Below are 144179 nucleotides of genomic sequence, written 5' to 3' on the forward strand. Positions count from 1 at the left end.
GTTTTTGCTTTAAATGGGGGTAGGGCTCTTTTCCCAGTCTCTTCTTTCTTGTTTCAGTTTAACCCAGAACTTTTACCCTTAAAAAAATCAGGCAACCAGCCCAGGCAGCAGGAGCTGTGGGCAGTATCCTCTTTTGTTCAACAGTTTCAAAGATTTAATCTTACCTAAACTGGGGAGTTAGCTCTCCTAGTCTAGTAATCTTAAAAAAGTCTTTTTATTGGTACATGTTTTATTTCTCCCACATAACGTTCAGTTACAACATCGCAATTAAATTTTTTGATTATTTACCTCTATTTCCTTTCTCTGTAGGTCACTTCATCTTAATTACTGTGTTTTTACACTCAGAGACATTTGTAACAGCTGTCTGTTTTATCCCTCCTCAAGCCAGGTGGCTCTTTCCCATGTCTTTCCACCTTCTTGATGACTTTAGTCTATGTTTTTCAATTAAATAAAGACTGATGTAGAAAACAGCAGGGGTTTCTATTTCAGTGTCCTTTCTCATGGATGCTTCTGGGGTTAGTGCATCTCTGCTCCTCTAATGCTCTCTTTATTCCCAGCTGGATGAGTCCCATGAACTAGGATGACTGAATGTTCTTTCCCAGAGGAAGTCAACCTAAAGTGGGTTCAGAAATTCTCAGGCACACCTGAGCCAGTGTAATACCTCTATTATTATGAAAGTTGGCCCAAAGTGATGAAAGCATTTGTTTGGATCTAATGTTCTCCATAGAACTAAGATACTAAATGGGTTTGGTTTTCCCTTTTAGGCTGCAGGACTTAGCCCAGGTCTCCTATCGCCATTTCTTATACTGAAGGGAATGGGGTTTATATGAATAGTGGAGAACTGTTATTTGAAAAAATAAAATTATTTTGTAGTTTTGTGGTGAGCTGAAGACCAATAGCTATGAACAACCTTCTTAATTCATTTCAAGATGGTTTCTCCCTCACGATATCAAGAACACCTTTCACCTTTATTTTGATGATCCCGAAAATTAATGATTGGTACTAACTCTGACCTCTAACTAGGTTCAGGTACCTACTTCACATTTCCACTTGGACAAGCACCTCAATGGCATATGTTCAAAACTGAACTCATGATGCTTTTCATCCCATAGACCTAGTTTTTCCCTTAGGATTTCCCACTTCAAACACCAGCTCTGCAAATGCTGATAGCACTTGTTGTTCAGGACAGAAATTTTGTCTTTGTCCACTGCTGTATCTCCTACACCCAACACAATGCCTTACACATAGCTGATACTTAGTATTTTTTTTTTGAATATTGAATAATTTTATGGAAACTCCCATTAAATAAGACTCTCAACTTCCTCAAAGGCCAATGAAGTGGATTATGGTTTATCCAAAACTCCATGCAAATCTTTACTGCCTCTAAAATCCAGGCTCTTTCCTCATGCCAAAGCTACCACTATTTACTCAAACAGTTGAATGCCTCCTAAAATTCCCATCATTATTGTGCATCAACATGCAGTTAAATGAATGAATTGATTATAATTTTCTCTGCTCTACCAAATTTCTACTTCTCAAACTGTGCTTCATGAATGTGTCACTGCTAGAAAATGAACACTAACTGTGCATTCAGGGCATTTAAAAGCCAATTTGAGTGAAATGTTGATATCTTGATAGGAAGGATTTGAGCTCTAAGAAATCTAAGCATTTTTGAAAGCAAATTGTGTCATCAGACTGAAATTACATGCAAAATTATCTAAACTATTTTACATATGATAGACAGTCACACTTTGTAGGAGATATAGCTTTCAAAATGTAGGGGATGAAGTTGAATAATATCAACCTCCAGTTAACTACCTCTAATCCAAGTCTCTGCTCATGGAAACAGGCATAAGGTGCAACTATGGTACACAGCAGTATGAGACTTCAGCTGAAAGTGGAGGATGCTATTACAGTCCTGATCAGGTACATGGAGCAGTGCTGCATTTCATCTATTATTTTAGAGACTCTCTTTTGAGTAGTTAATGCGGTAAGATGCATTATTCCTGGATTTGGTCCACTACTTTTCTTTGCATAGTACAAGCAGAGTGAGCAGAGCATACCTTGGAGGAACAAAGGAGACTTCTTCTGCTGAGCTTTCCTTGCTCCAGACCACCTTAATTACATTAAACAGTTGCTGGTTAACTAAATCCCTTGGAAGTATACCACTAATTGTTCAGCCATCACACCTTGAGGGCAAACAATGTAACTCCTCAGTCACCTGCTCTCTGATATGATCATTCTCAGTTCAGCTTTTGACTATTTAACAAGATCCTGAAAAATAAGTAATGAAACCTGCATGTGAATTAAAATCCTTCAATTCCAGAAGTAAAAATCCAAGGTATTGTGTCCATTTGAATAGTTACAAATTTTTTAACACGAAGTTTCCTAGATATGATTAGGTGAGAGTGCCTTTTCTTTACTTAGTTGGGATGCTATTGCATTCCATCACTGACCTCCTTTCTAGGCCACAAATATTTCAGGACAGTGACAACAGGTAACACTTATTGAGCAATTATGGTGTGCCAGTTACCTTACTTAGACCAGGGTTTCTCAATCTTGGCACTACTGAAATTTGGATCAGATAATTCTGATGTGGGCCTTTAGGATGGTCTTTGTGACCTTTGTTAGGCAAAGATTTTTTTAACTACAATACCGAAACCATATTTCATACAAAAAAATTGATAAATCAGACTTCATCAAAACTAAAACCTTCTGTTCTACAAAAGACACTGTTAAAAGAATAAAAACGCAAGTTACAGACTAGGAGCAAATAACTGCAAATCACATATCTGATAAAAGACTTGTATCTAGAAGACAGAAAGAACTCTAAAAACTCAAAAGCAAAAAAAACCCAAAAGAACAAAAAATCAAATTTAAATGAGCAAAGGACCTGAACATCTTTTCAAAGAGGACATACAAACAGCCAAACAGCACATGGAAAGGTGCTCAACATCACTAATCATCAGGGAAATGCAAATCAAATCCACAATCAGATATCACCTCACATCTGTTAGCACGGCTATTATCAAAAAAGACAAAATGTCAGTGCTTGGTCTCTATTTCCAGGAGCATCCAAGGTCTCCACCCAGCCCCAGCCCCACCACACACCCAGATGTCACATCAAAAATGTCTCCAGAAATTGCTAAATATTCTCTGGTAGACAAAACTCCCTCCAGTTGAGATCTACCACCTTAGATATATCAACTTAATTATTAATTCTCTAAACAACTCCAAGAGAGAAGTTGTAGGTGTACCTCACTGTAGGTGAGGCATAGAGATTCAATAATCAGCCTAATGTCACATAGCTCCTAGAGATACAGCTGGTATCTGATTCCAGAGCCCCAACTCTTAACTGCTGCCCTAGAGACTTGACTTTTTAGGCCTTAATGAAAAGAGGCTTGTTGGATCAGGAGCCCTTCCAGAACTACTGAAAAAGAACTGCTTCAGCAATGAAGACAAATTTAGGGATTGAAACTGGAAAGTAATAAGGGGAGTAAGGTTTCCCCCTAACCATATATACCTGAGTCACAGTAATGGAAAGAAGACATTTTTAAAATGGGGGATAACCACTGTATAAACAATCTGAAATCCCACAGCTTGGTAACTTCATTTTTCTACTTCCTAGGTAGAATAAATGCTGAGAATAATTTAAGCACATCCTCTCTTTAGGTATCTGGCCCACTAGCCAGCATAATTCTCATCATTAGATTCTCCCCTTTAATTGGAGATTTATATCTTCTAATTAGAAAATTCATCTGCAGATGACCCTTGTTAAAATGCTAATATCCATATTAAGCTCTGTTAGTCTTTGTTTAAATAAATTAATCAAATTAGTGAGTCATTTAGCAAGCCATTAGGAAGTAAATTACAAAACATAAAAGTTCTGACGGTCCAGTCAGAGGCAGGGAAAATCTGGTTACAAGGTGTTTTGCAGGGAAGCCACACATAGGGCTGGTAGCAGAGTGTCGGGCAGTGCAAGATAAGCAAGGTGCTGGGCAGGGGACAGGTGGCCTGTAGTGAGGAGGCATAGAGAGTCACATATAGGAACCCTTGCCTCCTTTTTGTCTTCCCCAGTCCCCTATTTGACAAACTCTTTCCCTCCTCAAATCCTGGAGTTTTTCCCTCAAAATGCACACTGATCCCAGGCTATCCAAGAAGGCTGCACAGTAGACTTGCCACTTGATAGCAAACTATAAAGGGGGTGAAAATTCCCTCAAGTGGCACTGCTCTTCCTTGAATCAGCTACACTTAACTGCCTTCTACTTGAATGATGCACAGATTTCTAAGTGCATTTGCAATGAATTTGCAATGCACATGGTTTTTTCCTGCCCCCGGCTTCTCCAAATATCTTGTAGAACACAAAATTTCACCATCTTCTGTGGGACAAGAGACAGAGGGCGAGGGTGCTCCTTGCTATCTTTTATCTTATGTAGGGAGACAAAGAATAGAAAGTGTCAGTCACTACATTAATAGGCTTCCTATTCCTATTTGAAGGTGACTATTATGAGAATTTTTTTTCCAAAAAAAGAAGGAAAGTATAAAATGCAACTGAAATTAAAACTAGGCTCTGTAATTAAGCACTTTAAATCTGTTCAAAATAATTTTCAAGCATTTAAGTGCTAACAGAAAACTTCAAAAGTAGGTAAGAAAATCAGACCCCAGGTTCATAACTGATATAACAGGAAAACTTTTATTGTGGAACTATTAAAGGTCAGTGATTAAAAAAAGGAAAAAAAAAAACCATTATGCAGATTAAAAAGCTATGTTGAGTAGTTTATTGCCAGAGTGACTAGATAAATCTCACCTAAGTATACCGCAGTTATCAAGGAGGCTTAGAGGTGGAAAGCTGCCCTATCTGATCAAACTACCTTGCCTTTTGAGAAAATCAGGGTGAAAGATAAACAGATATAAACTTGGATCTTAAAATAACAAAAAACTTCTACTTATTATATTTTGCAACTATGATCTTTTAAAGTGGTGGCCTTAGGAAAATCTGCTTTGGCAAGCAACTGCAGAGGCTCCTGGGGAGAGGAAGTGAAAAGACTGGGCTTATATACAAGGGCTGCTGGCACATTCAAAGCGCAGGGGATAGTTCACAGAGCAAAATGCAGTCCTAAGTAAATGGGTTTCAGGCAATTTCAGTGTTAAGATAACATCATTAAGAATAGAACAGATTGTGCTCAGACCCTGCTGTTTATAATTAACACGTTCTTTCCAAATACTCCAGGGTCCCTGGTAAATAGTCTTCTGCTCACGTTCACCCAGACCAATCAGAGTATTTTCATCAGATTCCATGCTGGGCCAGCACCTGTCTGGACAAATCCAATGGAGCCAAAGAACTCCTCTCCCAGGCCAGCTGAGTAGTTGGATGAACACAGTTTGGCTTCGTCATTGTCACAGTGTCCATATGGCTTTGAAGCTTGTTTTCACAAGAAATCATACAAGTATTTTATTATGTCAAAGTTCACCGTCCTATAAACAAAAACAGATAGTATGTTAGCATCCTCACCCCCTAGACTGCTCAGCTTTGTACGTATGATTCTGAGAAGCACATGCCAAATAATTCACAACTAATGCTAAACAACCGTATGATACTGTCAAAAGCATCATGACAGAATTAACATTGCTTTTTCCTGTCACTAGGAACAGAGTTTCTTTAAAAAGTTTCCCTCCCATGCATAAAGTTTGCTTTTCTAATGAAAGTAAATGAAGTCAGAACTATCCAACATTCATATATTTCAATTATAGCACAGCAAGTTTGGATTTCATTTGAAAGCTATTTGCTTTTTGTCTAATAACCAGAATAGAGCAATTACAGATGCAGCAGTATTTAAATCTTCTTTGCTTTTGAACACTGTTTATCTCCCCAAACACCTGTTTTATCATTACATAATGCATAGCTCATCTGTCCTCATTTGTAGTTTTCATTCTTTTCAGTCTTTTTACATTGGCTGACCTGTGTGTGTATTGTAACTAAATCTGTATGATCCAAGAATACGATACAACAAACAGACGATATGAATGTATATTTTTGTACTCTGACGGCAGGCAGAATAAAATAGCAGAAGACAGACATATAATTATTTTCCTTTCTCTAAATTCATTCTTCACTATAGATATTCAGACTTGGAGGTTTATTATTTGAATAAATGGTCAAAATAATTAGATATAATGATCTAGCAATAAGTATAAAATTAAAGCCTTAAAGTATTCAATTCTGCAAAAATAATCATCCATATGAGAACAGCCTTTTAAAGATTCACTAATTGCATGCTCTTATTTATTAAACCATCATTAATTGGTGTTTTGGTCTATCATTTTGTAATACACTTTCTAAAAAAGTTTCTAAGCAAATGACTGACATATCAAATTTTTTTAAAAATCAGGAATAGGGAACTATAGATACTACTTATGCAAAAACATTTAAAAATAGCTCAAATGAGATGCTATGGCTTTGTGGCACCTAATGATGGAATGAAGAGTACTTTAATTGTTTCATAAGAGTGCCTCTCTGAAGAACACCAAAACTTTTCAGTTGCATAAAAACACTGCCAGAACAAACCTGTTATCACTGGGGGTACTAAAACAACTAAAAATACTTATTAAAAAAAAAAAACTTATCTCAGGCATAATGTCACAAAAGGTATGGTTGCCTATATCATAAAGCTATTTATTTTTATGTGCTTTCCTTTCATTCGACTATGTGTTAGTGGTGTTATTTGCTCAGTCATATCCAACTCTTTGCGACCCCAGAGACTGTAGCCTGCCAGGCTCCGCTGTCCATGGAATTCTCCAGGCAATACTGGAGTGTGTTGTCATTTTCTTCTCCAGGGGATCTGCCTGACCAAGGGACTGAACCTGGGTCAGTGCAGGCAGATTCTTTACTGTCTGAGCCACCAGGGAAGCCCATTACAGAACTCCCCAAATTTACTAGTAACAATGTACCACTAAAAATTACCTTTTAAAAAATCATGAAAAGATTTTTTATGATTGGTTGAAAACATCTTTTTTAGAGGGTCTGAGAAGACAAAAGACACAGTAGGCTATTTTTAATCATAGGCAAAAAGGACAGTTGGATTTGTACATCTCTCCAGGCACATTTCCCTGCAATGACTTTGGGTCCTAAGGTTATAAACCTAAAGTGACAAAGTAAATTGACCTTAATGTTAAGTTTTACTGTCTTTTGGATTTATTAATTTTTTTCCCACTGAATAGGAAAGTTTAAAGAAGCTATGATTAAAACAAAGTTGCAACACTATGGGACTAGAAGGCGTTACTTGATAAGACTATTACAAAGCCATACAAAATGATCCATATGAAGCCATGACTACAATAGTATGAGAGGTATGGAGAACAGAGAATTGCAACTATGCTGTGATATGTAAAGAGAAATGTTTGTATAACACACTAGTACTAGAATTTAAACAATGAAAATACTGTGATTTGTTAGAGGCAGAACTCCATCCTGTCTAATTGTTTAACACTGCAGCATAGTTTGTGCAATAACTTTTTCTTTATAGAATGATTGGACTGACTTAAAAACACTAAGCATTTGTAAAAGGTTCATGACATTCTATTTCTCTGCTTTGCCACTGGGAAGTACACAAGCAAACTGAATCATACAGTTAAAGCTTTTGGACTTAAAAACAAAACAAACTAAATTAATTGGGAACTGAATATGTAAGATCATCCCTCTAAGAAACATTTACTCTCAAGATGATAACTACTTTTTCCTATCATCCCTCCATTCTCCAATATAAACAGGTAACTTACCAACTGATTCCCACATGTATCAATTTAAGACAGCAGAATTTTATAAAGTAACTGCAAGGGCAACATTAAAACAGGGCACACATTGCAAAGATAGTTTTTAAATACTACAGAAGATTCTCTCTCACTGAACACAAATGAATTATTTTCTAAAGTAAGCATCTAGAAAGAAATAGGATAAACAAAAATAGTGTTGGTGGTACTCTGCCTAGGAGTAATTCTTAAATCAGAATTTAGACTACTTAGAAGTTAATTACATGGCATATATATCTAAGGATTTTGATTATCTAAGGAAAGAGATGAGAATACGAGACCATCTGACCTGCCTCTTGAGAAACCTATATGTAGGTCAGGAAACAACAGTTAGAACTGGACTTGGAACAACAGACTGGTTCCAAATAGGAAAAGGAGTACGTCAAGGCTATATATTGTCACTCTGCTTATTTAACTTCTATGCAGAGTACATCATGAGAAATGGTGGGCTGGAAGAACCACAAGCTGGAATCAAGATTGCCAGGAGAAATATTAATAACCTCAGATATGCAGATAACACCAGCCTTATGGCAGAAAGTGAAGAGGAACTAAAAAGCCTCTTGATGAAAGTGAAAGAGGAGAGTGAAAAAGTTGGCTTAAAGCTCAACATTCAGAAAACAAAGATCATGGCATCTGGTCCTATCACTTCATGGGAAATAGATGGGGAAACAGTGGAAACAGTGTCAGACTTTATTTTTGGGGGCTCCAAAATCACTGCAGATGGTGACTGCAGCCATGAAATTAAAAGATGCTTACTTCTTGGAAGGAAAGTTATGACCAACCTAGACAGCATATTCAAAAGCAGAGACATTACTTTGCCAACAAAGGTCCGTCTAGTCAAGGCTATGGTTTTTCCAGTAGTCATGTATGAATATGAAAGTTGGACTGTGAAGAAGGCTGAGCACCGAAGAATTGATGCTTTTGAACTGTGATGTTGGAGAAGACTCTTGAGAGTCCCTTGGACTGCAAGAAGATCCAACCAGTCCATTCTAAAAGAGATCAGTCCTGGGTGTTCTTTGGAAGGACTGATGCTAAAACTGAAACTCCAATACTCTGGCCACCTCATGAGAAGAGTTGACTCATTGGAAAAGCCTCTGATGCTGGGAGGGATTGGGGGCAGGAGGAGAAGGGGATGACAGAGGATGAGGTGGCTGGATGGCATCAGCAAAACTCGATGGACATGAGTTTGAGTGAACTCCGGGAGTTGGTGATGGACAGGGAGGCCTGGTGTGCTGCGATTCATGGGGTCGCACAGAGCTGGACACGACTGAGCGACTGAATTGAACTGAACTGAAGGATAATTTTGCCTTTATCCTTTTATTTCACGTTGTTGATGCTTTCACCTCATTGACGTACTTTTTTCTCTTGGGGTACTATTTTATTTCCTTTTACTTATGTAGGCAGTTTGAATTTTTCTTTCTTAGTTTGGTTTTTCAGAGAGTTTGCAATCACACAACTTTAAGTTACAATATTAAGTTATTTTGCAGTGTCTTCCTAGACTGTGGAGGGAAAAATATCAGAAACTTCAACTACCATTAACATGAAGAACAATTCAAGTACAATGTTTATTAAGCATGTTTTCAGCTGTGTTCTTCCATACTCTACCTCCATCTTCTGTGCCCCTTTCTAGAACCAGTCTCCTACTGCTTCTGTGTCCAGATCTTTCATAGTTCCTTGGTCAAGAAGGTCCTTTATGTCCTCTACCTCTTCCCTGAATGGTTTTTTCTCAACCAGGCTTAACTGAAAGTTGGCTCCCACTGAGGGATCAAGTCTCCTCTTTAGCTCTTTCCAATGAGGTTAGACTCTACTACAGCCCAGGCAGGTCTGTCATGTGAGGCTGCTGTCCATGTGCAAAAGGGTCTGCTCCTGTGAGACTTAAACCATTCCACTAACCACTCTTTATGCCCCTGTCACCACCTCTTAGTGAACAATGCAGCATCCAGTTCAGTTTCCTCTCTATTCCAAGATCTGCCTCAGCTTTAGTGTCTTCACTGCACTTGTCCCTTTTACCTCAAATGACCTTTTCTACTCTCATGATCACATTCAGCAATGCTCTACTTCTAAAAAACATAAATTCAGACATTCCACCCTGATCCCAATTTCCTTTAAGTGACCTGGAACACCTGGAAACCATCAGTGTACAAACCTCTCTTCACCTTTTCCTCATCTACAAATAATTGCTGAGCATTAAGTGCCAGACACCAGACTATTAGCCCTCCACATGCTTTACTTCCTTTCTTAGCTTAGACTCGATGGTTAGTCACCTCAAGCATTCATTTGCTAGCATCCACTGAATTCACCTGGCAAAACCCCAATCCTATGTGATTTCAATTACACCCTTTTGCTGTCCCAGTACCCAGCACATGGAATGCTGTTGGAGAAGATCACAAGTTTCGCAGATTGGTGCCACTGTAAATTCAAGGTCGGGAACCTCAACTGGGCCCTCAACACTCTCAGCAAGTTGCTTTCCTTGTTAGCACTTTCTTCCATTCCCCATGGCAGCTATTTCAAATATCCATATTTGTCTTAAACTGTTGTACTTCTGTCCTTAAGTCTCTTGCCTCTACCTTTACACGTAAAATAGAAGGCCTCAGATCAGACAGAGCTCCTTCAACTTCTTGCCAACAGATCTCTAAATTCAGTTCCATCTGAAACCACCTTTTCCTCTCGTATAATGAAAAAGGAGTCCCCTCTCTCATTTAGGGCTCTTTAACTCATGTTTCTAAATCCCATGTTATATATCTTTTCAAGGACTTTAAATTAGTTATCTCTCTTTTGTATTATTAACTCTTATTCCCTACAAGTTCTTTCCTATCAGCATTTAAATATGCTCATATCTTTAAAAATAATAAGCTACTCATGCCCCCACAAGCTGTTTAGTAGGTAACAATCCTCTATTCCTCTTTATAGAAAAAATAGTCTAGAAAATAGGTACATGAGGGCAGGATACAGATCTGTTATACATCTTGCTACATCCCTAAAGCCTAGTATAGTGATTATAATGAACATCACAATAAATCTTAAGTGAATAAAAAGCATTCTCTGCATGTGCAGCATCAACTTACAAATACCACTTAATACACTATATCCTAACTTGTAACCCACTGTATCCCTGAAAGTGTTCTTGTTAAAGTCACAAATGACAGCTTTACCATTAGATAGACTGCCTGATTTCTTGGCAGTAACCAACAATTTTGACCATTATTTCCTTGCCTTAGGTTTTTCTACCTTTCTTGGATATACAACTTTTTTATTACTGTTTTAACCACTTAAGTTTGTATCATGAGTATTTTCCTGTGTTTTTATCCTTTTAAATTAATTTTAAGTAACCTCACAATTTTTAAGATTATTTATTTTTAATTGGAGAATAATTGCTTTACAATATTATGTTGGTTTCTGCATATATCATCATGAGTCAGCTATAGGTATCCACATGTCCCCTTCCTCTTGAACCTCTCTTCCACCTCCCACTACATCCCACCCTTCCTAGTTGTCACAGAACATTGGACTTGAACTCCCTGCGTCATACAGGAAATCTCCACCAGCTATCTAATTTTACACATGGTAATGCATATGTTTCAGTGCTACTCTCAATTCTTCCCACTCTCCTGAGAAGGTTTGAGTAAGTCAGTGATTGACACAGTCTCTGCTTTGCTCTTCATGGGCTTATACTATAGGAAGAAAAATGAGTTCCAATTATTGAATGAATTATTTAAATAAAATAATGGTAAGTCTCAGAAGATAAGGGGACCTGGATAAACTAACTGTGAATAGTGTGTGGGAGTGGGGTGGAGGGCGTGGACGATGGGAGGTCATAGTATGCTTGAGGATAGCTTCTTCAAGAAATATGCATTTAAACTGAAATCTAAAGGTTATGTAGCAGTTAGCTGGATAGAGGAGGATTTGGAAAGTGTTGCATATGCAATGAATGGTGAATATGAAGAACTGAAAAAAAAACCAAAACCCAAAGTGGTCAAAGTGTAAATATCTACAGAAGATGTGTGTGTGGTAGGTATGGCTGGGCACAAAGGCTGAGGCCAAGTCACTGGGGCCTTGAAAGTTACTTTAAACATTTTGGTTTTTTATCCTAAGAGTTACAGGAAATTATTGAAGACTTTTAAGTAGAAGGGTGACATTAAATTTTTACTAGATCACTCTGGCAATAGTGTGGACAACAAATTATAAGAGAATAAGAGTAGACAGAAAACCAATTAGAAGGTTACCAGAGAAGAGAGAACAGGGGCTTGATCTAGACCATTAATGATATAAAGGATAAAAGTGAACAGATTGAGAACATAGGAAGGACCTGACAGGCTCAGAAAAACTAATGCTTGGATACTGGGAGTAGGGGGATGACAAATGTCACTGGTGACTGCCAGGTTTTAGGCCTGTGCAACATGACAGACTGCAGTGCTGATCACTGAACCAGGGAACACTGAAAGAAAGCGGCATCATTCCTTTTTTGTTGGCAAGCAGAAGAGGGGGAATTCCTGAGTTCAGTTTTGGAAATATATTGATACAGGTAGGAAATATCCGAAAGTCAAGAATACTAGAAAAAAGGTCTGGCCTCTAAAAAACTGGGGAGTATGACTAGTACATAGATAGTTGTTGAAGTCAGGAGTAAAGTAAAAATAGTCTAGGAAAAAAAAAATATGAAAAGAGCCAAGCCTTAAGGAACAACTAAATGTAAAGGTCAGTGGATAGGATAAGCTGACAAATGAGCTTGAGAAGAAACAGCCAAGGAATAAAGATGAAAATCACAAGATTGGAATCGGACTCTCGGAGAAGAGTTTTAAAAGAGAGCGGTCAATCCTGTCGGGTGCCACTGAGAATACATAGTCTGACGGCTGAAAAGGGGAGGAGATGGCATTCAGAGCAGAAGTGGAAGAGCCCCTCTGATATAAGAGGACGCAGAACCCCAATCTACTGATAAAGGAAAGACAGAAGATGGGTACATGTGTAGGTAGCGAAAGGAGTTCTCAACTCAGTTTCAACTTTGTTCTCTGAAGCAGTAACTGCTGAACAAAGTGAACATAGATGTTTGGACTTGTGGTTTGAATGCAGTCAAGAATCAGAATCTAGATTGAAAAGAAACCTGTAAACCACATATTCTACTTTTCAATACATGTGGTGGAATGGCTGGGAGGTTGGTAGAAGATAATCAATTAGAAAAAGAGGGAAATAGAGCCAGATTGTAACAGTCTCAAAGAAATTCAAATTTCTGCAAGAAATTGGGGAGAAAATAACTATCTAGAAGTGGCAACAAAAAGAAAGGACACCACTTAAAGAGCATCCAATCCTGAGGGATAGGAGTTTGAGAAAATAAGAAGCTACTAGTAGAGATAACTGGCAGGCTTCCCAGGTAGCTCAGTGGTAAAGAAGTCATCTGCCAAAGGAGACACAGATTCAATCCCTGGGTCAGGAAGATCCCCTGGAGAAGGAAATGGCAACCCAGTATTCTTGCCCAGAAAATTCCATGGAGAGAAGAGCCTGGTGGGCTATATAGTCCATGGCGTCGCAAAGAGTTGGACAGGACTTGGCAACTAGCACACACACACACACACACTACAGTATATTCAAGTTGTCTGTAGTTAGCTGCCCGTTAAATCCTACCTTGCTACTATAGGACCACTATTCCAGTCTGTCTCAGACTCTCAGAATCTTGATTTTTGCCATATAATATGTTAACTAATTCTCTGAATTTTGTCATTTGTAAATCTGATGAGAGGGTTCGTTCTACAGTGAAATACTCATTCTCAGCACTTAAATGATCTTCTCTTGCTTAAATGACTAATGACATTACATTAGGAAGATTAATTTTTATATTTAGTATATCATTTACATAATTCAAGACATTTTACATTAATGATTATTCTATGCTTACCTAGCAATAGCTCTGATGAAGTCTAGAGACACTGTGCATTTGTACTTTGGTTCATCAAGCTGATCGTCATGGCCAACCAGGGTTAACAGCTGAAGGGTCACTAAAGAGGCAATCTAAAAATAAGAAAAGTATTTTTATGAGAAAATGGTTTAACCAGATTGCATGATGTCCTTGTTTCTGAAACATTTTATAGTTACTTTGATAACAATATATAACAGAATTCAAAAGAGCATCTGCAAATGACTACTTTGAAATTTGTATACACAAATTTGTACATACGCCTAACGTCCTAGTTAATCAAACTAATGATCAACCTTTAAGGACTCCACTAGAGATAAATTTATTTCAACTAACAACACACATATGACTGCTAACCTTTAAAAACTATAAACAAAGGACATTCCTTCTCTCCATAAAATTTTTATGAACTTTCTATCCAAATACCTCAGAATATCAAATTTGCACTCCCTTGAGAATCCAGCAGTTAAAATGTGAAAGTGGGCCTTTTTCAGAGTTGAGTAGCTGGTTAGATGAGAAATACATCCTTCAGATCTAGACTTAGTCTTGCTTTTAAACTGATCCTCAATTAGGCAGTCAGGAAAACAGCAGGGAGATTAACAATGGCAAAAGTGTATTTCGACAAGTCAAAAATCAAAATCCAAAATAATTTCACGTGCATAACACTGACAGAAGTATTCAGTGCGCTGAAATCCAAGAAACAAAGCTGACCCAAGAGCTGGAATCCTTTGAGTAGCCTATTTTCTTTTCCCAATTTTTTTTATCCCTCATCTCCTGAAGGCCAATAGAAAAAGCAGCCAACAATGGCAAGAAGGAAGATCAGGAGACTTGGTGATCTGTAACTGCTGGTGACAGTATCTTTAATACTTAATCATATGCCTTAGGAATAATAAAAAATATGTTCACTTACTCTGTGATCAATACCTTGAGATGCAGTAAACATTCTGAATGATAAAAACAATAACAGTAGTAGTGATTTGCTTGGTACCAAGTACTCTAAACACAGCATCTCATTTATGCCTTGTGACCCTACAAGGTGGATGCTATTATACTCATTTTATAAATGATTCTTAGAGATGCTAAGTAACTTTCCTCAGACTCCAGAACTGACAGGTGGCTTAGTAAGAATTCAAACCTAGAGTTCATGCTCACTCTATTATACTACACAGACTCTACTATTGTAATTTAACAGGGGGAACTGTTAGGCAGTGTTCAGTCAGCTGTCAATATTAACAATTTTTAAAAACTAACAGATGGGTAGATACCACAGTATTTTATATACAGAAAAGACTATATTTAGCAAATACAAAGCTTTTTTTCAATTAAAACTTACAAGTTTTATATTTTCTTAACTTTAAACAGCTCTCACATAAACAATATGCAGAGGGATATTTTCTATAGGCCAGTCTAACAACCTTTACCTTTTGGGTGGAATATATACTCTATTTCCTTTCACTGCAATGATATTCTAAAATTTTATTTCTACCACTGTGTCAACTTTTCTATTTTTTCTGTGTGTCTTTCTCATTCCTTTCTTGCCTTTCATTGAACTGAATTATCTATTTTTTCATTCTACTGGTTTACCCTACTATCCTGGAAATAATTTTATACTCCAGTTTCCACTTTGATTTTTTTCTTTTGGCCCCACGCTATTTTAGAATTAATTTCCAACTCATGAAGTTTCTACAGCATTTTTTATTTTTACGAGGGGAATATCACAGAATGCAGTCTGTATACTAGCAATTCTTTGAAATTTGATAAGAAAGCTGGATTCTCCAGAGGGAAAGAAGAGTACACAGGGACAGAAAGCCACTGTGACAAAGAATGAAACTAACCATAAGTGGTCACTCCTCCTATTCTGCCAGCCAGTTCCCTTCCCTCTTTGTTCCAAGAATGTCTTGAGCTGATGGCAACTGAGTACAAACCATGCCCACAAATGGGGTCACCTATGACAGGCCAGCAAGGTGGAGTGAGACAAGAGTTTTCTCTCTTACTTATATACAAGTACTTATATCATAATAGTATCTTCCATTTTTGTCTCCTGGACTGCAAAGTCTAAAATATTTACTATGTAGGCCTCTTACTGGAAAAAGTTTGTCAAACTCTCGCACTGAATTAGCAATGTAGAAATCAAAATGTTCAGTGACTTATCCAAAGTGATAATGACTACATAATGGCAGAAACTTACTTGACTAGGATTTAGGTCTCCTAACTACAATTCTAAAACTTATGAAAAGAATGGCTAAAATGTGATCATAGCTGAGAGAGCTAACTTCTAATAAGCTGTCTTATAATCTTACCCGAATAAAGAATGTGTTAAAAGAATGAGGATGATCTGTGAAAAAGGTAGTGTTCAAGGGAGCAGACACGCCACTATGTCTCCAACAACAGGACTAAGGGGCCCCTGACCATTAAATTGGAGACCTGGTATGTACTGTAAGTGTTTGCTCATAATGGAGGTATGGTTAACCAGTTGTCATTCTATCAATGATTTTCTTAGTAGTATTTAAAAGGTACATATGAGTAAAGCTGATGAACAGATAAAAAATGTTAAATTACTCAACATTTTTATAAAAGAGCTCACATTTACCTAGTTTATGAGTTAAATGAAACAAAAAAAATTAAGTTGGTTGTTAAAAATGTATGAAATAGTATTGTGCCCATTAAATGAGGTCATCTATAAGGCAACTTAACACAGTGCCTGAAACATAGTATTCAATATGAGCTACTATTTATATTATTACTATCTATTAGCACTTTTCAATCTCAAATTTAACAAATAGGTTTCTTTTCTAATAACCAATTAGTTTACTTAAAACTCACTGTATTTTATTTGAAAACGGTTTCATATATTTCCTATAGCTTTCTGAATTATATGCCATGCTTAACTTATTTAGAAAATAAAGATAAAACTACCTAAGATTAAAAACATCTATATGAGGGCTTCCCTGGTAGTCTACTGGTTAAGAATCCACTTTGCAATGAAGGGGACACCAGTTCAATCTCTGGTCCAGGAAGATCCCACATGTCACAGTGCAGTTAAGCCTGTAAGCTGCAACTACTGAGCCCGTGCACAGCAACTACTAAAGCCTGTGTGCCCTAGAGCCCAGGCTCCTCAACAAGAGAAGCCACCACAAGGAGAAGTCCACGCACCGCAACCAGAGAGTAGCCCCACTGGCCACAACTACGGAAAGCTCCCTGGCAGCAACAAACACCCAGTGCAGCCAAAAAATAAATAAATATTAAAAATACATATCCGTATGAGATTTTATAAACATTCACAACAAACTATCAATTATTAGTGGAGAGAGTGAAGGTGGGGTGAGAAAAGAGGAGGGAATGAAAAGGTAAAACCTACTAGGAATAAAATAAATAAACTACAAGGATTATTGCACAGAATAAGAAATATAGCAAATTTTTTATAATAACTTTAAATGGAGAACAATGTAAAAAAATATAAAATTACCATGTTGTATACCTGAAACTAACATAACATTATGAATCAACTATCTTTCAATTAAAAAAAATACTTCTGAACAGATCAAGAAAAGTAATGAGCCACATATATTAATCCCTTTGGAAAAAATGCTCAATGTATCAGTTTCATCAGGAAATGAAGTGGATAAAAAAATGAATTGACAAAAAAACGGCATGAAAAATATAATTAAAAACTATATGGCATATCAGACCCAGATGTAGGGAAAATTAAGGAATACATTGGTAGTTCTGAAAAAATGATACAGAATGAAAACTAAAGAGACTACAAAAAACAGAAAAGACAAAATGAGAAAATCTAACATATTTCTAATCAAATTTCTGGAAGGAAAAGAGACAGAAAAAAGGGGCAGAAGTAATATCTGAAAAGATAATGGATGAAAATTCATTCAAAAAGATGAAGAACACCATATCATAGAACTGAACAGCTAAATAAATCCAACAGGGGAAATAAAAAGAAATCAATACCTAGATATGCAACAGTAAGTACAGAATATCAAAGATAAAAAGCTCTTAAAAGTAGCTAGAAAAGGAAAAACATTATCTTTACAGGACTAGCAATTGAACTGACAACTGTCTTAAGAACAATGAAAGACATAAAATAGTGGAACTATATTTTTAACATGCTGAAGAAAGTAATTGTCAACTCAGAAATGTATGCCCCCCAAAACCAATCTCTTAAAACTGGGGATGAAATAAAAGGCAAATTTCTAAACTAAAAACAACGGTGTGCTATCAAAATATTCCTACTCACTTAAAGAAATTCCTAAAATATACGTCCAGGTGAAAATAAAGGAATACAAGTTGGAAGGTCTGAAATTCAAGAAGGATTGAAGAAACTGGTAAATATGATGGTAAATCACTAAATTCTGACTTTGATAAGTATAAACGTTATATAGCAACAACTAAGAGAACAGAAGTAAGGAAACAAGAATTATAAAAATCTAAAACCAAGAAAAAGAAACAAAAGGTAGGTAAGACAAATAGAATAAAACAAGATAAGATATAAACAAAATTACATTAGAAATTATATTAAAAGTTAACTAAATGTTGCAAATAAAAGTCAAAGATTAAGTGACTGAAAAATAAATCCAACTATATACTCTTTAGGAGAGATACAACAAAACAGAATATGGGAAGGTTAACAGTTAAAGGACAATGAGATACATGAAGCAAACTAAAACAACGAAGGTATACTAACTAAAGAGAGATTTAAGGAAGGGCTCACTTAGTAACGACAAAATGCAGTGACGAAGCTCCCATCTCTCACAAGATGAGTGGCATGAGACCCTTACTATGAAGGGACGAGACACAAAATAGGACGAGCAGTCAAGGAATAATGGGATCTTTAGGGGAAAGTGAGTACTGCTGAAAGTAAGGACAAACTCATTATCGTTTCCAGTTTAGAAACAGGTAGGAATAATAATGAGAAAGTAGGTCTGAAATTGTAATAAATGGGAGGCTATATAGAAGAGTTAATATTATCTCCTATGGCAAAATATATTCATTAACTTCATTCCTTTCTATTATTTTTTTTACAGGGGATTCATTTGCTAAAGTAGGTTAGTAATAGATATTTGAATCCCTTTTAAAATGTCTTCTAAACCCTTTAATGTTTGAAATATTAATCTCCCTTTATTATTAAAATAGGCTTCTTTAGTACTTCTTTTTCCTTTAATATAGAAAACATTACTCACATTTTACTCTCCTACTGGCATTTCCTTATATTATTTCTTATAACTTCTACTTTCCTGTGATTCAAATACTCTCACATATTTAATTCAACTCTAATCCAAATTATAGGCTAAATTTACTCTTCCATTTTTTCATAAACACAAAATCTGCCTTTAATCTAGTTAAGTTAGAATTTCAAGAATATTTTCAGGTATCTCACTGTTTCATTACTTTTACTGTATTAGTTAACGTTAATTATCAAAGGCAATTACATTGAAACAGATAGTCCTTTTAATCAGTTCTACCAAGATTCCATGGATACATAAATCACATAAATTGTACAAAGCATACAGTATCACTTTAAGATGTAGCAGTCAAAAGGTATTTTCAAAATCTTAGTAAGATGATTGCTCAATTTGGCAGGGGAAGATGGATGGGGTCTGATTTAGGAGATGCTAATATACACAAAAATCTAAACTAAAATGAAACAAATTATAATGTGATTTCTCACATTAAAAAAACCTAATTTCAGAGTCTTTTAATTTCTTGAGTTACCATATGAACAGAAACAACACACAAATACATAATTTAGGAGAACATTACATAAAGAAATGTACAAATACCAACAACTTAGAAGTACTTTGATAGTTTATGAAAATGATGCTAAAAGTCAACTGAAAAAATTAAGTAGAAAGATTAACTTAAAAACTGATGCTGAAACTGAAGCTCCAATACTTTGGCCACCTGATGCAAAGAACCAACTCATTAGAAAATACCCTGATGCTGGGAAAGCGTGAAGGCAGAAGGAGAAGGGGACGACAGAGGATGAGATGGTTGGATGGCTCACTGACTCAATGGACATGAGTTTGAGCAAGCTCTGGGAGATGGTGAAGGACAGGGAAGCCTGATGTGCTGCAGTCCACGGGGTCGCAAAGAGTCGGACATAACTGAGCAACTGAACAACAACACGGGGTCAACATTTTGAATATCAAACATATTAATTTATGCCTAGATGAAAAATTCTGGGAAAATATATGGAACTTGTGGAAAATTATTTCTATACGTGTATAAGTACAAGAATACCCACCTTGTCCCCATTATTGAATCCCTAATTTTATTTCCCACTGCATATCCATGAAACTTTTGAGGACTTGGTCTAGGTGCTGCACATTCAAAGATGAACAGGATCATAAAAAATACTGATTTACTTCCTTGCCCAACATTAAGTGTTCATGACAAAATGATGAGATCCTCCTATCTGCAGGCTGGCATTAACGTCTAAATAATTTGCTATGATCAACAGGAATATGGCAAAAGCCTGTAGACTAGTAAGGGTACTCAGGACCAGACTTAGTTTTGTATGTGAGCATGTGCAATCATAAGATAGAAGTGGAATTGGTCTTTCCCATCTGCTGCAGCAGCCAAGGATTTAGCAACACAGAAAATAGACACACAAGAGTCATTACTGTTGTTAAGGCCCCAAATGAAGGAAGTGTTTTAGTTGCAACAAATAAGAATAAACAGGAGTATCTTGTAGCCAATAAAATTGATCTTAGAAGGATTTCATCTTTGTTGGGGCAAAGCTCTCTAAATAATGGCAAAATATATTTTAATATTTTGAAGTCCTTTTTAGCACTGTATAAGTTACAGAAAACTTCTCATCCAACTGAGCTTTAAATAAACCTAGAACATGTTTCATAAACAAATACTAACAGCAAGCCAAGCCAGAAGAAAACACATTTTAAAAAAATACAGGAGGACTTCTGGTCCAGATAACATGGCTTAGATTCATATTTACAGTTCTTTCCAGCTAAGCACAACTATTAAACCCTGGAAATAACCTTACCAAAGGACTCTGAAAGGCAGAAAGAGGAAGGCAGACTACTTCCAGGACTGGAGGAATAATGTGGAGACAGGATGTCTTATGGCTGCAGCAACTGCACAAGGTGATGTAGGCTCAGCATCTCCTGATCCCTAATCCAGAACAGAAAGCTAGGCAGGTAGGCTTATTTCTCTCCTGGACTAAACAGGAGTCCAGGCCCAAAGAAATGGTAACCCTAAGTTCTATATCTGGCAAAAATATCCCTTGTGAATAAAGTGGAAATAAAGACATTCTCTGGAGAAGGCAATGGCACCCCACTCCAGTTCTCTTGCCTGGGAAATCCCATGGACGGAGGAGCCTGGAAGGCTGCAGTCCATGGGGTCGCTGAGGGTCAGCCACAACTGAGCGACTTCACTTTCACTTTTCACTTTCACGCATTGGAGACGGAAATGGCAACCCACTCGTGTTCTTGCCTGGAGAATCCCAGGGACGGGGGAGCCTGGTGGGCTGTGGTCTATGGGGTCGCACAGAGTCGGACACGACTGAAGTGACCTAGCAGAAGCAGCAGCAAAGACATTCTCACATGAGGTAAAACTAAAGATTCAGTAAGTAGCAGACCCATCTTTGAAACATGGCTAAATGGAGTTCTTTAAACAAAAAGGAAATAACAAAAGAAGGAACCCTGAGCATGAAAAAGGAATAAAGAACAACAGAAAGGCAGAAGTATGGATAAAGCAGACTATCTCATGAGTTTTCTAACTCATATTTGATTAAAAACTGATTATCACCTGATCCTCAAAACAATGATATTTAAAAAGGAGGAAGTTAAAAGAACTTAGAAAGAAGTAAGGTTATCTTATTTCATTGGAGGTAGTAAAACATTGATACCACTTAGGAAATTAAACATGCAATTACCATATTAACAGTAGCTGCCTCTTTTGTATATGTTCACACAAAAATCTGTACATGAGCATTCACAGTAGTTTTAATTGTGACAACCAAACACTGGAAAGAACCCAGAGAGCCTTCAATGGGTGCAGAGTTGAACAAACTATGTATTTCATATCATGGAATACAACTCAGCAGCAAAAAAAAAGAATGAACTATTGGTACATGCAACAATTTGGATGACTCTCAAAGGCATTTATGCCGAATGACAAAAAGCCAATCTCAAATGTTAAATACTGTATAAATCTGTTTATACAAAGTTTTGAAACGACAAAATTTTAGAAGGTGGAGATTAGTGGTTGCCAGGGACTGGGGGAAAAGGCAAGAGAAAGGTGAGTGCGGTTATAAAAGGAGGGGTCCTTGTGATTACAGAACTGGTATATTGTCTATGGAGGGAGATACACAAACCTACACATAGAATAAAATTTCAAATAACCAATATGCACAGATATAGACAAAAATGAATAAATGCAAAAGTGGAAAATTTAATTAAGATCAGTAGATCACATCAATATCAATTTACTGGTTGTGAAACTGAGTAAAGGGCATATAGCAAGAAAGAGCCCTTATTTTTTTCTTACAACTGAACATAAATCTATAGCAATTCAAAAATATTTTTATTTAAAAATTAACTACATTGAAAAAATACACAAAATATAGAGGGCTTTGAGAACTTATAAACTGCTAGAAGGCATTTTGTCTCAAAATAACAAGTACCTATGAAGCAGATACTTAAATCTACTCATAGAAATAAAAACATTTTTGATCTTTATTTACAGGGATTTACAAAAACTACTTGATAAAAGACTGCTCAAAGTGGGCAAGTTTAAGAATATTAATTATTTCAATATCAATATGCCACTGGGTTGAGGTTATATGGGTTTTTAAGTTTATAGATTACAGATTTTCCTGTTTAAAGTTTGATAATTAGTTGTGACTTGTGGTTCAGCCACAAGAATTTGTAGCTGTTGGTTTCATGCTGTGAGCCCATAAAGACATCACAAAGTTGCTCCAAACCTGTGGCTAACACAACTTATTACTCACTCTAAAGCACAGGAGGATTATAGCAAACTATTATGTAAATCCCACCTTCAGTGTTCTAAATTTTCCCAAATTCTACTTTTTATTTTTATTGTTTTAAATGGTGAAAATTTTGCTTTTGTTCGTTTGGGGTCCACAGAAAACGAATGCACTTTAAACAATAAATACTAAAGTGTTCCAATATAAAATTATTATGAAAGAAAATTGAGAGCCAGCCCATCAGGACTGGAAATCTTGGGAGATCAGTGCCTTGTTTCACAGATGTGAAAACAGACATCATAAAAGGATGACTGGCATTATCAGACCCTACTCAGTCACCCCAAACAAATTAGTATGTTTGACATATTTCAAGTTACAAATGCAGAAGTCCTAATGAAAAAGAATATAACATATATATCATGCAAGAGGTCTACTACAAAATATTTTAGAGCTGTAACAACAAATTTTAAATTAAGTTGTAATCCTAAGAATAATTAACATATTAAAAGTGTTTAGCCAAAATAGTGCCTCACTTGGGGTACTGATGAATATTAGAAGGTAGTCTGTCAAGACTATGACTATAGTAAAGACCCCAGTTCAGTGCTTTTATCTTTTCTTCTACTGCTCTTCAAATTACACATTATGTAACTGGCATTCACTCTTTTCTCAAGATCTGGCAGAGATATATGGACAAAACTTGAGAGAAGAGAAATAAGAGGTATGGGAAACTACTTAGTATTTATTAGTGACCATGGGTAATTAATGGTAGAGGGATGGGAACTTGCTATTAAGTCCAGGCTCTACAGACTAGATATAGACATCGAGAGATCTGCATCTACAGACTACAAATAACAGGCAGTGTACTGGGCACTTTAATTCCTTTAGTCCTCACAAGAGGCCAGCTGTGAGTTAGGTACTATAAATAAAGCTTATTTCCAGAACAGGAAACAACTTCAGAAAGGTTAATAAATATTCAAGGTCACTGAGCTAACAGCAGTAAAAACTACACTGGATTTGAATACAATCTGAATTTTCAAAGCTTATATTCCTCACACTATCCCAAAGGGAGATGCAGAATATAGGGAAGACATCATTGTAATAAGACTAAGGAAAGCTTTACAGAAGGCAACAATAAGGAAAAGTGAGTAGAATGACAACTCTGAAAGCATTCCAGTGAAAGGTGATACCTTGAGTCTGCTGAAGGTTAGAAACTCGGCAACAAAGGCACTGCAGATAAAACAGAGGGAAAAATGCAAATAAAATTGAAACAAAAAAGATAAAGAAGCATCTCAATACAGGCAAAAATCCTGCCCCAGGTATACAGGTAATAGCCTTAAGAATCAACAGTCAACAATCCTGTGAACAAAATTATCAAATATGAGAGGTCTGATGTCAAAGTAATATTAATATGCAATTTATTAACCTAATGATGTGTAATGGGCTTCCTAGGTGGCTCTGTAGTAAAGACTCTGCCTGCCTGCCAAGCAGAAGATGCGGGTTCAATCCCTGGTTCAGAAAGATCGCCTGGAGAAGGGAATGGCAACCCACTTCAGTATTCTTGCCAGGAGAATCCCATGGACAGAGGAGCCTGGAAGGCTGCAGTTCATGGGTTTGCAAAAGAGCTGGACACAACTTAGTGACTAAATAATAACAACAAATGATGTGCAAACCTTTCATAAATGAAAACTAAACATTATATTACATATGAAATTATTGATTTTTAAAAGATAAATTAGAGTGGAGGAAAAAGCACAATTTCTGAAAATCTGAAATTATTCGACAACACTGAAAATGGTATCCCAAAGCAAAATTTCCTATAAAAAAGTTCCTGTACATTTGTGGATTAAAGATAACTTATAAAAAATAATGACTATAAATCATGCAAAATACGTAATAGATGAATAAAAGTTAGGATAAATGTCAAGAATTTTTACTTGGTCTTTCCTGAAACACTTGGGAGTCATTTTCAAGAAATATTTTAATAATTGTTTGAGTAAATTTAAATTTCTGTGGGGAAATTATTACTCCCCTTCTTGGCTTCTATTCCCTATGAAGACATATTCCTTTGCCAATAATCTTCAGATTTTAGGGGGTATACACTGTTCTCCAGAGCTGTTTTTGTTGTCTACTGTATCAAGCTCAAATTCAAATGAGTGAAATTGAATAAAAATTAGCCTAGAAAATGCATTTTTTTTTCCCCAAAGTGAGGATTTAGATTCTGGACTAGAAAATACAGAATAAAATTTAAAAAGAAAGCTGTACAAAAAGTCAGTCTCTTTACCTCTAAGTTTAAGGCATATTTTCATTGGTGTTTTTTCTTAAAATGTAAATTCTGGTTTTTAGTCATTGGCTTAAAAATAAACGAAACTAAGTATCTGAAAATAAATATTCTTGCTATCAAAAAAATAGCATTTCCTTAGCCTTTTATACACATAATGCCCATATACACACATACACATATATATGTAGCATAATGACACTAATTAAAGGATTTTATTTTACTTTAGCTTAAAATAATGCATCTACCTAATTCAAAAGCCAAAGTTATTTTTCCTCCCTCCGACTAGCACCTATGTCATGACTGAGGCACTCATAAAGAAAAATAAAAATCTCCTTAAACATAAGATGTTTTAAAATTTACATCTTTAATGGGGTTATACAATATTTGCTAAGTTAATCTTTGCTCTGTGTACTATTATGTTCTTTGTTCTCATCCATGTAGGAGATGAACTGATTATTTATGTCTTAACAATAGGAGTTCATGTACCACAGGGAGGGTTTTTTCCCCTTAATCTGAGAGGCAGTCACTAACAAGCTTCAGCTGGAAGTGCTTGATGTTAAAACAGTGTGAACCTGTTCCTGGGCTAATAAACTATGTTCTTTCTGCCAACAAAAGGAAATCAATTTACAACTGTAATTAAATTTTAACATGCTCATTATTTTTATACTTTCATAGCTTGGTATATATGTTAATTGATTTGTGAAACATCCTATCCTGCTTGTTTTGGAGGAGCTTTACAATCTGATACATTAAATTATTTAAATAAAAAATGTGATATATATCAGTGTATGAGGTCCATACAACCCAAAAAGAAACACATTTGATTTGATCTCAAGTAATGTGGTAATTCATGAACATATGGCATCTATCAAGAGTTCAACTGACATGTTTTTACAAATAAAAAGTAGAGGTGGTGAGTGCTAAAATGGAAAGGAGGGAAATATTTTCAAAGCTAATTCAACTTAAAATCATTTTGAATTTGTATTGTTTTTTTTAGGCAGAGAGTGGATTGTTACTCTTCAAAAACACTCAAATAAAAAGTGCCATGAATGTTTATACTTAGAGGAACTAAAGATAGTGTCTCTAATCTCTGGAACTTTTTAGAACATAAATGATTGCAAATCTTTAGTATCCAGGAAGGCCTTAACTTCATGCTTACAAGAATGGGAAGTCATTCTTTCAGTCAATGAATCCCATGTTCAAGGCACTGTGCAAAAGACAGAAAAATCAAGACAAAGTTTATGCCCACAAAGAATTTAAGGTATTAGGGGAGACAATAATACAATGGCAATAACACAGTATGAGTGCTATGCTAGTAGTGATAATGTATAAATCCAATTACCTGACTTTAGAAAAGGTAATGACTAACAAATAGGAAATGAGGCAAAACGTGAATTCATTAAGAAATGGTGTTGTTGGGGGTGTGGACCATAAGCATCAAATAGAGCTTAACAGTGCTGGAAGACAGCACATGTTAGAACACAACGAGAAAAACGGATGTGCTTTCAGAGAAGAAAGCGCTTACAGTGAATGGTGTACAAGATGAGTAACGACAGTAGCTGAAAATACTGCCAGTCTGTGAAGGGCCTCACAAGAAATGTTATGGAATGTACTCTTGGTTCCACAGACAATGCAACTCACTAAAAAACCATAAACATAAAAGCATATTTACTTTTCAAAGATTTTTTTCTGATGATTGTATGCAAAACAAATTTGAAGATGTCAGTGTCAGGAATACCAGTTAGGACATTATTTAGGGAATAATTTGGTTTTGGATGTATCAGTGTTGATAAATATGGCACATTCAGGTATGACTGTGCTGCTGGCAATCTGGGTCCAGAGCTAGAGGAAAAGGACTAGAAATTCAGAACCCAAAAGTTAGCACACACGTAGCATTTGAAGCAAAGGGAATAAATTAGACAGCCTTAGGTAGAACTAGTTCCCTTTCTTATTCCTAATTGTTGGAAATTCAACTCTCCACCACTATTTAGAGCAGCAAAGTGAGGGAGCACCTTAGGTTCTAGAAGTGACTTGGGACTAAAGACCCTAGTTTCTCATAAGGACTTGGTGCAGCACAAGCTCATGAAAAATATCTACTAATAGGTAGATGAGGCCAATATCCTCCAAAGGACTCTGATCAGTTGTGAGCTGACAAGGAATCAAGACAGTCTTTCATTGCAAACCCCCTTAAGCATCAACATTTCTTTTAATCAACTTTTTACAGAGCATTTAAAAATGTAGCACACATTTCCATAATGTGGATTTTTCCAAATCATTTAACTCCTAAATTGTTCTTGCTAAAACTCCAGTCCTCATTAAAATAATCTAGTCATAAAACTCTATCTAAGCTATGCACTTGCCTATACAGACTCTATATTAAGAGGTTTATTTGAATAGACATGTATAAGCCCATATCCATATAAAATTCTGTCTGTTTTCAGCAAAAAACTTGCAAAGTCATATAAAATTTATTGGTGTTGAACACATTTCCCCCTAAAAAATGCAAATAAAGGGTATACATTTGGTATATTTATTAGAAAGGTAGTTATAAAATACTGCCTACACAGAATAAGGTTCAAAGAGAGTACTCTCTTTAACAGTTGAAAGCATAATTTATAAAATTTTTCTATCCCTTAGGCAGTATTTTACAGGTCACCCTTAGGCAATGGTTCCATTTTTCTGGAATTTAGTAAAAATGCCTACTGCTGGGCTGATATATTCACAAAAGGCAAAGTGGCTACACTGAAAAAATTCAACACCAGATTTAGGGAAGGCAGGAGAAAAGCAGGTGCAAACACCATCCTTTTATAAATGAAAATGAGAAAGATTTTATTCCTGGGCAACATAGTAAAATATTCCTGTGCTTTTTATTATCCGTGGTAATACTACTTGATAATATCAGTATTCCTTACAACAACAGAGCAACCAACCACAGTGAAAACCAACCACAGTTCAACGTTACTCTTTCCAAATATGAAGCATCCCAAAACCGTTTTTAAAAAGTCTCCTGAAATCAGCACTTACAGCAGAGCAGTCTGACAGGCAGAATGGTAACATATCTACACCAAGAGTATCAGGAGACTTTAGAATCTAATTTACTGCCCCGGTGGAGACAGAGCTTCAAGACAGTGCTTCAAGACAGTAAGGCTCTTCACTGCTAGAGAAGAGCCCGCCTCTGTCAAACAGCACCCCTGCTGACCTATTCATCGGCAAAGTAGGCATTAAGTAAGGTTCTAGCACTATCTTTGGAATGGAATGCCTCACAATTTCAGTTGTGGCTAAGAAAAAAAAAATAGTAAGATTATTAGAAAGTGTTAGCATTCAGGATATTTCCTATGATTTATATAATTAACCTTAATGGCATCAAGCATTTCAGTTGTATATTATAGAGGCACTAGAATGTTGGTACAAGTCAAATGAAACACAGAGAAATCATAAAAGAACAGCTTTTCACATTTTCTAATACTCCAGTAACCAGGGAATTTGTTTTTATTAAAACTGTCCCTTTTGTTCACCAATTTCATTTTCTATTAAAGTAATTATCATACTTACATCACTTTATATGAATATCTTATGTATCTAAATTGTAGGACATTACATTATATGTTTACCAAGTTCAAATTCTTATCTAACCAAATATGCAATGGGTAGTATTTTATTATCTATGATTTCTGATGTTCTATGACTAGCATTTTATAAATATAACTACTTTTTCAAAAATATAAGCCAAACAACTGCTGTATTATATAATATACTAACTTTTAAGGTAAAAAGGTTTTTATAAGTCTATAAAATGAGTTTGACTAAAGTGCTTTTGGTTAAAAATCTACAAATATAGCTTGAAATATTGCATATAAAAAAGTAGCATAATGAGCCTAACTTTTAACCACAAAGTATTTGAAATACAGCCATGTAACTTGAAGAAACACCACTTAGTTTATAATACGCTATGCACAACAGAGTATTTATTGTCCCTAAATACTTTTGCCCATCTCATGTAAAGAGTTGACTCACTGGAAAAGACTCTGATGCTGGGAGGGGTTGGGGGCAGGAGGAGAGGGGGACGACAGAGGATGAGATGGCTGGATGGCATCACTGACTCGATGGATGTGAGTTTGAGTGAACTCCAGGAGTTGGTGATGGACAGGGAGGCCTGGCGTGCTGCGATTCATGGGGTCGTAAAGAGTCAGACACAACTGAGTGACTGAACTGAAAGAGTTTCAAGTTTTAAGAGATTCTCATAATTTAATTATTAGCAAAATTTAGGTATGACATAGGTATCAAGCAATCATGCTGCATAACACTAAGTTCAAGGACTGTCAGAAGGAAACATTCAACAAATAGGTTTGCTATTTAACTTGGAAGAAGATATTCAAATATCTATATTATGAAACAGCAGGGACTACTGAAGTGAAAAAAATCCTGTTTTAATATATTTGTTAGGAGAAACAAACTGACTGAAACCACCTACCCTTGCCAGGCACCATATAACCATTTGCCTGAGTTATCTTAGAACAGGAGGTCCTGGTAAGGAACATGCAACTAATAAGTCACTATCAACCAAAGATTTTGGGAAAGGTCAAAAGGAGATACCATGCATCCTACCACCTCCCAGAATTCTTGTTGGCATCCATCCTGGCTGAGCAATGTGTGCACCAACAGGGAAGACCCCGAGTCAGAATGATTGGCCAAAGACAACCAGGAAACTAATTTCATTTATCATAAAACAAGAAACTGTGAGCGTGTGGCAGAGCAGTTCTCCTGGGTTCCCTTACTCTACTGCTCTCTGCCTGGGTGCCCCTTCCCAATAAAGTCTCTTGCTTTGTCATTTGTCAGCATGCGTGTCTCCTTGGACAATTCATTTCTGAGTGCTGGACAAGAGCCTCCTTTCAAGGCCTGGAGGGATCCCCCTTCCTGCCACATACTCACTTTAAGTATTTAAGTATTAATTCCTTCAGTATGAATACCCTCCCAGTAAAAATACATAAACACCATTAACTGTGATATAATTCGGCAGTTGCACACAACGCTAATGAGTGGCAGAGGAAGCTATAGACTGATTAAAAGGCCCTTGGGGACAAGCATGGCATTTGCTTGACTTCTGTATCTCTTTATATAACACAGAGTATGAAACATAATAAGCCCTTAAAAAATATCTATTAAATAAAATTTTAAGCAGAGAAAGAAAATTTTAATTCCAATTAGCAAAAAAAGATCAAATATTGACTTTGGAATTTGATTTAAATTATATCTAAACATTTTTAATCACATAAATATGGACAAAATCCCATCACTGAAACTAAAAATTATATAAATGTTCTATACATCTACCTATAATTGAAGAAAAATGCCAAAAATTGGTTTTTGGTTGAATAAGTAAATCCAACCTTACCTAAAATTTTAGCAAAAAATGTCCTACAGCTATGGTAAATTAGAGATGAAGCACCTGCTTCAAAACCTCTCCATGCATAAAGCAACTAAACCATTTTGCTTTCTGATTAATGATAAATTCATTTAAAAATTATCAAAATAGCTTAAATATGTCCTATATCAATAAACCAAAACTTAAAACAAGTAAAATACAGATGTTTAATAACTAAATGCTACTACAATTAATGTAATCAGTTCAGTTCAGTCACTCAGTCACGTCCGACTCTTTGCGACCCCATGAATCGCAGCACACCAGACCTCCCTGTTCATCACCAACTCCCAGAGTTCACTCAGACTCACGTCCATCGAGTCAGTGATGCCATCCAGCCATCTCATCCTCTGTCATCCCCTTCTCCTCCTGCCCCCAATCCCTCCCAGCATCAGAGACTTTTCCAATGAGTCAGCTCTTCGCATGAGGTAGCCAAAGTACTGGAGTTTCAGCTTTAGCATCATTCCTTCCAAAGAAATCCCAGGGCTGATCTCCTTCAGAATGGACTGATTGGATCTCCTTGCAATCCAAGGGACTCTCAAGAGTCTTCTCCAACACTACAGTTCAAAAGCATCAATTCTTCGGCGCTCAGCTTTCTTCACAGTCCAACTCTCACATCCATACATGACCACTGGAAAAACCATAGCCTTGACTAGACGGGCCTTAGTCGGCAAAGTAACGTCTCTGCTTTTGAATATACTATCAAGGCTGGTCATAACTTTCCTTCCAAGGAGTAAGTGTCTTTTAATTTCATGGCTGTAATCACCATCTGCAGTGATTTTGGAGCTCCAAAAAATAAAGTCTGACACTGTTTCCCCATCTATTTCCCATGAAGTGATGGGACCAGATGCCATGATCTTCGTTTTCTGAATGTTGAGCTTTAAGCCAACTTTTTCACTCTCCTCTTTCACTTTCATCAAGAGGCTTTTTAGTTCCTCTTCACTTTCTGCCATAAGGGTGGTGCCATCTACTTGTGGGAAAAAGCCAAGCTGATTTACAATTAAACGTAAGTCCAAACATGACATTGTACAAGAGGCACTGATCAAAACCATTCCCAAGAAAAAGAAATGTAAAAAGGCAAAATGGTTGTCTGAGGAGGTCTGACAAATAGCTGAGAAAAAAAAACGCAAAAGGCAAAGGAGGAAAGGAAAGATATACTCATTTGAATGCAGAGTTCCAAAGAATAGCAAGGAGACATAAGAAAGTCTTCCTCAGTGATCAATGCAAAGAAATAGAGGAAAATAAAATGGAAAAGACTAGCGATCTTTTTAAGAAAATTAGAGACACCAAGGGAACATTTCATGCAAAGATGGCTCAAAAAAGAACAGAAGTGGTATGGACCTAACAGAAGCAGAAGATATTAAGAAGAGGTGGCAAGAATACACAGAAGAACTGTACAAGAAAGATCTTCACGACCCGGATAATCACGATGGTGTGATCACTCACACCTGGAATGTGAAGTCAAAGGGCCTTAGGAAGCATCACTATGAACAAAGCTAGTGGAGGTGATGGAATTCCAGTTGAGCTATTTCAAATCCTAAAAGATGGTGCTGTGAAAATGCTGCATTCAATATGCCAGCAAATTTGGAAAAGTCAGCTGTGGCCACAGGACTGGAAAAGGTCAGTTTTCATTCCAACTCCAAAGAAAGGCAATGCCAAAGAATGCTCCCTACCGCACGAATGCACTCATTTCACACGCTAGCAAAGTAATGCTCAAAATTCTCCAAGGCAGGCTTCAACAGTATGTGAACAGTGAACTTCCGGATTTTCAAGCTGGACTTAGAAAAGGCACAAGAACCAGAGATTAAATTGCCAACATCCGTTGGATCATAGAAAAAGCAAGAGAGTTCCAGAAAACATCTATTTCTGCTTCATTGACTACACCAAAGCCTTTGACTGTGTAGATCACAATAAACCAGAAAATTCTTCAAGAGATCAGAATTCCAGACCACCTGACCTGCCTCTTGAGAAATCTGTATGAAGGTTAAGAAGCAACAGTTAGAACTGGGCATGGAACAACAGACTGGTTCCAAATAGGAAAAGGAGTACATCAATGCTGTATATTGTCATCCTGATTATTTAACTTACACGCAGATTACATCATGAGAAACGCTGGGCTGGAAGAAGCACAAGCTGGAATCAAGATTGCTGGGAGAAATATCAATAACATCAGATATGCAGATGATTCCACTCTTATGGCAGAAAGCAAAAGAAACTAAAGAGTCTCTTGATGAAGGTGAAACACGATAGTGGAAAAGTTGGCTTAAAATTCAACATTCAAAAAACTAAGATCTTGGCATCTGGTCCCATCACTTCATGGCAAATAGATGGGGCAAACAATAGAAACAGTGAGAGCCTTTATTTGGGGGGGCTCCAAAAATCACTGCAGATGGTGACTGCAGCCATGAAATTAAAAGATGCTTGCTCCTTGAAGAGAAGCTATAACTAACCTAGACGGCATATTAAAAAGCAGAGACATTACTTTGCCAACAAAGATCCATCTACTCAAAGCTATGGTTTTTCCAGTAGTCATGTATGGATGTGAGAGTTGGATTATAAAGAACACTGAGTGCCAAACAATTCATGCTTTTGAACTGTGGTGTTGGAGAATCTTGAAAGTCCCTTGGACTGCAAGGAGATCCAACTAGTCCATCCTAACAGAAATCAGTTTGAATATTAATTGGAAGGACTGATGCTGAAACTGAAACTCCAATACTTTGGCCACTTGATGCAAAGAACTGAGTCAATGGAAAAGACCCTGATGCTGGGAAAGAATGAAGACAGGAGGAGAAGGGGAAGACAGAGGATGAGACGGTTGTATCGCATCACCGAGTCTATGGACATAAGTTTGAGTAAGCTCTGGGAGTTGGTGATGGACAGGGAGGCCAGATGTGCTACAGTCCATGGGTCACAAAGAGTCAGACAGGACTGAGCAACTGAACTAATTGATAAGTCCAAATCTATTGACAATCAATATACAGTATCATGTGAGTTTAAAAGAATATAGTAATGGAAATGCATATTTTTGAAAAAATAACTACATTACTACACTTGGCTCCAAAATGCCCCTTATTTATACTCTTTAAAATGAAAATTAAATTTATAAGGATATTTTCACTTCAAATTTTTCTTAGTAAACTATGTATAACTAAACAAGAATTACGCTCCTATTCTTATCTTCCAGTTATTTCTAGAAATTAATTCACAGTGCACTGTTCCTTATAATTAAAGAAACAAGTTATTATTTTAAAACTTCCAAACTGCAGAATTACAATGAATTACCTTCAAAAGTAATTTTTCAAAATGCTAACTGATCAAATAAGATCAATAATAATGTGATTTAAGTATACATGTAATTGGATGTCCTTAATTTTTTAAAGATAATTTTCCTTTTAAGAGTCACTTTAGAAACCTGTATCAATAATTTCAGGAATAAATTCTTCAGCAATTCTATCCTCTTGGAAAAGATAAAGTGATATGGCTTAATATTTTAAAATAAGTGATATATCTGACAATCTTAAAGAACCATACTTTTACTGCTTTCACCTAAATGTAAGATTATGGAGGGAGTGGGCAAGGTTGAGTAAGAGAAGACATAGAAATATCAAAACAGTGAAACAAAGCTTCCAAACAAATTTTCATTTTTCCTTCAAGATTAAAAAGAAAGACAAAAAAGAATTAAAAAGATAAATTAAAAGCATAACCTAAAATAACAAATTACTATAAAACAAATCCTTAAAACAGTTACAGGCAGACAAAACGGATAGAAAAATAATTTTTACTATCTCATACAAACATATGATAACCAATAAAAAGCAATTTGGTTTCAAGTAGAAAATATTCATGCAACACAATTCCTTACCAATTTTATTTACATTTTAATGAAAAAGTAGACGTGTCTGCGTGCTCATAAATATCTTCAGGATTTTTTTTCTCCAAATAATCCAATGTATTAAATTAACAAACAGCTCTTTCTAAATAACAAAGACAATATTAACAAGTAAAAAGCTAGATTTTCCTGCTCATCTTACAGCTACAACGCAGCAATATTGCCATCTAGTGTTCATATCAAATAAGTACGTCCAATACAAATGTTCTAGTTTTGTTTTGCACTTAAAGACAAATTGTCATTCCTATATGGCAACCCATCCAGTACTCTTGCCTGGAAAATCCCATGGATGGAGGAGTGTAGTAGGTTACAGTCCATGGGGTCGCAAAGAGTCAGACACGACTGAGTGACTTCACTTCACTTTACTTCATGGGCAAAAGTATAATTTTGATGAATAAGTAAAATGAGAAAAAAAAGTCAGTGAGAGACAATGGGGAGAAAAAATACAAGGTACACGGGAGACATACCTTTCTTTTGGATGCAATTTCTGTCACATTTTGTTCTTTAAGACAGTATTTTTTTAAAAAATTTTCTTTGATATTCTATTGAATGAACAAAAGTAAACGTAAACTTCCTAGAATTAGTTATACAGTCACCCTCAGCATCCTGGGGATTGGTGCCAGGACACCACCCGCCAGCTCTCCATATCAAAATCTCAGGATGCTCAAGTACCTTATATAAAAGAGCATAGTGTTTGTGTATAACCTAGTTACATCCTCCCACACACTTTAAACCTTTTCTAGACTATCTTTAGTACCTGTTACAATGTAAATACTATTAAACAGTTGTAAATGCTAGGTAAATAGTTGCCAGTGAAGCAAATTCAAGTTTTGTTTTTTGGAATTTTCTGGATTTTTTTCCCGAGTATTTTCAATCTGTCGTTGGTTGACACTATGGATGCAGAACCTATGGATATCTATTCCTTTGTACCATCTCCTCCAACCTTTGTATCCCAAATGGAATCACTGAGATGAAGTACTAAATGATTTTTCATCAAATAAACATAAATTCATTTAAAGCAATATTTTAAATATACAAAATTTATCATTTTGAAGACTGCCAACTAGACGAGATAAAGAATGAAAAGGCTGAGGTCGTTAAAGCTGTAAAGAATTTAGCTTCATTAAAACAGAAAGATAGATTTTGTGCTAAATTGCTTAAGAACAACATTATAGACATTACTGAAACAAAGACCGGTGACACTGTTCATCATCTATAAAAATCTCAGAGTAGCTAGTAGATCCCTAAATCAGCAGCCTATCATTGTTTTGATTGTCCATCCTTATAAACCTACATCTGCTGTTAGGAAATGCTCTACCAATGTTAGGTAAATATGTAAGGTGTGATGTGTGGTAGTGGCAGTATTACTTACTACTACATCACAACTAAAATAGCTGTAATTTTAGTAGTGGGGCTACTATATAACCCCACTTATTCTCGACTCATAGGGTGTGACACTTCACAAATGTGTGTCTTACAGGTCGCGTTTCTCTAGTGTAATGGTTATCACGTTCGCCTCACACAAGTGTGTCTTGTCTTTTTCTCCTAGACCCACACTGTGGTCATATTGTCCTCCCTCTTAAAGTTCTATAAATCCTACTCATTGAATATAAGATGTCAGCTAATTCTACTATTATTTTTCCTTTTTTATTTAAGCATTTTTGTACAACAAACACATATCATTTATATAAATTAGAAATAGCAGTATTTAAAGAAAAAAATCCTACTCATTGGCCTAGCTCCATTTTTTACCTTTACTGTGATGCCTTCAAGTTCTCTCCTCTTGTCCAATCCAGAAGTGACCTCTTTTTACTGTAAACGTTGCAGCAGCACCATCTAGCATTCACTCACAGCCTTACAATACTACTTTTTATGTACATGTTTTTTTATCCCCCCAAAATATAAGGTCTCTGAAAGAAAGAAACTCCCATTTATCATCCTCTTATGTGTCTCCCACAAAAGTAATTTTGGGGCACCTAAGAAGTATTAATAATCATACATGATGCAACCATCTTTCTGATGTGTTTAGAAGTACTGTCTATTTCACTTCTCTAGGCTTTAATTCTTAAAGATTTACTCACTTAGTCATAGTGAGAAAGTAATTTCACCTCTTGAGGCTCAATTCCTTACAATAAAGATCATCAAGTATTATATGTAGAAAGCTATTCATAAAACGTACAGTTTGACTAAAAACTAATTCCAGGCAAAGTATTTATATGTATTATAAACATATACAAACAGATCATAAAAATTTCCTGTAATACATATTAAATTTTTTAAAATTATCAACATTAGGGCAACCATACACCTACCCATCTAGCTATTAATATAACTTAATAACTCACCAGACTCCCTTTCTCCAAAAATGTAATAAATGTATATACAATTTTCTATAAAGCTGACTGACATAAAAATTATCAGTGTGCTGAGCACATTGAGAATATACCTATTTTTGGTCACCAGAGACTTCTTTAAATGAAGCATTAAAGGTTACCATCATGCATTAGATTATAAAATCTAACATCTATTCACAAACAGTATTTATTTGCAGTAAATTGAAATGTAAATGTTATTATTTACATGTTTTCAACCTAAAAACATATACATAAAACAAAATGCTAACTGAAACATCTGAGGGGACACTTCTTTTCCATAAATACTAGTGCCACCATTTGTCTTTTCTTCTATCCATTCACACCATGTAATAAGTATTGTTTTTCTGAACCATTGAAGAGATCTATTGTGACTCTATATATTTTTAAAAAATATTTTATTTATTTTTGGCTGTGCTGGGTCTTTGCTGCCATGCGGGCTTTTCTCTAGCTGCACCAACTGGGGGCTACTCTACAGTTACAGCGTGCAGGCTTCTCATTACAGTGGCTTCTCTTATTGCAGAGGATGGGCCCTATGGTGCAGGCTTCAGCAGTTGCAGTTCATGGGCTCAGCAGCTGTGGCTCCCAGGCTCCAGAGCACAGGTTCAATAGTTGTGGCACACGTGCTTAGCTGTTCCGGAGCATAAAGGATCTACCCGGACCAGGGACTGAATCCATATCTCCGGCATTGGCAGGTGGATTCTTTACCACTGAGCCACAGAAGAAGTCTGTGACTATATTTTCAATGGATAGGTTTTTCTTAAACGTTATCAAAAAAAAAAGAAGCTTAACTAGTTTATAAATGTCATGTTTCCTATTTTTATGCTACTGCTGCCATCTAGTGAAAATTTTGAGAACTTAATCATTTTGGAAACAAAAAAATGCATATTGTCAACTATGCAAAGTATACATATGAGGAATAAGAATATTATAGATCATTTTCTTACAAATACATTTCTTAAACTTGTTTGTTACATTTCTATATTATAATTCAACAATTTAATCATAAAGTCACTTTTTAATCAGCAAGATAATCATTATTAAATTTATTAAAAAAATAAAAAGCCTAGAAACATCAAGTTGCTTCTGTTCTCAGTTATACCTTAAGTATATGCAAATTCAGTGATACCCTCAAAGACTATATATTTTGAATTTCAATTACTTACCAAGGACATTGTTCATTTTATAGTAGTAACATATGCAGACCAAATATCTAAAAGTCTGGAACTCTACTGACACACTACCTGAAGAATTCCATAAAGATGAAGAAAATATGTAACAGCCTATCATTAAGCTTACCTGGGAGAAGATATTTGCCGTTGGAGCAACTCTGCTGTCCACAATACTATATAATATTGCTAATAATCTGTCTAATGGAAATGGTTTTGGTCCGAGGAGATGATTGCTTGTCTGTAAGAAAAAAGAACATGGGTTTCTTCTTACAGCAGAACACTTGCTTTCTGTATTATAAATTCCCAATAACAACATAGTTATACTGTACACAGTTCCCCACAGAGGCTAAGAAATCTAACTGGCAGTCTCTTAAGTTAAAATTTTACCTGATATGATAATGATTTATTTTTCAATGGTGTCTTCAAGATGTTCTGACTTAGCATCAACAAACATTAAAGAATTCAAAAGTCATTCAGTCTAGTTCCAAACATCACCCCTATTTTGCTGTTATAACCAGATGTTAAGTGATTTAGCCAAGTCATTTGTCAAGACAGTGCACAATCAAAAGCAGGGTCCAGGCCCTAACCCCTAGACTCTAATCTACTACTAACTCCTCACCACTCCTCTTTGTGCCACTTCCTGAAAAATGTATTTGTTCAACATTAACTGTTCTAAAAAGAAGAGTTATAGTAAATACAAGCCTAGAAAATGAATGCAGTGTTTCATAGGATGTGAATAAGCTGTCAGTTTGAAACCGTAAAATTTATTAAAAATTTTTAAGACTGTAAAACGTTCATACTTGTCTACAGAGTCAATAACACAATTATTTCTTACTGGAAAACTACAGTGCTCAAGGGTCTATAGATAATTAGATTAGATAATTCTATCAAATAATTTTAGTAGCAGTATAGGAAAGTACTCTATATAAGCAAGGGCAAATAAATGGGAAGCTTTATTTACATGCATGGGATTAACTATTTCTTTAAAGAATAAGTTAAAAAAAAACCTACTCATAATTACAAAAAAAGTAATTTATACCAGCTACTTATATCTAAAAGATAGTTTAGAAATCATTTTCCAGGTCTTAAAGTTTATATTCTTTTCTTGTTAAATACTTCAAACATTTAGAAAATATACCAGTGTACCCACCGCCCAATTTCAACCAGATCCAAATATTATGCAATTTGTACAAAAAAAGCACTTGATCATGTTACAAACGGAAGACCCCTGCACCCCTTCCATATCTCATTCTCCCCTTCCCTCTCGAGAAGAACTGTTCTCCAGAATTTGGTATTTTTATAATTTTCATGACAATTTTTAAACTACTACTATATATGTGGGCTTCCCTGGTGGCTCAGTGGCAAAGAATTTGGCTGCCAATGAGGGAGATGTGGGTTCAAACCATGGGTCAGAAAGATTCCCTGGAGAAGAAAATGGCAACCAACTCCAGTATTCCCTTTTTTTTTTTTTTTCCCAGTTTATTCAATTGGAGGATAATTATTTTACAATATAATGATGGTTTTTGCCATACATCAATATGGATCGGCCAAAGGTATACATGTGTCCCCTCCATCCTGAACCCCTTTCCTACCTCCCTCCCCACCCTGTCCCTGTCCCTGAGCACCAGCTTTGGGTGCTGCCAATGAGGGTCACAGAGTTTGTCGCTACAGTACTACCCAGCCTATCCTGATCAATGCAAAGTACATTCAAATACTGACTTTGATATGATCAAACTGCAGAATTTACAGGCTCTTATTTTTCCACACTATCACCCAACCCTTGGAGTCGTAAAGACTCTTTTTTAGTTTTGCTAACATTAAGGGTATAAAATAATATCCCAGTGTTGCTTAAAGTTGCATTTCTTGGGACTTCCTTAGTGGTCCACTGGTTAAGAACCTGCCTGCCAATGCAGGGGTTATGGGTTCGATCCCTGGTCTGGGAAGATTCCTCACGCCACAGGGTAACTAAGCCCTTGTGCCTCAACTACTTAAGCCCAGGTACCCTAGAGCCTATGTTCCACAACAAGAGAAGCCACGGCAATGATAAACCCATGCACTGCAACTATAAAGTAGCTCCCGCTCACTGCAATTAGAGAAATCACACACGCAGCAACGAAGACCTAGTGCAGCCAAGAAAAAAATAAGCAAATAAGTAATAAATGGTATATCTAAAAGTCGCATTTCTCATTAGTCAAAGTTGCACCCTCATTAGTGAATAAGGGTGATAACTGTCATGTTTATAAGACACTTCAAGTTCCTTTTTGTATCACTTACCCATTTATTTACTGGACCTTTGCCTTTTTCTCATTTGTTTCTGTGAGTCTTTAAAAATCCTAGATAATAATCATTTGTCAGTTGTATGAGTGCTAGAACAGTATGTCAAACATCACAGTAGGCTTTGGATTCAGAAAGTCCAGGAACTGGATGCTGGTGCTACCGTATTAACTATAAAATCTCAGGCAAGTTACTAAATTTCTCTTTAATATTCAATTTAATCATCTAGAAAATGAGGATAATAACTACATTCATTAACTCATTTTGAGAATTAAGTAAGATCATACACAGAGTCTACACTGTTTGGCTTACAGTGCTCAACAACTTTTATTATTATTATCATTATATACTTATTTACATTTTTTCTTTTCCACACAAATGCCTCTGTTTTTGAGGCATTTTTAAGCCCTTGTGTCTCAACTACTTAAGCCCAGGTACCCTAGAGCCTATGCTCCACAACAAGAGAAGCCACGGCAATGATAAACCCACGCACTGCAACTATAAAGTAGCTCCCGCTCACTGCAATTAGAGAAATCACACACGCAGCAACGAAGACCTAGTGCAGCCAAGAATAAATAAATAAGTAAATAAGTAATAAATGGTATATTTAAAAGTTGCATTTCTCATTAAGCAAAGTTGCACCCTCATTAGTGTTTTATTTACCTTTTCATCCCTAGAACTTGGGATTGTTAGTTTAAAAAATGAATGGATGAAAGGATAATGAATGAAATTATGTTAGAGGGAAGAAAGAAAAAAATAAAGGTAAAAGTTGAGCTATCTAAACGTAACTGGTGTCCCTGTCCTCATTAACACTTAGATGTGACTTGAGAATAGTAAAAACAAACCAAATTCCTTAAGTGTTGGGAGTAAAGTAGGAGGCAATTCAAGCTGAGAATCACACTGCAAAATGTCACCAATACTTTTCTAATTTTCACTTATTTTATGATTAGAAAACACATTTCCAATTTAAAATTAAAGTGTTCCAGTGCCCTGTAGGGCATATGACATTTATCTTCTTCATAGAACTGATTTTGTGTTCTATAAACACAAATTGGCTTCCCACCTAGAGAGAAAGTCAAAGTGTGAGAAATACCTCACTAGATTCACCACAGCTCATTAGAGAATGAAGGTCTGTACGAATAGAGGGAACAGGTGAAAAAGGAAACCAAGTAGAATAAATGTTTGAGGAGACAAAAAGGAATCAAAACTGGTATCAAGTCAAATTAAGAAAAATAGGGCCTGGAACATAAACTTGGAGTTACAGATATTTATACCAGAAAAAACTAAAACTAGGAGGAATTAAAAGAAGTTTAATTGAGGGGAACAGAACTATGAGTGAGGAAAGGAAAAATGTTGCTTTTCCATATAAAGTCAAGTCAAGTCGCTCAGTCGTGTTCAACTCTTTGCGACCCCATGGTCTGCAGCCTACCAGGCTCCTCAGTCCATGGGATTTTCCAGGCAAGCATACTGGAGTGGGTTGCCATTTCCTTCTCCAGGGTATCTTCCTGACGCAGGGATCGAACCCGGGTCTCCCACATTGTAGGCAGACGCTTTACCATCTGAGCTATCAGGGAAACCTTTTCCATATAAACTAACTGGCAAATAACCTGGTATCACATACATGGATTAGCTGAATTGAAAAGTAAAATCTTAAAAAAATGAGTACATCTTAAAAAAAATGAAGGTACATAGAGAAAAATACAAGTGAAGAAAAACACAACAGATTTAAAACAATTGTTAGGACCAAACTGAAGCCAGTACAGGCTCTAAGGGGTGGGCTAGGCCTGAGAAAAGCTGAGGCTCTGGGAACTCCCGCAGGCAGTGCAGCTCGACCAATCAGAAAAAATCCCCCCGCCCGCGCCAGACCTAAGCCAATCCGGATAGGGATGCGAGGTTTAAAAGTCCCATGCGCCTACGGTTTAACCAATCAACTATGCTGTTACAGAAACAAAGAACCGTCTGTATAAAAGTATATGACATTGATTCATGTCAATGTATGGCAAAACCAATACAGTATTGTAAAGTAAAATAAAGTAAAAATAAAAATTAAAAAAAAAAAGTATATGTGATTCAGAGCTCGGGGCCTTTATCAGATTCCACTGTGCTGGATGAAACATGGGTCCTGGCTCGAGCTAGTAATAAACCCCTTTATGCTTTTGCATTGCTGTGGACGTCTTATTCTCTCAGTTTTGGGGACTCGGATTCTGGGCATAACATTGTTAATGATAATTATTTGTACAGTTTTCTTTTTTTGTAAGATTAAATCAAATCTCCTTTAATTTAAATAAGGAAACAGAATTGAGCTCATATGGTTTGCATTTAATGTTTGATTTCTTGATTGAATTGAAAGCTTCCTGAGAGCAGAGACAATGGTTCTTTTGTTCTCCACTTCGTCTGGTGAGCCTCTAGCAGAATGCTTGGCATAAAGTAAGCACTCAATAAGATTTCAAGAGGAGAGGCAATAAAAATACAAAGGAACTACTAAGTGTATACAGATTTCAGTAAGTTACTTCAGATTTTAAAATGACATGAACCAAAGACATCAGGCTACTGCAAAAAAAAATCTATAAGAATATCAGAAGAACCATCATTCACCTAGAACTAAAAACACCCTCACAATGTCTTCACTCACACAGTTCCCTCCATCAGGACTATCTTCCTAGACTTGTACAAATCCATTCATTTCACAAGGATGGTCTAAAGTGCAAGCTCTTTTACAGTTCTCTCTGATCAGCACTCGTATATCTCCCTCCTCAACATTCTTAAATAATTTTCTGTCTAAAGAGTAAGGCCTAAAATCTCTTCGCTCTATGTTCATTCTTTGATTTTCTTCATTCATTCATCTAATTTATTCATTTGTTCAATAAACATGCACCAACTACTACCAAGTACTGAGATATGCAGGTCAGAAAGCAACAGTTAGAACTGGACATGAAACAACAGACTGGTTCCAAATAGGAAAAGGAGTCCGTCAAGGCTGTATATTGTCACCCTGCTTATTTAACTTCTATGCAGAGTACATCATGAGAAACGCTGGACTGGAAGAAACACAAGCTGGAATCAAGATTGCCGGGAGAAATATCAGTCACCTCAGATATGCACATGACACCACCCTTATGGCAGAAAGTGAAGAGGAACTAAAAAGCCTCTTGATGAAAGTGAAAGAGGAGAGTGAAAAAGTTGGCTTAAAGCTCAACATTCAGAAAATGAAGATCATGGCATCTGGTCCCATCACTTCATGGGAAATAGATGGGGAAACAGTGTCAGACTTTATTTTTGGGGGCTCCAAAATCACTGCAGATGGTGACTGCAGCCATAAAACTAAAAGATGCTTACTCCTTGGAAGAAAAGTTATGACCGACCTAGATAGCATATTCAAAAGCAGAGACATTACTTTGCCAACTAAGGTCCATCTAGTCAAGGCTGTGGTTTTTCCAGTGGTCATGTATGGATGTGAGAGTTGGACTGTGAAGAAGGCTGAGTGCCGAAGAATTGATGCTTTTGAACTGTGGTGTTGGAGAAGACTCTTGAGAGTCCTCTGGACTGCAAGGAGATCCAGCCAGTCCATTCTGAAGGAGATCAGCCCTGGGATTTCTTTGGAAGGAATGATGCTAAAGCTGAAACTCCAGTATTTTGGCCATCTGATGTGAAGAGTTGACTCATTGGAAAAGACACTGATGCTGGGAGGGATTGGGGGCAGGAGAAGGGGACGACAGAGGGTGAGATGGCTAGATGGCATCACTGACTCAATGGACATGAGTCTGAGTGAACTCCGGGAGTTGGTGATGGACAGGGAGGCCTGGCGTGCTGCGATTCATGGGGTTGCAAAGAGTCGGACACGACTGAGCAACTGAACTGAACTGAGATACAGAGGAGAATAGATGGGCTTTCTTCCCCTACCTGCCGAGTGAGGAAATTCTTCCAGAATCTGGCCTCAATTGCCTTTTCTCTCAAACTCACCATATACTACAGCCAATTGTATTTCATTATGTCATTTATAAGTCCTATACTTTCTCACCTGTACTTCTTGGTATTTCTTCAATCGGAATATCTTCTTTGTCCATCTCTGAATATCTAATCCTCACCATTCTTGAGTGCCCACTCAAAATGCAAGCCCTACTACAAATCCTTCTCTCACTACCTCAGCCAGAAGTATTCCCTTCTCCTACCAATCCTTTATGACCCAAAGCAGCTACACGCATAAGAAAGAGGGTACAAAATCAATGATCTCCCTATAGCAGAGAGCATAATCAGAGATGTCTCAGTGAAAGGGTGAATTAGAAAAGTCTTTCCATGCCAAGCAAATGGATTTGATAAGGAAATCTGCCTGCAAAACTCTAGCTTTGTGTGAATGGAGGAGAAAAGTCTTCCTTGAGACTTTTAACTAGAAGCCAGAGCTAATTCTAATGTGGAGACAGAAAGCACCCAGGCAGAGAACTGAATTTCAAATGATCCCAAGTTACTGGTGTTTCTAAGTGCTTGCATAGAAGCAGACACAAAAATTCTCTAAAGTAACACACCTCAGGCCTCAAAAATGCCAACATTTAAGTTAAGCCAACAATTAAAAATAATAAAATACTCAGGAAGCAGGACACTATGTGCACAGGTCAGCAAAAATAGAAAACGGAGAATTAGACTGACTCTGATACTTTAGTGTCTTAGGAAGACATGCTAGAGAGAATGGAAACGTGTGTGTTTGTGCATGCTCTGTCATGTCTGACTCTCTGCGACCTCATGACTGTAGCACACCAGACTCCTTTGTCCATGGGATTTTCCAGGCAAGAATACTGGAGTGGGTTGCCATTTCCTATTCCAGGAGAGAAAGGGGGAGGGGCAATATTTGAAACATTAATGACTAAGACTTTACCAGAATTAAAAAGGCATCATTATTCCAAATAGGAAGCAAATTAATGCCATGTAAAAAGAAATTCAATCCCAGATATATCACAGTGAAACTCAAAGAACACTCAAGTAAAAGGAAAAGAGAACTTGAAAGCACCCAGAGAAAACAAGAATAACACAGGAATAACAGACTCACAGCAAGTGCTTTTTTTTTTTCCAGCAGCAGCAGCAAAGACAGTAAAACAATGTCCTCAATTCAGAAGTGTAAGCTAAGTAAAATGGTTTTTAACAATAAAAGAGAAACAAAACTCTCAGCATCCATAGTGCTAAGTCTATAGTTCAAACTCCTCTAGTTTCTGTCAAGAAAAGTCACAGAGATATCCAAACAGACTAAACGCTCCTTTCACCAATTTCAATCTTGCCCCACAACCGTACCTCCAAAGGTGCACATTGCTTTAATTCCTAAGCATTTCCAGATTCCTCAGGTCAAAACAGCTTGTTTGGGGCATTATGTTTCAGTCTTCCCTGATCTGCTTAAGTGTGCCTGTTAGTTGCTCAGTAGTGTCCAACTCTTTGTGACCCCGTGGACTACGCTAGCTAAGCTCCTCTGTCCATGGAATTTTCCAGGCAAGAATATTGCAGTGGATTGCCATTTTCCCCTCGAGAGGATTTTCCCGACCCACAGGTTGAAACCTGGTCTCCTGCACTGCAGGCAGATTCTTTACCATCTGAGCAACCAGGGAGGCCCTTGATCTACTTAGTCACCTGTAAATCTATCTACCAGTCAATTTCAAATTTTACAGATCTCTGATCTGCTTAGATCTTCTTCTTATCTTTTTAACTTCTTCAACACCGAATCTGTGGGTATTTCAAAGGGGACAAGAGGAATACATGCTATCTTTAACTGAAAATTCCAGTGTGACCTTTTTTATCTATTAATTCACTTAGAAAAAATTTTGTCAACTCACTTTTACCTCTAGAACCAGCTCACCTGAATTGTGTCTCCCCAATCACTATATTCTACATAATAAAATACTATTACATTATGACGGTGCCATATCAATACAAGTAACTTCTTATAGCCAAATGGCTATACAATTATGGCTAATACAATTATGCATTTACCTACTTTTAATAATATTCTAAATTCATAAGTTTTTCATTAGAGAAATTACAACATAAATACCTTTTCATGTTTCTTTAAAAAATTGGTTTTCTTGATTTTCCCATGATGCTGCAATTAAGATAAATAACTTTTAAGATAAAAGACAGGACTCCATAAAACAGAAAGCACAATTTGTTTAAAACACGGTACACACAATACTAATTTATGTATTTTGGGTTTTATTATTTTATTCTATTTACTGCCTAAAATATCACCATAAAATATCAACATATTTTAGACTTTTAAAATCAGAGTTTGATCATATGCAAGATTACCTTTGCATGTAAAAGAGGTTTTAAAATATAAGTGATACTTCCTAAAGAACTTACATTGTGTTATTACAGAACATTTATTTCTATAAAAATAAGACTTACAAAGATTAATGAGTTTTCATTCATTCTGTAAGGCATGTTGTCAGTTCTCATAAAATTGAGAGCATTTAGTTAAGTACTTGGATTTAAGAGTAGAGGAAAAAAATAGATGGCAGTCCCTGCCCTCTTTAAATGAAAGACTAGTGCTAGAAATAGGCAAAAAGGAAATAGATAAAAATGTATTACAATACATGTAGTAAGAAAAATTGCATAGTTTTCAAAAAGAAAACAATTCTAAAGTGAGATTTCTTTCTAATTAATATACATGCAAAGGCTCCTGAGTGTTCCAGATAACAGTGTATGGAGCATATGATACTATAATAGGAGCTTTAGAATAATAAAGGAGTTACCACCCATTAAATTATTCCCATCCCTCTGATTTTTAACAAAACCTATTTACTCTTTTTAAATGTACAATTACTACTGAACTCCTCTGTGAAATTACCTAGCTCACCCACTTAGGTTGTTATCTTGAAGTGAGAAATAAAGAATAAATGATTCAAGGGGGGAAAAAATGAATAGGTGAAATTCAAACATTCAGAGATTGGAGAGGAAAGAATTCTAGATGGAGAAACCAATGTAAAAAAAGGTTGGAGAGTTAGACGGAAAAGTAGCCAAGATTTGGAAAAGAGAAAAGTTCAGTTTGACTGAATTTTTTATTAATTAGCTTGTAACTGTACATGCCTAGGATGCGTAGCAAAATGTATCTGGTTGCAAGGATATTTTTCACCCATTTGATATAATGAATTGGTAAAAGAGAGCAAATGATTATATGGGGAAGAGCAGCTGAGTTCATTATGGAAAAAGAGTTGGTGTTTCCTTAGGTGGAAGGTGATTGAGGAAAAGGCTCATGCATTCCAAAGAAACTCTGTTTAGAAGTTTGTTGAGTGTGAGGATTGCTCTGTTGATGGATAAAGTTCTGAAGGCCTGTAGATTTCATTATCAATATTCATTTCAGGAAACACATTTGTTTTTTGCTGTCATTTTCAGACTAATTTGTCTTTCAAAATTCAGCAACCAACGCCACCTCCTCCATGAAGCCTTCTTTCCTCAACACTTCCTGCAAGCTGTTTATTGTATCAATTTTACTAGACACTAATACATCTTTTTTAGCTTGTTTGCTCCATCACGTCTCCACCCCAAAAGTGGCACTCATTCATTCTTAATATCCTAAAGAAAGTTCTCAATTAACATTGTTGATTGGCAAAGGTGAAGTGAGAAACAAAGGATAAATGATTTAAAGAAAACAAAATCTTTAAAGAATGAACCCTAAGTATACCAATCTCTTATTCTAATCTCTATCCCTTATAAATTTATAAGAGTTGAGGAATTTCAAAGTATTCCCTATTTCTTCAAAAATAAAGTGAAAAGAAATGATTACCTTAAGGAAAAACCTCTTGTCAGTTCTTGCTGGATTATAAGAAGCGAGGTATGCAGCAATTAGGATAAATTTCGAGTAGTACGGAAGTTCCACATGAGTATATGCCGAGAGACCTATACAACAAAATACTTTCAGTAAGTATTTCACAGGCTACCATCAGATTTTAAGTATCATATCTTTTCTCACTTATGTATTGACTTCCATATGGTGTCCTGTAGTCAAAAGATTTTTAAGTGCCCTGACCTTAAAACGCCATGATAATGATGGTGGTAGGGGCAAATATTATTATAAATGATATGTTTTATTCATTCTGTTATTTGTTATAATGATATGGTCTGCTTAGTCTGTTACATGAAGTCTAAATCCTATCCATCCTGCCCTTCAAAGCTACACTCCACTAAACGTTCCATGATGCTCCCCTACCACACCAAAACAGAAAATTTATCTCTACTGTGAATTCTCACTTTGTATATATTTATGGTCCATGTAACTTTATATAAAGAATTAATTAAACATAAGTTATATTTTCTACTAAGCTTCAGTGTTTACTGAGGGAGATAAGTTTAATGTTTTTTTGTATCCTTACAGTATCTTATACAAAAGACTGAATGGATAAATAAAAAGTAGTCAATCAGCAGCAATTATTTTTAGGGGAAGGGAAAATGGAATCTCATATTTACTGAATATGTAGCATGTGGAAGACACCATGCTAGGTGCTTTACTTAAGCATCTTTGAATCTGCAGTAATTTAGTGGTAGGTATTTTTTCCATTTTAGATGAAGACACTGAGTTGGTCTCAAGGTCACACAGGCAGTAGAGCAGGTAAATTATTGCAGATTTTTAACTCCTGTATCTATTTCTTTCATTAGAGCACACAACCGCAAGTCATTTGTAGAGTATCTCAAGCATTTAAAAGCCAAAACAGAATCTCAATATCACTTCATTCCATACCACTTTCCCCACCACTGGCTACTGACTCAAAACATTTTAGATAGTTTGTTGTTGTTTTTAAATGAAAGTAAAGTTGACCCTTAAATAATGGAAGCTATCTGTGACATCCCACTCTTACACAGAAGAAAATCTGCATATAACTTTGACTCCCCCAAAACTTAACTACTAATTGGAAAAGACTCTGACACTGGGAGGGATTGGGGGCAGGAGGAGAAGGGGACGACAGAGGATGAGATGGCTGGATGGCATCACTGACTCGATGGACGTGAGTCTGAGTGAACTTAGGGAGTTGGTGATGGACAGGGAGGCCTGGCGTGCTGTGATTCATGGGGTCGCAAAGAGTCGGACATGACTAAGAGACTGAACTGAACTGAACTGAACTGAATAGCCTATTGCTGACTGGAAGCCTTAATGATAACATCAACAGTCAGTTAACATATATTTTGTATACATATACTTATATGTATTTTTTATGCATTCATGACATGCTTAAATTTTCCTTTCTTTTTGATATCTGTAGGCTATGCAGTTCATTCATGAGTTTTTCCGAATTGTTGAATATCTCCAAAAAAGTTTACAATATATTTACTGAAAAAAATTTGTATTGTAAGTAGACCTCTGCAGTTCAAATATATGTTGTTCAAGGGTCAGCTGTAATTCTGCTAGGATAAACCCAAGGTAATAGTTTCTTTAAAGGAAACAAAAGCACAAAGCTTTCAAAATACAACCAAATGAAATGTAATCTTCAAACTAAATTAACATAAAATTGAATTTTATTCCATAAAACTCATGGAATACATATATATTAGGATAAAATTAGGTATACAATTGATTGGTTTAATACAAGCATTTAAAGAAATATAAACTGCTTGGTTTTCACATGATATAATCCAACATGTAAAAAATAGAAAACTGGTATTCAAACTTCAAATGAAATCCTCCCATTACACTGCAGTACTGCTTAAAAGAAAATCAGTAATCAGAATATCATGGTAGCTTAAATCATTATTTAAAATATCACAGTAGCCTGTGGGAATTCCCTGGTGGTCCAGTAGTTAGGACTAAGTGCTTTCACGCCAGGGACCATGTTTGGTCCCTGGTTGGGAACTAAGATACTGTGATACAGCAAAAAATAAATAACGGTAGCTTGTAAATTATCTTTTATAACATTACTGACTAATGCTCTTTAGTGTCAACTTTGGTATCTTGATTACGAGTAATCACTGAAGAAGTGTCTCTGGTAACTGTCTCAACACTTCCTTTGATACCTTTCAGTTGTCCTGGATCTGTGTCATCTTTCTGTAGCTTTTCCCATTGCGAACTGGAAAAAAAAAATTGAAGGGTAATAATGGATTGAAAAAACATAAAATCAATATACTAAAGCCCTAGAAAAACAAAATTTTGATTTGACAAAATACATTAATTACCTTATAAACAAGACAAATAATACACACGTTGGTAGTGCTACAAAATCACTTAGTGTATATTAGAACAATATAAAATTATATATCAATGCCCAGATGTTAATTTTTTTCAAAAATCTCTTTTCTTCTGATCACAATTATAAAGTTAACAAAAAGCACCAACTGATACTGTTGATTTAGCAAAAATTGTTATTATACATGTGTGAATGACAGTCACAGGTAGCAAGGAAAATAGTTGAGCCATTTACAGGGACAGTTTCAAATGGACCAGGAGATATCACCTGGTTTAGAATGTCATTTCTCTATTACACTGCTGGAGAGTCTCACTGGCTCTTTATGCCACAATATGATAAAAAGGAACTACAAGCATTATACGTGTTATTATTATAAAGGTAAACAGCTGGAACAAAAATGCAAACTGTGCTAAATACCAATTTTGTTTTCAAAAAGAGACAGAAAATAATCACATAAGAGATTCTGCAAACTAATCAAGGATAATAAAACATGTTTCCTATCGATAAATGGGTACACCCCAAAAAGAACAATATTTTCAGAGTGACTTAGTAAAGTAGGAGATCAAATTAGCAACACTGATTTCTGTGATCTATATCTAAACATACTATAGATTATGTATTAATGCATACATAGCGATATATGTGTATACAGACATTCTTGTGAAAGATGATGGTAACAAATTAGAAATTACCTATGTGGTTAAGGAAAGAAGCGAAAGGGATAATGGGGTGTGAGACTTCTGTAATTTTTTAAAATAAGTTTAAGTTCTGAACTATTCTGATGTCACCTTTTACCTGTACAGCAAACCATGAGTTTATTCTACTTTGCCTTTTCTCTTTCTCTTCTTTTTCCATATTTTAACTTTGTAATTGTGTTATTCCCATCCTGTCAGAGAATGTAATTATACAAACAGTATTCTTCTACCCTTGTTCCCATCTTTTAGTTTTGACCTATGATCAAATGTAGTGCCTGTCAATCCTTTTGCTAAAGCTTCCCTAGGCATCTCCACTGTACTGATTTTTTAGGAAGTGCTTATGAATATAGCGTTCCCTGAGTTCTTACAAGCTTAACACTGTTTTTCTACAGCCACGATACCTGAATGACAGGTTGGCTGGATATAAACTTCCTTGGCTTACACTTCCTCTCTCAAGTTTCTTGAAAATATTGCTCACCTATCATTTTGCTTTATTACAAATTCACCTTCCTTGGTAAGTAGCTTACCTTTTTGCCTTAATCCCCCCAACTCCACTTCATTCTTTACGACCAAGCAGACAGGAGATACCATGTCCTTCCAAATCATCCTCAAAAACAGTACTTTCCCAAACCTGCTTTGTTAATTCTTGTCTACATACTCTTCAAACATTTCCTTTTGATTCTCCAGTAGCCAGTGCTCAGGCCTCATGTGTTCTCAGAATTTTCTCACTTAGAGTTGGACTCTCTCTCCAGAGGTGATTCATTTGTATTTCAGGACTACATGTCAACCCCATGCCCTGTCCCCATCATCCTCTCCTCTTTCCCTATAGTCACTGCTTAACTTTTAACTTCAGCCCCAGAGTTGGCTCTGCTGGCTTCGATTGTTTATTTCACTATTTACATATAATTTAAAGCTTATAGTTAACTCTGTAGCGTGGGCATCCATGCTTAGTCAGTCAGGTCCGACTCTGCAACCCGATAGATTATAGCCCACCAGGCTCCACCGTCCGTGGGATTATCCAGGCAAGAATTCTGGAGTGGATTGACATTTCCTCCCCCAGGGGATATTCCCGATCCAGGGATCGTATTTGTATCTCTGGGGCTCCTGCATTGGCAGACGGATTCTTTATCACAGAGCCAGCAGAGTAGACTTCTAGTCATACTGCAGGCTAGGGTTGCTGCTGCTGCTGCTGCTGCTAAGTCGCTTCAGTCGTGTCCAACTCTGTGCAACCCCATAGACGGCAGCCCACCAGACTCCCCCATCCCTGGGATTCTCCAGGCAGGAACACTGGAGTGCATTGCCATTTCCTTCTCCAATGCATGAAAAGTGAAAAGTGAAAGTGAAGTCACTCAGTCGTGTCCAACTCTTCACGATCCCATGGACTGCAGCCTACCAGGCTCTTCTGTCCATGAGATTTTCCAGGCAAGAGTACTGGAGTGGGGTGCCATTGCCTTCTCTGGCAGGTTATTTATTTGCTCTCCTTAGTGATCTTTGTGGAGAGAACTGGATTCAGGTAGCCAACATTATCCTATGGAAAACTAGAAGTCCTTGTATGAGAGTCACTGTAACAACCACCCAAATTTTTCTATCTTTAAAAAATCAGATCACAAACTTTTCTATTCTGTGACTTCCAAAAACTTTCATCAAATGACTTTTTATTATTAAAAAAGTATTAAATATCTTTGCAATGTTTCTACTATTCAGAAACTATTAATATTAAAATCTTCTAATCAGCTAATTAAATAAAACATGGAGTAGTTATAGATTAAGGTATTCATAAAAGAAAAATGATAAAATTGATTAGCAAGTGAAAAAAGATAGAAGCATTGATGTTTTTAAATCTATGTTGCTTTGCAATGTAGACTTATAGACCTAACATACATAAGGCACTTTCTTATTTGTATCACAAATCATTTTCACATGTATTACTGAAATCTTCTAAGGATTGTTAGAAGAGGGATCTGAGGTCTAGAGATTTAAGGTGAATTGCTAATACCTCAAGCGGCAGAAAACAGCTAAGCTGAAAATCAAAACCACTGTTCTTCTCACAATGTCTGCGCAATCATGTCTGAGTAGTTTTATTACTATGAACAGACAAACATAGATTTATGACTTGATTTATACACTTCAGTGTTCAATTTTTCATTATACCATTCAAATATCTAACATAACTATAAAACACAAAGCTGAAATGGATTTTCCTGTAGCTTTCTAGATTAAAAAAAATTAACAATTATTAGAAATATAACATACATATTGTGTAACATACTGGCTAAAAATTGTCTTTCCCAAAATAGTAAGGAATGATTCAAAATTCACAAGAACTTTTTCTCAATGTGAAGAAGGTAAGAAAACATGTGGACACATTAGTGAATATTCTAAACATAGATATAGAAACAACATATATAATAAATAAAAAATTACCTTGATATTTCTCGGAGATAAACAGTCTGCATGGCTTTCTTCAAATGAGGTTCAATATTTCTCCAGAGCTTGCGAGTATCACGTTCATTTGCTACCCCAAAGAGGAGAAAATTTCAATAATTTAGATCTTACAGAAATTTTTTTCAAAAGAAAAATGACAGTAAAATTATAGTTACCTTCTCCTTTAACCACAGGTTCGCAATATTTAGGAAAATTAAGTACTGCCTATAAACAAAAGGGAAAAAAAGAGAAAAAATTTGTCTATCACAATTAGAAATTATTTTTCAAGTAAAATTTTTGTTAGGATTCAGGAAAATTTATTTCAATATAACTGCCCAAATAAAATGTTATCACAGTTTATTACTACAACAATAAAAACAATAATTATCAATAACAAGTTAATACAACATGTAAAATATTCCTTAATTGGCTAAATCCCACCTAATATTTTGCCCTTAGATATAAAGTAACATAACAATCCCCAAAGTAGATTTAAAAGTACATACATAAAAAAGATGCGTAAAAAGAATATTTTGCAGATGATTTATTAAATTCTCAAGAAATGTGCCACTTATAAACTTTGAAACAAATAAAAGTATCCATGCAAAGGAAAAAGGAAAATATGTTTATTATCCTACATTCTACATATGCAGAAAAATAAGGACACTATACTGTTTTTTCTCCACTACTTAAATATCATCTTATATTTATTAGTATCACTAATAGTAATAAAGACTTAAACCACACTTCAAGTTTCTGAATATAATGTAACAATAACAAGAAAAAAAGTTGTAATCTCATCCCTCAATAAAATCATTCCTCAGTGAAACCCAAAGGACTTTATAAAAACCATATTTAGATATAACACTTTCTTTTCCTACAAATAGTTTCTCTAAATAATTCTTCCTTCTGGTACTTTATAATAATCTACTTTGAAATGACCGCCAGCACAGATACCCACAGGATTCAAGGACATCAGAGTTAAGGAATGGTAACTACAAGTTATTTCCCAGGAAGAACAGAGGATAAGTACTCGCTCTCCACTCCACCTCACACAGGAACTGCACACTGACCCTCTATCCTCTCTGTAAGCCCCCTTGCTGTAATTTCCCTCTGTCACCAGGAATCTCAGACATTCAACTTCTGGAGAGGTGTTAGTGATGAGCCTGAGCTAGGACAGTTTGTCTCTGGTTTGTTCCCTACTTAGAAGACACTTGCAGTTCAGTTCAGTTCAGTTGCTCAGTCGTGTCCGACTATTTGTGATCCCATGAATCGCAGCACACCAGGCCTCCCTGTCTATCACCAGACTCACGTCCATCGAGTCAGTGATGCCATCCAGCCATCTCATCCTCTGTCGTCCCCTTCTCCTCCTGCCCCCAATCCTCTCAGTATCAAAGTCTTTTCCAATGAGTGAACTCTTCGCATGAGGTGGCCAAAGTACTGGAGTTTCAGCTTTAGCATCATTCCTTCCAAAGAAATCCCAGGGCTGATCTCCTTCAGAATGGACTGGTTGGATCTCCTTGCAGTCCAAGGGACTCTCAACAGTCTTCTCCAACACCACAGTTCGAAAGCATCAATTCTTCGGTGCTCAGCTTTCTTCACAGTCCAACTCTCACATCCATACATGACCACTGGAAAAACCACAGCCTTGACTAGATGGACCTTTGTTGGCAAAGTAATGTCTCTGCTTTTTAACATGCTATCTAGGTTGGTCATAACTTTTCTTCCAAGGAGTAAGCATCTTTTAATTTCATGGCTGCAGTCACCATCTGCAGTGATTTTAGAGCCCCCCAAAATAAAGTCTGACACAGTTTCCACTGACTCCCCATCTACTTGAAATCTACATCTAAATCAGAAGAGGCCTACAATTTAAAAGTTCCAAAAACATACTTAAGGTGAACATAATTTTTCCTATATTCTATCTCAAATACACACTGAATCCCTCTAAGTAATATTTTTCAGAGCAAAGAAAAGAACAAAGCAAAGAAAATATATCAAGAGAATCTGTTCCTTTGAAAGTTCCATTTTCTAATCTTAGACATTTTACCATCTTGTTACATGGAGATAAGATCTTAAGTATTATTAAAGATTTTAAGAAACCAGATATTCTTGCCTTCTCCCTTATGGATCCACACAACTAAAGAAAAAAGATCAAAATTAAGTTAAATATGAAAATTAATTACATTTTCCAAACTGCCTATGAAGTATAAACAGCTATTCTAATGTTTTTAAAAAACTTTTTAAAGTAACCATTTATATAAATTCAAAGTAATCCTTTATCCAAAGATTACTAACTCAAGGTTAGTGGCTAAGGAAAGACCTATGTAAAGCTTCTGACCATATTCAAGAGCATCTAGATTTCAGATCACTATCAATACATGTGCTGTTGTGTCCTACTCTTTGCAACCCCAAGGGCTGTAGCCTGCCAGGCTCCTGTGTCCATGGGGATTCTCCAGGCAAGAATACTGGAGTGGGTTGCCACGCCCTCCTCCAGGAGATCTTCCTGGCCCAGGGATCACACCCAGGTCTCCTGCACTGCAGGAGGATTCTTTACTGTCTGAGCTACCAGAGAAGCCCTGGTAACATCAATATATATTAATACAAAATCCTGAAAAACAACTGTTAAAAAAATTAGATATACAATTGCTTATTAAGTTTTCCCATTCTCTCTGTTAGTCTTCATTTTAATTTTAATAAAAATTATTTGTGATTAGAGAAAAGAGAAAGGAGGAAATAAAAAACACACTCCTAAGGATATATGAAAGTAAACAACTAAAGATGACTGAAACGTTTCAGATCAGGTCAAAATTTGTACCAACCCACAGACTTCTATTTCCAGAATAAATTTTTAGCGTCTAGCCTATCTCACACCTTTTCTACATAAAAGATGTACATTTTACTTAAGCAAAATGCGAACTCACCAGATGCCGGAGCTCTTTCAAATCTCGACAGACAGTATAGAAAACTCCAAGAAGAATGTTAATGTAGGCAGCATAGAAATCAGCTGAATACTCTGGAGGATGATCATGAGATAGGATCTTCTGCAGGTTCCCTGTTCACGGGACATAAATGAACAGAAATGACTGACCTCGCACCCTAGTCGTATCTTCTAGCATTTTATAATACAGGTTTAAACAATAAACACACAGGTTCAGCAATTATCAGCAATAAAACAGTTACAAGATTAGGATGTAAAAGTAATACAAGTTTTGAAACTGAGGTAAAAGAATCATGAATCTAATGTTCTAGAAAAATTACTAAATTTTACCTGACATATATACTAAAAAATGACATCTAAAGAAAATCACAAGAACCTTATAATAGGCAAAGCAACATCAATATCAAGAGCAAAAAAATAATACGGACTTCAGTAATTTTTCCAATTACATAAGTCAGCTAGGTAAAAACAAGAGGTACTATATAAATCACCACCAAATTGGAAAATGCGCTTCATTTTTTTGTAAAATGAAAACAATTCAAGAATTTTTCATGAAAATCTTCATCTTTACTTTGTCATTCCCTTTTTTATGTGTTTTCTTTCTACAACTTTGGTATCTTTATTTCTTTTATCTTACTCTCATACAGTATCACATGTTTAGAATTCTAAGTGAAAGTGAACGTTGCTCAGTCACGTCCAACTCTTTGTGACTCCATGGACTATACAGTCCATGGAATTCAGGCCAGAATACTGGAGTGGGTAGCCTTTCCCCCTTCCAGGGGATCTTACCAATCAGGGATCGAACCCAGGTGGCCCTCATTGTGGGCAGATTCTTTACCAGCTGAACCACAAGGGAAGCCCAGGAATATTGGAGTGGGTAGCCCATCCCTTCTCCAGGGAATCTTCTGACCCAGGAACCAAACTGGGGTCTCCAGCATTGCAGGCGGATTCTTTACCAACTGAGCCATCAGGGAAGCCTTTAGAATCCTAAACTTATATTTTATTCTGTTAGAAATGTAATATTGTAGAAGCACAGGTAAAACTAAAAAGAAACCATCTATTATTCAAAATTTCCCAGTTTATAGCACCTGACTGAATCAGTCAGTCATTTATTCCTTATTGCAATCTCCTCTGATTTCTTGATGTTATGGTCTCTTTAGACTTCCCAGTTAAGAGCTCTTTGACCAAGACTAGCACTGTAAACCTCGGAGAAGGCAATGGCACCCAACTCCAGTACTCTAGCCTGGAAAATCCCATGGACGGAGGAGCCTGGTAGGCTGCAGTCCATGGGGTCACGAAGAGTCGGACACGAGTGAGCGGCTTCACTTTCACTTTTTACTTTCATGCATTGGAGAAGGAAATGGCAATGCACTCCAGTGTTCTTGCCTGGAGAATCCCAGGGTCGGGGAGCCTGGTGGGCTGCCGTCTATGGGGTGGTACAGAGTCGGACAGGACTGAAACGACTTAGCAGCAGCAGCAGTACTGTAAACCTAGTTCCACAGGGTTCAAGACTATCACAATACTTTCAAGTGAAAATTCTTATGGAAAGCTCTGATCAAGTCAATTTCCTTTTTCTTAAGAATCCTTCTGAGTATTTTTACTACGAATACTTTGCCATTTACCATCAGACTCTGACTTTAACTGTTCTCTTTTTCCTCACAGTCAGTCAGGTACATAACAATACATATAGTCTATCAATGGATACTAATATACAGAAATTCAGAAATAGTTGTATTAACAGGATCTGCTAAACAGGGCAGTTGGCCAAACAAAATGCCAAAAACCAAATAAACAAAGTCCCCCTTCCCAAAAGATCATTTTAAAGCCTATTCTCATGCCTAGAATGTTATCCTGAAGGAATTCTAAACAGAGATTGTTACTAGATCTGCAATTTTATATCACAACCACTGAAAAAAATATATACAAAGTCCAAAATTTGACTTTGAAGCCTATGTATTTTTACACCTAATAGCAATTTTAAATTTAATGTTACCAAGTAACTAAAAACTTGGTACACTAAAAACTTGAAAAAAGTACCTTAAAACTTGGAGATAAAGGTATTTATATATAAAAGCTGACAGATAACTGGATGGATGGAAGAAAGAGGGACTTCTGATTCCAGTCATGAGGGAGTATTTCCAGTTCAGAAATACTCTTCTATAAAAAAACAACTAAAACTTGGACAAAATATAGAAAACAACTATTTTCAGACATCAAGCAGCCAAGAACTCTAATACGAGAAAAGAGAAATGAGGTGAGTCTTACCATCAGCCAGGCTTTCTAATGAGAGGAAACTTTACAATAGTGGTACAGTAGAGTTGCAAAAGGAGCCCATTAATCTTAGCTGAGTTGAGACAGAGGTGAGAGTAGAGAAAGCTAAGAGTACTAGAATATACAGGGTAAAGTTCATCAGAGAAGGACACTATGCAGAGAAAGAGCCCCAGAAATCTGCATTAAGTGTTGCCTTTGATTCTTAGCTGAATGCCAACATTTACATGCATGCTGCTGCTGCTGCTGCTAAGTTACTTCAGTCGTGTCTGACTCAGTGCAACCCCACAGACGGCAGCCCACCAGGCTCCCCAATCCCTGGGATTCTCCAGGCAAGAACACTGGAGTAGGTTGCCATTTCCTTCTCCAATATGTGAAAGTGAAAAGTGAAAGTGAAGTCGCTCAGTCGTGTCTGACTCTTAGCGACCCCATGGACTGCAGCCTACCAGGCTCCTCCGTCCATGGGATTTTCCAGACAAAAGTACTGGAGTGGGTTGCCATTGCCTTCTCCTATTTGCATGCATAGATAGAGTAAAAGCTCAGAAAAGCAAGCAAGAAAAACTTCTGGGGGGAAAAAACAATTATTGGAGAGCTGTAGGTCAAACAATCTCCAGAGTTCAGACAGGGATATAATCTGTTCATTTTTCCCACCAGTAAGAATAGAGAAATTATACTAAATACACTGAGCATCCAGCAGAGAACCCAAAAGGACTTAAAAGTATCTTAGAAGTGGAACTAAAATTTGCCCTGAACCCTCTCTCCAAAAGAGCTTAAAAATAACTTCAAGAGGGTCAAACGTATCTTCAAGTGATTTAAATGCTTAACAGAAAAAAATCCAACATGCAACAACAAAAAATTTAATATCTTATCATTCAATGAAAAATTACTAAGCACACAACAAAGTATAATGGATGTCCATAAAAGAGAAAAATCAGTCAACAGAAACACGATCACAATGAAAGAGGTAATTGAATTAGTACACAAGGACATTAAAACAACTATTAGAAACATATGCTCAAGGAGATAAAGGAAAACAAAAGCATAATGAGATCTGTAAAGAAAAATTCCACTGGATTCAGAAGTCCCTCAGTCGTGTCCAACTCTCTGTGATCCCACGGACTGCGGCACTCCAGGCCTCCCTGTCCGTCACCAACTCCCAGAGTTTACACAAACTCATGTCCATGTCAGTGGCATCAGTGATGCCATCCAACCATCTCATCGTCTATCGTCCCCTTCTCCCGTCTTCAATCTTCTCCAGCATCAGGGTCTTTTCCAGTGAGTCAGTTTTTCACATCAGGTGGCCAAAGTATTGGAGTTTCAGCTTCAGTATCAGTCCTTCCAATGAACATTCAGGACTGATCTCCAAAGGACTCTCAAGTCTTCTCCAACACCACAGTTCAAAAGCATCAATTCTTCGGCCCTCAGCTTTCTTTATAATCCAAGTCTCACATCCATACGTGACTACCGAAGAAACCATAGCTTTGACTAGACGGACTTTTGTTGGCAAAGTAATGTCTCTGCTTTTTAATATACTGTCTAGGTTGATCATAGCTTTTCTTCCAAGGAGCAAGCATCTTTTAATTTCATGGCTGCAGTCACCATCTGCAGTGATTCTGGAGCCCCCCAAAATAAAATCTCTCACTGTTTCCATTGTTTCCCCACCTATTTGCCATGAAGTGATGGGACCAGATGCCAGGATCTTAGTTTTTTGAATATCGAGTTTTAAGCCAACTTTTTCACTCTCCCCTTTTACTTTCATCAAAGAGGCTCTTTAGTTCTTCTTAACTTTCTGCCATAAGGGTGGTGTCATCTACCTATCTGAGGTTATTGATTTCTCCTGGCAATCTTGATTCCAGCTTGTGCTTTATCCAGCCCAGCATTTCACATGAAGTACTCTGCATATAAATTAAATAAGCAGGGTGACAATATACAGCATTGATGTACTCCTTTCCTAAATTTGAAACAGTCTGTTATTCTATGCACAGTTCTAACTGTTGCTTCTTGACCTGCATACAGATTTCTCAAGAGGCAGGTCAAGTGGTCCGGAATTTCCATCTCTTGAAGAATTTTCCAGTTTGTCCTGATCCACACAGTCAAAGGCTTTGATGTAGTCAATAAAGCAGAAGTAGATGTTTTTGGAACTCTTGCTTTTTCTATGATCCAATGGATGTTGGCAATTTGACCTCTGGTTCCTCTGCCTTTTCTAATTTTCTAATTTGATCTCTGGTTCCTCTGCCTTTTTCTCTTTATCCACTGGATTGGATAATTGCAGACGAAGACACTTGTAGAGAAAAGGGTCAGTGAACTTGAAGACACAGAAACAAAAGCTAAACCAAATAAAACACTGAGCAAAAAAAGATCCAAAGTTTAAATGAATAAATAAGAGATTCAGCAGAAGAATATCAAGAGATCTAACGGTCATATAATGCAGCCCCGGAAAAAGGTGGCGGGAGCAGAGGGGACAGATGAAATGTTTTTAGAAATAATGGCTGAAAAATTTCCAAAGTTGAAACTATACATTCATTATCCAAAAGGCTGAACAAATCTCCAGGAGGGTACATGATGACAGATATTTTCCACCTTGCCTTTTCAGTTCTGTAAAGCCCAAACAGTAATATATGTAAAATGTAAGATAAAAATTGCACAAAGGTTGCGAGGTGGGAAATTATAAGTCACTGAGATTTTCAGATTGTTTACTAGAGCTTAGTATAATTTATTCCAAATGATTGGAATTTAGTTATTCCAATAACTAAACCAAAAACCTGACTAACTGTACTATAATCCAACTGAAGGAAAAAAAAAAAAGAATTACCAAAAGATGAGCAGTGTGCCTGTGGGAGAGACCAGAAAACAAGAAATCCACATTAGGCCCCAGTACTGCTAGGAGGAAAGGGGGTCCTGAACGTTGGATAACATAGTCCTACAGATGACATATGTCTCAAGTTATGATTGGATGACTCAGGCACTAAGATTATCCTTTTGCCCAGGTTCCATGCTTACTTATTCTGGCTATAATTTGGCTTATCAATTAGTACTTTTTTTTTTTAAACATTTTCTTGTATGATGGTGCTTTTGAATTTTTTTTTTAAAATGGTATGTTAAAGGCTCTAAAATTGCATAACTAGATGAACTTGGTTTCCATATCATACTTTTCAAAAATCTACACTTTGGTTTCTATATCATACTTTTCAAAAATCTACACTTTCCTATACTTTAAAAAATTAACAAGATCACTTTAATTATGTCCTCAAATTGTCTCCATCTCTGCTGCTTTACATCCTAATTTTTTTAAAAAATCACAATTCATGATAACATACTTTAATTTCAACTTCACTAGAAAACTAGCATTTCAAAATACTTTTTCAGTACTTAAACCTAAAATAGTTCACAAAAAACTTTAACATCTAACAGTCATGACATTAAATACAAAAAAACTTTTAAATGAAATCCTTTCTTCCTACCCTTTTCTCCTTGTGATTTTCATAGCCCTATTAAAAATAAGGGCTCCCTTCATCTATTTCGGGCTTCTTTTTTCTATCTCAGTTAATTAGCAAAGGCAGGAGGTGTTACTTGACTGCTGTGTTCTTGTGAAAACAGGCCAAACTGTGTTGATCTTAATAATCAATGTTTATAGCTGTTAGTTCAAAGGGACAGTGTTTTGAAGCCAAGGTCAAGGAATGGTATCTTTTTCACAGCCTCTAACCACCTTATGCTTAAGTTATAATCTTTGAATCAGAATCATATTTGTACAGTAACAGCACAGTATTAATCTACAAAACTACTCAGAAACACAAAAAGCTATTGTGCTTTTCTAAAGATAAAAATCATTAAGATCTATGAAATTTAAGATTAAGCCCACACACACAAAAATAAGGACTAGCAGTTGCTACTGTAAGAGTTACAGTAATGAAAAATGAGATTTACAAAATTAAAAGATACATTCTGGGTAGTACTTAACTCAGGCACATGGTATATGAACATTTCAGTACAATTTTAATGTGCTTTGCTAACTTAGTCTGATTTTCACTTGTAAGGATATTATAATCACAACATATATATCTTACTGTCCTGACTAAAAAAATGTGAAAACACACCATTAGCATAAATACATGAGAAACGCTCATTCAAAAAAAATAATTATAAGAGAACCACCTCTCATAGTTCCAAAATAAAATCTCTATTAAGTGCAGAAATATAAACATTTATTTGACATTGGCAGCAAACCCTAATAGATTAAGACATCAAGGTACTCTCATTTGAACATGCTAGCTTAATCTTTAAAACAAGAAAAAATATTTTACTGAATATCATTAGTCAAAGCAATGTATTCAATTTTACCGATGCTATAATCAGGGAAATACAAGACAAATGGCTCAAAGCATCCGGTATTTGGACGAAACTTTTCCCAAACAATTTCACTGAGAAAGATAACAGTCACATTTCTGTCAGTCTGTAAAAGAGAGATAAATAAAAGTAAACTTGCATTAAAAAATCTTAATCAGAACAATAATTCCATTTGAATTTTTCTTTCAAAATAAATCCAGCCAAGTTCCAATATATATAGCAAATTATTTGCATATTAATAAGCCATATTTAGAAAACCTAATCAAGGAGCTCATCTTTATATGCAAATTTTCCTACATAATTACTTAAAATTTCCATAAAACTTTCAGGTTAATTGACAATTCAATTACATGTAACACTAGCACAGTCACACAAGGACTTATTTTATAGAAATTAAGAAACACATCTGCTTGAATGATTAAAATAAGACCTTTTTATGGGTGTTTTCAAACCATATACTTAAATAACAAACCAAAAAAGGCAAAACTGAAATGGCTATAGCACCCACAGAAAAGAATATATTTGTTGAAGAAGACGATGAGCATACATTAAAAACACAAACAAGAATGAGTATCCAAAATACCAATGTTAAGTAAACAGACATCTTTTGAAACTATAATATTCTAGAAACAACATCAACAGAACAAGCTCGGTGTGTATGTTATCCTTCTACAGAGTGGCCATGAATGCTAATTCTAATGCCTGAATTTATCTGTAGACACCTCTGCATTCCCAACACAAATTTTAATTTTTCTCATGTTCTTTTGGATGTCTCCTCCTAAGTTGAGTAACAGATATGGTATCTGTTTTGTTCTATAACTATTCTTAGGACCACATCTCTTACACTATTCTTTGATGGTGATTTACTTTTATAGTTTCTAACTTATGTGTAATCTTTTATTCAGATTTTCATTATTCATAGAAATATACTTCTGGCTGACAAAGGTAGTTAAGTTCAATAAATTAATGACTCTATAGAAAATGTAGCATCTTCATGAAAGAGAAGATTTTTACTTTCAAATGCTTTTTATCTTATTAATTTTTAATAATTCCTGATTTCTATAGAGATAAAAGGGCATGCTCTAAACACAATCTTCATCACAAAGCACTGAGCTGCTTTTGCTCTAAAATATGATTATTCAAAAGCATTTTATAAAGTCAGCTAAAAAATACTGGGAGGTTAAAACATAGAGGCTATTTATCAGTCTAAAAGGACTTTAAGTTGGTTTTCATCTGTTCATCTGAAAGCACTTTCAACTACAGTGATATCATAATTTAAACTTCATTTTACTCTGATAAGTATTTAATACAAAAAGTGGTAAATGCTTTGGCTATATTTCTTTTCAATGACATACACATTTAAAAATCAAGCATGTTTTCAGAAACATCAAAACAACAATTTTCTTCTCTGGTGGAGCTGAACTTACTATGAATCATTTCATTTTCTTCAAATAGCTTCTATAACTAAAAGTAAAAAGAGTGAATGGCCTAACTACTGTGGTGGGATGCATGATCACCATTACTAGGCACAGAGGAAAATAAGGGAGTAAATTTTACCGAAAGGCAAGAGGACAGCAAGAAGGCACTCTGGCTACCAGAGAAGGAGTCCTTGAACAAAGCAATGGGAAACGGTGGATGAATACAGGCAAAAACAAAAATAAATCCCACAAACTCAACACAACACAACACAACAAAAAGAGAAGAGGAGACCTCTACTCAATGAGCACAGATCTTTGGTGTCAGTAGTAAACTGCCAAGAAACAATTAAACTGGGAGAGGCTAGACTACATGAGAAGACTTCCAGATTACGTCACCAAGAGTCATACTTACTTTTCTCCTGTCTTCTCCACATCTCCACCCCAAAACTATTAGTAAAAGTAGATTTTAGGAGTCAATCTTAAGCATACAATGATTTAAGTGGCAGTTTAGAACTTTTAGTTACTCAAATTTGAGTAATGCATTTAACTTTTAAAGGTGGAAAGGCTCTAGGCACTGTCTCCCCAAATATTTACTTAATTTTTATTATCAGCTCAGTCGTGTCCGACTCTTTGTGACCCCATAGACTGCAGTATGCCAGGCCTCCCTGTCCATCACCAACTCCCAGAGTTTACTCAAAATTCATATCCATTGAGTGAGGAATGCCATCCAACCATCTCATCCTCTGTCGTCCCCTTCTCCTCCTGTCTTCAATCTGTCCAGGGATCAGGGTCTTTTCCAATGAGTCAGCTCTTCGCATCAGGTGGCCAAAGTATTGGAGTTTCAGCTTCAGTATCAGTCCTCCCAGTGAATATTCAGGGCTGATTCCCTTTAGGATTGACTGGTTGGACCTCCTTGCTGTCTAAGGACTCTCAAGAGTCTTCTCCAACACCACAGTTCAAATGCATCAATTCTTCAGGACTCAGCTTTCTTTACAGTCCAACTCTCACATCCATACATGACTACTGGAAAAAACACAGCTTTGACTAGACGGACTTTTGTTGGCAAAGTAATGTCTCTGTTTTTTACTATGCTGTCTAGGTTGGTCATAGCTTTTCTTTCAAGGAGCAAGCATCTTTTAATTTCAGGACTGCAGTCACCACCCGCAGTGATTCTGGAGCCCCCAAAAATAAAGTCTCTCACTGTTTCCATTATTTCCCCATCTATCTGCCATGAAGTGATGGGGCTGGATGGCAGGATCTTAGTTTTGTGAATGTTGAGTTTTAAGCCAACTTTTTCACTCTCCTCTTTCATCAAGAGGCTCTTCAGTTCTTCTTCACTTTCTGCCATAAGGGTGGTGTCATCTGCGTATCTGAGGTTATTGATATTTCTCCTAGCAATCTTGATTCCAGCTTGTGCTTCATTCAGCCTGGCATTTCTCATGATGTACTCTGCATATAAGTTAAATAAGCAGGATGACAATATACAGCCTTGATGTACTCCTTTCCTGATTTGGAACCAGTCTGCTGTTACATGTCCAATTCTAACTGTTGCTTCTTGACCTGCATATCGATTTCTTAGGAGCAGCAAACTCCAGCTCACCAGCAACAAGGAGCAGAATGATGTGGTGGAGGAAGATGGTGGAGTAGAAGGAGGTACACTCATCTTCTCCTGTGAGAATGCCAAAATTACAACTCTCTGCTGAACAACCATTGACAGGAGAATGTTGGATCCCACCACAAAAAGATACCCCACATCCAAGGACAAAGGAGAAGCCCCAGCAAGAAAGCCAGAGGGGCAAAACTGCGTTTAGAATCAAACCCCATACCCGCCAGAGACACTCAGAGGGTTCAAACAAACCTTGTGTGCACCAGGACCCAGAGACCCCACAGAGATTGAGCCAGAACTGTGTTTGAGTGTCTCCTGCAGAGGCATGGTCCACCGTGGCCTGCCTCGGGGCAGGGGCTCTGGGTGCAGCAGACCTGGGTATGGCATAAGCCCTCTTGGAGGAGGTCGCCATTAACCCCACCATAAAGCCATCAGAACTTAATAGGGCTGGGGAAACAGACTCTTGGAGAGCACAAACAAAACCTTGTGTGCACCAGGACCCAAGAGAAAGGAGCAGCGACCCCAAAAGAGACTGACACAGACTTTCCCATGAGTGTCCAGGAGTCTCCAGCAGAGGCGTGGGTCGGCAGTGGCCTGCTGCAGGGTTGGGGGTATGCAGTGCAGCAGTGCATGCATGGGACCTTCTGAAGGAGGTCGCCATTATCTTCATTACCTCCACCATAGTTTGGCCTCAGGTCAAACAACAGGGAGGGAACACAGCCCTATCAACAGAAATTTGTGTTGAAGATTTACTGAGCATGGCCCTGCCCATCAGAACAAGACCTAGCTTCCCCCTCACTCAGTCTCTCCCATCAGGAAGCCCCCATAAGCTTCTTATCCTTATCCATCAGAGAGCCAAGAGAATGAAAACCACAATCACAGAAAACTAATCAAACTGATCTCATGGACCACAGCCCTGTCTAACTCAATGAAACTATGAGCCATGCCTTGTAGAGCCACCTAAGACAGACAGGTCGTAGTGGAGAGTTTGGACAAAATGTGGTCCACTGGAGAAGGGAATGGCAAACCACTTATTATTCTTGCCTTGAGAACCCCATGGACAGTTTAAAAGGCAAAAAGATAGGACACTGAAAGATGAACTCCTCAGGTCAGTAGGTGTCCAATATGCTACTGGAGATCAGCAGAGAAATAAGTTCAGAAAGAACAAAGAGATGGGGCCAAAGCAAAAACAACACCCAGTTGTGGATGTGACTGGTGATGGAAGTAAAGTCCGATGCTGTAAAGAACAACATTGCATAGGAACCTGGAATGTTAGGTCCATGAATCAAGGCAAGTTGGAATGGTCAAACAGGAGACGGCAAGAGAGAACATCTACATTTTAGAAATCAGTGAACTACAATGGACTGGAATAGATGAACTTAACTCAGATGACCATTATATCTACTACTGTGGGCAAGAATCCCTGAGAAGAAATGGAGTAGCCATCATAGTCAACAAAAGAGTCCAAACTGCAGTACTTGGTTGCAATCTCAAAAACAACAGAATAATCTCTGTTCATTTCCAAGGCAAAGCATTCAATATTACAGTAATGCAAGTCTATGCCCCAACCAGTAATTTTTATTATAATGTCCCTTAATATTATACTTAAATAATAGAGACATAAAACTAAGTAGGTATAAACTACTTATGTTCAAGGTATTTATAAAGTTATAAAACCAATCTTTTAATTTACAAGTTAAATAGAAGACTATAAAGCCAATAAAACTTAAATTAACATTATTTGAATATGATGAACATTACTGTTTTGCTTAAACTAAATCTTTGCTCACTTCATCAATATGGTACTAACAGGAAATAGCCTTTTGAGTTTAGTATTCCTTTACCAACTGGTATTGGTGAAAACTGAACTCTCTCACCAATTTCCTTTACTCAAACTACTATAAATTACTATCTGTTGTTGCCATTGTATTATTATTTGGTTTTCACCTGACACATATGTTGATACACAGTAAATTAATCCCTTTCTTTTCTTATGAAGCCATGACAATTAGAATTAATATTATTCAGTGCCAACACGATTTTAAGTTGAAACACAAAGCTGGTTCCAATAACTGAGAGGCCATGAGACAGAATGTCAGATGATCCAGAGCAGACCTATCACTCTATTTTATACTTCTGAAAAGAAAATTTTAAAATTCTTGCAGACAGTTCAAAGTCTAGCCTTTTCCCATCATTTATTCTAGTAAATACCTAAATTCTTTTAACAGAAAGTAGTGTTAGCCACTTCACAATCAAAAATAAAAGCTAAATAACTGAATAAGTGTGATCAAAGCACAAATCGATTAAACTTTGAAAAAATCCTCAACTTCACTCATAATAGAGAAATGCATATCAAATTTATATTAAGAGATTATTTCTCAGCTATCCAATAGGCAAAAAGAAAAAAACTGACAACACATATCTACTGATTAGGCCATAGGGGAAAAAGATTCACACATCACTTACCAATTCTTGTAATCTAAGAAATCCAGGTAAAAGGTTTGCTTCCATATCTCTTAGATACTCGGCTTTATCCAGAACCTTGTTTAAAAAACCACAGTGTCAAAAGCAATTTTAAAAGTCCTTTCACAAAGCATTTACATAATATAATTCAAGATTTGAATCTTCCATGTTAAAAAATGTGACATGAATTAATATTTTAAATGGTATTAAAATTTATGGAAGACATTTCAAATAAGTCAATAAGTCTACTACCATGTTTTAACCCAAATTTTAGAGAATAAGTCATAATTACACTTAAAAAGGTTTTAAAGATAAACTATCAAAAAGATAGTGAATTAAGATGTTAAGGACCTTTTCTTATAGGTATACATGAAATAAAACTATGTGCATTTTTATGTCACTTAATAAAAGGTAAATGTCTACCACATACCAATAATTACAAAGCTTTCTGACCTGAGAGAGCGAAGAAAATTCTAAATTTCAATATGTAAAACTTTACTTGCTTGAACTTTGTGAATGCATGCTAAACCCTTTAGCTAGAAAACCAAAGATGTTAAGAAAGATTAAATTTTTGTTCAGTGTTATGATAATACTACTGGGATTATGCTATAAATTATAGTCATTTACATTAGGAATAAAATTAAAATGCATAAAATATAATATTATTTCCCTGAATAATCCAAAATGTTTTATATCTGGTTTGCTGATTAATAGGCAGCTTGAAACAATGTATGAGAGTAATCAACTTAAGATATTTCATTTCTAATTCATTTAGACAAAATAAAGCTAAAGTTATTTACTGCTAAAAAGAAACAAATTAGTTTCTCAATTATGTATTCTCAATATGCAATTTTCCCATCAATTTCCATTTAAAACTCTCTAATACAGGACACAGATTAATTCAAATTAATTGGTCCATTTGTACGCCCATTTTAATTCAAAACACAGAGCTGAGGCAGTAATAGTTCATTCTTCTGAGTTAATATAATTAACCCACTGGTTTTATAGTATTTTAATAAATGATACTTCTTCAAAAGCAATTATCAAATAACTAATACTCAAAGAAGTTAAAATTTTAATTCAAATTCAAACATTTAAAAAAATAATTTACATGAAAGTAATCTAATAGATTTGATTTGTAAGGATGTTTACTAACTAGAAAACATTCTCAAACATCTTTCTGCATTATTTCCTAAGTGCTGAATCTTACCAATTCATATATTATATAACTCATATTCTACAAAATTATTCTAAATGTTCTATGCTAAACACCTACAAACTTTTTCACCTTTAATGTTTAGTCATCTAACAAACAACATTGAATGCCTACACTGATCCATGTGGCCTGAAAAATGAGCTGGGTCCCACTGATTCCTCATGGCTCTTCACAGAATATTGATCCCTCCTCCTCCCTGAAGACACAGCTTTGAAACTCTACTTGTTGCAGTCACCCAACACTCTGGGGTTGTTCCTCCTTGTTCTTTAAATGTTATAGTTCTATCATGTTTCTAACCTAACTCCTATATTTTTTGCATATTTAAAAATCTACATAAATGACCTCCTGATATGGTAGACTATTTCCTTAAATCCCTCTCTCCTCCAATGATCTTGTCGCCTATCCTACCCAGTAAAAGATCAACTTATATTCTGTATCACTGGCTTTTGAAGTGTGATCTGTAGGCCCCTGTAAGGTGAAGGCAGGGGGTGTGCTGTTTCTGATCCTCTATCAGGTTGGTGAGGTCAAAACTATTTTCATAATAATACAAAAATTGTATATGCCTTCTTCTACCACAGTGATATTTGTACTAATGGTAAAAGAACCAACTGTGGGTTAATTTAAGTAGCCTTAGCATAAATCAAGGTTGGTGCCAAACTATTCTAGCAGTTGTTAATTCTTTACTATGTACTTACTCTAAGATGGGGCAGATGTACTTTTTCCTATTCCTCCTAAGTAAAATTAAGAATCTTGAGTATTACATTCAAAACAAATAAGGCTCTGAAAGGTGGAAAGAAGGCAAACTAGCTAGGGACCTCAGGACCAGAAGAATGACAACTCACTTCGGAGGGTGAATTGTCTTAAGTTATTTTCTCGCCTCATGTGTAGAGCTGAAGAAGCCTACAACACAGAAAGGCCAAGGAGAAGAGACCAAAAGCACTCCAACAAAAGCCTACTTTTTCTAGTCAAAGGTCCAGGAAAGGGGAAGCCTAGAGAGACTTCCAAGACTATTCGCTAAGTTTTATTTGTACATCAATGATATCTTCTGTCTCCTAATTTCTTCACTACCTCAATACTGGAGCACCACAGTACTCAGTCACTGGACTCAACTCTTTCCTAACTCTCTCACTCTGCTGGTGACCTAATCCTATCTTGCAGCTTAAAGTATATGCTCAGAAATTCAAAATGGTATTTCCATGTTGGACCTCTCTTGACCTCAGACGCCAAGTGTCGAAGTGCCAACTCAACATCTCTACTTGGACTTTACGTGCCCAAAACCAAATTCCTCGCGATTTTCCCCCAGCAAGACCCCACCTGCTGTAGTTTTCTTCACTCAGATCATGACATCATTCCTTCAGCTGCACAAAAACTTCGTAACTAGTTTATTAGTTTCCTAGGGATACCATAACAAAACTCTGCAAACAGCGTGGCTTAAGAGAAACTTATTATCTCACAGTTGTGGAGGCTGTAAGTATCATATCAAGTTGCTGTAAGTATCAGATCAAGCAGGGCCGTGCTTTCTGTGAAGGTGCTAGAGAAGGAGCTGTATCAGGTCTCTCTTCTAGCTCCTGATTAATTCCTTGCCTTGTGGCAACATACCTCCAATCTTTATGTGGCATTCTCCCTGTGTGCATGTCTGTCTCTACATTTCTTCTTTTTCACTAGGACATCAGTCATATTGGATGAGGGGCCCAATCCTCTAGTATGACCTCAACTTAATTAGAACCACAATGATCCCATTTACAAATAAGGTCATATTTTGAGGTTCTAGGGGCTAGAACTTCAACATACTTTTTGGAGGAAACTTCAAAAACTTCTCGGAGGAAACAAATTAACCCATAACACTAGTCTGCATGCTTCTATCTTGCACTTTTTCTTTCTCAGCATTACCCCTCTCCTCTCTTACTTAAACTATTCCAGCCAAAATGGCCTTCTTGATACTCCAACTCTGTATGCTCACATAAATCTCTCTGCTTGGAATACTCTTTTTTTTAGATATTTTCATGGCTTGCTCCTTTCTTCCGTCCAGTTTCAGCTCTGTTATCATTATCTCAGTGAGATCTTTTCTGCTCTTCTCGCTTAAAAAAATAACTATTTTCCCCTGCCCAGCTGATTCTGCCTTACTCTAATGTACCACATCCAACATACTACATATTAGCTTGCTTATTATCTACATTTTTCAATTAGATTATAAGCCCCAAGTGGGCAAAGACTCTTTTGTCCCTGTTCTATCTCCAGTATCTAAAACAGTGCCTGGGATATTTGCATAAATAAATTAACAAAATTAAAAAGTGGAAGGAACTGTTTTATACATTTAAGAAGATGCAAGAATGCATAAAACTTAGTCCTTTCAGTGAGTTTATAACTTAGCTGTTATGAGACAGTATTATATTAAAATTTAATTTCAATTCCGGAGATAATCATTTTTAAAGTAAGATTAAAGTATTATAAAAAATTCACTAACATAAAGCACATTATATACTTTCAGTTGTCTGCTAATTATTTTCAAATTGATGTTAACAAGTTAAACTCAAACTAAGTCAATCTAAAATCAAATGATCTTTCCCAGACGTACCCCATACACAATTGACAAATTTGACCTTTGCTGTTTCTTACATTTATTCTTTTCTGCATTTTCTACCCCAACTCTAATCCAGGCCCAAACTGCCTCTAATGAAAACAGTTACAAGAGCCTCAAAACCATTTAGCCTATGTCTTTAATTCCCTCCAATCTATCTATTCAACATGCCTTCAGAGCAATTTTCCTAAAGCATGTTTGTTGCTCTAGTAGATCTCCCTCTCACTGCCTAGGAAACGAAATAAGGCACATTAGTATGGTTTTCAAGACACTCCATGGTCTGCCCCCTCCTACTTTTCTAGTCTTCTTTGTCTTCCCTCATATTTTATAACCTACAAAGACCAGAGTATTTGGTATTCCCTAGGCTCCATTCCCATCTACATGCCTTTGCCTAATTCCCTCCATCTGAAATTTCTCTTCTTTATTTTCTTCCTAATAACACTCTAGTCATATTTTTAGCTCCATCTCAGATGTTATCACCTTATGAGGCTGTACCAGATGTCCCCGGATCAGTGCTTTGCCTATCAATGTCATCACTAATCACATTCTACATGTAGTCATATATGAGTAAATCATAACTCTTCTACTAAACTGAAGCACCCTTTAGATAAGCACTACATCTACAGACTCATAGACATAGAAAACAAACCAGTGGTTACCAGTGGGCACAGGGAATGAGGAAGGGGCAACATAAGGGTAGGGGATTAAGAGGTACAAACTACTACATATAAAATAAATAAGCTACAAGGATACAATGCAGAGCACAGAGAATATAGCGAATGTTTTATAATAACTAGACAAGGAGTCAGTTCAGTTCAGTCGCTCAGTTGTGTCCAACTCCTTGCGACCCGATGAATCGCAGCATGCCAGGCCTCCCTGTCCAAATCAATGTTTCAGGTGTACTACACTGTACACCTGAAACTTCTATTATATTGCACATCAACTATACACACCTCAATTGAAAAACTATACCTCAGTTTAAAAAAACAAATATATCAAACATTTTTTATATCACATAAGCATCTACAATAATGGATCTCAAAAAAAAAAATGGAAACTGATTTAATAGATCAGTTTTCAAGAGATGATATAATGAAATTAAATTACTTACAATATATACAGTCTGATCCTTGAGATTTTCAGCTTCAGTTATTTGTTTAAATAAGCGAACAAAGTCATTAAATATTTCACAAGTTATATGAGTAGAACATTCACCCTCTGAAGAACTAAGATGATTCAATTTGTTTAAAATTTGTTCCAAAAGCAGTCTCAAGGTAAAGCACTCAACACAATTCACAAAGACATGTGGAAGCTGAAAAGAAAAACAAAGTGTAAATAGAAAACACACAAACACAATAATGGCTTTGCTGGATATCCCGTTTGCCCTTCTGAATCTATACCCCACCATTCTCCAAACTGCTCTGTGCCCTCCGAGGCTGACCACTACAGACTGCATCGCTCAGACTCTAGTTTTTCTGGATCTAGTGGATTCAGTCAATGGGAAGAACCAGGAGACAGACGAAAAGTGGTGAGAGAAAAAACCTGAGTATTCCCTTGACTCCCTCTCCCATCCCTCAGTGGCCCAGAGCTTGACAGTGGCTCCATCTTCTCCTAAAGGCTGAGCTGGGCAGTCCTTGTCACAGATTACACCTCTTGCTGGGGCCTTTACAGTTCCTTCTGATGGTCCATTTAAGTCTGAGGGAGCTACAGGCTCTTAGCACATCACCATCCCTTACTGGTTCCCTTAACATTTCTTCAACCTTTGTAAAACAGTCCCTCCATTAAACTCACTTCAATTATTTGAATTTTCATTTGTCTCCAACAGGGATTCAAAGAAAACTTGTAATTTCTTCTAAAGAATTCATAAAAAGAACCCCAAGGACATGTGAATGTTAAAATTCTTAGTAAGAATTTATTTATAATTTTAAGATAATATTTTTAATGATGGACACACATCTAGATTTAAAAAAATGCTAATTAAAATTAAGAGTTAGAAACCATGGTAATTCACCTGCGAGGATTGAGAATGAACTTTTCATTTAAACAACTACCAAAATGGAAGTAACTCCAGAAGCAATGAAGAAACAAAAGACTTACAAATATAGTCTGTTCTCAAAATGAAATCACAAAGCAGTACTGACTGCTCAGAGGCGTGGCACCTGTAACTATTTTTGGTCTTCCCTGGTGGCTCAGTGGTAAAGAATCCACGTGACAAGGCAGGAGATGCAGGTTCAATCCCTGGGTTGAAAATATGCCCAGAGTAAGGAAATGGCAACCCACTCCAGTATTCTTGCCTGGAAAAGTCCATGGAGTGAGGAGCCTGGCAGGCTACAGTCCATGGGGTCCCAAAAGAGTCAGACATGACTTAGCGACTAAACAACATAACCAGTTTTAGTGACGCTCTATAAACCTCACCCAATGAAGCTTTTCTTTTCCAGAGGAACAGTGTAAGTAAGGCTACAATATATTTACTTAGGCACAATTTCACCAGCATTTTCTGACATCCTTTACCCCCACTCCTTTATGAACTAGAGTCCACACTATCTCTGTTATGAGTAACTGTCTTGCTTACTGCTGTGTGCTATCTATGGCCTTTAATGGCAACATATCCTAAATGTCTCTTTGTAAAGTTGTACAAAAAGTCGTGATAATCATCATTTATTGCAATGATTAACTAGCAGCAAAAATCATGATACATTAAAAAATGAAATACAGTCCTTAAATATGGAACTTTCATATTCAATTTTCATGCTTTTATTCAAAATACATTATTTTTGGACACTTCCTGCAGGGACTTACAAACACAAATGCCTGAGCCAGGACTGTGTGCACTCCATGGTAGGAGAGGTGGAGAGAATGAGTGTAAGAAAGTGATTCCAAGCAGAGGGAGCAGTGTATGCCCAGGGTTCAAAGTAAGAAACAGCAAGAACTGTCAATACTCCAGTATGCCACACAAAACACACATACTGTGAGCTAAAGTTGGGACCAGGAGTAGCAAACAACAGCCTGTTGATAGATAAAGCTCTATGAGAACACAGCTAAGTCCATTCAGATAGATACTGTCCACGGCTGCTTTCTTACTAAGGAGGAGTTGAGAGGTTGTAATAGAAAGTACCTGGCCCACAAGCTTAAAATATTTACTATCTGGCCATTAAAGAAAAAGTTTGCCCATCCCTGGTTTAGGATACAAAATGAGGTGACGCAATAATCATGAGTAATAGCATCTAACCTTTACTGAGTGCTTACTATACACTAAGTATTGTGGTAAGAACTTGTCATATATTAACTCACTAAATTCTCACAAAAATTCCAAATGTTGTTGCTATTAGCCCCACTTTTCAGATGAGGAGAGCACTAAGGGGTGAACCTAGAAGAGGAACATAAGCCTACTAGATTCTGTCTGAAATTCTTAGGCATTACATCACAAAAGATAAACTGAATTCTGCTCACGGAGGGTCTTATATACCGGCAAAACACCTGAACATTTTGCTAAAGATCTTATTTAAGATTTTCATGGACTAGCTGCAGGGTGAAGAAGAGACTGCACTTAGAAAACTGTTGTGGAAATAAATGAAACAAACACAATTAATGAAACTCAGAAGCAATGGCTATGATTAAAGCTACACGGAGTCAAGATATTAATGATACAGAATCCACAGAACACGTTTACTATTCAACTTACTAAGAGAGTGAGGACAAAGAAAAGATTAAAAAATAAATTTGGACAAACATAAGTTTAAACTAAACATCTCCAAGATCCCTTCCATTTCTAGGAGTCTAAGAATAAAAATCAATTAACACTGAGTTTGGGGTAGTCTTACCTCTAAACTTCTCAACAAAGTTTGTGTTACATAGGTCTTTCCACTGGCAGTGTGACCATAAATAAAAATAGACGGAAAGCTGAAATGATGTCTCTGGGGGAAAAAAGGCAAATATCAATCTGCACACACAAACATAAACATTTATCAACTTGTGAAAGTTTTACATGATAAATTATTTAATCCAAATTTTTTCAACAGTGAGCATTTAGTGAATTCATCATTATACTTTAAACTTACTTAAATTCAACTCTACTCTTTCTCAAAATTCCTGGAAAAATCATATTTGGCCTATGTATTATATACGACATATTACTATATATATATCAGTTCAGTTCAGTCGCTAAGTCGTGTCCGACTCTTTCCGACCCCATGAATTGCAGCATGCCAGGCCTCCCTGTCCATCACCAACTCCCGGAGTTCACTCAGACTTGCATCCATCGAGTCAGTGATGCCATCGAGCCATCTCATCCTGTCGTCCTCTTCTTCTCCTGCCCCCAATCCCTCCCAGCATCAGTCTTTTCCAATGAGTCAACTCTTCGCATGAGGTGGCCAAAGTATTGGAGTTTCAGCTTTAGCATCATTCCTTCCAAAGAAATCCCAGGGCTGATCTCCTTCAGATATATATATATATATATATAATATATATATACACACACACACACACACATACATACATATATACACACACACATATATATACACACATATATATATACTTAAATATTTTATTATTATATAGATATATATATATGTGCTTGTATTTTCAAATTTATGGGAGATTTAACAGATTTAAGAACAATTCTGATCATACTTCTTTTTCTTAGCTCTTTTTTATAGAATCTAAGTTCACAGGCTGTAACTTCACTGTACATTTTAAAGCTCTGAAACTAAGCATACAGAATCACAGGGCTAGAATTTCAAGAATCCCCTGTTCTAAGGAAAACTTACAGAATACTTCTGAATTATGTATACTACATTTACCCTGGCCTAAATGTATACATATCATCATTGTTTTCAACAACCAAATCTACACAGCATACATTTCAACATCTATTCCCAAGATTCTCCTGCAGTACATTATGAGTTAGCAGCCTAGAGAAAAGTAAAAAGTGTCAAACATCTCTCTATGGCCTGGTCAATATAGCAAATATGCTTCATTAATTCAGTGAACAACAACTAAACACTGAAAACCATGATGCACTAAAGAGTACAAAAATCAGAGACAAAATATGCTTTGAAAGAATTCACATACACTTAAAAAATAATTACAAGAAAATTGGGTGACAATTCAATTTCCATGAAAAAGTAGAGTCTCTATGATCACCATCTACTACTACAACAGTACAGTTGACCCTTGAACAATACAGGTTTTGAACTTCCTGGGTTCACCCATACATGGATTTTTTTTCAATAAATATATGGAAAAAATTCTGGAGATTTGCAACAATTTGTAAAAACTCACAGAAGAACCACATAGCCTAAAAATATAGAAAAAATTAAGAAAAAATTAGATATGCCATGAAGCATAAAATATATATAGATAATAGTATAGCCTTACAAAGTCATAAGGTGAGGGATATTTAATATAAAATTAATAATGTATTAGTTTTGTTTTATAACTTGGCTTTCAAAGGATTACAGTACCATACAGTATGTCTGTGTTTCCCAGACTCTCCCTTCCTTCTCTCCCTCTCCCTCTTTCCCTTTTCTCCACCCTTCTTCCAATATGTATAAAATGCCCAATGCCTTGCATTATTAAGACAATACTGATGTACATACTGACAGACAATTCATCTTGTAGACAACGTAACTCAGTTTAGTACTGTGAATGTATTTCTCTTTATTATGGTTTTCTTAATAATATTTCCTTTTCTAAAGCTTACTTTATTGTAAATTAGAACAAAATATTATACATATAATACACAAAATATGTGTTAGTTGACTGTTTATCTGTAAGGCTATTAGTAGGTAAGTTTTGGGGGAGTCAAAAGTTACACACTGATTTTACACTACACAGGGGGTCAGCACCTCTAATTTCCACATTGTTCAAGGGTTAACTGTAGTCACAGACATTTATTACATTCTAGCCACCAAGTTACAAATTTCCTTTTTGCAAGACAAAGGAGGAACTCAGTTTATACAGGAAAATATTAATGGCAAATGTCTATGGCAATAGCAGCCCAATAAACTAAAAATGGATGTTCTAATTCATGGATTCTTAAGTTTATACATAAGCATCTTGCAAATTAACTAGCTCAAAAATTCTGTCTCAAGAACTAAATGCAAGCTTTCTGAGCATCTCTGCTATCCAAATACTATATTTCACCTTTCAAGAGAAGCTCAAGATATTCATTAGGACACTTTTTCAAGCTACACTGAAATTCTCAGTTTTTGGAATCCTGCCATACTTGTCTGCATCCAAAAGGTGTTTAATAATACTCCACCTTACATCATCTTTTCTGTGTTATCCAGAATTGAACTCCTGCACTGTTATTTAACCTTTCACCTTCATAAATCTAACAAACTAATAATTCTGGATGTGGCACTGTGCCTGGAACAGAGAAGGTGCTCAGTAACAATTCCCTGAATACATAAATGAGTCTGCTTAGAAATATGAACCAGTTTTTTTTTTTTTTAACAAATCTTTGCATCTCCCACATGCACTGCACCTTACAGAAAAGTGCTATTAAAACTGTTAAACATGATTTGTTTCTCTGATCTATACCAAATCGATACTACTCATCTCTATTTGCCAACATTCATTTTCAGGAGCACCACTTCTGTTTGGAGAGATCTGGGTATGTAACTCCAGGGAATGAATGCATGAGGTATAACCAAGAAAATGTTTCAGTGATAATATGGGTAACTACGATTAACTAGAATATTGACTGAGGATGCAGTCATTGACATCTTCCCTAACTAATGCGCCCCTTTAGGAGGCTGGTACTTTTCCACTAACACTTCACAGGCCACCCTAGGCTGCCATCCGGCTAGTTGGATGAAAGCAGTCCTCAAGAAAAACCTGAAGCGTAGGGGGAGTACATGAGTATGACTCGAAATTCTCATTTACTCTCCTTCAGATGAGATCCGAATCTGATTAATTCCAAGTCTCATTCATGAATCTGAAGCAAAGGCTCACTAAAGGCCACCAGAATATACTTAAAAAGTAGATTAAAGTATTCAATTGATGAATGCAAGCTCCTACGGAAAGGACTCCCTAGTGGCGTTCATCCAGAGGAAACTTAACCTCTTCTCTTAGGCATCACCCGAACTGCTAGTTAAGAAGCCAAGACTGCACCTCTTTCTGTGCTTTAATAACGCTGGAAAAGCCGTTGACGTTTTAAACCAGATGCACTACGATAGACCTTACTGGCCTTCCCAGCAATCACCCATCCACACAGGACTTAGAGCTACCTCACTGAAACGAAGGGGATTCAGATTTGAATAAGTAACACTGTGCAAACACACTTGTTGGATAAAATCCTATACAGCTGGGGTAAGAAGCACCTTTGAGTTGCTACTCTGTATTAACGCTCTCTCAAAACTGGCGTGTGTAAGAAAACATGCCTGGGCCAACGAGCCCTAGTTAGCGGGCCAGTACAGTTCAAAACACTCCTCAGAAGTTACTTTGGGTGAGGAGTGGGACAGACCTATTACATCCCCTGTCTAAACGCAAACATAGTCTGTGGCCCCTCAATTCGAACGAAAATTTAAAAACTGGAAACTGTCGCCAAGACCATGAAATTCTTTGCCTCCGGGATTTAGAAGAGAAAAGATAGCTGGACGACAATACCTCTCCAAACAGGGACTGCAAGGTGGACACTTGGGACTCGCGACAAAGCACCATATTTTCCAGGTGAAGCATTCTGGCAGCTACGAGAGGACAGAGAAACCCGTGGCCAGCTCCGGGTCCAAAAGCCTAGCTTCACCTACACCAGGGTCTCCATGCTCCCGCCGGAAACCGGACTCGCGGGCTTCTGGGAGGAGCCGGCGTGGCCGAGCGTCGGCGTGACGTCAGCGCGCAAGAGGAGCGTCGACCCCTCCCTAGTCTTTCAACGCCGGAGGCTGTAGGGCTTTGGCGCCACCGAGGGTGTGTTCGCTCCTATATTCTTGTGGTGGGCATCTAGGCCTGTGGTCTTTGCCATCTGGAAGTTGGAAGAACGAACAGAGGCAGTGCTGAAAGGAGCTGAGGGGACCCCGCAGGCTCCCAGTAAGCAGAGAACCTGTGGCTTCAGTTTTCCCGCCTATAGGCGCCAAGTTTAGAAACCTTTAAGTGATGGATAAGTTTGTCGTGTAGCCCCACCCATGAGGGAAAGGAGGTTGTGGAGCGTAGGCCCCCCTCCACACAGGCAACTGAGGAAGGTGGGCTCAGTTGACCCATATTCTCAAAAAGTGGGGTTTTTTTTCTTCAGGAGGGTATGGGAAATTGGTCTCCAGTGCAAAAAAAAAAAAAAAAAAGACTAATAGCATTGAACAAACAATTTTGAATTAGTAGCCTTAGTGCAAGCCTAAAAGCGAGAACATCTGGTAATGCCTCTCCTCCTCAACGTGAGGAAGTTCTGGTGTGAGTTGCTGAAGGCAACAAGAGTGAAAGATAACGTTCCTTTTAGCATTAGGCTGTTTGTGGAACACTTACTAAAAACCAGACGCTTAAAGATTGTGAAAATAAACAAGTATAGAAGCAGACAGAAATGTGTGGTAAAAAGAGGGTTTGGGGTCTGAAAGCTGCTGGATTGGGGCCATTAGCTCAGAGAGACCTTGGAAGAGTTGTTGAACCATTCATACTGCTGCCCAGCCAGGTCCTATGGGCCTCCTATGCCCAAAGCATTTCTGTGTCCCCCATTTCCTCGATAACAGAAAATATCCTTCATTCAGCCTCCATGACCATGCCTGAGTTCTAGTGGGCACATTCAAGCGGTTGTTACTTAGCCAAGGTAGGTGATGTGACCCCAGGGAAAAACAGTCAAGGGCAGCCTTGGGACCGGGTCCTGTTTCCCCATCAAAGGACTCGCACAACATTTTAGGCATTTTGCAGATACTGAACCCCACTCCAGCTGGGAGAAATAAACGGTTAATGATAGTAGGCTGCCCGTTAGCTTTTTGACCCCTGACCAGTTGGACCTGAAGGTTGATAATGTTGGTGCCTACTTAACCTCACTACCAACCCATCAGAAGAACGTCAGCAAGCTGCTCACACTCTCTTTGAACAATTACAATAAAACTTCTCACTATCTTCCCCAAGTTGGGACACAACAGTTTTAAAGGCATTAGTCCACTGCCCACCCCCACAACTTTGCTTGACAAAGTAATAAAGCTATCCTTTCCTACTTCACCCAAAACTCTGTCTCTGAGATTTGATTACACTGGTGAACAGAGAAGATGAGCTTTCAGCATCAATTTTGGTGCCCAACATGGGGCTCAACTTTGGAACACTCCCAGGTTAGTGGGGTGGGGTGGAGGGGGTCCATTGGCTTGATAGACACTGTGAGGTTTTCTCCACACCAGTCTTTTTTGAGAGAGTGGAGAATTGGAGAATTCCTTGAGAGGCCAGATTGCCTAGAACCCTTGCCTTGAAAGGCAAGGCCTTAGTTGTACCCTGTCCTTGCAGCTGGAATTCTGAGGTGGGAATACACTGCGGAAAAGGGACTGCCCTATCAGCTGCTGAGATCCTTTGTGCTTTGAGGATGCTCTTCCTCTTGCCTGGACTGCACTGGACTTCCCACTCTGAGGAATTATTTTGGGGAAACAGAAGGTAGCCTTCAGGACATTCCATTACCTCTGCCAGCATTTTGGTAAGTCCCCCAGTGTGCACGCTGAGGTCACTCAACCTGGTCCATTTAGGGAAACTTTGGTCCATTTTGGGAATCTTGCTTGGGGATTTTTTCAATTAGGAAGATTGTTCAGCATCTCTGTACAGAGAATCTGAACTTTCAGCCTCAATTTTGAATTGTAAACTTCTTTATCTGTAAAAAGGAGATAATAATGGCTGGGTTATTGCTAGGGATACAAGATTATATACTTAGTGCCTGATGTACATAGATTTAAGTGATGGATGCCAAAATCAGAATCTTGTATTTGTGACAGCCAAAAAGATCTTTTGATAATCATGGTCTCCTATAACTTATCAGCTAGTTAAAAATCATATATTTAAAGCAATTCAAATGCAATTGTTTAAGTACTTTAAGAAAGAATTATAAACGGTACAATGGGACCATCCATCAAATATTGCAGTATCTCTTCATCCACCCTCTCTAGATGGGGTTATACATTTCCATAACACTATCTTTTTAACATTCAACAAAATTGTAACTAAATAATTGTCTAAATGTTAGTGTTTTATCTCTAGATGCTTTATAAGGGCAGGAAACCCTGTCTTCTTCACAGCTCCATTTTCAGTATATACTGTACTGCCTGGGACATACCTGTTAAGCAATCAGTAAATAATTTGTGCACCTGGCAGGGAGTGCCTTACTGCCTAGACAGATTTAGGAAAGTTTCCCAGAGGAGGGAACTGAGACTTAAGAATAAGGGTTCACCTGTGAGACCGCAAAGGGATTCTAAGCAAAAGAACAAAAAAGACAAGATAAAGACATAAAAGGAGCAAATAGGAAATCCCGTGCCAGGGACCAGCAAGTAATTTTTCAGAATAAATCTACAGAGTGGCAGGTGGTCAGGCTGGATACAAGTGCATGTTATACTAACAGGACTGAACCTTGTATAGGCCACAGGGAGCCAAAAAGCAATTTTAGGCAAAGAAGCAAATGAACACTTGACTTTAAGGAAGTTCCTTTTGACTATAGCATGGAAAATAGAATCAATTTGACTACAGCAAACATCGAAACAATAAATGATGATGGCCTAAACAAAAGGAATGGGAAACGAGGTAACAAGGAATGGCAATGAAGGCTTATTAAACATAATGTGGCAGACACTGTGATACATATATTATCTGTTTTAAGCTTTACAATATAGTAGATTGTGAATGGGAAAAAACTAGCTGAAGTTAAGTAATTTATCTTTCAAGTAGAATATTCTTGAACATAGGTCTGGTTGACTCCAAAGTCCTTAATCTTTCTATTACATCATACTGAGAGAAATTTAGAAGTAATTTTATAGAGTTCAGTGGCTGATTAAATGAGTTGGAGGCTGGAGTCTTCAAGAGTAGCATTTAGGTTTCTTAGGTGATTTTAGGCTTTGCAGATAATGAAATAAAAAATAAAGAAGGAGAAGGTTTATTGATTTAGTGTTATCTTTATGGGATTTAGTTTTATCTTTAACACTAAAGTGAGTTTCTCAGATTTAATCTGGAGTGTCTACAGGGTAACTAGTTAAAGAGGTCCAGAATAAATGGGATCTGAAGCTACAAAGAAAGTGGCCTAGCAAAGGAGATACAGAAGTTATCATCACAAAGATAGTCGGGCCAGTCCTCTGGGTCAGACTGCACACAGAGAATATATGTTTATTACACATTAACCTGCAAATAATCCTTTAAAAGTGTGATAGTAGTAGATGGAAGTTGGTGCTCAAATGGTATAAGTTATTTTTTCCACAGAAAGAATGTGTCTTCAGAAAATATCCCAATAGTAAAAAGCTCACTAAAATCCTCTATGGCATATTTAATAGCTGTACTTTTAGGCCTGCTGTATTAAAACTCGAGTTTTAATTGAAGGAAAAAATTATATGTGTCAGAATTAGTTTTATAAACAAAAAATTTTGGTAATACATATATCAGTTTAAGGAGTATGAGAAAATGTGGAAACAGTTTCCTATTTAAAAAAATGAACACATCATAAGCTGTGAATCTCCAACAGTTATGCATGAGGGATATTTTAAAGAGTCCTAAAAATTGCTGTATATCAATATGTAAACATAAGGAGCAAAAAGTGTAGTATTTATGCATTAAAATGGTCTTTAACTGTAATATTGATTTTTCAAAGTTAAAACATTAAGCAAATAACATGAAACAATGGGAAATTTCATTCTTCAAAACAAAGCTCAAATAATTTATTTATAATACTGTTTATGAGCCCCCCAAAAGGAAACAAATGAAACTAAGCTTACTATCCTTATTTTTAATTTTTTAAACAATACCTCTGTGCTCTTTTAATCTTTGGTTACTTATTCTCTAGTTTTTAACTTAATGATTTGTATATTAAATAAACATAGAAGTTTTAATCCTAAAATACTTGGTGGTAAATGTGTTTTCAAGCTAATTGTTTTTCAATGCCATTTTGAAAGTCTGATTTACCTATGTACTGGCATCCCAGGACTACTAAAATATAAATTAATTGTTTAAAATGTAATCAAACAGAAAGAAAATCTTTAATACTGGTTGAGGAACTTGGTCATGGCTTCAGATAAACTGGAGACAAGCCCAAATACAGATGGAAAATTTCAAGAAGATTTTATTTTAGTAACTTAGTTTAACTTTATGAAAATAATTTTGAATCGTTCCCTTGCTCAAATCCTTCTCATTTTCCCTCCCAGCCAAATCGTCACAATGTACAAGACCCCCTAAAACCTACTTCCCACTTCGCCCTTTACTTTGCTCACTTCATCTTCTGCTTCTCTTCCTTAAGCTCACTCTCTTTCAGCCACACTGGCCTCCTTGGATTCTCTGGACCATGCTGGGCAGGTTCCAGCTTCTTGTGACTCTGCTCTTGCTGTTCCTCCTGGAATCTTTTTCTCAGTCTTATTCACACTGCTCACTCCTGACCTCCTTTGATCTCTGCTGGAATGTCACCTTACTAAAGAAGGTGACTACTAAATGTCACCTTACTACTTGTCTCCGCTGTCCCCATCCCCCTTTTTTTCCTTTATTTTGATTCATAGTACTTATTCACGGTACTTATCATCTACATATTTTACTTGTTATTGTCAGTCTCTCACACTAAAATGTAAGGCCTCTGTGGAACTCAATCAAAAAATTTCCTAATGCCTAGGAGGCACTCAATAAATATTTACTGAATTGATTAATGACTTTACTTATCCCAAATGACTAGCATGAGCTCTGGTACAAAGTACGTTTTTAACCACATTTGATTAATGAAATGAATTACTGAGAAAAACTACCGAAAAACTAAAACACCAAAACTCCCAAAGTTCTAGTTTTAGCTTCAAGGGTGATTGTTTTCTGTATCTTTCATTATGACACCCATCCTCGCTCAGCAGTCTTATTATTGTAGTTTTAGCCACTTTGATGACCACCCTGAGCCACAAAGGAATGAAATGTTCATTGTGCAGAAAATAAATAAGCATATAAATAAATAAAACTGAGTTAAAATCCAAGCAGTTTATTCAGAAATGGAGTTAACTTTAGGTCCTTTGAAAATTTACTGTTCGGGAAGTTTGAATGTGAAGGAGCAGCACGATCTTTAGAAATTGGGTAGTGTATCCTCAGTACCATGTTAGACGTTCATGGAAGTCCACTCGGATAGATGAGGACATTATTTAGGGTATTATTTGAAAATAAACCAAATGTTGACTTTTTTCTGAAGTAAATATATTTTAGTAAAATATAAATACCAATTAAATAATAATTACCTATCTTTACTTGCATTTATTAGGAGAAAACATGAAGTAGATCTGAAAGCCATATCATACTTGGGCAGATTGCTGTATTATTTTATGTACCTTCTCTAACCTTAACTTACTCTAATTCAATCTAAGCATGATGTCCACCTTTCCTGTCCCTCCCACCTCCGTTTACCACCTGTAGTAGCCAGAATAATGGCTTCTCAAAGACAGCCACAACCTAATTCCAGGACATGTTAATATGTTAGATTACATGGCAAAGGGAAATTAGAATGCAGATTGAAGAAGGTTATCAGCTGACTTTGAGATGGGGAGGTTAGACAGTACTATCCAGATGCTGCTGCTGCTGCTGCTACTAAGTCGCTTCAGTCGTGTCCGACTCTGTGCGACCCCATAGATGGCAGCCTACCAGGCTCCCCCATCCCTGGGATTCTCCAGGCAAGAACACTGGAGTGGGTTGCCATTTCCTTCTCCAACTATCCAGATGAGCCCAACATAATTACAGGCATCATTATTAGTGAAAGTGGAAGGCAGCATAAGCCCGAGAGATGGCAATGTGAAAGGTGCCCTGATGTTGCTTGCTTAGAAGGGGGAGAGGAGCCAAGGAATGCAGGCAGACTCTAGAAGTTGGGAAAGGGAAGAAAATGGATTCTTCCCAGAACCTCCAGAGAGGAATGCAGCCCTGCTCAGACCTCAAAATGAGTTAGTCTTATTTCAGACTTATGACCTCCAGAACTCTAAGAAAATAATTTTGTGTTGTTTTAAGCCACTAATTATGTGGTGATTTTTTATAGCACCAATAGAAAACTAACCCACCTATTACATTAGAGTTCATTCTGACCTTTGTGCTAGGATAAAAATGTATATGCACTCCGTTGATTAGTACAGTTGGCCCTCTGGATCTTCTGGTTCCACATCCATGGATTCAACCAACATCAGATTCAGTTCAGTTCAGTTCAGTCGCTCAGTCTTGTCTGACTCTTGCGACCCCATGAATCTCAGCATGCCAGGCCTCCCTGTCCATCACCAACTCCCGGAGTTCACTCAGACTCATGTCCATTGAGTCAGTGGTTGAAAATACTAAAAAAAGAAAAAAAAAAATTCAGAACACTCCAAAAAGTAAAACTTGAATTTACTGGTCTCCAAGTGGCTCAGACAGTAAAGAATCTTCCTGCAGTGCTGGAGACCTGGGTTGGAACCCTGGGTTGGGAAGATACCCTGGAGAAAGGAATGGTTGGCTACCCACCCCACTCTTGCCTGGAGAATTCCATGGACAGAGGAGCCTGGCAGGCTATAGTCCATGGGGTCACAAAGAGTTGCACATGGCTGAGTGACTAACACTTTCACTTTCACCAGCTATTTACTAGCATTTACATTGTATTAAACATTATGCTGGAAGGGATTGGGGGCAGGAGGAGAAGGGGATGACAGAGGATGAGATGGCTGGATGGCATCACTGACTCAATGGACAAGAGTTTGGGTCAACTCCGGGAGTTGGTGATGGACAGGGAGGCCTGGCGTGCTGCAACTCATGGGGTTGCAAAGAGTCAGACACAACTGAGCAACTGAACTGAACTGAACTGAAACATTATATGTAATCTACAGGTCACTCAGAATACAAGGAAGGATGTGCATTGGGTTATACTCAAATACCACACCATTTTATATGAGACTTGAGCATCCGTGGAACAATTCCCCATGAATACTGAGAAACTACTTTACTCATATTGGTTAATTTTCATAGTAATCATGTTTGGAAACAACCCAGGGATGTTAAGTGACCAAAATGGACACTTATCTCTTTCATCAAGAGTGAGAGTCATGGTACAATATAATCTGAAGCTTAATAACTTTTTTATTGCATCAAAATTATGGAACAACTCTATTAAAAATACAACAAAATGTGAAAATGCAAAAAAATGATGAAAATTCAAGGAAAAGTTGACAAATCCACCATTATAGCAAAAGATTTCAAGAGTCTCTCAAAATTACTGTTAGGTTGAGCAAACAAAAATTGTAAGGATGTAGGAGATTTGAAAAACATAATTAATAAGCTTGTTTTATAGGATAAGACACTTTTCTAAGCACATGCAGTACATTTACTTAAGTTGACTACCATGTACGAGGGTATAAAGCAAATCTAAACAAATTTCAAAGGACTGGCATCATTCACAATTCTCATTGCAATGCAATCAAAAAACAAAAAGTAGATGTCAGTACTTAAGAGATAAAAAATTCATAGGTTTGAGAATTCAGAAACATACTTTTAAATAACTCAAAGATGAAATGTGTGAGTCACAATAAACTGGAAAATTCTGAAGGAGATGGGAATACCAGACCATCTGACCTGCCTCTTGAGAAATCTATATGCAGGTCAGGAAGCAACAGTTAGAACTGGACATGGAACAACAGACTGGTTCCAAATAGGAAAAGGAGCTCGTCAAGGCTGTATCTTGTCACCCTGGTTATTTAACTTATATGCAGAGTACATCATGAGAAATGCTGGACTGGATGAAGCACAAGCTGAAATCAAGATTGCCGGGAGAAATATCAATAACCTCAGATATGCAGATGACACCACCCTTATGGCAGAAAGTGAAGAAGAAAGAACTAAAGAGCTTCTTGATGAAAGTGAAAGTGGAGAGTGAAAAAGTTGGCTTAAAGCTCAACATTCAGAAAACAAAGATCATGGCATCTGGTCCCATCACTTCATGGGAAATAGATGGGGAAACAGTGGAAACAGTGTCAGACTTTATTTTTTGGGGCTCCAAAATCACTGCAGATGGTGACTGCAGCCATGAAATTAAAAGATGCTTACTCCTTGGAAGAAAAGTTATGACCAACCTAGATAGCATATTCAAAATCAGAGATGTTACTTTGCCAACAAAGGTCCGTCTAGTCAAGGCTATGGTTTTTCCAGTGGTCATGTATGGATGTGAGAGTTGTACTGTGAAGAAGGCTGAGCACCAAAGAATTGATGCTTTTGAACTGTGGTGTTGGAGAAGACTCTTGAGAGTCCCTTGGACTGCAAGGAGATCCAGCCAATCCATTCTAAAGGAGATCAGCCCTGGGTGTTCTTTGGAAGGACTGATGCTAAAGCTGAAACTCCAATACTTTGGCCACCTAATGTGAAGCATTGACTCATTGGAAAAGACTCTGATGCTGGGAGGGATTGGGGGCAGGAGGAGAAGGGGACGACCGAGGATGAGATGGCTGGATGGCATCATCGACTCGATGAACATGAGTTTGAGTGAACTCTGGGAGTTGGTGATGGACAGGCAGGCCTGGCATGCTGAGATTCATGGGGTCGCAAAGAGTCAGACATGACTGAACAACTGAACTAAACTGAACTGAACTGAACACCTAAAACTTTAAGCCTTGTATTATGAATATTTGTGTCTGTGATTTTTCTGGCACCAACTGGATGAAAATACCCAGATGTATTTATTAATTCCTTCGTTCATGAGTCTAGCATTTATTGAGGACCTATCACGCTGCAGTTCTGGGGGAATGAAGTGTGACCAAAAGAGACAGTGTATCAATCCTTGTAAAAATTGGAGTCTAGCAGGGAAGACAGGCAGTAATTCGAAGCTTATTGAGTGTTACAAATCCCAAGTCTCATTAAATAATAATTAATATAAATACAAAATGAATAAATGAGTAGTTGAATAAATATGTTAGTAATAATTCCTTTCCACAATTTTTTCCTCTCATCTTTTTTTTTTATTACATTTAGCAAAAAATATAATGTTTCTTATGGTCCCTATCACATTATTTGAGAATTTCACTGTATATAGCCCCAGGAAATATTTTTCACAAAACCTTTTCTTTGCTAAATGGTCAAAGGTAGCTCCTTCTAAGTGCTGGGTTTTTGTCACAGGACCACAATTTTCAGTGCTTTACACTATCTGACGGAGAAGGCAATGGCACCCCTCTCCAGTACTCTTGCCTGGGAAATCCCATGGATGGAGGAGCCTCGTAGGCTACAGTCCATGGGGTCGCGAAGAGTCAGACAAGACTGAGCGACTTCACTTTCACTTTTCACTTTCATGCATTGGAGAAGGAAATGGCAACCTTCTCCAGTGTTCTTGCCTGGAGAATCCCAGGGACGGGGGAGCCTCGTGGGCTGCCGTCTATGGGGTCACACAGAGTCGGACACGACTGATGCGACTTAGCAGCAACAGCAACACTATCTGAGAGCTATGAATATGTCTTAGAAGTCTTTTTAAATGTTCCATTGAATAGGGAAGATATTTTGAAATTTACTTCTACTAAAATTCATTTCAATGACATAATTTTAAAAATTATATCACAAAAGAAAAAGGAAAGTAATAGTTATGTAATGAAAATATATTAAAAAGTAATTTATGTGATAAAATATAAGAAAATCCAATATCAGAGTGAAATTAAATCAATATTAAGTTGAAAAAGCAGTGAACTTTTCCACTCTAACAGCCAGATCCATTATTTTGACCTTATTTTTTTTTTAACTTTCAGTATTGCATTTTTGAGTAAAATTTATTGCACAGGCTAATTTAACACTTCTTAAAAGACATTCATTATATTCACTTTTACTAGTGAATATTCATAAGGCATTCTTATTCAAAAGGCAAATAATGAAACATGAGTTAGCATCTTGGCTCCAACACCTGTTAGCTGTGACCTTAGTCATATTACTTTTCTAAGGCTTTTTTCCCTCTCATCTGTAAAGCAGGGGAAAATAAAAGTAAAACCTACCTTTCAAGGTTGACATCTCAGGAAAAGATAATCCCCACTCACAGTGAACTTTTTCAGCAGCCTGACTGTCCTTCATTACAATGCAAGCACCACAATGGAAAGCAGTGATATTGCTGGCTTTGTTCAATACAGTATCTCCAGCTCCTAGGCTAATGACTAACATGTACGTGAAAAGGAGTATTTCCTGCCATATCAATAAGCAAGGATGTCACAATCATCAGTGCCTGTATCTCTCTGGTGTGAGCCGATGAGCCCTAAAGGTAATTCAGAAAGGAGAATATCTGCAGCCATTCCCTATAGACTGTGGATGTGAAAACACAGGATGCTGGCCCCAGAAAGTTGAGATGTGAAAGGAATCATTTCAGTGAGCCTAGATGCCTCCATCTTTCCCTACCTAGAATAACGCTAGATTCCTTAAGATATCTGGTTTTCCTTAATTAACAATAATTGATTATCAGACTGACGTCCTGCTTTGTAGCAAACTTCTATATAACCTGACTCCTTCCCTGGCCTCCTCCGAGCAGTTTCTCAGGGTTACTTGAGGTGCTGTCTCCAAGGCCTAAAGTCCTAAGAATTCCCACTAAATAAAACAATTCAACCTTCAGGCTGTGACTATATTTTTAAGTTGGCATGTATAAGGTGCTTATCCGATATTTATCAATTAAATGTATGTGATGTGTTTAACACAGGGCCCAGCACATGGCAGATACTCAATAAATATCATTATGATTGTAATTATTTTATTGATTAATTAGCCTGACCAAAACCACACTTATCTTCTTGCCCTGCTACTCATACAGTGATTCCATCTCAATAAATCACCATTACATTTTTTCTAGCTGTTTAGGTCAACGATTTTGAAGTCATATTTATTTGCCCTTTTAAAAAATTACCTTACAAATCCACCATAAATCCTGGCTCTAGCTTCAAAATATTGTTGTGAATCACTCCTCCATGGGTCTCTCAAATTTTCACTTGTGAGCAAGACATTGGCTGCCCTTTTTTTCAGGACTATCTCTTCTAGGATATTTGGCTAGCAAACAGCTTTAAAAGATAGAGATAATGTCTCTCACTGGAGCAAAGGGGCAGCCAAGCTTTCTATCCAGCATAATTAAGGATAATACCTATTTCAAGAGTAAAATGCAGGAATATTTATAAAAGATCCAGGTTCCCAAGCTCAGAGTTCCCTTTAATGTAACAAAAACCACCGAATGTGCAGGTATTAACTGGTTTGTGGGAATTGGGGTGTGGGCAATTCACACAAAAATGATAGGAGTAGGACATAAAAAGTGCACATCATAGAAGACTTCCTAGAGAAAATGGCATGATATAAATACTGAAATATAAGTAGGAGTTAGCCAGATGGATAAGAAGAACTTGTAAAGGCCCAGCACTAGAAACAGCATTAAAACATTCCAAAACCTGCAGATGTTTCAGCAGAGCCAGCTGGTTGGATATAAGGAAGGAAATGGAGTAATAAGTCTGGGGGAGAATACAAAAAAAAAAAAACCAAAGCTTGAAGAGGTAAGAATGTCCTGGGTATAAAAAGTTGTATATGCCATAACATGAAGTTTAGACATAATCTTGAAGATTATAGGGAATTGTAGGATTTTTAACATGGATCTTTGCATCCTGGAAAGATCACAGTGGCAGCAGTATTTATTATATTAAACAGGCAAGACTGGAAAACCAGAGACCATCTAAATCTCTGATTTTGTAAACTGTTTTAGAGTTTTTAGGAAATTCAAATAGGGAATGGCAAAAGCAGGGTCTGATAGACTCAAATCTTGCAAAGATTGTGGTGTTTTCAAGTTCCCCTTGTGTATTTCAAATAAAAGTTACATTAAACTGTAAAAATATTTGCAAGGAAATTCATTTATGTTCTGATACTGTCTTATGTTGAATATAATCTTTTTTTGATAAATATTCTTTTTCCAATTTTTTCCATTAAAAATAATTCCAGCTGTTTTAGAGAAATTGGTCAAATATCAAGGGAGACTTCCTCCTACTTGTCAGGATGTAAATTAATTACCTGGTTTGAAAGATGCAGGACATTAAGTGAGAGAAATCAAAGAGTTCTTTGAAAAAGGTTTTTTTCATTTTTCTTTGACATTTTTGTTAAATATTAACCATATATTATCTATACATTGGTTTCTCAGTTGTCTACTGGTCATTTCTCTCTTGGCTCTATCTCATAGTTCTGTTAGTGAATGCCTCTCCTGTCACAGGATTAGCTGATAAAATGATGTCTGTTTACAATTAAACTGTGGACCTGATCTGGTCACTGCTTTACTGGTTTGGGGTTCAGTTCAGTTCAGTCGCTCAGTCGTGTCTGACTCCTTGCGACCCCATGAATTGCAGCACGCCAGGCCTCCTTGTCCATCACCACGTGTATGCAAATTAAGTGCCTCTCTCTTTTATATATGAGATGATTGACAGTGAGAATGGGCTTCCTCTACTGCTTATTAAAAATATTGCAAAGTAACTAGTATGTAAAAATTCCCATGGCTGAGAAGGGTGAGAAGATTTTGAAGAACATCTAATATTTTAATATCCTTCCCTTGCAGTATCATATCAATTGTTTCTTGGGAACAGAACAGGGGAGATCTTTGTCTTCTGCCCTCCATTCATCAAGTTCATCTTTTTCTCAGGTAAGGTAAGAGTAGAATTCTTAAATAACAAATAGCCAAGAGTCTTGGCTGGCAGTGTGGGTGGCTCTGAGAGCTCCCATACTCTGCCCGTACTCTGCCAGTGCCTTGATCATGTGATGAAGCTATTAAATAATCCAACATTAGGAAGAGGATATGAAGAGAAATACAGATTAGAGAGCTATTCAGATGGTAGGACTGACAGATTTGTTTGATTAAAGAGAGGGAAAAGACGAGAATGACTGTTAGGATACTGAGTGGAGATAGCGGCCGTCACTGGGTTTGGGAAGGATGGAGGAGATGAATTCTGTTTGGGGCAGGCAGTTTGAGGAGACTGAAAGATGTCCAAATGGTCATGCCCAGTTGGCTAAATGGTTCTGAAGTTTAGAAAACCACTTAAGCTAAACACTCAGATTTGAGAGTCATTAACGTTTAAATGGCTATTAAATTTGTGAACTAAGTGAAGTCATTCAAAGAGCATGGATAGAAGGAAAAGATAAAAGAAGGGGAACATGGAAATCTGAAAAACATCTACATTCAGAAGTGGACAGAAAGAATAGATTAATAAGTTGAGAAGGCAGCCAGAGAAAGCACAGGAAAATTAGGAGTGAACAAAAAGGTATCATGAAACTAAGAAAGGTTCATGAAAGAGGGAACAATCCTCAGTACCAAATGCTTCAGGGGTCAAATGAAATGTACATTGGGTTCGTATCACGTGTGCTGTTCTGTACACTGCTTTTTCCTTACAGGATCTTGCAAAGATTTTTTTTTTTCATTTCAATAACTGTAGATCTGCATTGTAAATTTAAATAGCTACAATGTAGAAGGCAATGGCAACCCACTCCAGTACTCTTGCCGGGAAAATCCCATGGACGGAGGACCCTGGTGGCCGTAGTCCATGCGATCGCTACAAGCTGGACACAACTGAGTGACTTCACATTCACTTTTCACTTTAATGCATTGGAGAAGGAAATGGCAACCCACTCCAGTGTTCTTGCCTGGAGAATCCCAGGGACGGGGGAGCTTGGTGGGCTGCCCATCTATGGGGTTGCATAGAGTCAGACACGACTGAAGCGACAGCAGCAGCAGCAGCAGCTGCTACATAGAATTCAGTTGTGTGGGTGCATCATAATTTGTTCAGCCAATCACCAACTGAGCCTTAAAATTATTCCCAATTTTTGCTTTTATAAAAATGTTTATGAATAACCTTGTCATGTGTTCCAATATTTCCCTAAGTTAAAGTCCTAGAACTGGAATGATCAGGTTGTCACCAATACCAACCTCTGCAAGCTGATCCTTTCCTTGATTTATCTGTGTTTGTTGCAAAAGCATCTGGTATTTGACAGAGATGTTTTTCAGCTGTGCTTTAAACAGTGGTCAATCAATGGCCCCAAATCGGGTCTGACTTGACCACAGTAAAGTGCTTGCACAAAGGAGATGGAGACTAAATGTGTCTGCTGCTGCTGCTGCTAAGTTGCTTCAGTCGTGTCCGACTCTGTGCGACCCCATAGACGGCAGCCCACCAGGCTCCGCCATCCCTGGGATTCTCCAGGCAAGAACACTGGAGTGGGTTGCCATTTCCTTCTCCAATGCATGAAAGTGAAAAGTGAAGTGAAGTCACTGAGTCGCGTCCAACTCTCAGCGACCCCATAGACTGCAGCCTACTAGGCTCCTCCGTCCATGGGAGTTTTCAGGCAAGAGTACTGGAGTGGCTAAAAGTTACCTTTGCTTCATTATTATGCTAAGATCCCTGCCCATGGAGGGGATTTGTACTCTTCTAGGCCTTAGGGCTTCCCCTGTGGCTCAGCTGGTAAAGAATCTACCTGCAATGTGGGTTTAATCCCTGGGTTGGAAAGATCTCCTGGAGAAGGGTAAGGCTACCCACTCCAATATTCTGGCCTGGAGAATTCCATGGACTGTATAGTTCATGGGGTCACAAAGACTCAGACAGGACTGAGCGACTTTCACTTTCACTTTCAGGCCTTAGGAGGGCTTCCCACGTGGCGCTAGTGTAAAGAACCTCCCTGACAAAGCAGGAGACTTAAGAGGTACAGGTTCAATCCCTGGATTGGGACGATCCCCTGGAGGAGGGCATGGCCACCCACTCCAGTATCCTTTCCTGGAGAATCTTGTGGACAGAGGAGCCTGGGGGCTATAGTCCATAGGGTTGCAAAGAGTTAGACACGACTGAAGCATCTTAGCAGCAGCAGCAGCTGGCCTTAGCAAGTTTGTGCAGAGAAGCATGTAGGACTGAATGACTCAGCTGCCTCTGGAAATGTCCGCCCCTTCCTAGAGCTCTTATGAAATCTGCCTCAGTTAAAATTCCCTTATTATCCTCCCTTTGAGGAGAAAGTGTTTTTAGAGCACATCTCTCCCTTCTTCATTCCTAAATTGCTGTGCTATCCTGAACCTGGTTTCATTTGATTAATGTTTGTGACTCCAGGCAAAGGATTCATCAAAGGGTCACTGACCCCTTGGGAATCAGTAACAAGGTCAAAATGTCTATAGATTCTGAAGACTATAGATATATTTACCAAATTGCTTTTCAGTAATTTGCTCCAATTAGCTACACTTAGAGTTTCTGAATTAAACCAGGGAGACTAGAAGGGGTGGGTGGTCTGCAGAAGGAGATAGACATGCTTCCAGGATCTACCAATCCTTGGGGCTGCTCTTGCAGGGTAAATTGCTGGACTGACCAAAGACAGGACCAGCATCCTCTCCTCATTCTTGAGCAGTATGGGGAAAGCAGAGGCTCATTCTCTGAGCCTGAGACTGCACCATCTTGAGAAAGCATGCCAAGTTAGGAAAATCCCTTATTTGAGTGGCAGGGTTGTCAACAAGTGATGTGTTTCTGGCTCTGGGCCCAATTCTTGGGTGTTTGCAGGCAGCTGCAGCTATAGGGTACAAAAGAAAGCCAGAAGACTGATAGACAAACACGTTTTCCTGGGGCTTTGTAAATGGAAGAGAGAAAAGATGGAACAGTGTTTAGGGAAAGAGACCTCCTAGAAAATCAGCAAAGAGGGGAAAAAGCCTTGAAGCGCTCCAGTGTAAAAGCCGTCATAGGGAAACGTCATTCTTCATTCTAATCAGAATGAAGTCCAAAATGGGTGAGTGTGAGTTGGGCATCAAGGAAGCAGTCTCTGCCCTGGCAGGAGCCCTGGTCACCAGGTAAAGAGGGCCACAGGGATGGCTGGAAGTACGATTCACCTACCAAAGCCTTCAGCTAGCTCTGCAGCTACTCTCCTCTGCCTCTAGATGTCGCCCTTGGAGTCAGAATAACAACTGGATTCCTTGATAATGTAGGACTTTTAAGAGAAATCTATTAATACTTCACTCCTCAGTGAAGATGTGGATGTGCTCAGTTGCGTCCGACTCTGCAGCCCCATGGACTGTAGCCTGTCAGGCTCTTCTGCCCATGGAATTTTCCAGGAAAGAGTACTGGAATGGGGTGCCATTTCCTACTCCAAGGGATCTTCCCAACCCAGGGATGGAACCCACATTTCTTGCCTTCTTGCATTGTCAGGCAGGTTCCTTAACTGCTCAGGGGAAATGATAAACCCTGACTGGCTGAACTTAGAGACATATCCCATCCTGAAACTGAAGGGCTGCAGAGTGGAAATGAGGGGCAAATAACTGCTCTCTCTTCCTGTGTCAGATATAATGGAGACCAGAGGTTAGTGGCTGGAAGTTTGCTACAGCAAATGAATCAGCAGAGACTGAAACTACTGAGGCTCCAGAAGCCTGTTGCCTGGACAATGAACTAGTTAGGGCCAGGAGCTGCCTCCAGTCCCCAAAGGATGCTCTACAACTTCTTATTGGCCTGAAGACCTCCAAGGTTTTGGGCAGCTCAGTTTCTCAGAAAACTCTCTGTAAATAGTTGATACCTGACTCATCATTTCCTGGAAACTAAGTATTCTGTGATTGCCCCACTGAGATTATTCTCATGCTTGCCCAATAAAAAAGGAGAGAGGATGAAGGGGGTGTCTCTTCACTGCAGCTTGGTTGTATGGCCCACAGTGACTTAGATTTCTATGGGATGGAGGAAGAATTGAGATATTTGGGTCCTTGCTTACTATCCTTGGCATGTTAGCATTCCCCCAGTAAAGCCTGTTCCTTACCATGTGATACCACAGAATTTACCATTAGCCACTTTACCACACTGCAGAAAAGCAAACACAAGCAAAAGATCATAAAAACAGCCCAAGAGAAAAGTCTAATAAGAAACCGCAAATAGACTGATAGTAGACTTCTGAGTCAACAATGAATACCAGGAAAGGAAGACTGTTTCCAAGAGCTGAGATAAAATATCTATCTCAAATTTATGTCAAGACCTTCTTTTTAAGAATGAGAGAAAAATAAGTTTCTTTTGATAAATAGACACTTAGAGAGTTTGTCACCAATGGATCTATACTTAAATTAGATGTAAAAGTTATACTTCAAAAGAGGGAGAATTCCACTGGAAGGAAGGAGTAAAAATACAAGGAATAATGGTGAGGAAAGAAAATGGTAAACATAGCTGAATCTAAAACATTGCCTGCAAAAAAATAATGATAATAATAGTAATAGTAATAATGTCTAATTTTATGGTGTTGGAAAAAGAACTAAAACATGAGGCAAGAGTGTCATGCAAACTCATTTTAGCCTGGCTTCTGCCCTCACCACTTCGCTAATCTAAGGCCATGTATTAACCAAGTTTTCCAGGGCAACAAAATCAATAGGCTAGAAAGAAGTCTGTTATAAGAAATTGACTCATGTGATTATGGAGGCTGAGTTCCCACGATCTGCCATCTGCAAAAGGAAAAAAGAATGGCATGCAAGATGGCAGGGAGTTGGTAGGAGTCTCAGTGTTCTAAAGATCTTTCTCAAAGGAGAGTAAAGTTAACATATTAACTTTAGACTTCAACATACGTTGTTCATTACATATATTGCTTTGTATATGTCTTAACTTATTTTAAAAGGGAAAAGTAAAATGTACATATGAAAACTTCAGAAGTGTATAATGTTGAAATCTCTCTTTAATTCTGTTGCTTATTCTTCACATGTGAAACTTTTTGTTCACATGTGCACACACACACTTGCACATAAGCATAATCATATTTTAATTTAGTTTTTATTGAGGTTTAGGTGATTTATAATATTAGTTTCATATGTACAACATAGTGATTCAAAATTTTATAGGTTATACTCTATTCATATAAAATGTTGGCTATATACTCTCTGCTTTACAACATATTTGTAGCTTATATATTGTATACATAGTGGTTTATACCTCTTAGTCCCCTACCCCTATCTTGCCCTTCCATCCTTCTCCACTGGTTTGTTCCCTATATCTGTGAGTCTGTTTTTCTTGTTATATTCATGAGTTTGTTTCATTTTTTATATTTCATGTATAAGTGATAACATACAATATTTGTCTTTATCTGACTTATTTTTCATAGCATAATTTCCTTCAGGTTCCCTGGTGGCTCAGTTGGTAAAGAATTTGCCTGCAGTGTGGGAGACCTCGGTTTGATTCCGGGGTTGGGAAGATTCCCTGTACCCACTCCAGTATTCTGGCTTGAAGAACCCTATGGACAGATGAGCCTGGCAGGCTACAGTTCATGGGGTCGCAATGAGTGGGACACGACTGAGTTACTTTCACTTTCTACCCATGTTGTTGCAAACGGCAAAATTTCATTCATTTTTATGGTGGAATAATGTTCCATTGTATGTGAATACCACATCTTCTTAATCTGTGCATCTGTTGATGGACTTTTGTATTGCTTCCATATCTTGGCTATTGTAAATAGTGCTGCTAAGAACATTGGGGTGTAGGTAACTTTTTCAGTTAGTGTTTTCATTTTTCAGGAGTGAATATATATCTGAAGAATATATACCCACTCCGGTAGTGGATAAAGATGTATCAAATCAGTGCATCAAGGACAGATGGGCATGTGGTCAGTGACCAATCACATCACTACTTTTAAAGTCTGAGATCTGTCACTGTGCCTTTGTTATGAAGTTCAAACACAGCAAAGCATGCAGTTGTGCTGCCTTCTTGTCTCTCAGTGATAACCCAACCCACATGACATTTTACAAAAATGAATACTCAAAAAAGGAATTGGTCACAAAAGATAAAAGTGCAGCAAAGCAATAAAAAATGATAGCATTGGAAGAGAAAATTGAATCTCTTATGGATGGAGTTATAGAATAAATTCCTGACTAGGAGTATTTTGACAGTGCCATCATTTGAAAAACTCTAGGCAAACACCATTTGAAAAATTCTAGAGGAATTTTGTGAAGGTGAACATATCAATGTAAATTAGGACAGTGGTTATAATGAAAAAAATTAAGATGTCTCTGAGAAAGTAATACTGACAAAAATCTTCATATTAAAGGAATGCTTGGGGATATTTTATAACATTGAAAGCACAAGAATGAAAGTTGTTAGCATTTTTTACACACTAGTAATAAACAGTATAAAATGTAATTTAAAATTTACTTGCTAAAGTAACAATAAGTTCCTAGCAATAAATAACCAAGACTTTTAAGGAACTGTGAATTTGTCACTCTTTTTACATGTATGAAAACTTTAAACTATTTGGTCCCACATGCAGTCGCTTGAGAGCAACATCGAGATACTCCTCAGGGCCACTCGCAGGAAGACCTTAGGTGCTAGGGAGCAGGATGCTGAAAAGACCTGACGAGAAGATAGATACTCATCCAATAAGGGAAGCCCTCAACCAAGTGTTGCTCCTCTTTCACAACACTTTCCAGTCAGACAACAATGGAATCATATCTGAAGAGTCTACTGGTGGCCTCTTCATATGGGACATACTATGACATCCTTGAAGCATTTCCTGAACCTTAAACACTCTTGATATACAATTACTGAAGTTCATCCTTCACCTATTTTTTCTCGAAGACAATACTACTGACTGGTGCCAGTCGTGCAGTATCATTGCAGTTACGGAGGACTTTGTTCAGGGCACTTTGTACATATTTGTACTGCTATTTGCTGTCAGCCCAGCAGCAAAGAACACAGATCTACTAAGTGTTCAAAGCCTTCCCACCCCTACACCTAGTCCCTGCTCCAATATCCCATCACAAGCCACAGCCTTACCTACAAGAGGACACCAATGGGTCAAGATCCTCAGATAGAAACAAATGTAATTGAATGGTTTGTTTTGAGCTAAATGGGGTCACACTTAGGCTCTCACTTCTATCCCATGTTCTACCTCTATTTTTGTCCTATGGGGTCATCCCCCAATTTTCTGAAATGAAAATTTTTCCTCATCAGAAAAAGAGAATAAAATGGATAGATAAGGAAGAAATATGGAGAAGTGAAAAATGTAAACAATAAAGCATAAAAAATATAAATCAAACCATAGGTGTCAGGAGTAAGATGGCAGTATATATAAAATAGCAAGAAATAAGAAAGAGATAGAAAAATGTTAGCAAATTAATGATGGTAAACATGAATCTACACCCTCAGGTGTACAACATAATTTTTTTTTAATATAATTAGTATGACTTTGGTATCAAGTACTTTGACAAGGTTGACAGAAAGTTAAAATTCAATCATATTGGAACTTAGTCTTATGAGGTACTCCAGGGAACTTACAAAATATTATGAGTGGCTCTTCCCATCTTCAATCCATCCTGGTTGCCATTAATATTCCTATTATCTTTCCTAGACCTTTGAACAGAGAAGGCAATGGCAACCTTCTCCAGTACTCTCGCCTAGAAAATCCCATGGACGGAGGAGCCTGGTGGGCCGCAGTCCATGGGGTCGCTAAGAGTCGGGCACGACTGAGTGACTTCACTTTCACTTTTCACTTTCATGCATTGGAGAAGGAAATGGCAACCCACTTCAGTGTTCTTGCCTGGAGAATCCCAGGGATGTGGGAGCCTGGTGGGCTGCCATCTGTGGGGTCGCACAGAGTCAGACATGACTGAAGCGACTTAGCAGCAGCAGCGGCAGCAGCAAGCCTTTGAAAAGCTCTTTTACTTTGGGCATGTGAATTTTTGTCAGTGTTCGGTGGTGACTGTGTCTTCACTTGGGCTGCTGTAATAAAATACCATAGGCCATGTTGGTTAAAGAACAAAAATTTATTCTTTAGAGTTCTGGAAGCTGAAAAATTCAAGATCAAGCTTGGAAGATATGGTTGCTGGTGAGGATCCTCCTCTTGGCTTACAGATGGCTTACCTTCTTGCTGTATCCTTACGTGAAAGAGAAAGGACTCTGGTCTGTCTTCTTCTAAGGACATCAATCTCATCATGAGGCCTCACCCTCATGACCCATCTAATTACCTTGTGAAGGCCAAATACCATCACACTAGGGGTTAGAGTTTCAGCAGATGGGCTTGGAAGGGGGGCACAAAGGTTCTGTCCATAACAGTGACCATGCAGTCAGCCTCCCACCCAAGTTCTGCCACCTTTCCCATCCAGCCTGATGTCCCTACTCCCTGTGGAGTCTACTGATCTCCAAATCCTTCTAAGTCTTTCGAAAAATCCCCTTTCTCTCCTTCTGTTTCTCACTCCTCAAAATCATTCACTTCTCTCTATTTCTTTCTAATGTCATCTCCTCAAGGTGTTCAGCCTTTTGGGAAACAAATATCAGAAAAAGAGGTTGCCTACCCAGAGGCAAAGGAACGTAGAGGACATGGGGGGTTTGGGAAAATGCTGGGGGAAAAACACAAAATAATATCTCAACAGACTGTCCTTTCACATTAAAGTTGATGAAATTTATAATCTCAGTCAGGCTCAGCGTGTTGATTGGCAACAAAAAATTCACATAGGAATGGGTGCCTGCACTTCCCAGACGTAAGAACAGAGCAGTAATGAGTGGAGATCTTCTGATCAAAACCTCCAATTCTCGGTATTCATAATGCAACAACCTTAGCAGGTGACTGGCCAATCTCAGATAACCAGATACTGCAGTTGGTACCCAATGTATTATATATTAGCTTTTGTCTATAATAGATGTCTAAAATCTAGAAAGATCAGAAAACAAATATTTTTTTTGGTTATCATTTGGAAACAATATCTGGCTAAATCTGACATAACTGTACAGAGTCATTTGCCTGGTTTTGTGTAAACAGTCACATGTTTTGCTTTTGAGATATTCATATGCTGGATTACATGATGTTATCTCAGACTTGTAAGGCATATTAAGTAGTATGTGGATCACACACCATATTTTCTTTATAAAATCAGAAAAAATCTGAATTCCAATAGATTAAGCCAGAATGGTTTTTTAAAAATGATTGGAGAACTTGTATACTGGCTCATGCACAAAACTGTTCCACAGCTGACTCCTAAAGTTACTCCTTTCCAACCACAGGGAAATATAACATTGAGCAGATGTGCAGGGTAGTCACACTCAAGGTTGATTAACCTGAAAGCCTGGTCTCTCGTGAGAGCAGACAGAGAGCAATGAATCATGAGGAGAGGTAGCATGTGGCCAGGGCTCCCTGGCTCTCTGTGTGGTGTGCTTGCCGTGGAAGCAATAAATCCAGGATAGCAATAGCTCCCTCTCTGTGGCTGGGCTTTATTTGCACATTGGGAGCTAAATTGGAAGCTGAGGCTGTGTTCTTCATCCTTGAGATGGAAGTGAAGGGTAGGAAGAGACAGGAGTTGCAATTGCTTTTAACCCAGTCTGAAGCTTATTCGTGGGAAGAGATTTTGGGGGGAACATAAATCCAGGTCTTGCAGCTTACCAAGGGGTTTTACCAGGTAGAGACCACATACTTATTAGATCTCAGTTTTATATGGCAAAGAAGATGTAGTTGGGGGGAAAGAAAGCAGTAAGGAAAATGAAATAGGAAGGCACTTCAATAGGAAATGGTTACTTCTTTGCATGAGGAGACCAGAGCTAATAAACAAAGAGAAAATTCTCTAAGAGGTAAAGATGCAGGCAAGAATCCAAGGAAATCGAGAAGAAAGGTACCAACATTCATGGGCCTCCTTGCAGTTATTTCACAGCATGAAAAGATATCTGGGAGTTATTTTCACAGTTTGAGGAAGCATCCATAATGTGAAGACTTTTTTTGTATAATAAAACACAAATATGAGCTGGTTCAAATGCTTTGGTCAACAAAAGAGGTGTAAATAGGTAAATAAACAAGTATAATTTAAAGTTATCCTTCACAACATATATGAAACATACTCATCTTGAAGATATTCCTTGCATTTCTTAGATAATACTATTACTGTGAGCTTTAAGGAGCTCATCACAGTATTTGACTATTTTAGAATCTTCTATTACCATTTGAGACCTAGCTATGAATCTCTTCTGTAGAAATCCTTGTTAACCATATGTATTAGAGTAGTGTTTGCTCCATAAGGCACATTCTCAGGAAGAGGCTGAGGGTGGTTATAATACTCACAGCTGATTTACTCCATGGATCCTGGTAATATTTAAACAAGATTTCCATTTTCCTATTACTCCCTATCACGTTCCCTAGGTTGTGAATGCGGCAGGGTAGTCTCCTTCTCTTCTGTCTCACTGGTTGTTCTTTGGCAGATTTTCAGCACAAGCTGTTAAAAGGGCCTTCGACCTACTTTTATGTGCTGCTGGTTCTCATTTGACATTACCTCCAGTGTCATGATAATTGTCTTTCCTCTCAGCTTCTGTTTTCTCATGTATTCTTGGCTGTCTCCTGGAACTACCTTCTGTATACCCTTGGTTTGTGAGTTACTTCCTGGGTTTGGCTGGCCATCCATCTTGCTCGCTTCCCTACCTGGTTCCTATCTAGCATCATCTCTGGCTAGATTCAGTATACCCCGTCCCTCAGCTCTCTTCCTGAGAGATGCTGTATTGCTTTTCCCTCTGATTAGCTTCCTTCTGTGCCACACACCTAATTAGTCTCTTCTTGATTACTTACACATTCAGAGACCAGAGATTGCCATCTGTGTCATTTAAATGCTGAATAATTCTTATCTCTATGGCTGAACATTATTAATTGTTCATTAAATATTTGTTGAAAATCAATCAAACTAGTTTTCAAAGTTCTCTCAACCAACTGTGGTCATGAAAACACTATGGTAAATCAGGACTTGGATTTTTTTTTTAATGAAGTAGAAAGTGATAGAATGGAAAGTATCAGAGTGCAATGCAAAACAGTATTATTTTGTGAACCTTGTGTTTCATAAAAGTTGGGAATCTTAGGATCAAGTTATTTTTCATCACAGTAGGTCATGGTTAAAAAAGTTTGAAATTCATGAATTAGATTACAGGGTGGTTCAGACAGATGAACTAGACATTGGTTGTTTTCATATGTCTAAAATATTTTCCAGTCATTTTCTGGCAACAGATCCACTTCTGTTCCACACTTACAGGACAGTTTACTCACTCACCCATCCTTGTCATTAGAGAACTCCATTGGCTGAGGAGGAAGCAAGTGAACAGTCTAATCAGGGTGCTCCCTGGGTTATTTTATTTCCCCTATTGCTATTAGATGGAGAAGGCAATGGCACCCCACTCCAGTACTCCTGCCTGGAAAATCCAATGGACGGAGGAGCCTGGTAGGCTGCAGTCCATAGGGTCGCGAGGAGTCGGACACAGCTGAGCGACTTCAATTTCACTTTTCACTTTTCCCTTTCATGCATTGGAGAAGGAAATGGCAACCCACTCCAGTGTTCTTGCCTGGAGAATCCCAGGGATGGGGGAGCCTGGAGGGCTGCCATCTATGGGGTCGCACAGAGTCAGACAGGACTGAAGCGACTTAGCAGCAGCAGCAGCATTGCTATTAGAAAAAACTCTTTCCATTGTAGTTACCAGATTGGTAGAATATGCTTTTATGGCTACCAGTGGATATATTGGAGAAGTTTGGAGTGGGAAACACTGCCCCTGGTCCCAGTATTAGCCCTGAGGACTTTCCCATTACAGAAGCCAATGAATTTCCTTTCTAGCTTAAAGTAGCTTAGATGAATTTCTGCCCTTTGCAACCAAATGAATCCTGACTAATATAAAAGAGCACAGAATGAAGAGTGGGGAAAGTTGGATGTAACTCTAACAGTATCATGTGCTACATATGTAACTCTTGAAAAGTCTCAAAAGCTATGTAGTTCTCAGTCTTCTCTTCCTCTGAAATAAGAGAAGTGAATCTGATGGTAACTCACAATCCAGTTTTTATTGGTCATCAGAGTTCCCTCTGGAGCTTTAAACAGTACAGGTGCCTGAGCTCTATATTGGATTTTCTGAATCAAAATCTATGAGTATGTCCCAATTTTAAAATGACCTTAGGTGATTCTGATGCACAGTCAACATGGGAAGGTGCTGGACTAGGTCATCTCTAAGGTGTTTTCCACCTTAATACTCAGTGCTCTGTGATTCTTCCAAGATCACAGAGTCTGATTAAATTTCTAACAGTTGACAAAGTGACAAATGCAGAATCTGGATTCAGATTATTTTTGTTGACTGTCCTGAGATGAATGGTGCCATGTAAATGGCAATAACAACTACTAAAGGCGTGCTATCAACATTCCTTATTAGCCTTATAGAGAAATAACACTCACCAACACATCAATCAAATTTTCTTGGTGCAGACACCCAGAGCATGGTTGACATCATAAAAAGTTGAGGCCTAAGAGAAGTGTGGAAGTTTAAAAAAATAAGTAAGTGCAAGGAAGTCAGATGATTAAATTTGTTTTGTGTCATTACAAACAGTCCTGGTATCCAGAAGTGTCACATTTCATTTCTTCCCTGTGTCAGAGCACAAATGTAAATTAGAGATGTTAGACAAGTGATAATACAATGGCCTAAATGATCTTTCTTAAGTAATTGTTTCTTGCCTAAAGATTTCACTCTGTATAGAAAAGACATATTTTTCTCATTAATAAAAAACCCACAGAGATAAGTCTCATTATCCCTACAGATTTATGTCTATCTTCCTCTTTAATATGCTTCAAAATAATTCATTAGTCTGTTCACTGTTTTTCACAGGAACACTAACAAGACTAGCAGACTTGAAATCCTTTGTTTAGGAGACTGATGTCTTGGTAAGTTTTCATTACACTTCTCTCACTCCCACCCTTTAGTGGAAAATGCAGTGAGTTACGGGAGAGCTGCAGAGATGCTGTAGACAAGGCTTTCAAATGCACATATTCAGTTCAGTGTTCTGGGGGCTCCAAGGTAGTGGCCACAGAGAGGAGAAATATGTGTAGCATCTATTCTCAAATGTGAATGATTGATGAAGACCTCTGGAGAGGGAGGAGGATGCATAGGGATAACCGAGTAGGCAGAATATGGGAGGCAAAATAGCAGATAATTTTACTCCCAAGAAAATAACTATTTTTGAAATGTCAGAGTAGCCTGTCAGCCTTGACAAATTTTTTTTTTTTAAGATTTGGAGGAAACTGGGCGAGTAATTATAGTCAGTGACTGTCATTGTCAAGATAGTTCTGTAATTAGAGAAATTCAAAATATGTCTCATTTAGAGACACCTCAAATAGAGCCACAGGGGTAGCCATCAGTTGGAAAAGGTTAATAAAGTCGAAACAGTCAGACAATGGTGTTGAAGCTAAAATGCTGGCAGTGTCCATGACAGGAAAGGACATTCTGTCATCCTAAAGCATGAACCCTGCTTGAAAGCAAATCTGAACAGAGCAATCTGGAAAGAGAAATGGGTCTTGGAATTCACAGTAAAATTGAAGAAGGGCACAGAGGAAAAGCCTACTAAATTTCTGTGCATTAACTATTCATTTTAAAATCCTATTTGTTTTCTTAAATTAATGGAATAATAAGTAGTTTGGGAGGGTGAGAGGAGAAAGATTCTTTCTTTAGATTCATAATACAGTTGGAATCCATTTTTGCTCATGTGGAAACCTAATGAAATGGTTGAAGTAGGGCAACTGGCTGTCTACGCAGTCAGTGTATTAATAGGCATCAAGCTGAAAACTTCCATATAATTTGGAAAAATGAGAAAAGTTCACCCATGAAAGCATGTAGGAAGCAGATATGTATGAATTCAGGTGCTGGTTGGAGGGACAAAATTTTCATCACTTATTTCATAAATAGAGAAGCAGTTGGATGCAGCTGTCTCCTGCATCTGGTCCAGATTTATGGGTGCCCAAAGAGCACCCTGAATTTTAATGAAGACACTGGTCAGAGTAACTGATTGTGCAATCTTGTTATTGTGTGTTTTTTTAAAATTAGAGATATTCTTCTTATTCTTACCATACCAAGGGAATTAAAGAAAAAAAGCATATCTTTATATTTCTATGAAATCGTATGTTTAAAATGATTTTTAGAATATATGAAAACTCCAAGGAAATTTGTTTCCTCTAAAACCAGGTAACATAGTCTTCCTTCCTCCTTCTCACTTCTTTTTTCTCCCCCTCTCTCCTTTCCTTCACATTTTATATTTAGGATATGAAATCTCTCTAAGTGAAGTGTGAGAACTATGTGAAAATTAGGCTAAAATGGAAAGTTTATTTATTTTACGTAAGAAACCTTTCTTTATTGGCCACAAATAGATGTGGTCTTTAAATACTAGCACCATATATTAGTTTGAATGTAAGAATAATTTTAAGTCATGTCTAAAAGAAAACCAAAGTATTAAAATGTCAATTAACTACACAGGAGTGAAAGTATCTGCCCACATGTGTAACTTTCCCTCTTCTTATTTAATGTTTGGTGTAACAGAGTAGTTTTCATCTCATGCATGAGTCAATGATACCAGCACTCAGTGCTCAAGTGTGGAGAATGTTACTTGATCACTTCTCATGTACTAGGTTTGAAGAAGGACAGACTAGAGCTCAAGAGATCCACTAGCATCTCACTCAGCTAAGTTTCTTTAAAATCTGGCTCCTACTCCCACGCTTGAGGTGAAAACACACTTGAGAGCAACATTTCAGGATACAGATGGCACATGTGTATTTATGGTTTCCAGCCTAGCTCCTCTCACCTATCACACCAAATGACTTATTATCAACTAGGATACTCATGAACAAGTATTAGTCGTTGAACCCCACTTTGCTTGCCAGGCAATTCTTTAAGGGGGGATGGCCTTAAGATGTTCTTCCCTGTCTTACCAACTCCTGGAGCTTGCTCAAACACACGGCAATTAAGTCAGTGATGCCATCCAACCATCTCATCCTCTGTCGTCCCCTTCTCCTCCTGCCTTCAATCTTTCCCAGCATCAGGGTCTTTTCCAATGAGTCAGTTCTTTGCATCAGGTAGCCAAAGTATTGGAGCTTCAGCTTCAGTATCAGTCATTTCAGTGAATATTCAGGGTTGATTTCCTTTAGGATTCACTGGTTGGATCTCCTTGAAGTCCAAGGGACTCTCTAGTCTTTTCTAACACCACAATTCAATTCTTCAAGCATCAATTCTTCAGCACTCAGCTTTCTTTACGGCCCAACTTTCACATCTGTACATGACTACTGGAAAAACCATAGGTTTGACTAGATGGACCTTTGTCAACAAAGTATGTCTCTGCTTTTTACTATGCTGTGTAGGTTGGTCATAGTTTTTCTTCCAAGGAGCAAGCATCTTTTAATTTCATGGCTGCAGTCACCATCTGCAGTGATTTTGGAGCCCAGAAATATAAAGTCTGTCCCTATTTCCATTGTTTCCCCACCTATTTGCCATGAAGTGTTGAGACCAGATACCATGATGTTAGTTTTTTGAATGTTGAATTTTAAGCCAGCTTTTACACTCTCCTCTTTCACTTTCATCAAGAGGCTCTTCAGTTCCTCTTCACTTTCTGCCATAAAGTTGTTGTCATCTGCATATCTGAGGTTATTGATATTCCTCCCAGCAATCTTGATTCTATCTTTTGCTTCATCCAGCCTTGCATTTCTCATGATGTACTCTGCATGTAAGTGACAAGATACAGCCTTGACGTACTCCTTTACCAATTTGGAACCAGTCTGTTGTTCCATGTCCATTTCTAACTGCTGCTTCTTGACCTGCATACAGATTTCTCAGGAGGCAGGTGAGGTGGTCTGGTATTCCCATCTCTTTAAGAATTTTCCACATTGTTGTGATCCACACAGTTAAAGACTTTGGCACAGTCTATAAAGCAGAAGTAGATGTTTTTCTGGAGCTCTCTTGCTTTTTTGATGATCCAGCAGATGTTGGCAATTTGAACTCTGGTTCCTCTGCCTTTTCTAAATCCAGCTTGAACATCTGGAAGTTCATGGTTCATGTGCTATTGAAGCCTCGCTTGAAGAATTTTGAGCTTTACTTTGCTAGTGTGTGAGATGAGTGCAGTTGTGGGATAGGTTGAACACTCTTTGGCATTGTCTTTCTTTGGGGTTGGAATGAAAACTAACCTTTTCCAGTCCTGTGGCCACTACTTTTATTCACTATTACACATATGCTTTTCTAAAAGGCCAGATTTCACAGAGAGCCTTTCTCGGAGACCAGTTGCTGTACTGATAAACATATAGATGAGCTTACCAGAATAATAAGTACAACTTCACCCATGCAGATAGGAAATTATAATCTCAGTTTTCTTGTCTGTAAAATAAACACAGTAGTGCCTGTCCAGGCTTCCTTACAGTTTCTTGTGCTAGTCAAATGAAAACATATGAGTTTACTTCACAAAAACTAAAGCATTAAACCCATGATTTCAACCAGGTAGCCCAGAGACATGTTTGGTTTTGTAGAAGAATTTGTTTCATGTTCTCTAATTTGGGTGCTTTCAGATGAATGATAGTCCCTGACAGGTTGCACACCTAATATAACATTAATTGACATAAACTGCTTAACCCTGAAGGCTTTTGAGTTTGTAATTGTGCTTATGCAAATGTAAGTTACTATTATCAACAGTGCTTTAAGAAAATCTTCTACTCTCACAATGGTGCATTCATCAATGTCTAATAAATTATAAATAAATCTCTTTCTATAGCAACTGTAAATTCATCCCATCTGACTGTGAACTCACTGAGGAGAAATGCAGTGTTTTATTCCTTATTTTATCTCCAAAACCTAAGACAGTATCTGGGCATTGTAAATGCTCGTTTAATATTTGTTGGGCTTAGTGGACCCAGATGGTAGGAAAAGTGTGTCATTGAAAGAGTGTAGATGTTCAAGAGGAGCAGAATATGAAAATGTTAAAAAAAAAAATCTAGAAGTATATAAAGTGTGGAAATAAGTGGTCTTGTAAGAATTGGGCTTCCCCCCTTAAGAGAAAAGAAAAATATTAGAACAGTAAATTTTGACCACCAAGTGGACACTGGGATACAACCAGGACAGCTTAAGATTCCAGCGGATGCGACTCAGAGATGAGGAAATGGAATATGTCTTTCAAAGACAAAAAACAGAATTGGGTCTGTCACATAGTAGGAAAGCACATCTTCTGAATGCTTCAGCTTGATGGGTAGTATCTGGGTTTGTTGGATAGGTACATACTAGCCTGGCCACAGGTGGTTTGCTGCTTATGTTTGGGTACCCAATTTAGGATTATGATATCAGCTGCCTCTGCTGCCCACATAAGATATGTGTCTTTGATCTGTATGCAAAGCGCCCAAGTGAAAGTTTTGTCACCTACTTCTGTCTACACAGATGGCCAGGTCATGGTTTATCACCTACAATCTTTCTCCTTCCTTCAGCTTCACGTCAACAATTCACCAAGGCCTTTGACCTCCCTCAGTAGTGTAATAAGGCACTACCTCAACTAGAGTAGACCATCCACACAACATATCCTGGACCATTGGTCTAGATAGATTTTGGCCTTCAGACTACAGTTTCTTCCTGCTTCAACTCATTACGTGGGGCTTGTCTCTCCCTTAGATCCCCTGCTTGTTTTTCAAATTGAATTAAAATGTCACCTCCAAAGATTCATACTTATCTTCCCATGGAAACTTCCTGGTGCGTTCATTCATGCCTATGCATGCCCTCTCTTCCATCAGGCTGTTTCTCATGCTCTCATATTCTTAGTGAGTTGAGGCTTATTCTGTTTCCTGCTTGCAATGGCTTCCCTGCTTTTCTCTACCAATCATTTGCAGTTTTAATTTAAATACTTTACTTTTGCAGTGTGGGTCTACATGTGGTTTCGTGGAAGTTCTGGCATAGGAACGCATCACCTTAAAAAGTCATTGTCCCACACATGGTGTCTTTATCTGGGAAGATGGCCTTGTCATTTTGAAAAGGACATACATCCTATGGTGAGGAAGGGAAAGGGTTCCTATGCTGGCCTTCTATAAGAGGGTACTTGCAGCAAAATTGCCTCACCGAGAGCAAGGACAACAAACCAGAACCTGTTGGTCAAATCCAGCCTGTTGCCTGTTCTTGCAAATGAGTCTATTGGAACATAGCTACACCCTTTCTTTCATATATCGTGCATGGCTGCTTTCATGCTACGATGGCTGAGTTGAGTAGTTGTAATAGAGACCATAATGGCTGCAAGGCCAAAATTAAAATTCAGTATCTAGTCCTTTACAGAATGTTTGCTGACACCTGACCTTGAGTTTTCTTGATAATTTTAGCTTGTCTGGTCTCCATTAGACTGCAGCCCATGCAAGTGTTTAAGCCCATGTCTGTGTTTCCCCCACAGCAACTTGTAATACACTCCATGCAAGCAAAGAGTTGAATTTCTGATTGAATGACAGGCATTCATCCAAGTAACAATTTAAAGTGCATGAGGTGAGCAGGAAGATCCAGAGATGATTTATATTTTATGTAGTAGAAAGGCTATTTCCATTCCTTTTTCTTCTCAATACTTTCGTTAGTTTAAGTTTTACTCCACAGGGGCACCATAGTAGAAGCATCTCAATGCTGTTGACAAATTTTCAGGAGACACAGCCTTTTTGAGGAAAGGGACTCTTTCGTTCACTGCAGCAGCCTCCCTCCTACTACAGTGTTTGGCACAGAGGAGATGCTCGACAGATATTAGTCAAATGAATGATGGATAAATGAGCTTCCTCTTCTGGTTGCAAATAACTTTATTTAAAATATGTTGTTTGAAAACATATGTAAACTTGAATTTCACAATGTTCATAGCTCAGCAGTTAATTAAATAACACCCAGGCATATGTTTGTTTGAAGAATGCCAGCATATTTTGCAGGGAGATCATTTAAAAAGCAAGCACTGGTATATGAAGCCCATCAGGCCAATTCTGTGTGTTAGGAAGAAACTCCTCCAGATAACAGTATGATGATCAAGATGAACATTGGCAGCTTCCATTTAAAAAGCAGATTGTGTTTCAGAATTACATTTGTAAGTCAAGAATTTGACCTATATTTTCTTATAGAAACAATCTTGTAAGGAAAGGCTAGATTCTCGTCCAAAGAAATCATTGTGGCAAGGAGGCTTTGTTTGGAGGAAAACAATCCTGAGTCCAATCAGTCTTGGTCATGTCACTCATCAGCTGACTTGGGCAAGTTATTCTCCACTGTGGAGCCTCTGGGGTTTGTTTTTAAATCTGTAAAGTGGGGGAAAATAACACACAAATTTTGGGGAGGATTATGTGTCATAAAAATATACATGAGTTGACTTTCACAATACCTGGCACATATTAAGTATTTAAAAATATATCTGAAACCTTTCCTTCCTTTCTGCACCCTCTTTTAAAAAAATTTTATTTGTCTTAATTGGAGGCTAATCACTTTACAATATTGTAGTGGTTTTTGCCATATGCACCCCTCTTTCACCTCCGGTACTGTCACTTCCATCTAGAGATCAGTAATGTATATCCTTTTCCAGGCCTATCTCATTTCCCAAAGTATTCCAAGCTCCAGAATAACTAAAATTATCATTTGTGTAATTCATCTGATCATGCACAGGTGTTAGAAAGAAAGCACTCTGAGTGAATTTACTTATGTGTGTATGCTCAGGGGCTTCAGTCATGTCTGACTCTTTGGAACCTTGTGGACCAGAGCCTGCCAGGCACCTCTGTCCATGGGATTTTCCAGGCAAGAATACTGGGGTGGTCTGCCATGCCCTCCTCCAGGGGATCTTCCTAACCCAGGGACTGAACCAGCATCTCATGCATCTCCCGCATTGCAGGCAGATTCTTTACCACTGAACCACTGATGAAGCCCCAAATTTACTTATACTACAGTGTTAATGGCTCACCTTTTTTTTTTTTCACTCTCCCAAGATTGTTAATATTTTTGAAAGGGACTGTTAGATCATCCATAGGAATCTCTAACAGTCAAATTAAAATGCAGGCAGAGAAGAAGGGCCATTCCATTTTGGTGTACTAAGTTGCTTCAGTTGTGTATGACTCTTAGTGACCCTGTGGACTGTAGCCTGCCAGGCTCCTCTGTCCATGGGATTCTCTAGGCAGAAATACTAGAGTGGGTTGCCATGCCCTGCTCCAGAGGATCTTCCCAACTCAGGGATCCAATCTATGTCTCTTATAGCTCCTGCATTGGTAGGTGTGTTCTTTACCACTAGTGCCACCTGGGAAGCCCCATTCCTTTTCACTTCTTAAAATTATCTCCCTACTTTCTACCCTAGTGCTAAGGTAGTCCTTGCTTTCCAGGAGAATGCTGCTGGGGTCAGTTCTTCTAAATCTGGATTTCTGTGGATAAAGAGGTCTGGAAATACCCTGAAATTGTACATGAATAAATGGAGGCACATTTTCCTGGGGAGAAGGTCTTCAGTTTTTATCAGATACTAAAAGTGATACCTAGTGACTCTAGAGGAGAAGGCAATGGCACCCCACTCCAGTACTCTTGCCTGGAAAATCCCATGGACGGAGGAGCCTGGTAGGCTGTAGTCCATGGGGTCACGAAGAGTCAGACACTTACTGAGCGACTTCACTTTTCACTTTCATGTATTGGAGAAGGAAATGGCAACCCTCTCCAGTGTTCTTGCCTGGAGAATCCCAGGGACGGCGGAGCCTGGTGGGCTGCCATCTGTGGGGTCGCACAGAGTTGGACACGACTGAAGCGACTTAGCAGCAGCAGCAGCAGTGACTCTAGAGTAGTTAAAAGTCTCTTCTCTAAGCTGTACTTGATTTCATAGTTTCTTCCCTGCCTATACTTCTGAACCCATACATACTCTAAACACTCAAGTTCTGATTCCCTGAGTACTCTTGATGATTGAGCAAGGAGACCACAGACAGGCTATGAATGGCACTGGCTATTTTTCCTATTGGAATTCTTTAAAAATGCAATTTTTCCTTATAAAGTGAATTCTCACTAAAGACAACTTAGAAATTAAGGAAAAATAGAAAAAAACAAGAGAAAAGCACTTTTTCTAAGCATATGTGCAAATTGTTAGTTGTGTGGTCTTTGTTCCTTAGTTTCTTAAGTGATTTTAAAATTTTTATTCAATTTTTAAGAACTCAAAGCATTTATCTATTGAACTCAAAAAAACAGCACAGTAGTAAAACATGATGTGGTAGAGCTTTCACATCCTACTCACAATTAAAAATTGTTTCCAGTTTTACTGGGGCATAATTGACAAATAAAAGTTGTATATATTTAAGGTTTACATACACACACACACACACACACACACACTCACACACACACACTCTGTGAGATGATTACCGCAAGCTAATTAACACATCCATCACCTCACATAATATCTACATTGCATGGTCATTGTTTAGGGATAAAATACAATTTCTGGCACATTGTTGGCATTCAGTGTGCATGCGTGTTGAGTTGCATCAGTCATATCCGACTCTTTGCGACCCTATGGACTGTAGCCCATCAGGCTCCTCTGTCCGTGGGATTCTCCAGGCAAGAATATTGGAGTGGGTTGCCAAGCCCTCCTCCAGAGGATCTTCCAGACCCAGAGGTGGAACCCATGTCTCCTGTGGCTCCTGCACTGCAAGTGGATTCTTTACTGCTGAGCTACTGGGGAAGTCCTGGCATTCAATAAATATTATTTATTTTTTATTCTCATGCCTGAGTTTCATTGCCTATAAAATCAAGATAACGATAACTACATTTTAGCTACTATGGGTACTGAAGATATACCTGTAGAACATATGACACATAACTATAATTATATTGGTGATTAGTATCATTATTATAATTCTGCCTAACTATAACTTTAATACCAGCATAATATCCCACTGATATAAAGGCACCATCTTTCACTTAACCATTCCTTCATACCAGGCATATAGATCTAGAAACACCCTTATTTTAAAGGTCAAAATAACTTTTATGTGGCTAAATAATCCCCATTTTTGTCCATGTTTTAAATTTAGTATTCCTTCTCCTTCCAGAAATATCCCATTCCGAGTTCTAGTTTATCTTTAATGGTTTGAAACTTATCTTTAATGGTTTGAAATGGTATGTAGCTCTAAATCTACCTTAAACTTCTTTTGATATATGGCTGAGAAATAAGAATCTAAATTGTGGTTTTAAATTATTAATTCACTATCTCAGCACCATTTATTAAATAATCCTCCCTTTTCCCAATTAGATGGATCATTTATAAAATGAATGCCTAAGAAACAGGGACCAGTGGTAGTGTTTGAAATACAGAGGTTTCTGAAAATAAACTTTTATTTCTAGAGATCCCAAATGCACATACCTGCAGGGATAAGCAGGTAACATAAAACGTAAAGTAATTGTGACTGTGGGTCTGGAGCGAAGCACAGACTCCCTGTCCTTTCTAAAGACATTCAAATTCAAAATGCTGTATTTGTCACTTTTCAAGTGAAAAATGAGAAGAGAGAAGCTTATCTCACCTGTAATGTCTAAGCATATTTTATACTGAAAGCTATACATTTAGAAATGAAATACTGAAATTCAGGATTTTCTTGGACTCTCAGTCAAGAAGCTACTCAGGATTCTATCCTCTACAAGGTCATAAAAATGTTCTACCTGAGAACCTGAGCTGACTGAAGAACACTGGGACTTGCCATCTCTATCTGACACCCCCTGCCCCGAATCCAGCATACTTTCTAGTCAGGAAGCCAGCAAGACTGAGCATGATGTTATCCATTTTCCACATGGCCATCCCTGAGCCACATTTCTCCTGGGCCTGTGTCACCTGGCAGGCCGCACTCAGTCACAAGGGGCTATGATGAATCTCCGTCCTGATCAAATTGTTCTGTGTATCAGACCCAAGATAAAAGAGAAGGGCTTGCATGTCTTTACAAGGAACGAGTCATTCTCCACTGCATAAAATGTGGAGTGTGCAAGGGGAGGCTTCCATAGGAAAAACAACCTCAAACAGAAAGACCAAAAACTAGAAGGAAGATCCCATGAAAAAATAGCCTAGTTGACTTGATGATATTGGAAAATTAGGGTAAAGAACATTTAAGTGTTTGGAAAGTTTGAGCAAATTCCTTTATTCATTCATTCATTCAACAATTATTTCTTGCACTGTAACAGCTGTCCTTGCTTGTGGTATGGGAGATAAGAGGAGAGAGAATCTAAATTTTTCTCTTTAGGTGATAAAAAACTGACAATTCACAGTGCAGTGATTGTTTTATAGGGAGTATCTCAAGGTTTGATGCAAGTTATAAGAGGAACATCTAAGTCTGACTGGGAAATAATGGAAGATTTTTCAGAAGATGATACTTCTGTTCTAATACTTGAATAGAAAATAGATTGCCATGACTGACTTTCAAGGACTTTATCTGTTTGAAACTAAGTGCCAATTATTAGCACAAAAGGACTATTTCCTCTCCCAAACCCCTCAATAATCAATACTTTAGTGAGTTTTTTTTTGCTTATGTATTATTTTATTCAGACTGTTTTATTTTAAATAAGAATGTTTATCACTTAGGAGTCATTTCAGCTGCATATAGCAACTAAACCAAATTAGCCACATATCAAATTTTAAAAATCTTATGGAGGAGGGCTGGATTGGGAGTTTGAGATTAGTAGACATAAATTATTATATATAGATTGGATAAGTAACAAGGTCCTACTGTATAGCCAAGGAAACTCTATTCATTATCCTGTAATAAACCATAATGGAAAAGAATATTAAAAAGAAAATTATATATATAAGCAAAAAGAATATATATATAGTAAGTCCCCTACATTGGAATGAGTTCTATTCTAAGAGAACGTCTGTAAGTTCAATTTGTTTCTAAGTCCAACAGAGTGAGCCTAGGTACCCAAATAACATAATCAACTATATAGTACTGAATATATATATAGATATATATATGTGTAGGGCTTCCCAGATGGCATTAATGGTAAATAATCTGCCTGCCAATCCTGGAGACATAAGAGACATGGGTTCTATCCCTGGGTTGGGAAGATCCACTGGAGAAGGTAATGGCACCCACTTCAGTATTCTTGCCTAGAGAATCCCATGGACAAAGGAGCCTGGAAGGCTACAGTCCATAGGATCTCATAGAGTCAGACATGATTGAAGCAACCTAGTGCACATGCCTACACACATAAATATATATATGCTACTGCAGATAAATAGTACATTAAAAACACAAATAATATATAAAAAGCAAACACAAAAAATAAAGAATAAACATTTTTACTCTTACAGTGCAGTACCTTAGAAAATATAGCAGTACGGTACAACACTTACAGGGGCTGGCACTGAGTGAACAGCCTAGAAAAACTGCTGACTAGAGGAGGGAGAGAAGGTGGGAGATGGTAGAGCTAAAGGATCATCAGCAATAGTAGATGGAGGGCAAGCTGCAATTTCACTCATGCCTTATGCTGATGGCACAGATTCTGGTTCCTTGCTGGATTCAATTCTGTCTGCCCTCTTGAAAAAAATGTCTGGGTAGTAGCTCTTTTTTTTTTTTTTTCTTCTCATCACAGATGACACAGTAGCACTGAATTGCATTCTGAATAGCTGCTGCAACCTTTGTGTAGTTTTATAGTCAGGTCCTATGCCTCAAAAACCAATAAGTGCCTCATCAAAGAAAGAAAATCCCCTTGCCATTTGCTGTGTTGTGAATGTTAGGTTTTTCAGCAGTAGCAGCTACATCACCACTGCATTTATGCTTTCTTCCAGACTCCTGGCTTGAAATAAAGATACTGTAGTACTGTACTCAGTACAGGACTGTAGAGTACACAAAAGCACAACCACTTGTAGATGATGCACACACTTGACAATGTACGTCAGACACATGAACTAGCTTATGTGATTGGACACGCAAACATATGTTTGCATATTTGAAATTTCACATGTAGGAGACTTACTGAATCACTTTGCTGTACAGAGGAAATAAACGCAACATTGTAAATTAACTATCCTTCAATTTTAAAAAATCGTAAAAATGGCTTAAACAAGATAGGTGTGTGTATCTTTGCACTTCTTTCTCTTGTAAAGGCAGCTGGTAGGAAGATTCAAGTCGATATGGCAGCTACATGGGTGTCAGGGGCCTTGGTTTCTTCTGTTTTGCTCCTGTATCATCCTTAGTGTGCTGTTTCATGGTTCAAGATAGCTGTCAGAGTTCCAGCTCTCATATATACACTTCAGCTAGCAAGAACAAGGAAGGGAGTTGGAAAGAGAACCCTGCCTCCCTGTTAAGGATATTTGCTTAAGTTCCATAGATAATTCAGTTTACATCTCATTGGCCAAAACTTAATCACAAGGTTAGGACACGTGGCAAAGGAGGCTAGGAAATGTAGTCTTTAGTGGACAATGTGTAAAATTAAACCTTGAGCTTGTTACTAAAGAAGAAGGGGTGAACTGATATTGGGAAGCAGTCATATCTGCCACAGATTGTCAATACATACTGCGTGAAGACAACATCACAGTCTCCCACCCTGGTGGAGCAAGGCCAGTGAAGTAAAAGTTATGTGAAAAGTAGATTATGTAGAAAAGAAGTTTGGGGGACACTGTGTTAGAGTTAAATAGGTTTCTTTATTGTAAGATTTCTCAGAATCATTTATTTGCCAATGTAAAGGGCCCCAGGGGAGCTCTGTAACAAATTTCCCAAATATATTTAACAAGTAAATAATTTCTTACAAAAAAACACTTTCCCCCAAGACTCTTTGACAAATGCTGGTCTAGTGGAAAGACTAGAGCTTTGCAGCCAAACTGAGATCTAGTAAATTCCTGCTCTTTTGCTTACTAGTTATATATCTCTTGCAGGTTGCTTTTGAATGTAAAATAAAGAAATATTAGAATTAATCCAAGCTTAGTGATGGCAAATAGCATACTTCTTTTTTCATGAATAGAATTTAATTTTCAGAACAGTTTTAAATTTACAGAAACATAGAGCAGCTTGTGCAGAAAGTTCCTATATATCTTCTCTATCAGATTTATCCTATTAGTAACTACATTAGTATGATATGTTTGTTATAACTAACGAACCCATATTGATACATTAGTGTTAACTAAAATCTATTATTTACTCAGGTTTCCCTCAGTTCAGTTCAGTTGCTCAATCATGTCCGACTCTTTGTGACCCCATGAATCGCAGCACGCCAGGCCTCCCTGTCCATCACCAACTCCCGGAGTTCACTCAAACTCATGTCCATCGAGTCGGTGATGCCATCCAGCCATCTCATCCTCTGTCGTCCCCTTTTCCTCCTACCCCCAATCCCTCCCAGCATCAGAGTCTTTTCCAATGAGTCAACTCTTCACATGAGGTGGCCAAAGTACTGGAGTTTCAGCTTCAGCATCATTCCTTCCAAAGAACACCCAGGGCTGATCTCCTTTAGAATGGTTTTTGCTTAAAATCCCTTTTCTATTCCAGGATCCATTCCAAAATACCACATTACATTTGGCCGTCGTGTCTCCCTCTGTAGGCTCCCCTTAGTTGTGGGAATTTCTAAGATGCTCTTTGTAAAGACAGGGTTTCCCTAGTAGCTCAGCTGGTAAAAAATCTGCCAGCAATGTGGGACACCTGGGTTCAATCCCTGGGTTGGGAAGATCCCCTGAAGAAGGGAACAGCTACCCACACAAGTATTGTGACCCATATAGTCCATGGGGTCGCAAAGAGTCAGACATGACTGAGCCATACAAAACGTTGTAAAGACAAGGAGTTTTCAGGAGTCCTGGTAAAGTACATTATAGGATGCCCTGCTATTGGAATTGTTCTCATGATTAGACTGGAGTTGTGGGTTTGAGGAAGGAATATGACAAGAGGTAAAGTGCCATTTTCATCATATTATATGAAGGAGACATGGAATCAACATGATTTATGACTGTTGACATTGATGTTGGTCATTTTAAAGTTATCCTTTTCCCCCCACCACTTTCCATATTGTACTCTTTAGAAGGAAAGTCTCTGAGCATGCCCACACTTAAGGAATGGAATTATACCTCCTTCCTTTGGGGTGAAGAAGCTATATAACTTAAATTTGGACTTCTCCTGCATGGGGGATTTGTCCCTTCTTCAGTTCAATTCAGTTCAGTTGCTCAGTCATGTCCGACTCTTTGTGACCCCATGAATTGCAGCACGCCAGGGTTCCCTGTCCATCACCTACTCCCAGAGTTCACTCAGACTTGCATCCATCGAGTCAGTGATGCCATCCAGCCATCTCATCCTTGGTCGTCCCCTTCTCCTCCTGCCCCCAATCCCTCCCAGCATCAGAGTCTTTTCCAATGAGTCAGCTCTTTGCATGAGGTGGCCAAAGTACTGGAGCTTCTTACCAGTTTGCTAATTTATGCAATTATTTATTTTTATCAGCATGGACTCACAAATACTCCTTTAAACTTTGGGGTATAATCCAACACAGTTTTGTTGCTCAAACTGGTCCAGCTTTGGCCATTAGGAGCTCTTTTAGTTGGATCCTCTGCCCCTTTGACATAACCCCATTGATATGGATTGTTTTAAGAAGTTCCTTACTTTCTGGCATTACAAGATGCTTTAGGCTAATCTTGTATATTTCCTGCCCCAGTCCTAGAATCAGCTATCTCTTCAAGGATCTTGGATCCTTTTAATGGAAAATGGTATTAAAATTCCACATTGAGCTCTCAGCCATAGCACCATCTTTTGAGAAACCTCCATGCCATGAGAGCAAAGTGGAGGAAGAAGCAATGCATAGGCTGAAGCACAAAAGAAAAAGATGACTCAGAGGTCCAAGTAAATTTGTACACCCATGGAAGCCACAGATGCAGAAACAAGGGAAGCTAGAAGCCAGGGACATGGGTACAAATTATTGGGCTGCATGCCTACTGTCTAGAACTTGTCTCAATGGATCTGGAACATCTATGGCCATTCTCATCCCCTCGACCACCTTTGAGAGGCTCACCTTGCTTGTAACAAAGTGGTTCCTATTTGTCCTTTGCCTTGAATCTGTGATATCATGGACTAGTTCTCTTCTCAGTTGTGGCTGAATATAACATGTGTACAATAAATCGTCTCTTTTGCTATCTTAGCAGAAGAAAACAAAAATCCACACTGAATGTTAGGAGTGCCTGTTGCTATAGGGGTGTCATTTCTTTATGTCTCTGTCAGCTGACAGACCAAGGAAATATATATGTGTATACTAACCCATGTCTATACACATATGTGTAAATATTTCTGTAAGTACCCATTTTATATATATGAAGTTAAACATGAGTTCTTAATGTTTCCAATTCTACTCGATTACCACAAGGATCATTCTAGCTTTCTTTCCTTGTTGTTGTTCAGTCGTATGTCATATCTGACTCCTTGACCCCATGGACTGTAGCGTGCCAAGCTACCTTGTCCTTCACTATCTCCTAGAGTTTTCTCAAATTCATGTCCATTGAGTTGGTGATGCTATCCAGCCATCTCATTCTCTGTTGCCCTCCTGCCCTCAATCTTTCCCACCTTCCAGGTCTTTTCCAATGAGTCAGCTCTTCACATCAGCTGGCCAAAATATTGGAGCATCAGCTTCAGTACCAGTCCTTCCAGTGAATATTCAGGGTTGATTTCCTTTAGGATTGACTTATTTTCTTGCAGTCCAAGGAAGTCTCAAGAGTCTTCTCCAACACCACAATTCGAAACCATCAATTCTTTGGCACTCAGCCTTCTTTATGGTCTAACTCTCACATCTACTTCAGCAGTAAGGAATTTGGCTCGCACCATCTGGCATTCATTTACTTAATTGTCTAATTCCAATAAACATGTATAGTAATCTTGGAATTGTTAACCCACATTCCTGTGGGAAACAACTTTATAGACTACAGTACATTATTTATGTGCAGTTCTTTTTGCCTTTCATCTTACATTCATTTCCAAAGTTATTTAGGTCAGTACCTTTCCATGGACTCCCTTCAGTGAAATTGTTTCTTGCATTTGAAATAGCATTAGATTCTCTTGCCACAGTCTACATTTTCCTGGGATCTTCCAACCTCCGAAATTACTATTTTTTAATTTGTCTACGTCAAAAGTCACTTTTCATTACAGAATTCTATGGGTTGTGACACATAATGTTGTGTACCCACTATTACAGTATCATGCGGAATATTTTCACCACCCTAAAATTCTCCTGTCCTTCACCTGTTCATGCCTGCCCTTCTGTTCTGCTCTGAATCTCTAGTCACCACTGTTTGTTTGTCTATTTGTTTACCACTTATCTTTTTTATTGTCTCTAGAACTTTACCTTTTGCAGAATGTCGTATAATTTGAATCATAACATCTGTACATACCCACTTCTTTCACTTATCAATATGCATTTAAGATTCCTCCGCATCTTTCTGTGGCTTGATAGCTCATTTATTTTTACTGCTGAATGATATTCCATTGCATGGATGTACCAGAGTTTGTTTACTCATCATCTATTGAAGGGCTTCTCCATTGCTTCTGGGTTTTGGCAATTATGAATAAAGCTGCTGTAAATATTCCTGTGTGGGTTTTGTGTGGATTTATGTTTTCAACTCTATTGGGTAAGTACCTAGGAGCACAATTATTGGATCATAGCTTTGTAAGAAATTGTCTAACTGTCTTCCAGAGTTGTTACATCATTTTTCATTCCCACCCATGAGTGAATGTTCCTGTTGCTTCACGTCTTTGTTAGTTTAGTGTTGTTTAATGTTGTCAGTTTTTAAAAATTCTAACCATTCTAATAGAATTTTTAAAAATTCTACCCATTCTGTAGTGGTATTTCATTGCTGTTATAATTTGCAATTTTCTAATGACAGATGATGTTGGGCACCTTTTCATATGCCTATGTGCCATCTCTATACATTCTAGAAGAGTCTGTTTACATTGTTCATCCAATTTTTTTTAATTGGATAGTTGGTTTTCTTACTGTTGACTTTTAAGAGTTCTTAGTATACTTAACATTTTTAAAAATTTTATTTTGGAGTAGAGTTGATTACCAATGTTATGTGGACTTCAGGTATACAGCAAAGTGGTCAGTTATACATAAACATGTCTCTATTCTTTAAGAGTTCTTAGTACACTTTTGACAACATTTTCTTTTTTGTTTTGAAAACAGAGTATAGTCATAGTTGGGATGTATTATTTTCATGTACAATAATGTCTCTATTCTTTAAGAATTCTTAGTACACTTTTGACAAAATTTTCTTTTTTTTTTCGAAAAAAGAGTATAGTCATTGTTGGGATGTATTATTTTCATGTACAGTAATACTGTAAAGAATTCTCACTAACTATTTTGACTAGCCTTGTTCAAGCAGATTATTCATAGCTATTGATTACTTTTTTTGGCTGCACTGGGTCTTCAGTGGGGTCCACAGCATCCTAGTTGCTGTGTGCCGGCATTCTTTAGTTGCAGTGAGCAGAGGCTACTATACTTGTGGTGCATGGGGTTCTCATTGTGGCGGTTCCTTTTGTTGTGGAGCACAGGCTCTAGGCTGTATAGAATTCAGTAGTTGTGGCACATAGAATTCAGTAGTTGTGGCATGTGGGATCTTCGTTCACAGACCAGTGATTGAGTCCGTGTTCCCTGTACTAGCAAGTGGATTCTTAACCACTGTACCACTGGGGAAGTCCTCATAGCTATTGACTTTAAACATAATTATTTTATTCTGAAATTGCCTGATTATTCAGGTTTTTCTGATTCATTTCTTTTGTGTATTAAGGCTTCTATTCACTAACTAAAATTTTTTTTTCTCCCTTTAAAATAACTAGCAAATAATATCATCTATGTGTAAGGATAAAGACTGGCTGAAATTATATGCGTAATAGAAGGGTAAAATCAGACCTCCAACTCCAGAATAATCTACTTCTACAATTTTCATTCATTAAAAATAGGAAGATAGAGTTAGAGTAATCCAAAGGATTTAAAAATTGATTTGCACAGATAGTAATTTCACTATAGCGCCTTCACTGTAAAGCCAAAGCAATAGAGAATAAATGGTAATAGTCCAGGAACAGTTGATAGTGGCTATTAATATCCATAACAACCATCATATAGCTATAAAATATTACTTATTTTTATAGCTAGTATATAAAATCCAGTTGACTTCCTCAGGATTAACATTGTAATGGCATTATAGTCTGAAATCATGTTATAAAGCTGTAATCATATTGGCCTAAATAAAATGAGATGTTGCCTCAGAAAAAAATTCATCCTTTAATTACATTTTGTATTTGACTTAACTCAAATGCCTCCTATCTGGATTGTGCATCACACAGTCCTGTCAGTGTAAACTTAGTAAGAAATGGATCCATGAACTAAGGTGCTATATACAGTCTATCATATAAAATACTAAGATTATCTGCTGTGGGACTATCTGGTTACTTTCTGGGATGAAGGAACTGAAGGAGCAAGGTCTCACAAAGCTAAAACAAAATATAGAATTAAGGAGCTAGTTAACCTCTACTTTTGAGTAGACTGGATGGAGTAAACTGCATGGTTCAAGTAACGCATTACCATCCTCATTTGTACATGATTTTATAGTTTCCTATGCACCAAATCAAATGAAAAAAATTCTGTTTGAATTGTTCAGAGGGCACTTTGGTGAAATAAAGGATCTCAAAACAAAGAGTTAAGAGATTTGGATCCAAATCCAAATTCCACTTACTAATTGTGTAAACTTGGATTATCATGTTTAAAAGTGTGAGCTCTGGAGGCCATCACTTGCATTTGAATTTTCTACATTTCTTTCTCCCCTAGTTCTTCTCCATTCCCTCAATATCTCCTACCCTCTTTGTAGCTTCTTTCCTATCAACATGCCCTTTAACTTCTTCCTTCTCCCTCTTGTTTCTCTCTCCTTCATCTCTGCCCTCCTAGTTTCTCCTTTGTTTCCTCTTAGTCACTGTTTACCTCTTTCTCAAATATATTCACAAAAGTTGCTCTTTTCAGCTTTGCCTATGTTAATAAAAGAGTAAAGTATACACAGTTTCTAGTTTCATTAATGTTTTTGTTTTTCCTACTTACCACTAAAAGCTTCCCTCATAGCTCAGCTGGTAAAGAATATGCCTGCAATGCAGGAGACCTGGGTTCGATCTCTGGGTCAGGAAGATCCCCTGGAGAAGGAAATGGCAATCCACTCCAGGATTTTTGCCTGGAGAATCCCATGGACAGAGGAGCCTGGCAGGCTACAGTCCATGGGGTTGCAAGAGTCAGACACAACTTAGTGACTAAACCACCACCACCACTAAAATTTTAAGATACAAAAGTCATTTATAGAAGTGGATATAGGCAACAGCTGCTGCTGCTGCTGCTGCTAAGTCACTTCAGTCATGTCCGACTCTGTGCGACCCCATAGACGGCAGCCCATGAGGCTCCCCTGTCCCTGGGATTCTCCAGGCAAGAACACTGGAGTGTGTTGCCATTTCCTTCTCCAATGCATGAAAGTGAAAAGTGAAAGTGAAGTCGCTAAGTCGTGTCAACCTCAGAAAAAATGGAGAAAACTGGAATGGGTTATCTGAACTAGCTGGACCTGGTGGCACCTAAAATTCAGCTAATAATCCACCTCTTCTTAATATCAGCAGTGTCACAGGTTCTAGTGTCACACAGTACACACAGTGGCAAAAGAGCGAATTAAGTTAGACAGAGTGCCCGATGAACTATGGAATGAGGTTCATGACATTGTACAGGAGACAAGGATCAAGACCATCCCCAAGAAAAAGAAATGCAAAAAAGCAAAAATGGCTGTCTGAGGAGGCCTTACAAATAGCTGTGAAAAGAAGAGAAGTGAAAAGCAAAGGAGAAAAGGAAAGATATACCCATCTGAATGCAGAGTTCCAAAGAATAGCAAGGAGAGATAAGAAAGCCTTCCTCAGTGATCAATGCAAAGAAATAGAGGAAAACAACAGAATGGGAGAGACTAGAGAGCTCTTCAAGAAAATTAGAGATACCAAGGAAACATTTCATGCAAAGATGGGCTCGATAAATGACAGAAATGGTATGGGCCTAATAGAAGCAGAAGATATTAAGAAGAGGTGGCAAGAATATACAGAAGAACTGTACAAAAAAGAGCTTCACAACCCAGATAATCACGATGGTGTGATCACTCACCTACAGCCAGACATCCTGGTATGTGAAGTCAAGTGGGCCTTAGAAAGCATCACTATGAACAAAGCTAGTGGAGGTGATAGAATTCCAGCTGAGCTATTTCAAATCCTGAAAGATGATGCTGTGAAAGTGCTACACTCAATATGCCAGCAAATTTGGAAAACTCAGCAGTGCACACAGGACTGGAGAAGGTCAGTTTTCATTCCAATCCCAAAGAAAGGCAATGCCAAGAATACTCAAACTACCGCACAATTGCACTCATCTCACATGCTAGTAAACTAATGCTCAAAATTCTCTAAGCCAGGCTTCAGCAATACATGAATCGTGAACTTCCAGATGTTCAAGCTGGTTTTAGACAAGGCAGAGGAACTAGAGATCAAATTGCCAACATCTGCTGGATCATGGAAAAAGCAAGAGAGTTCCCGAAAAACATCTATTTCTGCTTTATTGACTATGCCAAAGCCTTTGACTGTATGGATCACAAGAAACTGTGGAAAATTCTGAAAGAGATGGGAATACCAGACCACCTGACCTGCCTCTTGAGAAACCTATATGCAGGTCAGGAAGCAACATTTAGAACTTGACATGGAACAACAGATTAGTTCCAAATAGGAAAAGGAGTACGTCAAGACTGTATATTGTCACTCTGCTTATTTAACTTATATGCAGAGTACATCATGAGAAACGCTGGGCTGGAAGAAGCACAAGCTGGAATCAAGATTGCTGGGAGAAATATCAATAACCTCAGGTATGCAGATGATACCACCCTTATGGCAGAAATTGAAAAGGAACTAAAAAGCCTCTTGATGAAAGTGAAAGAGGAGAGTGAAAAAGTTGGCTTAAAGCTCAACATTCAGAAAACGAAGATCATGGCATCTGGTCCCACCACTTCATGGGAAATAGATGGGGAAACAGTGGAAATAGGGACAGACTTTATATTTCTGGGCTCCAAAATCACTGCAGATGGTGACTGCAGCCATGAAATTAAAAGATGCTTACTCCTTGGAAGGAAAGTGATGACCAACACAGATAGCATATTCAAGAGCAGAGACATTACTTTGCCAACTAAGGTCTGTCTAGTCAAGGCTATGGTTTTTCCAGTGGTCATGTATGGATGTGAGAGTTGGACTGTGAAGAAAGCTGAGCACCAAAGAATTGATGCTTTTGAACTGTGGTGTTGGAGAAGACTCTTGAGAGTCTTTTGGACTGCAAGGAGATCCAACCAGTCCCTTCTAAAGGAGATTAGCCCTGGGTGTTTTTGGTAGGACTAATGCTAAAGCTGAAACTCCAATACTTTGGCCACCTCATGTGAAGAGTTGACTCATTGGAAAACACTCTGATGCTGGGAGGGATTGGGGGCAGGAGGAGAAGGGGACAACAGAGGATGAGATGGCTGGATGGCATCACTGACTCAATGGACATGAGTTTGAGTGAACTCCAGGAGTTGGTGATGGACAGGGAGGCCTGGCGTGCTGCGATTCATGGGGTCGCAAAGAGTCAGACACGACTGAGTGATCTAACTGAACTGAACTGAACTGATTGACTTACAGTGAACACCTGCAGACACATGGAATTAAGTGTCCATTGAAGGCAACACTTTGAGTAACCAAGTGGCTGCTCCCATAGAGAAAATAAGAAGGTCGTGAGGGATTTAAGGGCTATAGGATAATTGTTTGCTTCTAATTGCACTGAATAGCTTAACAAAAGAGAATAAAAGCCTCAGCCTATTAAATTCCAAGCTCACATGTCCATAGTTATAAGACATGGGTCCTTTATCAAAATTAATTACAGGGGATTTCTGTGTATTAATTTTGTATCCTTTGACTTTACTAAATTCATTGATTAGTTCTAGTAATATTCCTGGTGGCATTTCTAGGATTTTTCTCTGTACAGTATCATGTCATCCACAAACAGTGAGAATTTTACTTCTTCCTTTCCAATCTGGATTCCTTTTATTTCTTTTTCTTTGAGTGCCATGGATAGGACTTCCAGAGTGATATTAAACAATAGTGGTGACAGTGGGCACCCTTGTTTTGTTCCTGATCTTAGAGGAAATGTTTTCAATTTTTCACCATTGAGAACAATGTTTGCTGGGGTTTGTCATATATGGCCTTTATTATGTTGAGGTGGGTTCCTTCTATGACCACTTTCTGTAGAAATTCTATCATAAATCAGTGTTGATTTTTGATGAAAGCTCTATCTGCATCTATTGATATTATCGTGGTTTTTTTTTTACCTTTCAATTTGTTAATATGGCATATCACATTGATCAGTTTGCATATATTGCAGAATCCTTGCATCAAGTGGAGAATAAACCCTACTTGATATGTGTGATCCTTTTAATATGTTGTTGGATTCTGTTTGCTAGTATTTTGTTGAGGATTTTTTACATCTATGTTCATCAGTGATATTTGCCTTTTTATATGAAATCTTTGTCTGATTTTGGATCAGGGTGATAGTGGCCTCATAGAATCAGTTTGAGAGTGTTCCTCCCTCTGCAGTTTTTTGAAAGAGTTTGAAAAGGATAGGTAAACACTTGATAAAATTCACCTGTGAAGGCATCTGGCCCTATGCTTTTGCTTGTTGGAAGATTTTTTTATCACAGTTCCAATTTCAGTACTTGTGTTTTGTCTGTTCATATTTTCTGTTTCTTCCTGGCTCAGTCTTGGAAAGTTGTACTTCTGTAAGAATCTGTCCATTTCTTCCAGGTTGTCCATTTTATTGGCATATAGTTGCTTGTAGTAGTCTTTTACGATCCTTTTTATTTCTGCAGCATCTTTTGTAACTTCTCCTTTTTCACTTCTAATTTTATTGGCTTCAGTCATCTCTCCTTATTTCTTGAGGAGTCTGACTAATGATTTATCAATTTTGTTTGTCTTCTTCAAGAACCAGCTTTTAGTTTTATTAGTCTTTGCTTAGTAAAGTCACAAAATTAATACACAGAAACCCCTACACTCCTATACACTAACAATGAAAACTCAGAAGGAGAAATTAAGGAAACAGTCCCATTCACTTTTGCAACAAAAAGAGTAAAATACCTAGGGATAAACCTATCTAAGGAGACAAAATACCTATATGCAGAAAATTATAAGACAGTGATGAAAGAAATCAAAGATGACACAAACAGATGAAAAGATGTATCATGTTCTTTGATTGGAAGAATCAATATTGTGAAAATGACTATACTACACAAAACAATCTGAGATTGTTCAATAGGCTAGGATTCAATCCCTATCAAATTACCAATGGCACTTTTCACAGAACTAGAACAAAAAAAAGTTTAAAATTTTTATGGAAACACAAAAGACCCTGAATAGTCAAAGAAAGCTTTTGAAAGAAAAACAGAGAGGGAAAAATCAATCTTCCTGACTTTAGACTATACTACAAAGCTACAGTAATCAAGACAGTATGGTACTAGCACAAAAACAGAAATATAGATCAATGGAACAAGATAGGAAGGGAGCCCAGAGATAAACCCATGGACCTATGGTCACCTTATCTTTGACAAAGGCGGCAAGAATATACAGTGAAGAAAGACAATCTGTTCAATAAGTGGTGCTGGGAAAACTGGACAGCTACATGTTGAAAGAATGAAATTAGAACAATCCCTAACAACCATACACAAAAATAAACTCAAAATGGATTAAAGGTCAGACACTGTAAAGCTCTTAGAGGAAAACATAGGCAGAGCACTGACATAAATCCTCAAGATCCTCTTTGAGCCACCTCCTAGAGTAATGGAAATAAAAACAAAAATAGGCAAATGGGACCTAATTAAACTTAAAGCCTTTTGTACAGCAAAGGAAACTGTAAATAAGATGAAAGGACAACCTTCAGAATGGGAGAAAATAATTGCAAATGAAGCAACTGACAAAGGACTAACCTCCAAAAAATGCAAGTAGCTCATGCAGCTCAATGTCAGAAAAACAAACAGCTCAATCAAAAATGGGTGGAAGACCTAAACAGACATTTCTCCAAAGACATAAAGATGGCCAACAAGCATAGGAAAAGCTGCTTAATATGGCTTATTATTAGAGAAATGCAAATCAAAACTACAGTGAGGTATCTCCTCACACTGGTCAGAATGGCCATCATCAAAAAACCTACAAACAATAAATGCTGGAGAGGGTGTGGAGAAAAGGGAATCCTCTTGCACTAGTGGTGGGAATAAAAATTGACAGTTCAAGTTCGAAAGCTATCTGCCACAGAATTCCTTCTTGCTAGTCAGGCTTTCAATTGATTGGATGGATCCCATCCAATGCCGGAGAAGGCAATGGCACCCCACTCCAGTACTCTTGCCCAGAAAATCCCATGGACGGAGGAGCCTGGTAGGCTGCAGTCCATGGGGTCGCGAAGAGTCGGACACCACTGAGCGACTTCACTTTCACTTTTCACTCTCATGCATTGAAGAAGGAAATGGCAACCCACTCCAGTGTTCTTTCCTGGAGAATCCCAGGGACAGAAGAGCCTGGTAGGCTGCCATCTTTGGGGTCGCACAGAGTCGGACACGACTGAAGCGACTTAGCAGCAGCATCCAATGCAGGCTACTATGCTTTAAATGTTCCCTCATTTAACTGTTCATCTCATCCAAAACATTCTCACAGAAATATCCAGAATAATGTTTAATCACATACCTGGGCACTATAGTCTAGCCAAACTGACACATAAAATTAACCATCACACTCGAAAAATAAAGCTGTTTATAAGATTACTGTGGAGAAGGCAATGGCACCCCACTCCAGTACTCTTGCCTGGAAAATCCATGGATGGAGGAGCCTGGTAGGCTGCAGTCCGTGGGGTTGCTGAGGGTCGGACACGACTTCACTTTCACTTTCACTTTTCCCTTTCATGCATTGGAGAAGGAAATGGCAACCCACTCCAGTGTTCTTGCCTGGAAAATCCCAGGGACGGGGGAGCCTGGTGGGCTGCCGTCTATGGGGTCGCACAGAGTCGGACACAACTGAAGTGACTTAGCATAGTATAAGATTATTGAGAATCTGCATTATATATCAAGAATTATTTCTATTGCTGTAACCCAAAAAGTGAACTAAGTGAACTAAGTTAAACTAACTTGAGTCCAGTTTAAAATGTTGAATTTAAATGCACCAGAATTCCCTACTATACACTTTTCTAAACTGCTTCTTCTAATGATTAGTGGTCACATTAGCAGGGCACCAGTCTATCATGCTTATTCTCAATTATTTTTTCTTGGTCAATATGCTTTATTCACAGATTGTAAGCAGGTAAATTGGTATTCACGCCACACACCTAAATAGAAGCCTGTGAAAGATAATGGGTAAACATTAAGACTCCAAAGTTCTGATCCATGGGGTCAACAGGCTATTGATCTTGCTTGTTTATATTTGCCTTGCCAATCGAAATCCTAAGATATGTCACTTTAATGTGTATTACTAGACAATAACTGCAAATCGCAGAATAGATCATCCACTTCAGTGAAGGCAAACAAATAAAATGATTGAGATTTAGAGAACATTTTTTCCCTTGATGAAGGGAGACTTAACATTGAAAGCATATTCTTTTTACTTAATTCAGTCAAGGGTACTTTTTCATGATATTAGGGTGATAGAGGCTCTATAGATTATATTCTCATAAAAATTTCTCAACTAAATATATACACTCAAATGAGATATAAAAAGAATCAATGAATTATTCTGTTGAAAGCAACTTTTTTATAATAAAAATCTGCAGAAGAGGATGAATTAACTCTATACATTATTATATAAATATTTGACCTCCCTTGAACTGAGAATTTCAAGGACTCTGAGAGCCAGACAAAAAGCTATTTAGTTTCACTGAAGGTTTTATAAGTCTCCCCTTTAAATCAAGCATGTGTTAAATGTTCAAGATGGTTATTACTTAGTGACTCACAACAAGAGGCTCTTAGCCACTAGCAGAAGTAGTATCCTTAAAAACTAGTTTCACACTATGCTTCCCATGTCAGAACCCACAAATGCTCCCCAATCGTGCTTTTCCACAAGCCTGACTGTTCTAGAAAGTGTCATGGTAGTGCATATATAAATTTATCTTTAAATATAAATTTAACTTTACTATTTCAAATCATCCTCAACAGTTTAGTGATAGAGCTGGATACAGCAGAGCCAAACATGTTCTCCTGTATCTATTTTCAGTTTATAAAATGTCTATGCGGGGACTTGCCTAGTGGTCCAGTGGCTAAGACTCAGCCCTCCCAGTGCAGGAGGCCCGGGTTAGATACCTGGTCAGGGAATTAGATCCCAAATGCCACAACTAAACCAGTCAGTCCTAAACGAAATCAACCCTGAATATTCACTGGAAGAACTGACGCTGATCCTGAAACTCCAGTACTTTGGATACCTGATGCGAAGAGCTGGCTCATTAGAAAAGACCCAGATGCTGGGAAAGATTGAGGGTAGGAGGAAAAGGGGATGACAGAGGATGAGATGGTTGGATGGCATCACCGATTCAATGAACATGAGTTTGAGCAAACTCTAGGAGATAGTGAAGGACAGGGAAGCCTGGTGTGCTGCAGTCCATGGGGTCTCAAGAGTCAGACACGACTGAGTAACTGAATAACAAACTAAAGATACCTCATGCCACAGCTAAAAATTCCACATGCTGCAACAAAGATTGAAGATCCTGCATGCTACAACTAAGGCTGAAACCTGTCACAGTCAGATAAATAAATAAATATTTAAAAAGAAAAAAAAAAACTTAAAAATAATCCCTATGCAATTTGTGGCTTGTGCAGTAGATGGCAGTGTTTTAAAACCCTCCACTTGCAAATCAGGACGATTAAATCTTTAATCAGGCTATTTGTATTATATATAGATGAGGCTCTGCAAAACAGTCATGCTTTGATTGTCACATTTATTACTTCCTGGGAAAATGCTAAAAAGCAATGAAACTTGAATTAACAAACATTTTGTACTTGAGAGGTGCCAGGTGTTACTTGGGGAGTGCATGGAATTCCCTGAGCTGCAGGAACAGAAAAAAATTAGGGTTAAATTTTGTTAATAAGGTCATCAGTGGAGACTCTTTGAGCCCAGATAACCTTAAATGTGTTTTTCAAAGAACTCAATAGTGAAATAAGAGTTTATATCTTAAAAATTGGACATTTAATAACTCCAGGAGAGGTGAAATTATTCTCTTCATAGAAAAATATTTCCGACACTCAGATTTGCATTGGAAATCTTTAGAAAATGCTTTTGGCTGAGTATTATGCAGCATTAGTAATATGTTTGTTATTTATTTTCATTGACTGATATGGACTTGTATGTTTCTGACTTAAAACTTCACCTAGAAGCAGTTATTTAAACTTTGTTTTTTTATTTTTTAAAATCACTCTGTTTACCATATAGCTACAATGAAAATAAAATTTTCCCCATTATTCCCCAAAATACTTGGAGAAAATAGTTTCTGAAAGGCGAGTAGTAAATCCACAAGGCTCCTGATAAACAAAGCATTTTGTGGAATTCTCTTCTTCAACATTGTACTCTGTTGTCTTCCAACACTTCCTGAATGCAGAATATTAAACACTTCAACAGTCAATTATGGGCCATGATTCTGGAAACTCTGCCTCATATATACCTACTATGTATTTTTCCTATTTTAGATCAATCCCTGTGTCATGCTCTTGGCTCCACTTCCTACTGCTTTCTTAGGAGTTTTGTTCCATTAATTATCCATTTTATTTTCTGTCTCCTCAACCTTTTCTTTCCCCTGCCTTCCTCACCTAAGCCTGGAAATACATTCAACCTTGCCCATCCTAAAAAGATAAATTAGCAGTCCCTTGATCCAGAACCTCATTTTGGATATTGCTTGTATTAGTCAGCTCAGGCTGCTGTAACACAATACCATAAACTGTGTGGCTTAAGCAACAAAAGTGTATTTTCTCACAATTCTGGAAGCTAGAAGTCCAAGATCAAGGTGCTAGCATGGTCAGCTTCTGATGAGAGCTCTCTTTCTGGTAACTTGAAATGGCTGCCTTCTCTCTGTGTCTTCACATGACAGAGAGAAGGGGATCTTTCTCTATCTTCCTCTTCTTATAAGGCCATTAATCCCATGATGAGGCTCTACTCTCACGGCCTCATCTAACCCTGTTACTTCCCAACACCTCCACTCCAAAGACCATCACATTGAGGTCTGCGGCTTTAGCATATGATTTGGGTATGGGGGAAACTAACATTGGGTCCATAACATTGCCCCATTGTTCTTCCTTTGGAATTTTTCAAGGAACATTTTGGAAAGAGCAGCTATTACTGTCTGCTCCCCTTCATCACCATTCATGTTCCCACAACTCTCCACAGTTTGGCTTCTGTCCTCTTATGGTGGCTGAAATCACTAAGATCAACAGAGACCTGTCTGTTACATCCAGAGTTTACTCTTCAGTTCTTGTACTTGATCTCTCTTGAGTTGTTCGATGCTGGTGATCATTTATTTCTCCTTGGTTTCCTCCTCTGGTTTCTGAAAAATGATGCTGTTCTGTCTCCTAAGTCTTGAGCTTCTCCTACCCAGTCTCCTCCGGATTCCCTTCCTCAGGGACTCTCGATGTAGGGTTCCATCCTTGGTGTTCTTCCCTTCACAATCTGTACCTCTCCTTCTGCCTACTCCCATGTCTTAATTGCTGCCTCTGTGCTGTGGGCAGTCTCCTGAGGACCTCTTTGCCATGATGCAAAAGGAGTTCCTTGCCTTGCCAGGCAACCTACATCACTTTCCTAGTTAATTAAATATATATTTTCTCAGGACTTAAAATCTGCCTCAGTATCAGCTCTGGGGAGTTTTGTTATTGTTGTTGTTGTGGCAGTATAAAACAAATGTATCCTTTTACTTGTCCAGGAAAACTCTTAAAATATATTTTTAAAGTTTTATAGTGAACCTCTTACTTTTCACTTATCGACACTAAGAAGCATATTACCTTCCATTGTTCCTCAGTAGGTATGGTCTCCAGGATGCTTCAGTCACGTCTGAATCCTTCACTATTTATCAATGTCTTTCTTAAAATGTGCCACTAAAACTCTGTAAGTTAAGAAATCACTAATCTAATGGTCTTGACACTCTTTTTTAAGATAGAATGATATTCTATGAGATGTTTTCATGAAAAACAACCTGTCTCCAAACCACACTTTTTTTTATGAAAAATACATGAATTATCATTTATTTCTATTAAATTTTCTATAGGTTTTAATTCAGTATTCTAGCTGCTGTAAAGAATAAATGGTAATATGGAATCTGCTGTGTTTATTCAATAAATCATCATTCCTAATTTTGCACTCTGAAATTTGGAATGATCTTGCTTTCTGGGAATTTATTCAAGTCACTGAGATTGATGAACAGATGAAGTCAAGGAGAGCTTCTAGCACGGTTTTTGAAGATGTCGTCTCACTGGTAGCATTGTGTGCTTTACTCAGAATTTTCTCTGAAAGAAGACTGACCCACACCCTGTCATTCACAAGCAGCAGTTGTGTTTGTGCACACCTCCATAACTCACCAATGATGCTGTCATGTCAACAACCCATCCACGAGGCTTTTGTGGAAATCTTCATCAAATATGCATTGAAAATCAAGATACGTTAAATGTCTACAATGTTTCTGTGTTCTACCAAGCCATAGGTCTTGAGTAAAAAGGAAAAGATTAATATTATTGTCTCATTGAACTCTGCTTTATCATAAAGTCCAAAACTTTATCTTGATTTTTATTTCAAATTTCAGATAAAATTTAATTTACCTTTCCTTTTCCCTTTGTATACTTGCCTTGCTTAGTCAAAACAGGGCACTGGCCGGAGAGAAGTCTTCTGGTAGAAACTGCTTCATTGTTCTGAGTATTTTCCTGACACTTTTCTCAGCATGGTTCATTATAGTGATGAGAAACTATAGTCTAAAAAAATATATAGATTTCCCATTGTGTCACTGGAGAGTCTCTGAAAATATCAAAACTATGCTTCTATATCATCCCTTGCATATCAGAGTCTCCCAAGTATGTTAGTGAGATTCAAAGTGTGATTTTCATTCAGTATTTTAATCCCAGACACATGAATATAGCATATTTTAGGAAACTCTGATTAGCTATATCATGGGTTTATTTCACACTCTGTTACAAACAGTCCAAACACTTTGGTTGGAGTATAAATGCTTAGCCTCAAGATTCTTCCACATTCTAAAATATTGCCTCAAAATTGATGGTTGAGGAGTCATTCCTCTCAATTGTCATAGCTTTCCAGAAACATCTTACCTAAGCAAATGCGCATGTATAAGTTATCATCTTTCTGTTTTACCTCTTCTTGACTTGCCCTGATCTGTTTGTCATTAAGACCTTACGCACTAGGGCAAAACTATGCTAGTCACTCTCTCTCAGGCTTCTGAACACCTACTAGCAGGTGGCATTTCCTCTGGAGTTTCTCTTTTACCGTCCCTTACTCCTCACTAACAACCTTCCATCCTCACTGTTGCTGGTCCATCTTTTACCTTCCCAGACCTACATAATCAACCCTCATAAGCAGCATTTGCAGTTAGATTGAACCTCATCTACACCAAAGTTTAAATCTTCTGGGTGTTTGTCCTTGATTTCTAGCTGTGAAATGAGACACTTTCATTCCTGTGAAAAGAGTTTCAGGTCATACTCAGCAGGAAAAAGTAGATTTTACTTTGGATGGAGGAGTTATTTTCTTCTGCTTCTGAATCAGATTATCCAAGGTTGGCCACAAAGTCATTTATTTAGGGTACCTGAGATAACGGAGAGCTTTGTCAGAATGGGCAGCAAGTCTAGGTCAATCCCTTAAGACAACAATTTCAAGAAAGCTATAAAGCAAAGTTTAGGGAAGGAAAATAAACACAGTATCCCCCATCCCCAAATCTGGTCATATGTAGCAATTAATTTGACCAATTATATAATTCTTAGATTGATAGTTACTTTAATCTAAAGAGAGGTCCAACACAAAAGGTCTCTAGGGCCAAGAGAAATCTGAAGTTACCATTCAACCTTTAGAAAATCCCAAAGGGAATTATACAACACATACTTCTTTTATAATTTGGGAGACTGTAAGTCCCTTAAGAACACAATTAACTGTATTGAATCATACATTTGTTTCACAAACCTCAGAAGTTACAAGTTATTCAATAGCATAGTGGGCAACACTTGACTACAGTTGATTCTGTACATCTTATGGAAGAACAAGTCCCACAGAAGGTCAGTGGTAATTTCTGATGAAATGATTAATTCATGACTCTCAGCAAGATAGGCTGAGACAGAAAAATATTGGTCCCTCTGACAGGTACATGCCAGCAAAGTAATGCTCAAAATTCTCCAAGCTAGACTTCAACAATACATGAACCGAGAACTCCCAGATGTTCAAGCTGGATTTAGAAAAGGCAGAGGAACCAGAGATCAAATTGCCAACACCCGCTGGATCAAAGAAAAAGCAAGAGAATTCCAGCAAAACATCTATTTCTGCTTCATTGACTACACTGAAGACTTTGACTGTGTGGATCACAACGAACTGTGGAAAATTCTTCAAGAGAAGGGAATACTAGGCCACCTTACCAGCCTCCTGAGAAACCAGTATGCAGGTCAAGAAGCAGCAGTTAGAACTGGACAGGGAACAACAGACTGATTAAAAATTGGGAAAAGAGTATATCAAGGCTGTATATTGCCACCCTGCTTGTTTAACTTATATGCAGGGTACATCATGAGAAATGCCGGCTGGATGAAGCACAAGCTGGAACCAAGATTATCAGGAGAAATATCAATAACCTCAGATATGCAGATGACACCACCCTTATGGCAGACAGCAAAGAGGAGCTAAAAAACCTCTTGATGAAAGTGAAAGAGGAGAGTTAAAACTCAACATTCAGAAAACTAAGATCATGGCATCTGGTCCCATCACTTCATGGCAAATAGATGGAGAAACAATGGAAACAGTGACAGACTTTATTTTTGGGGGCTCCAAAATCACTGCAGATGGTGACTGCATCCATGAAATTAAAAAGACCCTTGCTCGTTGAAAGAAAAGCTATGATAAACCTAGACAGCATATTAAAAAGCAGAGAAATTACTTTGCTGACAAAGATCTGTATAGTCAAAGCTATGGTTTTTCCTGTAGTCATGTATGGATGTGAGAGTTGGACCATAAAGAAGGCTAAACACCAAAGAATTGATGCTTTTGAACTGTGGTGTTGGAGAAGACTCTTGAGAGTCCCTTGGACAGCAAGGAGGTCAAACCAATCCATCCTAAAGAAAATCAACCCTGAATATTCATTGATTGATGCTGAAGCTGAAGCTCTAATACTTTGGCCATCTGATGCAAAGAGCCAACTCCTTAGAAAAGACTCCAATGCTGGGAAAGATTGAAGGCAGGAAGAGAAGGGGATGACAGAGGATGAGATGGTTGGATGGCATCGCTGACTCCCAGAGTTTGAGCAACCTCTGGGAGACAGTGAAGGACAGAGAAGCCTGGCTTGCTGCAGTCCATGGCATCACAAAAGCTGGACAGGACTGAACAATGACCATGGCTACTTCAACAGGTAACCAAGTTGAAGATCAAAAGATGATCCTTCCAACCATAACCTAGGGTTCTACTGTAGCTGTCTACATAATGAGAAACCACTGGTGATTCTCCATACAAGTTCAACTTTATTCAGGAAAGAGAAAGACCAGAAACTATGAAAATAGTCTTTCCTTTATAAAAAATTAGGTAAGCCCTCAAATTGATTCATCATGAAAAATGCAGTATCTCATCTGGGAAATCAAATCTGAACTTACAGCATTTTAAAGAGGTGGTACATCAGTCAGGCTGACATTAGTGAAAGCAGAATTAGTTGGTTGTTCAGATATAAAACTAAGGAAATAGATCCATATAAAGTATTAAGAAAGATTTTTGTAGGCACAATGAGGACCCATGATTATTACATATAATGTTTGGGGAAGGCTAGTAACTTGAAGTATACTACACTATTTTGATATAGGGATAACTAGGAACTTCATATTTGGTTAATTCATTTTTGGAAAATGAAATAAAACTTTGCTAGAATTTTTGTAGATCTCACAAAATCCTTCTGCTTAGACATTTTGAGCAAAAATCTCTAGAAATATCCTTCCCTAGAATGGTAGTGATGAGCTACATCCATAGATGTATTTATTTTCCTTCTTTTATATTGGCATATTTTCAAGGAAATTGCAACTAAAAACATGAAACCCATTATATAAATAAACAAGTCCAGTTTTGGTGAAATTGAAATTCTGTCAGAAGGTAGGAATTGCCTAGTGATCAAATTGGAATGAACAAATGATTTGTTGACATGTCTGATTCCACTTAAAAGAGATGACCTTCTCAGATCCCTCACTATTCCTCAGGATTTTTCTCTTTCCCAGCTAGGTTTGGCATCCATAGATTTAAAAAGGTGATGACCTACTTAAATGGTTTCTGTTGCTTTGGTATTAGCATTTGTACTTTCTCAAAAGTGGTCCAGAAATTGGACTCTAAAGTTTCTTTAGTTTGAAACGTCTTTGGAACTTCTGGATAAGTAGTTTAGCATCTCCAACCTAGCATTAAGATCAGATACTGCTGGAGCAGTGGCTGTGCTTTGCTGGAGCAGCCGTGAAGAGATACCCCACACCCAAGGTAAGAGAAACCCAACTAAGATGGTAGGTGTTGCAAGAGGGCATCAGAGGGCAGACACACTGAAACCATACTCACAGAGAACTAGTCAATCTAATCACACTAGGACCACAGCCTTGTCTAACTCAATGAAACCAAGCCATCCCTGTGGGGCAACCCAAGACGGGCAGGTCATGGTGGAGAGGTCTGACAGAATTGGGTCCACTGGAGAAGGGAATGGCAAGTCACTTCAGTATTCTTGCCTTGAAATCCCCATGAACAGTATGAAAAGGCAAAATGATAGGATACCAAAAGAGGAACTCCCCAGTTCATTAGGTGCCCAATATGCTACTGGAGATCAGTGGAGAAATAACTCCAGAAAGAATGAAGGGATGGAGCCAAAGCAAAAACAATACCCAGTTGTGGATGTGACTGGTGATAGAAGCAAGATCCGATGCTGTAAAGAGCAATATTGCATAGGAACCTGGAATGTCAGGTCCATGAATCAAGGCCAATTGGAAGTGGTCAAACAAGAGATGGCAAGAGTGAATGTCACCATTCTAGGACTCAGCGAACTAAAATGGACTGGAATGGGTGAATTTAACTCAGATGACCATTATATCTACTACTGCGGGCAGGAATCCCTCAGAAGAAATGGAGTAGCCATCATGGTCAACAAAAGAGTCCGAAATGCAGTACTTGGATGCAATCTCAAAAACGACAGAATGATCTCTATTCGTCTCCAAGGCAAACCATTCAAGGGGCATCCAAGTCTGTGCCCCAACCAGTAACGCTGAAGAAACTGAAGTTGAATGGCTCTATGAAGACCTACAAGACCTTTTAGAACTAATACCCAAAAAAGATGTCCTTTTCATTATAAGGGACTGGAATGAAAAAGTAGGAAGTCAAGAAACACCTGGAGTAACAGGCAAATTTGGCCTTGGAATGCGGAAAGAAGCAGGGCAAAGACTAATAGAGTTTTGCCAAGAAAATGCACTGGTCATAGTAAACACCCTCTTCCAACAACACCAGAGAAGACTCTACACATGGACATCACCAGACGGTCAACACCGAAATCAGATTGATTATATTCTTTGCAGCCAAGGATGGAGAAGCTCTACACAGTCAACAAAAACAAGGCCAGGAGCTGACTGTGGCTCAGATCATGAACTCCTTATTACCAAATTCAGACTCAAATTGAAGAAAGTAGGGAAAACTGCTAGACCATTCAGGTATGACCTAAATCAAATTCCTTATGATTATACAGTGGAAGTGAGAAATAGATTTAAGGGCCTCGATCTGATAGATAGAGTGCCTGATGAACTATGGAATGAGGTTCGTGACATTGTACAGGAGACAGGGATCAAGACCATCCCCATGGAAAAGAAATGCCAAAAAGCAAAATGGCTATCTGGGGAGGCCTTACAAATAGCTGTGAACAGAGGAGAGGCGAAAAGCAAAGGAGGAAAGGAAAGATAGAAGCATCCGAATGCAGAGTTCCAAAGAATAGCAAGAAGAGATAAGAAAGCCTTCTTCAGCGATCAGTGCAAAGAAATAGAGGAAAACAACAGAATGGGAAAGACTAGAGATCTCTTCAAGAAAATTAGACATACCAAGGGAACATTTCATGCAAACATGGGCTCGATAAAGAATAGAAATGGTATGGACCTAACAGAAGCAGAAGATATTAAGAAGACGTGGCAAGAATACACAGAAGAACTGTACAAAAAAAGATCTTCACGACCCAGATAATCATGATGATGTGGTCACTAATCTAGAGCCAGACATCCTGGAATGTGAAGTCAAGTGGGCCTTAGAAAGCATCTCTATGAACAAAGCTAGTGGAGGTGATGGAATTCCAGTGGAGCTATTTCAAATCCTGAAAGATGATGCTGTGAAAGTGCTGCACTCAATATGCCAGCAAATTTGGAAAACTCAGCAGTGGCCACAGGACTGGAAAAGGTCCGTTTTCATTCCAATCCCAAAGAAAGGCAATGCCAAAGAATGCTCAAACTACTGCACAATTGCATTCATCTCACATGCTAGTAAAGTAATGCTCAAAATTCTCCAAGCCAGGCTTCAGCAATACATGAACCGTGAACTCCTGAATGTTCAAGCTGGATTTAGAAAAGGCAGAAGAACCAGAGATCAAACTGCCAACATCCTCTGGATCATGGAAAAAGCAAGAGAGTTCCAGAAAAACATCTATTTCTGCTTTCTTGACTATCCCAAAGCCTTTGACTGTGTGGATCACAATAAACTGTGGAAAATTCTGAAAGAGATGGGAATACCAGACCACTTGACCTGCCTCTTGAGGAATCTGTATGCATGTCAGGAAGCAACAGTTAGAACTGGACATGGAACAGCAGACTGGATCCTAATAGGAAAAGCAGTACGTCAAGGCTGTATCTTGTCACCCTGCTTATTTAACTTCTATGCAGAGTACATCATGAGAAATGCTGGGCTGGAAGAAGCACAAGCTGGAATCAAGATTGCCGGGAGAAATATCAATAACCTTAGATATGCAGATGACACTACCCTTATGGCAGAAAGTGAAGAGGAACTAAAAAGCCTCTTGATGAAAGTGAAAGAGGAGAGTGAAAAAGTTGGCTTAAAGCTCAACATTCAAAAAATGAAGATCATGGCATTCGGTCCCATCACTTCATGGGAAATAGATGGGGAAACAGTGGAAACAGTGTCAGACTTTATTTTTGGGGGCTCCAAAATCACTGCAGATGGTGACTGCAGCCATGAAATTAAAAGACGCTTGCTCCTTGGAAGAAAAGTTGTGATCAACCTAGATAGTATATTCAAAAGCAGAGACATTTCTTTGCCGACTAAGGTCTGTCTAGTCAAGGCTATGGTTTTTCCAGTGGTCATGTATGGATGTGAGAGTTGGACTGTGAAGCAGGCTGAGCACCAAAGAATTGATGCTTTTGAACTGTGGTGTTGGAGAAGACTCTTGAGAATCCCCTGGACTGCAAGGAGATCCAACCAGTCCATTCTGAAGGAGATCAGCCCTGGGATTTCTTTGGAAGGAATGATACTAAAACTGAAACTCCAGTACTTTGGCCACCTCATGCGAAGAGTTGACTCATTGGAAAAGACTCTGATGCTGGGAGGGATTGGGGGCAGGAGGAGAAGGGGATGACGGAGGATGAGATGGCTGGATGGCATCACTGACTCGATGGACATGAGTCTGAGTGAACTCCGGGAGATGGTGATGAACAGGTAGGCCCAGCGTGCTGCGATTCATGGGGTCGCAAAGAGTCGGACACGACTGAGCGACTGGACTGAACTGAACTGCTGATCTTACTTAAGAATTTGCACTGTCTTCCAGCCAAAGCTGTAGCTTATTGGGTAACAGCAGCAGGGACCACAGATCGAGTGGTGACCAGAAGACTGTTGAAAGTTTTTAGTAAAGGAAGACCATGAAGCGAGGAGCACATATTTTATATATTTCAAGCTCTACAAATGGCAGTCTTCCCTCGGATATTCCTGTCTCTGGAGAAAGAAGAGCTGATCACAAATGGACGTTTTGGCTCATGTACTTAGGAAGTAGCAGTAGTAGAAGCAGTAACAGTAACAGTAACAGTAGCAGTAGCAGCAGCATGTGTGGGTTTGAATGATGGTGTATGTGTAGTATGTTACTTAAATTTACTAAAGAGGTACATCTCAAGTTGTATGTGAAGTTTATTCATTTAAGAAAGTTGCTTCATAGGAGAGTATTTTATCTTTCAAAAATCTGTGCTCTCCCCTGGTTTAAAAGCAACCTAATGCTCTCAGTAAAACCTGTATTTGCATGGGAAAAAGCCCAGTTTGCATTTGGTAAGTGTTCAAATATGGAATATCATGGCAAATGATGAGCAAAAGAATAGACAAGATTGATCCATAATTCCCATAGGCATGGAATCAACATTTTCACCTCTTGAAAGGATAAAAAGAAAAGGAGAAAAATATATTCAACAATGTCCTGGCATTTGCCATTAATTGTAACTTAACCCAGTTGCATATTTAAGAGCAGTTACAGCCCTTCAAGATTTATATAGCACAGCCGTATGATTTATTTACAAAGAGCTCCTTTGATGTGCTCTTTGAAACAGTCCAGTAAAGTCATATCTCTTCCATCCAAATAGCGTTTGATTTGAATTCCAAATTCAGTCCTGGAAAGGAATGCAGGCAGTCAAATGCATTTGCTTTGGACCTGAGCCATGCACAGATCCCAGGCCTCTCAGAACGGATGTCAGCTGCTCTGTCCCCTCTGGGCCCAGTAGGTCTCCTGAGGCTGCTTTCTTTATCAGCATGATACCTGCATGGTGTGGACTCTGTGATTTTCCACAGTCCAACATTCAATCCCTCTTCTGTTATTTGTCCCAATTTTGCCCTGTATAATTATTCGTCTCACCTTCACTGGATACAGACTTGATGAGTATAACAATCAAGATGTGCTGTCATTCCCTAGTTAAGGGATAAGACTGTGACCCAAATTAGGTCATT

The 144179-nt window shown here is 37.8% G+C and overlaps 1 protein-coding gene across 1 annotated transcript; it reads right to left on the bottom strand.

Moving 5' to 3' along the window:
• Nucleotides 1–4715: 4715 nt before the first annotated feature.
• ORC5 (origin recognition complex subunit 5) lies at nucleotides 4716–79868 on the bottom strand. Its single transcript, XM_068972808.1, has 14 exons — nucleotides 79787–79868; nucleotides 75994–76086; nucleotides 73284–73484; nucleotides 68382–68456; nucleotides 62886–62997; nucleotides 56263–56393; nucleotides 53518–53566; nucleotides 53342–53432; nucleotides 50053–50105; nucleotides 47834–47946; nucleotides 46103–46150; nucleotides 37928–38038; nucleotides 13691–13803; nucleotides 4716–5475 (listed from the first exon to the last, which is right to left on the bottom strand). The coding sequence occupies exons 1-14, from the start codon at nucleotides 79856–79858 to the stop codon at nucleotides 5430–5432; spliced, it is 1308 nt and encodes a 435-aa protein (XP_068828909.1). The 5' UTR covers nucleotides 79859–79868; the 3' UTR covers nucleotides 4716–5429.
• Nucleotides 79869–144179: the final 64311 nt, after the last annotated feature.

The sequence above is a fragment of the Capricornis sumatraensis genome, chromosome 5, assembly GCF_032405125.1.
Source record: "Capricornis sumatraensis isolate serow.1 chromosome 5, serow.2, whole genome shotgun sequence".
In the NCBI taxonomy this organism is placed as follows: Eukaryota; Metazoa; Chordata; class Mammalia; order Artiodactyla; family Bovidae; genus Capricornis; species Capricornis sumatraensis.

What these genes read in the sequence shown, in the direction of transcription:
- ORC5 (XM_068972808.1), bottom strand. Translation starts at nt 79,858, where the DNA reads ATGCTTCACCTGGAAAATATGGTGCTTTGTCGCGAGTCCCAAGTGTCC. An exon ending in TGCAGTCCCTGTTTGGAGAG is followed by an intron (nt 76,087 to 79,786) that starts GTATTGTCGTCC and finishes TTTTTCCCCCAG; the next exon opens with AGACATCATTTCAGCTTTCC. An exon ending in TTTTAAAGAAACATGAAAAG is followed by an intron (nt 38,039 to 46,102) that starts GTATTTATGTTG and finishes TTTTTCTTACAG; the next exon opens with ACAAGCAATCATCTCCTCGG.